Source organism: Danio rerio, chromosome 1 (genome assembly GCF_052040795.2).
Source record: "Danio rerio strain M-AB ecotype USA chromosome 1, GRCz13ab, whole genome shotgun sequence".
In the NCBI taxonomy this organism is placed as follows: Eukaryota; Metazoa; Chordata; class Actinopteri; order Cypriniformes; family Danionidae; genus Danio; species Danio rerio.
Genome location: NC_141021.1, coordinates 60,640,400 through 60,777,500, shown reverse-complemented (window position 1 = coordinate 60,777,500; position 137,101 = coordinate 60,640,400). Strand labels below are relative to the sequence as shown.

Here is a 137,101-nt window from a genome sequence, read left to right as displayed (position 1 = left end):
ATATATATATATATATATATATATATATATATATTTATATATATATATTTATATACATATATATATATATATATATATATATATATATATATATATATATATATATATATATATATATATATATATATATATTTATAAATATATATTTATAAATAAATATACATATATACATATATATATATATATATATATATATATTTATATTTATAAATATATATATATTTATATTTATAAATAATATATATATATATATATATATATATATATATATATATATATATATATATATATATATATATATATATATATATATATATATATATTCACTAAAAGTTTTTATAAACCATTCCAAATTTAAATCTGTTGAATGTTGAATATTAATAGAGCATAGGGATGATAACTGGGAATAGAACACAGCCAGGAATTCTTCTTCTAAGTACAGCTCTAGAGGAGTAGTTGCAAACTTAGAAGTTTGAGATGCAGTTTGCGCATGTTTGTGGAACGATGGATTTGGGAAACACCAAATAAAGGAATTATGTTTGTAATGACGGAACGTGCAACCTTAGTTGGCTAGTGATCATTTTTGGAAATGCACCCCTGCCTAGAAACAGACTGTTATGTCCCGCACTGTGACAGAGAAACAAGAGGATTTCAAAAGTGTTTCTAAAGGTCTTCATTGGTTTCATAGGAAAATGGGGTAAAAGTCGTCTTTGACTTACTGCTAACAGAAAACTAAACAATGCATATACTCAAGAGTACGTGTTTGCTCTTAACATTTAAATAAATAATTAATTTCATTAACTTTCTTTTTGGCTTAGCCCCTTTATTAATCAGAGGTTGCCACAGTGGAATGAACCGCATATGTTTTATGCAGCTGATGCCCTTCCAGCTGTAACCCAGTACTGGGAAACATCCATACACTCTCATTCACACACATACACTATGGGCAATTTAGTTTACCCAATTCCCCTATAGCGCATGTGTTTGGACTGTGGGGAAAACCTGAGCACCCGGAGGAAACCTACACCAACAAGGGGAGAACATGCAAACTCCACACAGAAACACCAACGGACCCAGCCGGGACTCGAACCCGCGGCCTTCTTGCTGTGAGGCGACAGCGCTAACCCCTGTGTTCATTAATATTTTGGGTGATTTTGTTTGCACTTTAGGAGAACCCGGGATTATTGTGGGCAGAATAAATCCTCAAGATCCTCTGCGGCGATTCGATGGCTATGCGAATGAAGAGGCCACCAGTAAGAAGATCAGCCACAACGTCTTCAGGAAGGGAGATTCGGCGTATGTGTCAGGTAAATCACTGTAAAACGCTTTAGAAACAAAAGTTCATCTGCTGCACTGTAAAAAAAATATCCGTAATTTAACATTTTCCTGTATTTTTCATTCATGATTTTGTTTTTCCTGCTTTTGAATTGCATCATGGGGGCTCGATCTGTCTTGTCTTTTGTCTTTGACCTTAATTGTGGTGTTTTGGTGACTGTCGCTTTAAATTTAAATGAGATGCGTCTGTGTGCTTGATGCTTCTGTCAGTCTAAGTCTCTCCTGTCTCTGTTCATCTGAAACTCCGCATCTATAATCCTCTTAGTCATTATCTCCAGCAGCTCAAACACTCTAATGGCTAATGGACAGACGGCTGCTTCTCACTCAGGGCTGCTGGAGATGCTAATGAGATGGAGAGATGGGTGCTAGTGGGCGGAGCTTTCTGCCCTTTAAGCAGTGTGAAGTGTTTTACAGTGTCATGTTAATGTTGTCTGAGCTCGTGCATGTGTTTCTGTGTGTGTGTCTTCTCTCTCAGGTGATCTGATGGTGATGGATGAGTTGGGTTATGTGTATTTCCGGGATCGAGGCGGAGACACATTTCGCTGGCGGGGGGAAAACGTCTCCACCACAGAGGTAGAGGGAGTCCTGAGTGCACTGCTGAAGCAGACGGATGTGGCTGTGTATGGAGTCTCAGTGCCAGGTCAGAGCACACCTGTGGTCTGCAGATGTTTATCCCTCATGGGGTCTATTATTCTGTATACACGATTACATCATTCGAGTCAAAATGACCAGCTTTCACTACATCTCTAACATAAACAATAGAGTGTGAATGAACCAGATCTTGAAGTCTGCCTGAACCAGAAGCTGCAACCGGTTGTTTTTCTCTATTGTGACGCAGTTCCTAGAGAAATGCAATATTAAATGTAAAAGCAGTGGGCGTAGCTAGTTTCTTTCTACTGCGAGCTGATTGGATGTAGTAAATTAGGTGTTTAATTCAGAAAAATGGAGAAAAGGGTTTGGGGAGAGTTATTAAAACAGTGTTTTCTCTGTCAGGTGTTGAGGGGAAGGCAGGAATGGCTGCTATTGCAGATCCAGAGAATGTCTTCGACTGCGAGACGTTTCTGCAGGACGTCCAGAACACTCTTCCTTCATACGCTCGGCCTGTTTTCTTAAGACTTTCACCTGAAGTGGACAAAACAGGTAATGGTTTCAATCTCAGATTCTCTCCATATCCTCCATTATAAGCCCCTTTCACACTGTAACACTATGTAATATAATGCTATTAGGGCTGGGAGAGTCGATTTTAAATAGAACTGATTCCCAAAGAGTTGATTCAGAATAATACTGGATATCAAAAGAGTCAATTGAAAAAAAAAAAAAAAAAAACAATTGATTAAAAAAAAATTCGATTCCACAGGAGTCTATTAAAAAAGAATTGATTCCAAAAGAGTCTATTCCAACAAAAAATTATTCAAAAAAAAGTTAATTCCAAAGGAGTGTACTCAGAAGTAATTGATTCCAAGAGTTGTTTCCAAAAATAATTGATTCCAAGAGTCGATTCCAAAAGTAATTAATTCCAGAAGTGTAAATTCCAGAAAAGAACAGATTCCAAAAAAGTCGATTCCAAAAAGAATTGTTTCCAAAAAGAGTCAATTACAAAATTAGTTGATTCCAAAAGAGTTGATAAAAATGTATTCCAAAAAAGTCGATTGAAAAGAGTTGATTCCAAAAAAAGTATTAAAAAAATTTTTTTTTCAAAAGAGTCAATTGAAAAAATAATTGATTCCAAAGCAGTCGATTCCCCCAATTGTTTTTTTTTAATTTATAAAAAATTAATTGACTAAAAAAGTTGATCCCAATAGAGTTGGTTAAAAAAAGAACTGATATTAAAGAAGTCTATTTAAAAACTGACTGATTCTGAAAGAGTCGATTCCAAAAGAAATTGATTCCAAAATAGTCAATTAAAAAAATGTATTCCTAAAGAGTCTGTTCCAAAAAGAATTGGTTCTGAAAAGTCGACTAAAAAAAGAATTGACTCCAAAAGAGTCAATTAAAAAAAGAATTGATTCCAAAAAGAATTGATCAAAACAGTTGATCCCAATAGAGTTAATTAAAAAAGAAATGATTCCAAAGACGTCTATTCCAAAAAAAATTCATTCCAAAAGAATCGATTGAAAACAAATAATTGATTCCAAAAGAGTCCATTCCAAAAAGAATGAATTCCATAAGAGTCGATTTCAAAAAGAATTGATTCCAAAAACAGAACTGATTCCAAGATTCTATTTCACAAACAGAACTGATTCCAAAAAGAGTTGATAAAAAAAATATTTGATTCCAGGGTCTGTTGTGTTCCTCAAACACATTTTACTGTATATTCCTCATCCACAGGCACATTTAAAATCCAGAAAACCCGCTTACAGAAGGAGGGATTTGACCCTCATCAGACCGCAGACCGCCTCTTCTTCCTCAACAGTCGTCAGGGTCGATATGAGAGTCTGACAGAGGAGCTCCACAGCGCCATCATGCAGGGAAAAGTATCTCTATAAGAACTACAGAGAGTCTTTAATGTGCAAATGTCCTAATGCAAGTGTCTTTGTTTTACAAAATCTGAAATAACTGCTCTAAAACCAAGCTCAAAACTACACTACTGAGTTAGTGCTTGAAACTACTAGCTAAGAAATGAATGTCTTCGTGTTTTTTACTCTGTTTTATTGGAGATAAGTCCATGTCTTTATTTGAGGACATCAGTTGCAGCAAATTAATTACTTTTTTTATTCTGTGTAACATGTTTATTGAATGTTTTGGTTAGAAACAAGAGATGATTTTTAAGTAATGTTGTTTTATTAATACCAACGCATTAATGCAGCTGCACTGCAGATTTCTGTCTTGTTTCTTCTGTTTGTTTTTGTTTTTATGGCTCACCCAGAATATAATAATACATATAAAAGGTGCTTTATGATATGTTGCCATTTGACAAAAACATCCAATACTTGATCTAATTTAGAAATATCAAATTTAGAACTTTCCTTATAATGAATAATTTAGTTGTTTGTGTTGATTTATTGGTGTTGCAGTATTGTAAGCTTTAACACAGAACCTATAAATGACACCTTATACACACTTTCCAACAACTGATATTCCAACAGCTTACATTTATTCCATTCTTTTTGCTGAATATTATTGAAAACAAACCTAGTATTGTATTATCATGTATACAACATACAGTAGGTATAAATATTTCCTCCAGTAAATATTATAACAAATAAATAAGCCTGAAATATCCAGATGCAGCTGAATAATGTTGCTACTAGCTAATGTAGTGGTTAAAGTTTGTTTGCACATCCTTGCTGCTCTGACACATTATTTTAATCACCTTTTTAATTATTGAATATTTTGGTATAATTTTTGTTGATGCAAAAGCACTCTTTTGTTTGATTACTCACTGAATAAGAAATTAATAAGAAAAGACATGACACTGAAAAAGTCAAAGTGGTTCTCATTTTATTTCATAAAGTTAAAAAGCTAATTAATGTTGAATGAAAAATCAAGGTTTTATACAGTCAACTCAAGCTACAACCACGAACTGAGCAAAATGTTCAACATCACAAAACTTTTTTTTTTTTTTTTTTTTTTTACAAATGAATTGATTTGTAGAGTTACAAATAACTTCTTTAGCAAAAAATATGCTGTGCATACTTATATTGACAAAGTTCAATTAATTGGCAATATTACAAAAAGGGTAAAAGAAAACATGCCAGAAAACTAAGAAATCAAAAAGCTAAAATGATCACCAACACACACACACAAAATGTTAATATAAATTTTTCACACTGAATGCCAAATAATTGAGGGGTCTGGATGCAGACCTGGTGCAGTGCAATCTGAGCTGCATCTTTTAATGAGCTCACCTAAGCCCACCCCTAACCCTACCCCACACAGTGATGTCACTCGCTCCATTTGAGTGATGCAATCTCAGCTTACATCATAAAGGCTGCATCCAGATACTGTTGAAAAATTGCAATGACTACTGATGTTATTTATGAATCCATTCACATAATCTGTGCATCAGAGTCCAAAGTTACAAGCATAGCAGAAGTAAAGTAGATTTTGCTTTTATACAATTGCACACAACATTACACTATATTTTTATGCATCTAATCTCTTTATGCATTTGAATTGTTAATTAGAATAAGCAGTAATGGGTACGGCTTTTGTATTTTGTCTGGAGAAATCTATTCAAATAAGGAAACAATTGTAAGATTGATTGCTTAAAGTTTATCATTTCAGGGCTGATATTAGTGCCACAACTCCTCCTCCAAACGCTGTTGCCAGAGCAGCTACTGCAGATATTCTCCCTAATGAAGCCACTTTTCCTGCAGCGGCTGCGGATCTCGCTGCTGCTGCCGCTATTATTGCGGCTGATCCTGTAGCTACACATTTTACAGCTACTTGTGCTCCTGCTACACCCTTATCTCCAACCGTCTCGGCTGCTTTTTCAATAGCGGCTGAGGCAGTTTCTACAGCTGCTACTCCTGCAGTTTCTAATGCCTTTTCGATCATTGCTACCGCTTTCTCTTCAGCTGCTTTTCTAACCGTTTCAACTGATTGTTCTATTGCTGCTGCCGTTTTTTCTTCTGCTGCTTTTCTTACAATTTCCACTGATTTGTCTATCATCACTATCGCTTTTTCTTCAGCTGCTTTTCTTGCAGTTTTAACTGTTTTTTCTAATGCTGCTACTGCTCTTTCTGTGGCTGCTTCTGCTGCAGCAACAATTATTGTTTCTACTCTAGCTAAAGCTTTTTCTGCTGTTTTTTCAGTGGCTACTGCTGTGCTTTCTGCAGCTGCTCTTCCTCCAGTTGCCATTGCTGTAATCATTACTAGTGTTGCTCCTCCTAGAACTCCAATTCCTAACACTGCAACTCCAAAAGCAATCGTTACCCTTTTCCCTGTTTTACTAATTGGAGCTTTTTGAAACATGTCAATAGTGTAATGCCTCATTTCATTCTTCTCCAGCATTGCATCGATCTTCTTCAGCAGCTCTGTGACCTGACTTTGATTGTTTTTCTCCTGGTTGTTGAATGAGTGATATCTGCCATCACATATGTCAATGACTTTCTGTAAATCGCTGCTTTGGCTGATGTAGTCTTTTAAAGGTTTTCCCTTCAACTGGTCAGCGTAAGTGAACAGAATGATCATACGACACAAAGCTTGTTCCCCGAAGTTCTCCTGAATCCATTTCACCGTCTCTCTCTCCTCTTGTGTGAATCTCACACCCAGTTTGAGCACCAGCAGAAACACATGAGGACCAGGAGCACACAGATGCACACACTTCTGTAATTCAGCTTTCAGCTGCTGTTTGGGCACATCTGTGTTAAACAGACCTGGAGTGTCGATTATCGTGATGGTTCTTCCACCAAACTCCCCTTCCTTTTTCTCACACTGTTTACTTTTAGATTTTATAAATTCACCGACTTCAAAAGCCTTTCGGTCCAGGATTGTGTTTCCTGTTGCACTTTTTCCAGATCCAGTTTTGCCCAAAAGAACAATCCTCAGATCACTCACTATAAAAGAAATAATAATACAAAAGCGTCAGTAGGTAAACCAAAAAAAAAAAAAAAAAATATATATATATATATATATATATATATATATATATATATATATATATATATATATATATATATATACGTAAAACATATAAGTACACACATGACACCAGAAATGACACTAAATGATGAAAGATAATAGAATAGCACGATGTACAAGAGGCATCACTGTGGAAAAAATATGTCTCAGCTTTTATTTACATTATAAAAAATGGAATATCTAAAATTATTTAACTAGTCTGTGGGATAATCGGTCCGTGTATCATCCGTTCATTTGATTATTCCTTTTATTACGGAAAACGAAACATCAGAAAAACGATGAATATTTCGTTTTTCTGTTTATTCTGTAGGCAGAAAAAACGGAAACTCATCTGTTATTCAGCTTATTAACTTAAAACGAAATATTAAAACAAACACAAAACCAAAACGAAATAATGAGTCAAAAAATGGTCCGTGTACGGTCCGTGTACGGTCCGTGTATCATCCGTTCATTTGATTATTCCTTTTATTACGGAAAACGAAACATCAGAAAAACGATGAATATTTCGTTGTTCTGTTTATTCTGTAGGCAGAAAAAACGGAAACTCATCTGTTATTCTGCTTATTAACTTAAAACGAAATATTAAAACAAACACAAAACCAAAACGAAATAATGAGTCAAAAAATGGTCCGTGTACGGTCCGTGTACGTTTTGTTCATTTGTTTTCCATTTTCAAACGGAATAAAGGAAATGGAGAAAACGGCCGTTTTTCCGTTTTTATTTTGCTCACGAGAAAACGAAAAAACGAGATTTAGGCTGGATTTTCGTTTTTTGGTTTAGGGTAGGAAAACGGATAAACGACTTTAAAATTCATTTTACACATGTAGGCGGTGCTGAAACGCCCACTTTCCTCTAATTGGTCAACCAAATCTGCGCTCGTGACGTCACCCTCAAAATAAAAGCCTTACACGAAGGCTTTTAATTATTATTATTTAATTATATATATAAACAAAGTTTACATATTCTATCATTTGAACCACACACAGTTAGCAGGCTTACATTCATTGCGTTTGTATAAATTAAATAAAAACGTAAATCAGCAGTATTCTTAGACATTTGTCATTAAAATAAGGTCATAGTTCACTGCCAAACTTCTTGCTGCTGTGCACCTGATGCTGAGCAAAGATAGCCATTTCCGAGGAGCACCTGTTTACATGATTGTTTCAGAGCTATTGTAGGCCTAAATAATAGCCTACTCTGTATAAAATAATAATTTATTATTATTATTATTATTATTATTATTATTATTATTATTATTATTATTATTAGGCCTATTATTATTAGTATTGTTATTATTATTATTTACTTAGTTATTCAATGGTTGTAAGAACACATTGGACCCTGCATGGGGCTATAATAAATGGTACCTTTTGTTTCTATTGGATTTTCTCCTATTTTAATTTAATATATGCCTTTAGCCTATTGTAAATATTTATTTGATAATTAATACTTTTTTATTGCAACGTCAAAGTAGGCCTGTCTTATTATTATTATTTTTTGTTATTATTTTGTCGTTGTTGTTGTTATTATTATTGTGGCAGGGACATAGCCACAGGTGTGGCAGAGTGTGCTGGTGCCACCCAAAGTGGCATCTTGCACCTGAAAATAGATGCCTTCGCGCTCAAGCGCGCGCAAAAAAACTTGCACAGGCAAAAGTAATGATGAATGTGTTGAAGGAAAAAAAACATTCTAATTATTTGTTAATAAAATAGTGCAACATTATTCTTAGTCAGTGTAGGCTGAAAAAATTAAGATCGCCAGCATTTCAAGGGTGGTTTTATTTTTAGTTCATTGCTGTGACGCGCTATATTTCACTAAGGCTGCATGAGACTGCGCATCTTGCTTATTTTCTCTATTTTACATACATATCATACAGTCCAGGTTCTACCGTTCTAGTGAGTGTGGGGCATGGCTGTACGGTGGTAAAGTGGATTATTTCTTGGCAAATTCATAATGATTCACTTTGTTTAGTAATAAATTTCATAGTTATAAAATAACTACATTTCAAGAATATGTTAACACTTTCAACTATTTAGGATTATTTATTGCATCAAAAGTAATTTCAAAGTAACATTAAATGTACGTATAAACTGCTTAATTTGTGTGTAAACACCTAAGATGCAAAAAGCTTATTTAGACCAGAATAGGCCTACTAAATGCAACGGTCAATGTGTGTAAACTTATGACCTAAAATGTCTTAAATGACTAAATTTAAGTCTTTTTAAGTTTTTAAATAATTTAAGTTTAACATAAATGATTTAAACTTTAAACTTCAAATTAACAGAGTATGGCAAATAAATTGTTTATTAAATGGAGGTCAGGTGTCTATCTTAATTATAATTATTAAATATTATGACACTACAGTGGTGTATTGGAGAGTACGCACCTTTTAATTAATTAATTTTAAATAAGTGGTTTATCCTAAATAAAATGCAATGGGATCGGTGTGCAATGGATAGTTTGAAAACCCCTGGTTCAGACTAGACGAGCTAGCTGTCTGTGCGCTGCGCTAATAACTTGGCATTTGCTCTTTTCGGTGCTGCCAGATGCATTTATAGTGCATAAAAAATAAAAAAGGTAATTCGGTAAAGCGCGCGATGCGCGCAGAAATAAGCGCACTATATGCATATGTCGAATTAAGTTCTCTTTTTCTTTAATCAAGACTTTTCCATTCGAGGAATTACAGTTATTAATACCTTAGTCCTTATAAACGATCAGTTTATAAAATACACAATTTATGGATCAAGCCTAATGAAGAATAACAAGAATATGCAACGCATTATGATCCTTGAATGATCAGAGCGCATTTATATAAACTATATATTTTATATAATTCATAAATATTAAAAAACATTATACATTTAAAGTAATGGAACATTATATGTTATAAAATCTAAACTATTATTTAGGCTACAGGCTGTTCAGCGCGTGCGTCAAAGAAAAGACATGACACAATCTCTATAAAAACTAGTTGTTTATTTACAATATCTAAAGGGATATAAAACATCTAACATGCATCTCCATTCTCAACGAGTTTCTGTGTTCTGCATCCTTCACAGACCGAGGTCTCATTCCGAGGTAATCTATAAATATTCTCGTTTGGTTCTGGCACATTCTTGATTAAAAGTGAAACTGACCGGCGCAACGGATGATTTGTCATCTAGAGTGACTACAGTTATAATACAGGTTATGGAACTATTTCACTTTAATTTCATATTATTATTTTATTAAACAAACAAACCAGTTTTTGTTTTGGCTCTGCATGCAGCGTATTGAATCTTTGAAGCATTGCACTTCAAATATTATTCCTTTTTTTTATTATTGTATTTTTAATATTTTTAATTATACAACACAAACTTGGTTCTAAACAGATACAATTTCCTATAGGCTATGATGAAGTGTATATTTTTGTTCACACAGGTCCTATACAAAACTGTGTGGATGGATGATTTGTTTCTCCGTGAAAATCACTCATTTAATAAGCAAAACAGGCCAAAATGTTGTTTAGCTTGCTTGCGTCAAACTGGATGGACAATTTACAAACATATTGAATACAAAGGCTGGTTATTTTATGCAATGAGGGACCTATTACAAATTAAAGAAAATTATTTGCATATTAAAACGAAAATATATAATACAACAACAGATCCTACCTCTTAAGAAATGACTTTAGATAATGTAAATAAGCATCAAGTTTTTTTTGAGATTCTGTGTCTAATTCAGTAGTGTAGTGTGTTCGCGTGGGTTTCCTCCGGGTGCTCCGGTTTTCCCCACAGTAGACATGCGGTACAGGTGAATTGGGTAGGCTAAATTGTCCTTACTGTATAAGTGTTTGTGTATGTGGATGTTTCCCAGAGATGGGTTGTGGCTGGAAGGGCATCCGCTGCATAAAAACTTGCTAAATAAGTTGGCGGTTCATTCCGCTGTGGCGACCCCAGATTAATAAAGGGACTAAGCTGACAAGAAAATGAATGAATAATGTGCAATACTAATTTAAAATACGTATCACTAACCTTATATGTGAAATAGCAGGGCCCGCTGTAGCACTTTCTCAAGAAGAGCAAATGTCAAATTATTAGCGCAACGCACATGTAGCGAGCTCATCTGTTTGTCGGAACTACTAGACACATTTTTTTATCAACTATAATGTGTTTAATTAGTTAATTTGAAATTTATTTCATTATTCCAGCAATAATTGTTGAGTGAAAGAATGCGCTAGAAATATGCATTGCGGCTCCCTTTATTGTGCAGGCTTATTGCACTTAAACTTTTTTAGGTTCGGCTCTCGAATTAGTAAGGTTATGAGTAAATGTTATTTAAAATATTTAAAGCCTGCCATCTAGCCTACAATAACAGCAAATTTAATAATAAAAAAAATAATAAGACAGGCCTACTTTGGCGTTGCAATAAAATAGTATTAATTATCAAATAAATAATTACAATATATAATTAAAATAGGAAGAAATAAATGAAAACAAATGGTACCCTTTGTTTTTATAGCAGGGCCCAAAGTGTTCTTATTCTGGTTCTGCTAACAACTATTAAAAAGAAAAAAATCACACCAAACAATAAAAACACTAGTAACTGATAATAATAATGATAATAATAATAATAATAATAATAATAATAATAATAATTATTATTATTATTATTACTATAAAGCCCTTGCTCTGAAACATTCATGCAAACCAGGTGCTCCTCGGAAATGGCTATCTTTGCTCAGCATCAGGTGCACAGCAGCAAGAAGCTTGGCAGTGAACTATGACCTTATTTTAATGACAAATGTCTAAGAATACTGCTGATTTACGTTTTTATTTAATTTATACATACGCAATGAATGTAAGCCTGCTAACTGTGTGTGGTTCAAATGATAGAATATGTAAACTTTGTTTATATATATAATTAAATAATAATAATTAAAAGCCTTCGTGTAAGGCTTTTATTTTGAGGGTGACGTCACGAGCGCAGATTTGGTTGACCAATTAGAGGAAAGTGGGCGTTTCAGCACCGCCTACATGTGTAAAATGAATTTTAAAGTCGTTTATCCGTTTTCCTACCCTAAACCAAAAAACGAAAATCCAGCCTAAATCTCGTTTTTTCGTTTTCTCGTGAGCAAAATAAAAACGGAAAAACGGCCGTTTTCTCCATTTCCTTTATTCCGTTTGAAAATGGAAAACAAATGAACAAAACGTACACGGACCGTACACGGACCATTTTTTGACTCATTATTTCGTTTTGGTTTTGTGTTTGTTTTAATATTTCGTTTTAAGTTAATAAGCAGAATAACAGATGAGTTTCCGTTTTTTCTGCCTACAGAATAAACAGAAAAACGAAATATTCATCGTTTTTCTGATGTTTCGTTTTCCGTAATAAAAGGAATAATCAAATGAACGGATGATACACGGACCGTGTACGTTTTGTTCATTTGTTTCCCATTTTCAAACGGAATAAAGGAAATGGAGAAAACGGCCGTTTTTCCGTTTTTCTTTTGCTCACGAGAAAACGAAAAAACGAGATTTTGGCTGGATTTTCGTTTTTTTTGGTTTAGGGTAGGAAAACGGATAAACGACTTTAAAATTCATTTTACACATGTAGGCGGTGCTGAAACGCCCACTTTCCTCTAATTGGTTAACCAAATCTGCGCTCGTGACGTCACCCTCAAAATAAAAGCCTTACACGCAGGCTTTTAATTATTATTATTATTTAATTATATATTAACTAAGTTTACATATTCTATCATTTGAACCACACACAGTTAGCAGGCTTACATTCATTGCGTATGTATAAATTAAATAAAAACGTAAATCAGCAGTATTTTTAGACATTTGTCATTAAAATAAGGTCATAGTTCACTGCCAAGCTTCTTGCTGCTGTGCACCTGATGCAGAGCAAAGATAGCCATTTCCGAGGAGCACCTGGTTTGCATGATTGTTTCAGAGCAAGGGCTTTATAATAATAATAATAATTATTATTATTATTATTATTATTATTATTATTATTATTATTATCATTATTATTATCAGTTACTAGTGTTTTTATTGTTTGGTGTGATTTTTTTCTTTTTAATAGTTGTTAGCAGAACCAGAATAAGAACACTTTGGGCCCTGCTATAAAAACAAAGGGTACCATTTGTTTTCATTTATTTCTTCCTATTTTAATTATATATTGTAATTATTTATTTGATAATTAATACTATTTTATTGCAACGCCAAAGTAGGCCTGTCTTATTATTTTTTTTATTATTAAATTTTCTGTTATTGTAGGCTAGATGGCAGGCTTTAAATATTTTAAATAACATTTACTCATAACCTTACTAATTCGAGAGCCGAACCTAAAAATGTTTAAGTGCAATAAGCCTGTACAATAAAGGGAGCCGCAATGCATATTTCTAGCGCATTCTTTCACTCAACAATTATTGCTGGAATAATGAAATAAATTTCAAATTAACTAATTAAACACATTATAGTTGATAAAAAAATTGTGTCTAGTAGTTCCGACAAACAGATGAGCTCGCTACATGTGCGTTGCGCTAATAATTTGACATTTGCTCTTCTTGAGAAAGTGCTACAGCGGGCCCTGCTATTTCACATATAAGGTTAGTGATACGTATTTTAAATTAGTATTGCACATTATTCATTCATTTTCTTGTCGGCTTAGTCCCTTTATTAATCTGGGGTCGCCACAGCGGAATGAACCGCCAACTTATTTAGCAAGTTTTTATGCAGCGGATGCCCTTCCAGCCACAACCCATCTCTGGGAAACATCCACACATACACACACACTTATACAGTACGGACAATTTAGCCTACCCAATTCACCTGTACCGCATGTCTTTTTACTGTGGGGAAAACCGGAGCACCCGGAGGAAACTCACGCGAATGCACTACACTACTGAATTAGACACACAATCTCAAAAAAACTTGATGCTTATTTACATTATCTAAAGTCATTTCTGAGGTAGGATCTGTTGTTGTATTATATATTTTCGTTTTAATATGCAAATAATTTTCTTTAATTTGTAATAGGTCCCTCATTGCATAAAATAACCAGCCTTTGTATTCAATATGTTTGTAAATTGTCCATCCAGTTTGACGCAAGCTAAACAACATTTTGGCCTGTTTTGCTTATTAAATGAGTGATTTTCACGGAGAAACAAATCATCCATCCACACAGTTTTGTATAGGACCTGTGTGAACAAAAATATACACTTCATCATAGCCTATAGGAAAATGTATCTGTTTAGAACCAATTTTGTGTTGTATAATTAAAAATATTAAAAATACAATAAAAATAAAAAGAAGGAATAACATTTGAAGTGCAATGCTTCAAAGATCTAATACGCTGCATGCAGAGCCAAAACAAAAACTGGTTTGTTTGTTTAATAAAATAATAATATGAAATTAAAGTGAAATAGTTCCATAACCTGTATTATAACTGTAGTCACTCTAGATGACAAATCATCCGTTGCGCCGGTCAGTTTCACCTTTAATCAAGAATGTGCCAGAACCAAATGAGAATATTTACAGATTACCTCGGAATGAGACCTCGGTCTGTGAAGGATGCAGAACACAGAAACTCGCTGAGAATGGAGATGCATGTTAGATGTTTTATATCCCTTTAGATATTGTAAATAAACAACTAGTTTTTAGAGATTGTGTCATGTCTTTTCTTTGACGCACGCGGTGAACAGCCTGTAGCCTAAATAATAGTTTAGATTTTATAACATATAATGTTCCATTACTTTAAATGTATAATGTTTTTTAATATTTATAGATTATATAAAATATATAGTTTATATAAATGCGCTCTGATCATTCAAGGATCATAATGTGTTGCATATTCTTCTTATTCTTCATTGATCCGTAAATTGTGTATTTTATAAACTGATCGTTTATAAGGACTAAGCTATTAATAACTGTAATTCCTCGAACGGAAAAGTCTTGATTAAAGAAAAAGAGAACTTAATTCGACATATGCATATAGTGCGCTTATTTCTGCGCGCATCGCGCGCTTTACCGAATTACCTTTTTTATTTTTTATGCACTATAAATGCATCTGGCAGCACCGAAAAGAGCAAATGCCAAGTTATTAGCGCAGCGCACAGACAGCTAGCTCGTCTAGTCTGAACCAGGGGTTTTCAAACTATTCATTGCACACCGATCCCATTGCATTTTATTTAGGATAAACCACTTATTTAAAATTAATTAATTAAAAGGTGCGTACTCTCCAATACACCACTGTAGTGTCATAATATTTAATAATTATAATTAAGATAGACACCTGACCTCCATTTAATAAACAATTTATTTGCCATCCTCTGTTAATTTTAAGTTTAAAGTTTAAATCATTTATGTTAAACTTAAATTATTTAAAAACTTAAAAAGACTTAAATTTAGCCATTTAAGACATTTTAGGTCATAAGTTTACATACATTGACCGTTGCATTTAGTATAGGCCTATTCTGGTCTAAATAAGCTTTTTGCATCTTAGGTGTTTACACACACACATTAAGCAGTTTATACGTACATTTAATGGTACTTTGAAATTACTTTTGATGCAATAAATAATCCTAAATAGTTGAAAGTGTTAACATATTCTTGAAATGTAGTTATTTTATAACTATGAAATTTATTACTAAACAAAGTGAATCATTATGAATTTGCCAAGAAATAATCCACTTTACCACCGTACAGCCATGCCCCACACTCACTAGAACGGTAGGACTGTATGATATGTTCTGTATGTAAAATAGAGAAAATAAGCAAGATGCGCAGTCTCATGCAGCCTTAGTGAAATATAGCGCGTCACAGCAATGAACTAAAAATAAAACCACCCTTGAAATGCTGGCGATCTTAATTTTTTCAGCCTACACTGACTGAGAATAATGTTGCACTATTTTATTAACAAATAATTAGAATGTTTTTTTTTCCTTCAACACATTCATCATTACTTTTGCCTGTGCAAGTTGTTTGCGCGCGCTTGAGCGCGAAGGCATCTATTTTCAGGTGCAAGATGCCACTTTGGGTGGCACCAGCACACTCTGCCACACCTGTGGCTATGTCCCTGCTACAATAATAATAACAACAACAACGACAAAATAATAACAAAAAATAATAATAATAAGACAGGCCTACTTTGACGTTGCAATAAAAAAGTATTAATTATCAAATAAATATTTACAATAGGCTAAAGGCATATATTAAATTAAAATAGGAGAAAATCCAATAGAAACAAATGGTACCATTTATTATAGCCCCATGCAGGGTCCAATGTGTTCTTACAACCATTGAATAACTAAGTAAATAATAATAATAACAATACTAATAATAATAGGCCTAATAATAATAATAATAATAATAATAATAATAATAAATTATTATTTTATACAGAGTAGGCTATTATTTAGGCCTACAATAGCTCTGAAACAATCATGCAAACCAGGTGCTGCTCGGAAATGGCTATCTTTGCTCTGCATCAGGTGCACAGCAGCAAGAAGCTTGGCAGTGAACTATGACCTTATTTTAATGACAAATGTCTAAGAATACTGCTGATTTACGTTTTTATTTAATTTATACATACGTAATGAATGTAAGCCTGCTAACTGTGTGTGGTTCAAATGATAGAATATGTAAACTTTGTTTATATATATAATTAAATAATAATAATTAAAAGCCTGCGTGTAAGGCTTTTATTTTGAGGGTGACGTCACGAGCGCAGATTTGGTTAACCAATTAGAGGAAAGTGGGCGTTTCAGCACCGCCTACATGTGTAAAATGAATTTTAAAGTCGTTTATCCGTTTTCCTACCCTAAACCAAAAAAAACGAAAATCCAGCCAAAATCTCGTTTTTTCGTTTTCTCGTGAGCAAAAGAAAAACGGAAAAACGGCCGTTTTCTCCATTTCCTTTATTCCGTTTGAAAATGGGAAACAAATGAACAAAACGTAGACGGACCGTACACGGACCATTTTTTGACTCATTATTTCGTTTTGGTTTTGTGTTTGTTTTAATATTTCGTTTTAAGTTAATAAGCTGAATAACAGATGAGTTTCCGTTTTTTCTGCCTACAGAATAAACAGAAAAACGAAATATTCATCGTTTTTCTGATGTTTCGTTTTCCGTAATAAAAGGAATAATCAAATGAACGGATGATACACGGACCATAATCCAAAGTTCTAATGGTTAATTTACACTTTGCAGATGAAGCATTACAAACATTCAAGCCACAACACAACCAAAACGATTCCTGATTAAGTTTATTTATTTTAATAAATGCCTATAGGGCTGATTTCTATTTTCTTTTTTGTTCTTTTGTTTTTGGGATGTTTAAAATGTAGTGTTGGGTTCTCTCTATATGTATGCTTCTGTTATGCAAAAATTATTTACAAGGTAGGTCCTTTTATATGTGTATATTTTACACATCACATAAGGCAAAGTTGCGCTATAGTTCGTTCACCGCAAGTAACAGCCGTACCTGCAACAGGCAGACTCCAAAAAAAATAACACGCCCACTTGCGCATGCGCGAATAAATGACTCATCGTTTAATGGTTTGTTCAAAATGAACAAATCAACCTATCACTATTCAGTTTAGTGATTAGCTCGAAGAAAAGAATCCGACCTCCCCATACTCTTATTTAGTCTGTCCGTATCAAGAGTCTGTATTGGCATCTGTTAAACAGCAATAAATGAAAATAAACTCCACTAGACTATCTTTCTTATATAGGCCTACACTCTATTAGAATTTACAAATTAGTGGATGTTTAGAAATTTACCATTTATTCTTTGGATTACTTTAAATACATTATCTGTGCTAGTTTAATCTATTGGGTTATACGCAACTTGATCTTGACACTGGTGTATACATTGCAACAAAACAAGCAACCATTTTCATTTCATAAAATTAGCTTTAAAATACTAAAGTAAAACAGGTTATCAACCCTGAACATTATAACTATTACTAAAAAAATAATTTTTATTCTAATTGTTATTTAAAAAAAACTGAATTAAAAAATATTAATGTTTTTAGAGGCTCATACAGACCTTCATTTGTTGAAGTCATTGTGTTGCCTGCAATTTCCCGATGTTCTCCGCTTCTTCTATCTGAACGCACTGAGTGAAAGTGCCGATGGCGGGCAAATCATTTTTCTGAAAATCTCACTGTGATCACGTGACCTTGCCTACCTGACACCTTTAGTTGTTTTGTCTTAAAACTTGCTCAGTTGTGCTCATATTTACTATTCCTTCATTTCTCAAACACATAAAATTGACCTGCGATTTTTTTAAATACTTCTTATTTAGATGATGTTACTCGAACGTGACATTTCTGAGTTTATTTTCATTTGGAAAGAAATTTATTCTTTACTCACAAGCTTTATATACACCTAAACTGTTACTAGAGGGCGCTATAAACATAGCCTATAAAAACTGGCAGGTCGAGTTCTTGCATGCTCAATTACACATTGTTTTAGTAAGCTACAGTATATGAAATAGTATATTATGATGTGCACTCACTTTTCTTTTTACATTTTCTTTTTTTTACGTTCATTATTGAGAAAGGACACTGATTAAAATGAACTTTTAATGTACCTTACAAACCTTAAGATTTTTACGTTTATTGTTGGGCTTAAAACTATAAAAAATATCCAAAAAAGGCCATACAAAATGTATTACAAACATGTGTATCCCTACATCTCAGATAAAGCCAATGTATCAAACAATCGAGTATCACTAATACTATCCTTATGTACTTTGAGTAACAAACATATATAATATAGCTAACTAAAATAGTGATCTGAATGACACAAATTTGTGTTAAAGAATAACTTTGACCTCATCTGCCCAACAAGTAAATTTCTTATTATTCGAGTGTTGGTCCCATGCACAATTATAAGGTGGAGATGTTAGTTTTGGTGAGAAAATACCATTAGATGTGTACATTCATCAGAAACAGAAATGAGATTTGTTAAATTACTAAAACAATATAAATACTATGAGAAAAGTTTAAGAGTAAAACAAAAACAGATATTACAAGATTTAATTTGAAGATTTAAAAAATGTAAAGATTTTATTACAGAAGGACTAATAGGATGATAAAATAAGTAGACTCAAAGTACAGACAAAATTTGAGCACACACAGATACTTCTTTGTTGCTTCTCCCACTGCTTTAAAAGTAGCCGCTGATTCTACAGCTCCTGCCGCGACTAGACCTCCCGTTGCAACATCTTTAAGCATCTGCCCCTTTCTTAATCTTTTCTTCGGCTGCTTTATACATGTCATTGGTGTAGTGCTTCATTCCATTAAACAGGTCCATCTTTTCTATCATCTTCAGCAGTTCGGTGACTTGATCTCGATTATTTCTGTTCTTATTGTTGAAAGAGTGATACCTGCCATAGCACGTTTTAATTAACTCGTGTAGATCTTTGCTTTGGCTGATGTACACCTCTAGAGATTTACCCTTCAGGACATCAGCGTGAGTAAAAAGAATGATGGTGTAATTCACAGCATCTTCTCCAAAGTTCTTATGAATCCATTTGACTGCATTTTTCTCGTCCTCTGTGAATTTTACTCCTAATCTTAAAACCACTAGGAAGACATGAGGACCGGGAGCTGACAGATAGATGCACTCCTCCATTAAAAGCTTCAATTTTGTAGTATCTATGGAAGTGTCAAGCAGTCCAGGACAGTCAGTGACTGATATGGTTTTTCCATTCACCACAGCTTCTTGTTTGTGACAGGTCATTGAAGGTACTAGAGAGTTTTTCTCAGTAAACGCATCTCTGTTCAGGATTGTGTTTCCTGCAGCGCTCTTTCCTGATCCCGTCTTACCCAGCAGAACAATCCTCACATCTGACACATTGTGAAATAGTTTTTATTATTGTTGCTGTTTTTTTTTTAAATTTTTTTAATATGACATTTAAACACCGTATTTTTGTCACACACTTTACAATACAATTTCATTACTTAATGTATTTGTTACATTAATAAAGATCAATACTTGTAGCATTTATTAATCATAGTTCAACATTAATAATGCATTATTAACGTCTAAATTCATGTTTGTTAACATTAGTTAATGCATCGCGAGATAACGTGAACTAATAATTAACAGCTGAATTTTCATTATCGAACGTTAACATGATTAAATACTGTAATAAATGGATTGTTTATCGTTTGTTTACTACACTGTGAAAATATCTGTTTACGAACAGTTTTCGTATTTAGTTATTTTCAAGTCTCTTCCATGTATTTACGGTTTCACAAACCATAAACCAAAAACCCTTGTGAATTACAAAATACACTTAGAAAAAATATTTAAAAATGATTCATTGGATTTACAAATGTTTTAAGTGATTGTAAACAATTTATTTGGACTAAATTTAAACAAATTAAGTTAAACTAAATGTAGTTTGTTTAAATTTAACACAAATTGTTTGCAACAATTTAGTACATACTTTTTTATTGTATATTTTTTCAGTTTATATATATATATATATATATATATATATATATATATATATATATATATATATATATATATATATATATATATATATATATATATATAACAGAATAGTCTATTATTTTACATGTACTGTAATTACTGTTAGACTCCCTAGAAAACGCCAAAGCCCTGTTTCATTTTATCTTTGCTGTTTTATTTATATGCTCGTAGTTTGATTATATGCAAATTCACCCCCTTCAAAAATCATCACAATCACTTTAAAGTTAAAATTTATCATATCCAAATAAAGCTATTGAAGCTGATAGCGTATTCATATTGAAATGTACACCACAAAAACAAATCCTTACATATCCTATCATGCAGCCCTATAGATTAAATTTAGTTTTACAAACATTCAATCAGTAACCATTTACTTGTTAATTAAGTTATGTACTATTAAATTGTACTATTGTACTGTTTTGTTGCTACTATTATTAAATATTTACTGACAGACTCAAAAATAGCTTTGTTTAGCTGATTATTAAATACAAAACTACTTGGTGGGTAATGCACACAAAATATCATGTTTACACTTTTTGAAACAAATGTTTGCTATCAGGCTTTAATTAATGATGCATTTCAATATGCAAGCAGAACTAATAATGGAGTATAAAACGGTGTAACTCACTTGAACTTTTATCTGCCATTTCGCGGTCTGTCGTTTCTTGTAGTTTCTACTTGCAACACTTGAAAATAATAATAAGACCGTCAATGAATACTGTTCTTGGGTTTCATGTAACAGCATGACATTTTTGTAAAAACTATATATAACCTTACCTGTGTAATAATAGGCTACTGGTGAAAAAGAAGTCAGGGGAGAAACAAACTGATGCAAAGTGAAACTGTCATCTTGTTATTTTTTGGCATCCAGATTACGGGCGTTTAAGTGACTGGAAAAACGCGATTGGATATGTTAACAGGGTGCCACGGTCGCATATCTGAATGGTAAATCAATTAATATTTTCATACGTCAAACATTGTGTATATACAAAATAGGGTAATTATAATACATAGAAAAACACAAATATTAATTTCACATATAGTCTGATGAAACAAATAGCTTACATTTTTAAAAATTATTTATATAACCTAACACTGCAGAATTTGCGTAACAAAATACAATAGACATGTGCTCAATACATTAGTAAATGCGGTGCTAGGTAAAACTTTCATGCACATATAAATTAATAAAAGCACAATTCATTTTCTCATTTTCAGATTTCTCTTAAAAAATCGAATGGCTCAACATCTTATTAACAAATTTTGTGCTAAAACAGCTGAAATTGAAAATATATGGAAAATGACAGCAAAATCATCTATCATTTTAGTTTTTTAAGCCAATATCGCCTTTACTTCTGTTTTTTCCACAATTTAATTTATTGCAAGGTCGCAACACTCATGCTTGTGCTTTTTCGGCATTATTTTGCCGCGCGATATACAAATGAAACTGGTACACTGACATAAATTTACATATTCATTGATTGTCTAATTCATGGACTTGTGGGGCAGCCTAAGGTAGCCTATTTTTGGGAATTTAAGTGGCATGCAGCTATTTTTATGAAAAAATAAAAAATGGCACAGTATGCATCTTACCATAGACAAATGGCTTTACACCAAACGCAGAATAATTAGTATTTCCTCAACTAAATGACATAACAGCAGCCTATCAAATAGCTATAACCCCACGAATGTAGAGGACGGTCTTGTATAGATAAAAATAAAAAATAAAAAGCATTACAACAATATAACAACGATTTATTGTTTTTTCCCTTTAAAATGTATATAACGTTAAAAAAGCCTTACAAATATAGCCTGCTACTAAAGCAAAAAGTTACGAATTGCCATGAGATTGTATTGGCTTTTCACAACACCGATTTGAATGTGCATTTCAGCAAATAAACACTTCATATGTGTTTTATACTTTATAAAAAAAATTCATATGAATCTTAACTTCTCTCACTGTCCAAGCATGCAGGTGTATTTAGTTAACTAAACTGGCCGTAGTTTGTGTCTTTTCCAGCGTCTGGAAGAGCATCTGCTGTGTAAACAAATTACCAGAGTGATTGGCACTTGATTTTACTCATGATGTAGCAAACAAAAAAAAAAAAAACCAAAGGAAGTGCACGCACTCGAGTTTTATTGACTTCACTTAAATTTAAACTTTGGAAAATATTGTTTTATTTTCTGCGTCTATTCATCCATCCATTCGTTCGTTCATTTTCTTTTTGGCTTAGTCCCCTTATTAATCTGGGGTCGCCACAGCGGATGCCCTTCCAGCTGCAACCCAGTATGTCTATTTATCTTGAATGTAATGTAAAAGTTGAAATGATCGAAAAGATAGTCAGTTATGCGTGTTAAAAATGTAAATAATTAAACATAGAAAAATTAACTGATGAATTGTTGATTTATCAGTTTAATTGTCCAGCTCATTTCTAAGATTTGGTGTTATGTTCACAAATTAAAAGGGACCTATATGCAAAAATGTCTGGTATGCAAGGTTTAACCCCAGTGTGTGTGTGTGTGTGTGTGTGTGTGTGTGTGTGTGTGTGTGTGTGTGTCAGCAGTGTGTAAATCTCTCCAGCACCTCTAATGATCAACAGTTATGAATTGTGTTTGTTCTAATCAGACTTGATGCAGAAACACTTTGATTGACATTCTCCCTTTGTACGTGTCAGGGGGAAAGCCCCGCCCACTAGTGCCCATAACCCCGTCTCATTAGCATAAACAGCAGTCCTGAGTGAGAAGCAGCCGTCTGTCCATTAGCCAGAGTGTTTGAGGTTTAAGCAGCTGAAGATAATGTCGGCATAGACTAAGAGGATTATAGATGTGGAGTTCTAGATTAACAGTGACAGGATCCACATAGACTGACAGAAGCATTCTCAGGCCCCATTTACGCTGATTTAGCATCAAAGCCTAAAAGGGTCAGTTTCAGAGAGATAGAAAACATTATTTGTGCTGTATCTTGAGCTGAAACTTCACTACATCTAGACACATCAAATGGCTATTAAAAGTGCTTTTGTTGTGACATATATGGTGCACAATTATAATGTTATGCAGTTATACCAGTTATGGTCACCCCTGATTATAACACTTAGTAGCTAATAAAAACACATGCATCAGTTTAAAACGTTCATGCATTTATTTTCTAAATTAATATCTTCATTTATTTCAACCCAAACTCAATTTGAAAAAACGAAATTAAACAAAAAAGTTACAAAAATGGCTAAGACGATAATAATGACACGCTAAACCTTTCTATCCCCCCCCCCCCCCCCCCCCCCCCCATAGCAGTAAATGTTAATGAGCAAAAACTACCACAACTATCTTAAGCTACATTTTTTTGGCACTTCAGTTAAAGTTTTGGTGCAATGTTCTGGTTTAATGCTGTTTTAATAAATCTTTAATACCCAAAGCCCTGAAATTCTACAGTCTACTTGTGAAAATGTTTGGTTTCCATTTTAGTTACTGCCATTCTTCACTACTGCTACAACAGCTGCTGCCCCTATCCCACATCCTAATATAATTCCAGCAGTTTTCCACAAGTTAAGCTTCGACTGGGCCTCATTAAACATCTCAGTAGTGTAGTGCTTTCCCCCGTTTCTAATCACCAGCTCATCCATCTGATCCAGCAGCTCATCTACTTGATGTTCATTTGTTTTGTCTTCATTGTTGAATGCGTGATATCTGCCACTGAAGGCCATAACAATCTCTCGCATTTCTGAACTCTCTTCTATATGATCTTTCAGGCTTATGGTCAGTGTATCAACATGAGTAAACACAACAATTGTGTAACGGGCACTTTTTTCCCCAAAGTTGTCTTGAATCCATTGGACGGTTTTCTTCACCTCATCTGTCAGCCTTACATCTGCTCTGATGACCAGCAGAAACACATGAGGACCTGGAGTAGACAGTTCCAAACACGTCTTTATTTCATCCTTTACTTCCCTTTCATTTGCGGATGAGTCTTGGAGACCTGGAGTGTCGATGACCGAGACCATCCGGCTTCCTTTTCTTGCCATTTTTTTCACGGATTGACGAGTAACTGACCCAGGACTCAGGTCCTCTTCGAACACATCCATGCCCAGGATGGTGTTTCCAGTTGCACTCTTTCCAGCTCCAGTCATTCCTAACATGACAATCCTCAGATCTCCTACAATACATAGACACAAAGTTTCACATTGATAGCAAACAAGCTTTCTTAATTCATTCATTCATTTTCTTTTCGGCATTTATTAATCCGGGGTTGCCACAGCAGAATAAACCGCCAACTTATCCAGCAAGTTTTTACGCAGCGGATGCCCTTTCAGCCGCAACCCATCGCTGGGAAACATCCACACACACACACACTCACTCACTCACTCACTCACACACACACACACACACACACACACACACACACACACACACACACACACACACACACACACACACACACACACACACTACGCCTACCCAATTCACCTTCATGTCTTTGGACTGTGAGGGAAACCGGAGCACTATTTCTCTTTCTCACGTCTTTTTGTGAATTGTGGCGACATTCCATATTCTTCTAAACATTCTATAGATTTTTAACTGTACAAACTGTATTTTCTATTGCCATACCCCACCCTACCTAGCTATACCCCTTACAGGAAAATGTGTGCTTTTTTCACTTTCTGAAGAATAAAAAACCCTCATTCTTTATGATTAATAAGCCTCTTAAAAAGTATGTGCTCATAATTAATCATATCCTTCTAATATGTAATTATTGAATATTGAGTATAGCCGAATATTAAGTATAGCTTATTATGCGATCTCTTTTATGCTTCCTGCTTTTAAAACATTGAATTATTATTATTTTGTGTTTAGGTAAACACATTGTAGCCTATTAGTGTGTCCATAATGAGATTACTTTTCTTATGGATTAATTACAGTGGATGTAATAGAGTTCACTGACCTGTAATTTTTGGTGCCATTTTAGAAGTCTCTTTTACTTGCAGTGCTCTTTCTTTTTCTCTCTTTTTGTATGCGTTTTTTAGTATTAGCATCCGAAAAAGCTAAACCGATGCAAGTTGATGAATCGTTTGCGAAAAAAATGACAAAAGAATACAAAATATTTTGTGTTCGATTAGTGAAGATGATTTTGTCGTCTTCGCTTTGCTTAAAATAGAAAAAGAAAGAGGAAGTATTGGGTCCATCCCATTAAATAAATACATATGCGCGCACACACACACACACACACACACACACACACACACACACACACACACACACACTGAAAAAATATTCAAAGATGATTCCTTGGATTTACTTATTTTTTTTTTTTACCTCAATTGTTTGTAAACAATTTAATTGTGTTGAATTTAAACAAACAAATTGTTTAAGTTGAACATAATTTAATTTGTTTGTTTAAATTCAACACAAATAAATTGTTTGCAACAGTTCTGCATGCAACACTTTTTTCAGTGAAACTGCGGGACCGAGAAGCTCTTGTGTTCTAATGAACTTGCATGGTTTACAACCTATAACCTAGCTTTTATATTTTATAACCTAGCGTTTATAATCTAGCTTTTATTTCCATCTTCAAATCACTATTGCAAGTATCCCAAAATTATCTATGCACAAAATTGTGCTTGTATGTATGTATATGTGTGTGTGTGTGTGTGTGTATAGTCAGAAATATTAGCCCCCCTATTTTTAGATTTTTTTTTTTATATTTCCCAAATGATGTTTAACAGAGCAAGGAAATGTTTACAGCATGTCTGATAATATTTGTTCTTCTGAAGAAAGTCTGATTTGTTTTATTTCAGTTAGAATAAAAGCAGTTTTAAATTTTCTAAACACCATTTTAAGGTCAATATTATTAGCCCGTTTAAGCTATATATACTTTTTCGATAGTTTTTTCAATACCTATACTTCATTGGCTTCATTTGACTAATTAGTAACTTTGACATAGTTAATCAATATGAGACAAAAATATTTACAGACCAGTCAAAACTGCCAACTCAGGTTTTAAGACAGCAAAAACAGATAGCTATTTTTTATATTATATTTTATGTTGTGTATTGAAGAGGACAGTTGCAAAAAATAAAAATAAAAATTAATTTAAAAATGTAATAATTTAAAAAACAAAACCATGATTTATGGAAATGACTAAAACGAGATTTTAGTAGTTTTCAGAAATCGTGATTTTACATTGAGTATTGAAGATTTTAATTGCTGAAGAAAGTAAGTCAATCAGGTTTGAAACAAGTGTAGGATGAGTAAATGATGACAGAATATTTTATGTCTTTGGGTAAATTGTAACTTTAAGCAGAAAGCCTAATGCTACATGCCAATCAATCCTCTGATGAAAATCAGTTAGCATGTAGTTGCAATGTTGAGTTAACAAAATTGTAAAAACAAAAAAAATCTCTTTCTCTTCCAGCATTTATAAAATAAATGCAGCATTTTTGACAAAAATAGTAATAGTGCATTTTCAACAAATATAGTGTATAATACGTACATACACACATAAAACACTTGCGCTTTTCCATCCTAAACCTTGTGCAGATTGATGAAGCGAGCTTGACATTCACATTAAATTTATTTAAGATTTTTCTCTTTTGATTTTTCTGTAATTGCATCGTATACTAGATAGAAGTAAGTTGTCATTTTCTTGGTTGATATGGCTAGAGAAACTATACTCTCATTCTGGCCTAATAATAAAGGAACTTTGCTGACATACCATGACTGCAGATGCAGTCCGTTTTTTTTCTTTCTTTTTTTTTTTTTTTACATAAACATACCTAAATTATCTTTATTATCTCTTTCATTACCAACTTTGGTGAAATTTATATTAAGTACAGAATCAAATCAAAATCAGAATGAGCTCCACTGTTTATTATCTTTATTTATACTGAAATTGTCTTTTCTCTACATAATATTGTTGTATTCTCTGTACTGTTAGGATATCTAATTGCATCATGTGAGACATTGATGGTTTAAATGATCTCCAGCAGCAACTGTGTTTTTTCACTGTGATGAAGGTGGGACATATGTCAGGTTATGTTCCAGAGATGGGCCTTACAGATTTTGCTATCTGGGTTTTTGTCAGTTATCGTGAGACATGTGTCCTGAAAAACAGCAACACCTATAAAAAAATATGCAGCTGAGCTGGTTCAAATTAAAGATAAAGAATGTTTCTTGCAAGAACTCACAAAAATAAAGCAATCTCTGGTTTACTTCACTGAAGTAAAGTCAGACAGGTTCTGTGTTAAGATCTGTTTTCCTTCACACTTTTACACATCACTGCAATAGAAGTTTCTGTCAAGTTTAACTCTTTCCCTGAAAGCATTTCTTTTAATAGTATCCAGCCATCGCCCGCTATTTTGATGATTTTTACCTAAATTTGACGGCCCTCAAAACATTTTCTGCTAAGAATGTTTTTTTATTATAATAATTTATTTTATTTTAATAATTTATCAAAAAGATAAATCAAATTTTTTACTAATTTTGTTTTATGTTTTATCAACACTTGAATGGGGATAAATAAAATTTTAAAAGTGTATATTTTTATATTTTTAATTTAATTAATGTATATTTAGTTATTTCTAGAATTTTTCAGACATCCAGACTGCAGCTCTGCACAAGACATTAGGCCAGAGGAGAACTGGCAGTGCCTTGTTTTTCTCAAGGTTTTTTCTTTTATCACATTTTTATCAATGTGATATCCGCACAGGCACTTTTAATTTTCAGTAAGCTTCTCATGGCGTTATGAAATCACCACATTTAAGATCTGATTTCTTTAAAAATCACTCATCTTCACTGCCTTACATATGATATAAAAACTGGACAAGAAACACTAAAATCAATTCTATTGTTCTGCATATGGAAATGTATTTTACTCCTGACGGTGCTTGTGTATAAGCGGCTTTTCATTTCGTTTTACGCTTCAACAACTAAATGAATGCTTAAGTCCATTTAACTGATTATATTTTTTTGCAATAAATCAGTGATGCTGTAAAAAGAACCTTATGAATTTAAAAATATTCACATAATCCTTTCACTAGAAGTTATTCGATGGCTGAAAAACACTAGCTGTGCATATAGACCGTGAGTGCAGTTTCTTCCTCGCAACTGGCTCACTTGGATTGTGACTTGTGGAGCTGCACATTGGTGGATTTGCTCTTCAGTGTTGATTTCTTTGCAGTGACATAAGCATTACATTTAACTGAACTAAACTGAATTAATCAGTTTTAATTGAACTAGAATAACACTAGTATTCAACTCTACTCTCCTGCCTTCCCGATGTGCTGGAATGTTCCACAATTTAAAATAATATGACTTTTGCTCTCTTTTCTTCATCTATGTTAAGCTGCTTTGACACAATTTACATTGTAAAACAGTTAATGCTAATAATATGCTAAATAAGATACAAGATACCTTGTTTACCAGCTGAACCATGACCTCCTGGTCAACACATGGGATGATTTGAAAAAATGCATGAATTTATTTGACTTACAAATGCTGAAATATATATATATATATATATATATATATATATATATATATATATATATATATATATATATATATATATATATATATATATATATTTCTATATATTTTCTAAAAAGAAATGAATGCAAACAAGTTAAACAAAAAATTAGAGACTACTTTTTAAATCTAAATGTGTGTCATGAATAAATTTTTTTTTTTTTCTCTTTAAGATTCTCTAGTTCGGATCTTTTAGGGCAGACAAGCGTTACTTTACTATCTTTTTCTTTACCAACTCGTTTTTTTGAGAATTCAAAGATTTTTGTAATTTTTGCTTTGAGATGTCTCATAGCTTTCCTTTTACATTTCTGCTTTTTGTTCAGTTTATAGACTTGCCACCCCCCCCCCCCAAAAAAAAAAAAAACTAATAAAAAAAAAAAACAACAACTAAAGAATATGTAGCTGAACAGGTTCAAACTGAAACGTCTGCTAAGATTAAGATTTTTTTTTTTTTTTTTTTTTAATCTGATTCCACCATGGGCCTTCACAGTTTTATACATCACTGCAATAGAAGTTTCTGTCTAAAAGTTTAACTCTTTCCTTGAAAACAATTTTTTTAAAAAGTCTCAATTTTTCAACATTTTCACCTTAATTCGATGGCCCTCAGAAAACAGTTAAAGTCAGAATTATTCGCTCCCCTGTTTATTTTTTTCCCCATTTTCTGTGTAACAGAGAGCAGATTTCTATAACACATTTCTAATCATATAGTTTTAATAACTCATCTCTAATAACTGATTTATTTTCTCTTTGTCATGATGACAGTAAATAATATTAGACTAGATACTCTTCAAGACACTTCTATACAGCTTAAAGTGACATTTAAAGGCTTCACTAGGGTAATTAGGGTAACTAGGCAGGTTAGGGTAATTAGGCAAGTCATTGTATAATGATGGTTTGTTTTGTTGACTATCAAAAACAAAAATAAAGCTTAAAGGAGCTAATAATTTTGATCCTAAAATATTTTTTAAAAAAAAATTTAAACTGCATATATGCTAGTCAAAATAAAACAAATAAGACTTTCTCCAGAAGAACAAATATTATCAGACATACTGTGAGCATTTCCTGAATCTGTTCAACATCATTTGGGAAATATTTAAAAAATATTAATAATAATTCAATGGGGGGCAATAATTCTGACTACAACTGTATATTAAATGGATAAGAATATATGACCATATAAATTTCAAAACATAGAACTAAGTCTCTTCTTTAACAAAAACATTTTATAAATTTTATTCCATGTATGGGTTTATGCATGCTAAACACTTAAAATGGTTATTACAAAATGACCAAATGTTTATGTTTATGATAGATTTATGACAAGTATTGTTGCAATGGTAACATTAAGTTGTCATGACAAAGACAAAAACAGGTTGTGATGTATTTGTTTATTTCAAGTTGACATTGAAACGATATGATCTTAACATTTAAAATGTCATAACAGAGCAAATTACACTTAATGACTGTTGTCAAAAGCATGCATAAAATCTCATTAACATTCATCACGTGTCATGATTATAAAGGTTTCTTGTCTTATGAACACCCCTTCAAGTAAAGTGTTACCTAATAATATGTTTATTATGCACAACAATATATATTTAAAATGCATTGTGGTGTTTGCATAACGTGAATGTTGTTGAAATGGCTTCGATTGTCTGTCCTTTATTTTAGGTTGCTTGTCTTTCTGCTATTTTAGACATCAATATAGTCACCAGTTGAAGATTTTCAGGGTTTATTTTATTTTTGATGTTCATATTCTTAGCTTTTCTGCAACTTGATGCTGTTTTGAGGGGTTTACTGTTAATTTTTTTTTTTCATTTTGCTTTTAATAATTAGATTTAATCCAGACCTGTTTTTGATTGTTGTGTGTGTGTGGAATTAAAAAATAGTTTTGGCAGTGAATTCTTCCTGATTTTCTTATTCTATAGTCAGTATACTGTGTTTTAAATGCAATATGGTGTTTGTATAAACTGTAAATGTTGTTGAGCTCATTTCCCTCGTCAGTTCTTATTCTTATTTGTTATTATTCTTGTTTTTTTAATCTGTTTTTAAAAGCTGTTTCAGACATCAGAGCTCAGGATAGTCTCTTGTTTTGTGATTTTAAGGCTTTTTTATTTGTATATTATTCATATTATTAGTTTTTAGCTAGTTTACGCTGTTACTGTTGACGAAAAGAGTAAACTTAAATAATCTCTTATTTCCAGACATGGATTTTTAATGCAAGGTGCACATATTCTCTAGTCTCTACAACAACTGACAGTTTTTTTGTAGGTGAAATAAAGCATCAGTCCACTGCAAGGACAGTGCTGATATACGGCTCGGTGAGTCCATCTAGTGGTGAGTGTGTGCCATGACTAGAACTGTTTTTGGTGAGTGCTTTCCCATGAGTGTCGCTTACTCACACACTTTAATGCTGGTTTGTTCATCCACGCACATTTTTATCGTCAAATAATGTCTTATAACAAAATCACATAGTTTCTTTTGAACAACTCCGTTCATTATACTTTGTTTTAGTGATTGTTTTTAGTTTGAGTTTATTCTATGGATTTTAATTCGCATCTGTTTTGAGAATGTAATAACGCTCTGCTCCACTAGAAGGAGTACATCAGACAGCGAAAACTGAAAGCGAAAGTAAAAGAGAATAAAGAAAGCAAGACAGATGTACAGTATATAATAGTGGTAACTTTTCTGAAAATTTCAGACATTGGTCTTAAGGTCTTATCTATGTAGTCAAACACAACTTTAGTCATCTTCAAACTTTAAATCTAAACATCCTCGGCTTTATTTAGAACAACAAATCATGCTTACAGAAGTCATTTTTCTATTAGAGTTTGTGTTTTGTTGTTTTGTAGATGTGTTTTTGCTCTGCTATGTGCATCCGGGGGGTTCAGTAAAACAGAAGTGGGTGTAAATCTGCTTTATTTACTGCCATAAATACTCTGTGTTGATGATTTTATTTAAATTTTTGCAAATAGTGGAGTGAATGCCTCGAATGGAGTCAAGGATATCATCCAGAAATCTGATATAATCTCATTAAATTTGATTCATACTACACTGTAAAACCCAACAGTCGACTTCATCCAATTAAAAGAGTGTAGTTAACTCAAAATGGACTGAAAGTCAATTCTACTCGTTTGAAAAGAGTTTTGAACTTTTGTCTTGAATGTAATGAGTAAATTAAAACGGGGTTCACAGTACTCACATAGATTATTATTATTTTTTTTTAACTCAAATGGTTTGTTGCTAGCGATTTCCTCAAATGATTTGAATCACCTTAACATATTGGGTTTTTACAGCCCACATGGAAAGAACCTATATGAGGATATATGCGCATATGAAACCTATATGCAGTATATATGCACATACATGATCATATATACACTGCATATATGAGTATATATGAAACATATAGGCAAAATTGAGGTGCATATATATGGTCATATACAGGCCATATCAACATATAAGCCCTATATGTACATACTGTACACGATTTGTCTCCTATATAGCGCATATCTCACTTTGGCAACAGCCACAAATGATGCCTAGCTCATATTCTCTATTATCAAGGCAATAACTAGAAACAAAACAATTTGCAAGAAACATATGTGCGAACACTTGAAATTGGTATCACATGTAATTGGCATGTTATGGAATTTAACTATGGCAAATAAGTGAGAGCCTTTGCTGTTTTTTCTATATTATATTTACATATAATATAGGGAATTGGCCATTTTTATGTCACATATATAAAACCTAGGCAAAGCAGTGGTGCAGTAGGCTCTTGTAAGGAGTAGGGGTGTAACCCTGGTGGCCTGGCCAAATTCCCTCTTTGCCATACCCATGATGGCCTTCCAATCATATCCATCCACTGAATTGGCTCCATCACAGTCTCTCCACTCCACCTATTGCTGGCGTGTGGTGAAGCACTGGCGCTGTTGTCCTGTGGCTGCTGGAGCATCATCCAAGTGGATCTGCACACTTGTGGTGGTGTGGAGAGATATCGTCATTTGAACCAGATTGATTTTACAGCACCAGCCAAAACTTTCTGACATCTTTATGACACTCAATTACATTAATAATAAATAGAGGCGACTGAACATGGAGGATGATCTCCAAGTGGTGGTCTTCAAAGTTAAAGCAAGAATAGACTTTTGCTGTGAACATTGTGTTCACAGGCTCATTACGTGAGGTGAGGCCCACTGAAGCTAAGCAGGGCTGCGCCCGGTCAGTACCTGGATGGGAGACCACATGGAAAAGCTAGGTTGCTGCCAGAAATGGAGTTAGTGAGGCCAGCAGGGGGCGCCCAACCTGCGGCCTGTGTGGGTCCTAATGCCCCAGTATAGCGATGGGGACTCTATACTGCTCAGTGAGCGCCGTCTTTCGGATGAGATGTTAAACTGAGGTCCTGACTCTCTGTGCTCATTAAGAATCTGCCCACTGGCCTCTGTCCATCATGTCCTCCTAACCCTCCCCATATCATAATTTGCTTCATCACACTGGTGGTGAATGAGGAGATTCCCGGCCATTGTGTGTAAAACGCTTTGAGTGCCCAAAAAAAGCACTACATAAATGTAAGAAATTATTATAATTATTGTTAATATTAATGACTATAAACATTATAAAGTTACAGTGCTGCACTTTGTTTGTGTTTTCAGTATGCTCATGTTTATATTGGCTTATTGACGTGTGTCAGCAGTTGCAATTAACATTTGTATGTTTATAACCTCGCCTGAAAATGGTGGGGGTCGTGAGTCCCTGGCGTTGTTATTTTGGGGGTCATGGACTGAAAAGTTTGGGAACCCCTGATCTAAACTGCTTATTCTCATTCATAATTAATCTCAGTCTGGTTAAAATTAGTAAGTAAACGAACTGTGCTTAATTATAACGAGTAAGCAAAGACATCTTAACTGTTCCAATGGGTTTATTCACTAGTCTTGTTTTGCAGTGCATAATATAAGACATCTTTTATAGCTGAGACAACTTTTTTCTCTCTCCTTCATATAAGGGATACACTTTATCAATAATAAGTATGCTGATAAAATTGTTACGATCATAATTAACTGATTTATATTTATATATATATATACACACTGTTAACAATGACCTGTAGAAACTACAGTAACTTATTGTAATTTGATTGCAGCAAAAATACTGTTTACATTTACAGCACCGTTTATCTGGCTGTATATGTATTTACAGTATTGTATATCTTTAGTGTAAAATATAGTCATTTTCACAATGCAACTTTAAAATACAGTAACATACCGCATAACTGTATGTTATAAGTTAAATACTCTGTCATTTACTAAATTCGTTAACAGTGTGTGTATATATACACACACATACGTGTTAATTACTGCGCTGCCTGGAGGCTTAGACTGGATCAACACCAGGTCTGGAAACACTTCTCGGCCTCCTCCATCTTCTTCTCCTCCTCTTTGACAGGACCAGATCCTCTGTAATAAACTCTGACCAGCTCTTCATTAAACTTGTTTGGCAGGAAACTGGACAGCTGTCAATACAAGACAAACGCAATGCTTTTTTCCCCACATTTTGCTCCTGAAGTGAATGACCAAAGGATTGACCAAGGCAAAGTAACAAGCCTCTGTTTACCAAAAGACTAAGTAAGAGATAAAGTACATCCAGTCGGTTGTTATCGCAGAATAAAGCCTGACCGATTGATCAGCAACTGTTGTACAACACTGAAAGGTCTTGATCACACCAAACTCGCTTTTTGTGTTGATACAGTTTTTCATTTGGTTTTGCATGTTGCTTATGCGCCTTGAGTCCTTGCCGTTGCATTCTGTGCATCTGCAGTTGAAAAAAAAAACGGAGCGGATAAAGTGCGCTACATCAGTCGCATCTTTTTTTTTCAGTTTTCCAATCTAATTATAAAAGCAAAGGCGGAGTTTCCACTGACGAACAGCAGTGTTGTCAAGATGACTACGCAGACTTTTAAAGATGGAGGAGTGTCTAGTAGCTACTGTTTTAAGTTATCCAGAGCTGTATGACTTCACAAATCCTGAATATCACAATATTATTAAATATAGCAATATCAACAGCAGAGCTCACGCACATGCAGCTCATGCAGCTGATTCAGTGGATGCCTAGCAAAATAAAAATCGCAGTGCACTTCATTTTTTCTTATCAACAAAAGGCAGGTTGGTGTGCCTCGCATTCTCTGTTAATAACCGGCTGGATGTACATTATGCTGATTATTACATGAATACTCTTCACAAAACTAAACTATTAGACACAAAACATTGATCTGAATCAATAATCAATTATTCATGTAAAAGTAGTCACTAATTAATGATGAGTTATTAATTTTTATTCTGCTATAAGAACCAGCTGGATGTACATTATGCTGATTAATACACTGTACAAAATATGTTAATAAACAGTTTTTGTATTTTGTGTTTATTTGCAGTTGTGAATTACATTATGGGATGTTGATAATTCAACTATACAGTTTAACAAAATGACTTTTACTGACATTTTAGTCACTTGAAACAATATAATGTATAAGAAATAATATCTAGAGAAATAAGTTAGAAATAACAGAAGTGAATAGTGAATAACAGAAAGTGTGCTGCAGTTCATTACAAGGTTTCTGTAGTGTAATATACAACACCAACCCAGACAATACAGCACTACACACTATTACAGGTTCATTAACGTCACTGTTTACAACTTTTCAAGGTTAAAAGTTGTGGGAAGAAAGATCAAAATCCCATAATGCATTTCAAAAGCAGAAATAAATTAGAAAAAAAAATACATAAATCACTGCATGCGATGATATCAAATAATTTCATACAGTATACTTTCCATATATATATATATATATATATATATATATATATATATATATATATATATATATATATATATATATATATATATGGTGTATATATATAGTATTCATAATATTCAAGCTATGTGACTAATAAATGTATCTAATGTAACTAATAAATGACCATGTATACATTTTTGTAATTCCCTGGATATAAATCGGCCAAAAAGTGTCGATGTTACCTGATAATCCTCAATGGTTGAAGCTTCATTGGGTTTTCTCTTGCTGTAGAAATAAACATGTTCAATGGGGTTTTTGTCCTTCATGCCGTGATCCAGATCAACCACCTACCATAATAGGAGATTAAATACTTTGTAAAGATTTAAAGGTACGAAGGTAGAGATTAAGTGTTTGGTATAGACATTATTTATAGATATAATATACAAAGATTAGTTGCCCTCCTGTGAAATTGTAATTATTTTTCAATTATTTTTCAAGTGCAGTTTAACAGAGCACTTACAACTATTCACTATTATATTTTTCTCCTGGAAAAGTTTCATTTCTTTTAGTTTGGCTAGAATTATTATTTTTTCAATCTTACAAAATTTTATGTATGTGTGGTGAATATTATTATTATTATTATTATTATTATTATTATATTATTATCCTTAAGCAATATTTGTTTTAGATTGTCTACAGAACAAATCACTGTTATACAATGACTTGCCTAATTACCCTAACTTTACCCTAATTACCCTAGTGAAGCCTTTAAATGTGACTTTAAGCTGTATAGAAGTGTCTTGAAGAATATCTAGTCTAATATTATTTACTGTCATCATGACAAAGAGAAAATAAATCAGTTATTAGAGATGAGTTATTAACACTAGTATGATTAGAAATGTGTTGATAAAACTTCTCTACCAAAAACACTTATAATATATTTTGAAAAAAAATTTACAGGAGGGTGAATAATTTTGTCTTTAAATGTATAACTCACATAAACCGGCAGCTCTTCAGTCGTCAGGTTAACATTAGGGTCTGTTGGTTTGTACTTCTCTATTGCTGCCTTCCAGCTATTTTTAAGCTCTTCCTGAAATAAAAGATTTCACGCAGTTTTAGAAGTTTATTTATACTATATAATCAGGGCATGACATTAACACCTGCCAAATGCGGGTAGATTTCACCTGTGGCAGGTCAGACAGACAACCCCACTAGCCACTTTGACTGGTTTCTTTTGCTTTATGTGGTTTAATTATCATCCTTTACAGTAACATTGGGAGATTAACCCTCCATTTACTAGTAACTGGTGATCGGGGACCTTCAGCCTGAACAGACTGCTGTCTAGTTCTAGATACATGAGAATAATTTTTTTGAATGCCAATTGTTTTTAAGAACATTTCTGTTGAATAAAAAGTTATATTTAGCTTATTTTGACCCATTATTTAACATTTATTGCAAGGAAATAATTAGTTGGTGTGGCCAGAGAAAAAAAAATGTAAATCCTTAGTGTTGAGCCCTAAAAGTCAATTAAAACTAATTGCACTGTGAAACCACAACACATTTGCTCATGCTCATTGAGCAAGGTCACAACCACAAAAAAGTTAAATGATAGAGGAGGCATGTAGAAATAACACAAAATCTTAATCAAGTAATATTAGCTCGGCAAAGTCAAATTTATGCATATAAAATATGTTTTCCCAACAACAAAATTGTGGCTAGTGAAAATGGCGAGTAGCTAGTAATGTTGGAAATCTACTAGCCACAGTGGCTGCTGATCAAAAATGTTAACATCAAGTCCTGTATATAATGTATGTTTTTCAGTTTCTGTCCCACCATTGACTTGATTTTCTTAGTCAGACGAGTTTCTCCGATAAACTTTGGCAGTTTTCTTCTCATGATCTTGTCCAGGATGTCTCTGGATTCCTTCAGATTAGGAGAGGTGGAGGACAAGATCTGCTCAAAGATCTCATCTGGCAAAATAATGAAAAAATGTAATTATTTTTATAACAATAACAGATCAGCATGTGCATTTACTATGGGCAACAGTACTCTGCTGAGTTTGAACCTCTGAATGTTTTGACAATGTTTTTGGTCTTTTTCTTTTGTCTCTGAGCATCGCGGTACCCTTGCTGTCTATGAATGATGAGAGAGCTCCAGGATTTCATCTAAAATATCGGAATTTGTGATTTCAATATGAACAAAAGTTTCTGGGGATTGAACAACACTAGGGTGAGTTATTAATAATAAAATTGTATACTTTTTTGATGAGCTAACCCTTTCAATACATAGGGCAGTGAATAGCAATAAAGAAACAATGTGGGTGTAAATGAAGGTTTCCAGTAAACAATTCACTGATTCAAATTATCTGTTTAGAGTGAGACTGCGTCCGAAACAGCATACTTCTATACTATACAGTATGCTAAAATCAGTATGTGAGCCGAGTAGTATGTCTGAATTCAATTCGAAAATCAGTATTCGAGAAGTACCCGGATGACTTACTGCTACCGGTGAGATTCTGGAGTGTGCATCCCAGGCATGCTGCGCTATCCCATGATGCCCTGCGAGCGAATTCATGAATGGGAGTGAAGAAACGCAACTGACACAGATAGGTCACGTGACCATGACGAAATGACGGATGTAGTACGTCCGAATTCCATTCATACTTTTCACATTTATACTGTATAGAATGCACTTTTCAAACAGCCGAGTGGTACGCTTAAATTCAAATGCAGCACCTACTGAGTAGTAGGCGGTTTCGGACGCAGCCTGAGTCTCCAGTAAATTATTCTCTGATTCAAATGATCTTTTCAAAGTGAGTCTCTAGTAAATGACACACTAATTCAAATGACTTTGCAAAGTGAGTCCCCATTAAATGATTCACTGATTCAATTGATCTGTTCAGAGTAAGTCTTCAGTAAATGACTAAATGATTCAAACGATCCGTTAAGATTGACTCTGCAGTAAAAGATTCACTGATTTTACTGAGCTAAATGGGGTTCACATGCTTTCACTTGGGTTTTCATGAATTATCAGTGTGGTTTCTGACCATGACAATTTTCAGTAATTCAACTTTCTTGCAAATTAAACATTGATCAGTAAGTATATTTACTTCTAATAAGCAAGTAAATTAAAAATCAAGTACTTTGACTCAAATAATATTACTAAGGATTACTTTATACTTCTACTGGGATGATATTGTATTAGGGTATCTACAAGTGACTAATTTGTACCATATCTGCTTCTATAGTGTACACTCTCAGAAATAAAGGTACGAGAGCTGTCACTGGGGTGGTTCCTTTTCAAAAAGTACAAATGTGAACCTAAAAGGTCCATATTAATACCTCAAGAGTATATATTAGTACCTAAAAAGTACAAAAGTGTTCCTCTTAAAATTTGTAGACACTAATAAATGCTTTGAGGTACCAATATGGACCCTTTAAGTACAAATGTGTACCTTTTGAAAAGGAACCACCCCAGTGACAACTCACATACCTTTATTTCTGAAAGTGTAGTTTAAACACAATATATAGCTTTTATATGCTCATCAGTGTTTTGAGCTGACCTGTAAGTTTGCTGTAATCCTCCACTGACTTTATGGCTTCAGAGATTTTCAGCATATCTGCAGGTCTATCTTCGTGAAGGTCACGATCAGCAAGTAGAAGTGCTTCAGCAAACCTGATGCATAAAAAAAGAGCATTATTATCACTGAACTGAAGGATTTTATTTAAATGTCAGTAAACCTCTGATTTTTTGAGAAACACTCTGTAAAAGTGGATCAGTGATGGAGGGTGGAGGTGTGGTGTTAAAGACCTTGAGTACAGACAGAGAAACTCACATGTCTTCAATGATATTCCCGATCTTGTGTTGATAGGCCTGGCGATGGAGTGTGTATCGGGTGCGAAACATGTCATAGACATTATCAGCCTCCTGTTAGACATAAAAACACAAAGCTTCAGATTTTATAAAGCCAAATTCAGGAGTATCTGATGTATTTAGTCATTTAGCAGGTGCTTTTGTCCAATTGAGGAGACATTTAGTGATTCAACAAGAGGAGGCAATATACACAACAAGTGCTGATTATACAAAGGAACTGTTAGTGCTCATAGAGTTAAGTGCTAGGGTTAGGAAAGAGGAGGTGTGGGGGGGGGGGTATAGAGTGTTTCTACAGGTGGATTGTCAAGCCCACTCACCTACGTGAAGCACACGTCATAAATGTGACATAATGTTGTTTTAATAAGGAGTAATTTGTAAGAAAGTCTCTTATGCAAATGGGCAGAACTGGTGTTGGTTAAAGTGTCAGAGAGATGAAAAAGAGTGTTTTCTACAGGTGGTTTGTAAAGTCCACTCACCTGTGTGAGGCACACTCAGAATTGTTAATGTTTTGTGGTTGATATGTGGTGGGGGATTTTCAAAAGGGTTCAGGTGAACACAGAAGATTAAAATAAATGTCCAGTGCTTAATTTTTGAATTGCAAGAACAGATCAGGTCAACGGATTCAACATGTTACCCGAGTATGGAGAGGTATGGCACACGAAAGTGGAGAGCGGGTGGGTGGGTTGGTGGTCGGTGCGGTGGAAAGGGGAGGGGTGTCGCGGACAAAAGTGAGCTGGCCAGGGTTGTCGTGGACGAAAGTGAAGAGGGTTGGAGAATCGCGGAAGAAAGTGAAAGTAAACAGCGGATGGGGGAGGAGGGCGGTCGAGGAGGGGGATCAGTAAAATGAGGTGCTGGATCAGATTTCAGCAACCCAGGCTCATTCTGAAAACGTGGTCCCGTGGACATTTCTGGAGACAGCGAAATACGTCCCACCAGAGGCTGCTGTCGAACGACCGTCTGTCTGACTAACAGAATGATTGACTGTGCGACCGGCCAATCGACTGACCCACCCTCCTCCCTCCCTAAACCCAACCAGTTTTACCGATTGACCCGCCCACGCGCTTACTTCCCTAAACCCAACCAACGATTTTAAAAAGCCGTCCAGAAAAGGCCCGCATCTTATTTTTACCAAGTTTTCAGATTTTACCACATTCTCACCCTGCTATTCATTCATTTATTCATTTTCTTTTAGGCTTAGTCCCTTTTATTAATCCAGGGTCGCAACAGCAGAATGAACCGCCAACTTATCCAGCAAGTTTTTATGCATGCCCTTCCAGTCGCAACCCATCTGTGGGAAACATCCACACACACACACACACTCATACACTACGGACAATTTAGCCTACCCAATTCACCTGTACCGCATGTCTTTGGACTGTGGGGGAAACCGGAGCACCCGGAGGAAACCCACGCAAACGCAGGGAGAACATGCAAACTCCACACAGAAACGCCAACTGAGCTGAGGCTCGAACCAGCGACCTTCTTGCTGTGAGGCGACAGCACTACCTACTGTGCCACTTCTTCGCCCACCCTGCTATTCACTCATTCATTTTATTTTTTGGATTCTGTTTTTGTCTTACCTGATTTCTGGAACCGCTCTTCACTGGACTCGAACCTGGTCATCGTTGTGGTCAACTCCTCTCTGTGTTTCAAGTTTGCCCACATACATGACGAGCTAACTGGACAAACTAATTGCGGCAGGAAAGCCCTCCACACCGAGGTAAGCGGTCAGCTGCTATAAGCGCCCAAAGGAACGGCGTCATACCGCCCCGCAGCATTCGCGTAAAAAATTAAATGCAGCCATACGTATCTCCAGCTATGTAATTCCAACACAATCTCACGGCAATTTGTAACTTTTTCATTTAGTGGCTAATTCGTACAAATTCGTACGATCTAATTCGTACATTTTAGTACGATTTGCGTATCCCCCAATGACGGTTGGGTTTAGGGGTTGGGTCAGGTGCCACACCTCCTTTTTAAAATCGTACATTTTCTTACGACTGAACTCGTACGAATTCGTACGAATTAGCCACTAAACTGCCAAAACGTAAAATACTTACGTTTTCTCGTGAGATCAGGCTGGTAATTCACGGTCTTCAGAAACATCCATGGGACTACGTTTTCAGAATGAGCCTGTGTTGGATTTCAGAGGTGCCGGATCCGGATCTTGCGTGTTCCGGCACAAATTAAGCCCTGATTATGTCTAAATAAAGTGTCTAAAGTTCAGTAAAAATCAATAGTAAAGTGTCTAAATAATGGTAATGGTTTCACTTTTATGCTGTGGGAATTCATCTGTAAAAGGTTATGTGAATGTGAACACAAGTTGCTCATAGATTGTGATTTATTGCTGGTTTTCTGTTTATTTACACTTTTCCAAAGGGAGCTTGACCTTTTCAGGGGTTTTGTGTTTATTTGCGGTTGTGAATTGAATTATGGGATGTTGATATCTGCTCTGTTCACTTCTGATGTTGAAGTTTCAACTCTACAGTCTAACAAAGTGACTTTTATTGACATTTTATTGCTTTGAAATTATATTATGTATAATATACAACAAGTGTAATATACAACACCAACCCAGACAATAAAGCGCTGCAGACTTTAAACAAATGTTCAGAAAAGTCACTTTTCAATGTTAAAAGTTGTTGGTAGAAAGATTAAAATCCCATACAGCATGAAGCTGACACTTTGCTGCCTCCACTTTTTCCATACTTTTAATTCAATTCATCTTTGAAATGAAGTGTAGCTAGATAGCATGTTGATCTACATTAAGAATGAAAGCGATGTATCCTGCACCTTGTCTCTGAAGCAGATGTGCTTTCTTCCATTCACTACACAAACTCGAGCAAATTTCAGCAGTCGGAGATGGTCGAAGCTGTTTCGAATGCCAAGGTGATGACAGTCTCTGGAAAAACAGATATTAAATATAACAAACAAATAATGGATAAATAATATATATGTCTATTTGGCTCCGCCTGCATTTGTTTATAGCTGTCTTTATTAACATAACAAAATGAGGAAAAGCTGTCGTGTTGCGCTGTAAATCTGAGAGTATCGAAAACACTAGAATGAATTTATTATATTATATATGTCCTATAGTATTACAATGACTATTATAATTAAACTATTTACCGTGCAAAATAGTCCCATTTGTCCACATCAATGCCGTTTTGTTTATTTGCCACAATCTCGTAGAGGAAGGATTTCTCAACATTTCTGCCCTTGTACGGCCACTGAAAAGAAAACAAAACCAAATGTCTGTTTCACTTCAGCTTTTTACACTAACGGCTGATTCATTTTTATGGTCACACTTTATCTGAATGTACACTATTAACAAACCATTAACTAAGACTTTTAGCTTGATAAAACACAAATTAGCTGCTTATTAATAGTTAAGGTTGTAGTCAGGTTTATGTATTGGGCAGGATTAGGAATGCAAAATGAGATTATAGTTTTTAAGTGTTAATAAACAGTTAATATCTTAATAATAAGCCAGTAGTAAAATGGCGTGAATATACTTAAGTGTTACCATTTTTAATGATATCATTATATACCTCATTATCTGAGGCTTTTGCCCCTTCGATTAACTCTTTAATGAAGATGACGTCGTTATCAGTGAGTCCATGTTCCCTCAACACCTCCTCATTTAGACTCTTCACAATGCTGTCAAACATCAGCACTGACATCTGCTCATGCTGCAGAGACCGAAAGACAAATCATACATCATAACAACATTATATAGGACAGACATTGGTTATATTGTGAACAATATCTGTTAATGAACAGTTTTTGTATAAAGTGGTTCACAATTGTTTTGTGTTTATTTGCGAAGGTGAATTGCATTATGGGATGTTGATCTCTGCTCTGTCCACTTTTGATGTTGACAATTCTGCTCTACAGTTTAACAAAGTGACTTTTATTGACTTTTTAAGTAGTTTGAAATAATATTATGTCCAAGAAATAATAATATCTAAAGAAATAAGTGTGTAAAATAACAGAAAATGTGCTGACAGTTTATTTCAAGGTTTCTGAATATTTCTGAAGGTTGTAATATACAACGCCAACACAGACAATATAGCACTGCACATTATTACACATGTGCAGAAAACTATTCAAGGTTAAAAGTTGTTGGAAAGAAAGATCAAGGTCCCATAATGCGATTCAAAAGCAGAAATAAATGAGGAAAAATAAAAACATGAATCACAAAATATGGAAAACCAACACAATCTCACGGCAATTCGTAACTTTTTCATTTAGTGGCTAATTCGTATGAATTCGTACGGTCTAATTCGTACAATTTAGTACGATTTGCTTATCCCCCAATGACGGTTGGGGTTAGGGGTGGGGTCAGGTGCCAGACCTCCTTTTTAAAATCGTACCATTTCGTACGACTGAACTCGTACGAATTCGTACGAATTAGCCACTAAACTGGCAAAACGTAAAATACTTATGTTTTCTCGTGAGATCAGGCTACATTTTTAACAGTGCCTGAACTAAGTGTTCATTCTCACCTTCCAGCTTTCAGGGATATCATCAGGCAAACCTGAGAAACAGAAGCTGGTGGTTTGTAAAACATATTATGCACTTAATATATTTTATGTTAGTTAACCAGATATACATTTATAAGTAATGCAGGTTTAAATGCAGGTTTGTCAATAAAAAAAAAAAAAAAAAAAATCTTGCCCTATTTTTTTTTTAGTTGAATCAAATGAACTTGTCTAGTCACCTCAACTTACATCAGTCAAACTGACTCAAAATATTAAGTTAAACTTTGTATAACTTTAAAACATCGATTCACTTATTAAAATAAGTTAAAGCAACAAAAATTTTGGTATCTTGATTTTTTTGCCATTGGAATGACTGAAGTTGCCATTACCTTTTCTTGTCTTTATTTTCTTGGCTTCAGGAATAACCAGGGCATCAAATACATGTGAAAGTGGGCCATGACCTACAAAATACACACACCTTTTTTGTAAAATATTTACACCATTAGAAAGTCATTTCATGTATATATTTTTTATCATGTACACTACCTAGCAAGCACCTTGATGTCAAATGACAAAAAGAAAAACAACTCAAATGCAAATCATTTCAGTCCATTTGACATGCACACATCGATGCTCATTTAACCACTAAGTAATGACACAAAAAAGTATTATATTACTATTATTGCTATAAAATATTCATTTAAAATCTTTGATTACAAATAACAAGTTTAGACTGGATTTTGTTACATACAATGTATATAAACTACCTTGATCATATTGATATCAAACTTTGTGGTCAAAAATCAATTACTGGACTGTGATTTATACTACGGATTAAATACTAAAGTAACTTAATTTTTTCTACTTTATACACATAAATAAATGTTATGGTTTTGGTAAACATGGCTTTTGGCCAATATATATCTGATTCAATCACATTTATGGCTTCACAGGGAACAAAAATATAAAGAAAAAAAAAATATTAACAGCAAAATCTGTAGTATATTTAGTAAAATCTGCACTCTCAGATATAAAGGTATGCGAGCTGTCACTGGGGTGGTACCTTTTGAAATGGTACAAATTTGTACCTAAAAGGTCCATATTTTTTACCTCAAGAGTATATATTAGTATCTAAAAAGTACAAAAGTGTTCCTCTTAAAATTTAGTAGACACTAATAAATGCTTTGAGGTACCAACATGGACCCTTTAAGTACAAATGTGTACCTTTTGTAAAGGTAGCACACCCCAGTGACAACTCGTGTATCGTTATTTCTGTGAGTGTGAGTCCCTCAAGTAAGTTTACTTGAAACTGTTTTACAATTTAAATCTTCCAGTCATCATTTGCATAAATTTCCATGATTTTCACTTTTGAATTCTTACTCCTCACCCAAATCATGGCACAGACCAGCGATCTGAACACACAGAAAATCCTGTTTGGTGATTTTGAGCTCCGGCTGATTGTCATGAAGACTCTTGACCAGGCGTCCGGCTAAATACGCCACACTGAAATACACAAACAAGACGTCAGTTCATGATCAAAATGACCCAATCCTGCAAACTACTCAAACGATTCATAAAGAAACACTGCGCTTTTATTCTTAAATAGCCTCATTTTCATGTTAAAAAGGCGAGTTTTGCCCTTTTTTAACTCATTCAGCCGATCCCCAGGTCTGGCAGGGCACTTTTAGCTCAGCTTAGCTTAGCTTAGCATAGACCATTGAATCAGTTTAGACCATTAGCATGTTGTTAAAAAAAAGAGTTTGGATAATTTTCCTATTTAAAGCTTGACTCTTATGTTTTTACATTGTGTTATAAGCTTAATAAAAATGTTAAAGTTGCTATTTTTCTAGGCTGATATGTCTAAAGGAACTATACTCTCATTTTGGCATAATAGTTAAGGATTTTTGCTGCCGTACCATGGTTGTAGTAGGAACAATGATATTACGCAGCACCTGAAAATAGTCCCCAGCTGGACAACAGTGGTGCTTAATATTATTCTGCTGCTGCAGCCATTGTTACAGCAGCAAAGTGCTCTGATTATTAGGGCAGAATGTGAAGTTTTTTGAGTGAGATGCTAACGGTCTAATCTGATTCAATAATTTATGCTAAGCTAAGCTAAAAGTGCTCCCGCCACACCCAGAGACTGGCTGAATGAATTTAAAAAATGCTAAAACTCATCTGCATGGCTGTAAAATGAGCCTATAGTACTAAATAAAGTGAAGTGTTCCTTCAACATCATTTATTTTGTTAAAATACCTAAAAATGTAGCATTGTATATCTGTCTCACCCAATGGAGTGCTCGAATCGGTTGTGTGAAGCTCCGGGATACACCAGATACGTTCCTCCGAGCTGTTTGAGGTGTCTGAGTCTCTGAAACTGAGGAGTGTCTGTGATTTTCACCAGCAGGGGGTGCAGAGCAATGTGGCCATGAATAGGGTCATTGAAGATCTACGAAAACACAAAACACACCGGCTCATCAAACAAACATACAATAATATTTGTGACTGGACCATCGCCTGACTCCAAAAATGTCTTTGGCAGATGAACCCGCAGAGCATTTCATTTGTGAAATGTAAACGAGTTGAACAGTAGCAGCAACTGAATCATTTACTCAACTGATTCAGTTAGAGCATTGACTTGTTGACTCATTCAGGAGTGTATTTTACATGAGTTTATTTTGCTGCAAAGTTCAACCAGTTTCCCTGTGACGGTTGGTATTTTGTTTATTGGCCAAAATCAAAAGTCATATTTTTGTCACATCACTGTAATGCAGGAAAACAGCACAGAGAATGCATCGTGTTTAAGTTAAAAATAAATGATCCACCATGTGTGCTTTACCTTCATTTGTTCTTTTGAGAAGTCTAAGGTGTATTTCTTCAGGATGTCTTGCAGTTCATTCGTGATCATTTCCCATAACTGCTGTTTATCAGGCTCTGAAAAGCATCACATTTTGTATCCTTCATGAGTTCACACTTAACTGATGATTGATTATAAAGCTTGGCATGCTGTCCCTTTGATCCTCGAGCTCCTCCCGTTTGCAAGGAGAGAGGGGAGTTTGAGCTCAGGTAGATCTGGAGAACTCCCCTGCTGTAGTAGCTAATGAACAGATAGTGATTGCTCTAAGAGATAACTACTGACTAGGAGCATGTCTATAGTGCTGATTTGGATTAGTTTATTAACTTAATTTTTTGGATGGTGAGAGGAAACCAGTGGACATGGGGGAAACCCACGTGAGCACGGGGAGAACGTGTAAACTCCATTCTGAAATGTTGGCTGGCTTGGTAAAGACTAGAACCAGTGACGTTCTTGCTGTGAGTTAACAGTGCTAACCACTGGGCCATCGTGCCACCCATCTAGGAAGGGAGGAGGAGTAGAGGTGGAAGGGGGGATTCTTCAAAATGAAGATGGCTGTGATATGGAACTGAGGGTGTTTATAGTGGCTTAGGAATCGTCTGATTGGTCAATCATAAATTAAATAACGTAGCACCGACTGCAATCAATCATGAGCATGTGATCCTCTTGACATTAGTTTATAAATAAGCTACACTTTGTGTGAAATATTTTGTAATTTTTTCCATTTCCTCGGTTTGTAAATTAAGTAAACACTTGCATTTGCACAAGCAAATAATGAACTTATAATGGTTGTGTATGTATCAAACAAGACAATCAGATTACATCAGTGTGTGTTTTAATGCTAATAAATCAATTTTACAATAATCAAGCCGTAAGGGTTTAATAATTTGATGTTTTTTGGTGGACATAGTTTTAAAGCGGTAGATTTGGAAAATGAAGTTTTGGCTAGGCTCTTTTGTCATAGTTACATCTATCAGGATTTCTGGCTTGACAGCTAATGTAGGCGATGATGTGGTGCAGTAGTGGTGTCGCCTCACAGCAAGAAGGTCGCTGGTTCGAACCTCGGCTCAGTTGGTGTTTCTGTGTGAAGTTGGGCTGCAGTTTCCCCCACAGTCCAAACACATGTGGTACAGGTGAATTGGGTAGGTTTAATTGTCTGCAGTGAATGAGTGTGTGTGTGTGTATGTGGATGCTTCCCAGTGAAGGGTTACTGCTGGAAGGGCATTCGCTGCGTAAAAGCGTGCTGGATGGGTTGGCGGTTCATTCTGCTGTGGCGACCCCGGATTAATAAAGGGACTAGGCCGAAAAGAAAATGAATGAATGAATGAATGACAGCTAATGTAATGACTTGAGTAAGTTGCTGTTTTATTTTCAACGTGTCTAATGCACTGTATCTAAAAAACAAAACAAAAACACTGTCTTATTCCAACTGACATTTTTTGTAGTATTTACATCAAATAGTAGATCAAAGAACCAAAAACTAATTTCTATGCATTATGCTAATGAATTGCCTTAGACTTCAGAAAGATTTAAATAAAAGGACAAAAAGGCATGAAAGTTCATTTATAGCACAAACAGCATGTAAATAGACCTTAAATCACCTTTTGTGATTCATTTAATTACTCTTCTCCCAAAATGTATGCATGTGAAAAGGGAAACTCCTACAAATAATACACATATTTAATCAGTTCAATACGCTCAAGTTATTTCAGCTCTAAAGTTTAAATGAATTCAGTTTTAAGTAAATCCTGACAGCATTTTCTTTTTTTAAACCAAAAGAATGTTTGCATTGATGCTAGAAAATCTAGCCCTTGATCAACAATTCAAACTTATAAAATAAACCTATATTTGTATGGTTTGTAAATCTATATATACTTCCTTACCTTCACTTGCATCATATGACCTTTTCAGTTCCTGCAGGAGACTTTTCCTGTGCTCATAGAGCTTTCTGCTTTGTTCAGCTTGTGACATCTTCTCTTTTGGCTTGTTTCTGTGGGTTGTTAAAAATGGAGAGAATAGAGATGTGTAGAACTGCTTTCAGTTTTGACAGATTCACAGCTCTAGTCACTGAAACACTTGAGGAAAGTTTCGCCTTTCACATATGAGGGTGTGTTTCAGACTCAGAGATGCTGCTGCTGCAAACACTGCATAACGAGCAGCTGATCACACACCCACATTTACTGAGTGGTTCTGGTAAATGGATTTGTCAATCAACTACCTTAGTTAGGCGAGCCTGTTTGGCAAGTATAGGTATATTAAAATGCAATGCATTTAGTACTACTAGATGCAATATAAATGTTAAAAAACATAATAGTTGTAATAACTCATCTCTAATAACTGATTTATTTTCTCTTTGTCATGATGACAGTAAATAATATTAGACTAGATATTCTTCAAGACACTTCTATACAGCTTAAAGTGACGTTTAAAGGCTTCACTAGGGTAATTAGGTTAACTAGGCAGGTTAGGGGAATTAGGCAAGTTATTGTATAATGATGGTTTGTTCTGTAGAATATAAAAAAAAAAAGCTTAAAGGGGCTAATAATATTGACCTTATAATGGTTCATTAAAAAAATTAAAACTGCTTTTATTCTAGCCGAAAAAAAAAAATAAGACTTTCTCCAGAAGAACAAATATTATCAGACAAACTGTGAACATTTTATTGCTCTGTTAAACATCAATTAAAAAAAAAAACTATATATATATATAATTTTGCATATATGTTTTGTTCTATAACCACTAAAATTTCTCAAACCTTTTTTTCATCATTACACTGACTTTAACTGTTTTAACTGTGTGCTATGACAAGAAAAAAAAGTGTGAGACTAAAATAAATAATATTAGCAGACCTTTAATTTGGATTAGCAACAAACACACCATACATGAAACATTTTGAACATCTTTAAACACACAGAGATAAAAAATCATGTATCTAAACAGTGATGATGTGCTTCATGCTGCACTTAACAATGCTGGGTTTGTACACATTTAACCCAGCACGTCATTATTTTGCAATCATGAAAAAGTATGCAATCCTGCATTAACATCTCTGTTAACAACTAAATTAACTATCTATCATTTTGTTTGAAAATATAATCCATACCTATTGCCCTAAACCCAAACATAACTGTAAATTATTCCCAAAATCACAGAGGAATAATAGTTGGATAACGCTCGTGTAGAAGTGCATACACTAACCATAAGCCTTAACATAAACAGCAAATTTACTCCTTAATTCTGACTGGAATGTCGTTCCATGAGCAACATAGGTGTTCCTCCAAGAGCATGTCCTACTTGGTGAAATCAGGTTGGTGATTTGTCCCAACAATGGTCCAATTTGCAAAATCGAAAGGTAATTCAACGTTGATCCAACCATAGACCTGAAGTTGATTCAACGTTGAATCACTGTTGAAATGCCGGCTGGGTGGCTAATTCGTACGAGTTTAGTCGTACGAAATGGTACGATTTTAAAAAGGAGGCGTGGCACCAAACCCCACCCCTAACCCCAACCGTCATTGGGGGATAAGCAAATCGTACTAAATTGTACGAATTAGATCGTACGAATTCATACGAATTAGCCACTAAATGAAAAAGTTACGAACTGCCGTGAGATTGTGTTGACATGTCTTATGTAAATTTTTAAAAGCGTATACTGTCCTTAATATCATCATCTTAAAATTATAGAGCGAGTCGCAAAACGATATGGCTGTATGCCGGTGTTATTTATTTACTTGTTTGGTGAAACATGGTCGTATTTGTTTATTGTATATGAATGTATTTCTCTTACAGAATCGCTGCAAATGAAATTACGATGTTCTGTTGTTTAAGCTGCTGTACTTTGTGCAACTAAAAATAAATCCCTCAAAATATATTTCAGTGTCAAGGAAAGTTATTGATGGGAGAACAAGCGCTTAAGCGAGAAAGTGAACCGAAACAATCTGAAGAGCTTTGTTCATTTAGCCTATTTAGTAAGATCAGTTACAATATTATGAATATTTGTTTAATATTTGTATTTTTTGTTAATATTTTTTTCTGTTTATGGACAGGGATCCTGTAAGTGTGTCATAGCCTACATTATTGTGGCAAGATCAAAGGCTGCCTTTATTTCGCAGTGTATATTAGACTGATTAAAATTATATTCCTTTTTATTATTTAAATTTTTTTTTCCATTTTACTGTTTTCCAAAATTAATTACGACATATACAGTTGAAGGCAGAATTTTTAGCACACCCTCCCCCCATAACTTATTTCTAATAACTGATTTATTTTCTCATTGCCATGATGACAGTAAATAATATTAGACTATATATTCTTCAAGACACTTCTATACAGCTTAAAGTGACATTAAAAGGCTTCACTAGGTTAATTAGGTTAACCAGGCAGGTTAGGGTAATTAGGCAAGTTATTGTATAATGATGGTTTGTTCTGTAGACTATCAGAAAAAATATAGCTTAAGGGGGCTAATAATTTTGACCTTAAAATGTTTTTTAAAAAGCTAAAAACTGCTTTTATTCTAGTCAAAATAAAACAAATAACTTTTTTTAGAAGAAAAAATATTATCAGACATACTGTGAAAATGTCCTTGCTCTGTTCAACATCATTTGAGAAATATTAAAAATAAAATAAAATTAAAGTGCGCCCAATAATTCTGACTTCAACTCTATAACATGGGCTGCTATTGGAAAAAAAAATATATATATGAACAGTTTTACTTTCAGTATCACCTTTGCTTGAACTGACACGATCTAACCATATTTAAATAGAAAAATGATGAACTAAAATATGTTTTTAACCTCTGTTGTCATCTTTGTTTAACAGTTTGAGCTATTAATTTATTAGTTTGACAATGCATCTTCCTATTCATAAAGATGCAAATGTATATAAATAATTACTATTCATACTATTATTATAATAAACAGACCCTTTTTCCCATTATAATGCAAAATATATTGGTGCATTTTTAATTGAAATAATCGCCTTGACATTTCTTATACCATTTTTTTACATGACAGAATTTTCTCACCTGTCGTCGGTGCAGATATAGTTTTTCTTAAGAAGCTATATCGTCTTTTTTTTCTTGCGTCCTTGCAAATGAGAATGGTGTTAGTGAAGAGCTGAAGAAGTGTGCAGAGGTTTTATAGATGCAGAGACTCAACCCACTATATGTTATATGACGTTTTTTTTTCCTTCTAAGCGATGTCACCATCACTTAAAAAAAATAAAGCACTTATACCACTTTATTTTTTTCTCCCGTGTTTGTGTTTGTTTCAATATAAAAAAGCTTAAATTACTGAATCATTTTATCATTATTGATTGTAAATGTAACATACACGAACTGAGGAGGTAAATAATATCAGTTGCTAACTAATACCGGTGCTTAAAATGAACTATTGGCTAAAGAATTGGCTATAATATATAATTTAACAGAAAAAAGCCATGCAAAATCTGCTTTATTATTTCATAATTGTAGGCCTAGACCACAAATAATGCCTTAAGCTATATTTTATCCTTAAATCTTCTGATTGAGGAGCATACAATACGCTTCGCATGTATACTTGTGTAATTATTGGCAAAATAAATTGTATGAGTCTAAATTACTGTATACAAAAAATCTTTTTTCTCAGTATTAATAGCAGACATTGTGCTCCAGGATCACGTACGAATTAAAAGAAAATGATTAATCTAAATTAAGCGTAAGAGTCTTCAGACATTGCTTGATTAAATAATGAATAGCGACTTATTTTTATTTATTTATTATTTTCGCTTTGAGCTCGTCACGTTCAAATACAACGCAAGTTATTATAAAGAGAGTTAAACACTTAAACAGAGATGTTAACAAGGCGGGACGCGATTAGAAATTAGTGTATCATGTCTGATATAATAATGCATGAGCATCAAGCTCTTGTTTAACAAAGGAACAGAAGCTCTGTAGCCTACTTTTATTTACATTTGTGCAAACTTTAATATTCACAGCATACGGATATCTGTTTCGTGTTCTGTCAGTTTACTTGTTATTTGGTTATTTTTATTTTTCCAATTAAGATTTAAATACATTGTGCAAAATATCCCTGCCTCTGTTTATTTTAGTTTCCAAGAATTACATGTGTTTGCATTTTGTCTGTCAAACAAACTAGTCAGTGAATAAATGCAAAAATGTAAATGTAAACAATTGTATTATTATTATTATTATTATTTTTTTTTTATTATTCAAGGTCTATATAAATTATCTTGTCACGCAACATAGATTATTTGAATTATTTGCAAACAAATAGCTACAACAAAGCGAAGGTTCATAATGGAAACCCAAATGTGCTTTTACACTGAACCTGTTTGACATACAGTAATCAACAGAGTCGTTGATCCCCACTTTAGAAACTGAACCTGCTCAGGTGCGTATTTTTGATAGGTGTTGTTTTGTTGTATTTAGGACTTCATCATCTGTCACATCAAACACGCCTGTTATTAACAGTGAAGTTTCATAGTTCTCCTTTTAAGGATCTCTTGCGTGTTCACGACAGCTGACTATTTTTATTGTTGTGGGACATAATGTCCTGAAAAACAGCAACACCTATATAAAACACGCAGCTTAGTAGGTTATAAAAAGATATGGAACGTTTCACAGAAATAAATAATTATGTGGCTTCATTAAGTAAAGACAAGAACACGAACCAACTGCGGATTCCATAATGAGCGTTTACTATTCAGGTCACCTAGCTTTAATGCCACAGCTTTAATCAATATACATTATGCCAAAGCCACTTTACACAAAGAAAAATATTCAGCATCTCAGGCTAATGTAGATCTAGATTAAACCCGATTCAGTTTAATATGTCACCGAAAGACACTATTAATTGTTATAAACCATTTTTATTAATCACTTTTTTAACACTCTAAAAATGCGGGGTTGTCGTAACCCATTGTTGGGTCAAACCGCCAACCTGATTTCACCAAGTAGGACATGTTCTTTGATTGACGCCTATGTTGCTCATGGAACAACATTTTAGTCAGAATTAAGGAGTAAAATTGCTGTTTTATATGTTGAGTTTAGGCTTATGGTTATTGTATGCACTTCTACACGAGCGTTATCCAACTTTTATTCCCCTGTGATTTTGGGAATAATTTATAGTTATGTTTGTGTTTAGGGTAATATGTATGGATTATATTTTTCAATAAAATGATAGATAGTTAATTTAGTTGTTAACAGAGATGTTAATGCAGGATTGCATACTTGGCAAAATGATGACGTGCTGGGTTAAATGTGTACAAACCCAGCATTGTTAAGTGCAGCATGAAGCACGTCATCACTCTTTAGATACATGATTTTTGATCTCTGTGTGTTTAAAGATGTTCAAAATGTTTCATGTATGGTGTGTTTGTTGCTAATCCAAATTAAAGGTCTGCTAATATTATTTATTTTAGTCTCACACTTTTTTTTCTTGCCATAGCACACAGTTAAAACAGTTAAAGTCAGTGTAATGATGAAAAAAAGGTTTGAGAAATTTTAGTGGTTATAGAACAAAACATATATGCAAAATTTTATATATATATATATATATATATATATATATATATATATATATATATATATATATATATATATATATATATATATATAGTTTTTTTGTTTGTTTGTTTTAATATTTCCCAATTGATGTTTAACAGAGCAATAAAATGTTCACAGTTTGTCTGATAATATTTGTTCTTCTGGAGAAAGTCTTTTTTTTTTCCGGCTAGAATAAAATCAGTTTTAGTTTTTTTTATGAACCATTATAAGGTCAATATTATTAGCCCCTTTAAGCTTTTTTTTTTATATTCTACAGAACAAACCATCATTATACAATAACTTGCCTAATTACCCTAACCTGCCTAGTTAACCTAATTACCCTAGTGAAGCCTTTAAATGTCACTTTAAGCTGTATAGAAGTGTCTTAAAGAATATCTAGTCTAATATTATTTACTGTCATCATGACAAAGAGAAAATAAATCAGTTATTAGAGATGAGTTATTAAAACTATTATGTTTTTTTAACATTTATATTGCATCTAGTAGTACTAAATGCATTGCATTTTAATATACCTATACTTGCCAAACAGGCTCGCCTAACTAAGGTAGTTGATTGACAAATCCATTTACCAGAACCATTCAGTACATGTGGGTGTGTGATCAGCTGCTCGTTATGCAGTGTTTGCAGAAGCAGCATCTCTGAGTCTGAAACACACCCTCATATGTGAAGGGTGAAACTTTCCTCAAGTGTTTCAGTGACTAGAGCTGTGAGTCTGTCAAATCTTTAAGCAGTTCAACACATCTCCATTCTCTCCATTTTTAAAAGATAAAAGAGAGAGAGAGACAGAGAGAGAGTAAGAGAGAGAAGATGCCCCAAGCAGAACAAAGCAGAAAACATCTCTTTGAGCACAGGAAAAGTCTTCAGGACCTGAAAAAGTCTTATGATGCAAGTGAAGGTAAGGATATATATATATATATATATATATATATATATAGATGGATAGATTTACAAATCATGCAAAAAATAAGTTTATTTTATAAATTCCTGAATTCCTGTTCAAGGGCAAGATTTTCTAACATCAACTTTCGTTTGGCTGGAAAAGAAAATGCTGTCAGGATGTACTGCAGACTGAATGCACTGAAACCTTAGAGCTGAAACAACTTGAGCGTATTTAACTGATTGAATATGTGTGTTATTTTTTGGAGTTTCCCTTTTCACATGCATACATTTTGGGAGGAGAGTAATTAAATGAATCCCACAAGGTGATTTACTAAGGTTTGCTGTAGTCTATTTACTGCTGTTTGTGGTATAAATTAACTCTCATGCATTTTTTTTTCACTTTGTTTAAATCTTTCTAAAGTCTAAGGCATTCCATTAGCATAATGCATAGAAATTAATTGTTGGTTCATTGATCTGCTAGTTGATGTAAAATGTACAACCAATGTCAAGTTGGAAAAAGACAGTGTTTTTGTTTTGTTTTTTTTTAAACACAATGCATTAGATATGTTAAAAATGAAACAGCTTATTACTCAAGTCATTACATTAGCTGTCAAGCCAGAAATCCTCATAGATTTAACAATGAAAACTATGACAAAAGGGCCTAGCCAAAACTTCATTTTCCAAAACTACTGCTTTAAAACTATGTCCACCAATAAAACATCAAATTATTTAACCCTTACGGCTTAATTATTGTAAAATTGATTTAGCATTAAAACACACACTGATGTAATCTGATTGTCTTGTTTGATACGTACACATCTACTATACGATCATTATTTGCTTGTGCAATTGCATGTGTTTACTTAATTTACAAACTGAGGAAATGGAAAAACACATCCTAAAATACAATATATTTCACATAAAGTGAAGTTTATTTATAAACTAATGTCGAGAGGATCTTGTGCTTATGATTGATTGCAGTCGGTGCTACATTATTCAATTTATAATTGACCAATCAGACGATTCCTAAGCCACTATAAACACCCTCAGTTCCATATCACAGCCATCTTCATTTTGAAGAATCCCCCCTTCCTCCTCTACTCCTCCTTCTTTCCTAGATGGGTGGCACAATGGCCCAGTGGTTAGCACTGTTAACTCACAGCAAGAACGTCACTGCTTCTAGTCTTTACCAAGCCAGCCAACATTTCAGAATGGAGTTTACACGTTCTCCCCATGCTCACGTGGGTTTCCCCTACGTCCACCCGTTTCCGCTCACCATTCAAAAACTTAAGTTAATTGACTAATCCAAATCAGCACCATAGACATGCTCCTATCAGTAGTTATCTCTTAGAGCAGTGGTTCTCAAACTTTTTTCATCAAGTCCCACCTCAGAAAAAAATTGTCTCTCCAAGTCCCACCAAAATTAGCAGTATTGAATTACAGTAGTGTAGTAGGCCCAGTAAAGCAGCTACAACTCTGCACAGTTAAAAAAAACGTGGCAGTTTACCTCAGAAATATAAGCTTTATGTCATATACAGCATATTATATACATAATTTTTGATAAATTTTGAAATATATGTAGCATGTACATGACATATGTCATTCCTCTGCGTACCACTAGAAGGAAGCCCACGTACCACTAGTGGTACACGTACCACAGTTTGAGAACCACTGTCTTAGAGCAATCACTATCTGTTTATTAGCTACTACAGCAGGGCAGTTCTCCAGATCTACCTGAGCTCAAACTCCCCTCTCTCCTTGCAAACGGGAGGAGCTCGAGGATCAAAGGGACAGCATGCCAAGCTTTATAATCAATCATCAGTTAAGTGTGAACTCATGAAGGATACAAAATGTGATGCTTTTCAGAGCCAGATAAACAGCAGTTATGGGAAATGATCACGGATGAACTGCAAGACATCCTGAAGAAATACACCTTAGACTTCTCAAAAGAACAAATGAAGGTAAAGCACACATGGTGGATCATTTATTTTTAACTTAAACACGATGCATTCTCTGTGCTGTTTTCCTGCATTACAGTGATGTGACAAAAATATGACTTTTGATTTTGGCCAATAAACAAAATACCAACCGTCACAGGGAAACTGGTTGAACCTTGCAGCAAAATAAACTCATGTAAAATACACTCCTGAATGAGTCAACAAGTCAATGCTCTAACTGAATCAGTTGAGTAAATGATTCAGTTGCTGCTACTGTTCAACTCGTTTACATTTCACAAATGAAATGCTCTGCGGGTTCATCTGCCAAAGACATTTTTGGAGTCAGGCGATGGTCCAGTCACAAATATTATTGTATGTTTGTTTGATGAGCCAACACAATCTCACGGCAATTCGTAACTTTTTTATTTAGTGGCTAATTTGTATGAATTCGTACGATCTAATTCGTACAATTTAGTACGATTTGCTTATCCCCCAATGACAGTTGGGGTTAGGGGTGGGGTCAGGTGCCACGCCTCCTTTTAAAAATCGTACCATTTCGTACGACTGAACTCGTACGAATTCGTACGAATTAGCCACTAAACTGGCAAAACGTAAAATACTTACGTTTTCGCGTGAGATCAGGCTGGATGAGCCGGTGTGTTTTGTGTTTTCGTAGATCTTCAATGACCCTATTCATGGCCACATTGCTCTGCACCCCCTGCTGGTGAAAATCACAGACACTCCTCAGTTTCAGAGACTCAGACACCTCAAACAGCTCGGAGGAACATATCTGGTGTATCCCGGAGCTTCACACAACCGATTCGAGCACTCCATTGGGTGAGACAGATATACAATGCTACATTTTTAGGTATTTTAACAAAATCAATGATGTTGAAGGAACACTTCACTTTATTTAGTAGTATAGGCTCATTTTACAGCCATGCAGATGAGTTTTAAATGAATATGAAGCACCGATGTTGCCTAGATGTCCAGCTGGGGACTATTTTCAGGTGCTGCGTAATATCATTGTTCCTACTACAGCCATAGTACGGCAGCAAAAATCCTTAACTATTATGCCAAAATGAGAGTATAGTTCCTCTAGACATATCAGCCTAAAAAAATAGCAACTTTAACTTTTCTAAGCTTAGCACACAATGTAAGTACATAAGAGTCAAGCTTTAAATAGGAAAATTATCCAAACTCTTTTTTTGAATTTTTTTAACAACATGCTAATGGTCTAAACTGATTCAATGGTCTATGCTAAGCTAAGCTAAGCTAAAAGTGCTCTGCCAGACCTGGAGATCAGCTGAATGAGTTAAAAAAGGGCAAAACTCACCTGGTTAACTTGAAAATGAGGCAATTTAAGAATAAAAGCGTAGTGTTTCTTTATGAATCGTTTGAGTAGTTTGCAGGATTGGGTCATTTTGATCATGAACTGACGTCTTGTTTGTGTATTTCAGTGTGGCGTATTTAGCCGGACGCCTGGTCAAGAGTCTTCATGACAATCAGCCGGAGCTCAAAATCACCAAACAGGATTTTCTGTGTGTTCAGATCGCTGGTCTGTGCCATGATTTGGGTGAGGAGTAAGAATTCAAAAGTGAAAATCATGGAAATTTATGCAAACGATGCCTGGAAGATTTAAATTGCTGCAACATTTCTGTAAAACAGTTTCAAGTCAATTCGGACTCACACTCTCAGAAATAAAGGTACGCGAGCTGTCACTGGGGTGTGCTACCTTTTCAAAAGGTATGCATTTGTACTTGAAGGGTCCATTGGTATACCTCAAAAGTATATATTAGTACCTACAAATGTTAAGAGGAACACTTTTGTACTTTTTAGATACTAATATATACCCTTGTGGTATTAATATGGACTTTTAGGTACAAATTAGTACCATTTCAAAAGGTACCACCCCAGTGACAGCTCACGTACCTTTATATCTGAGAGTGCAGATTTTACTAAATATACTACAGATGTAAATATTTTGTTATTTATATTTTTGTTCATTGTGAAGCCATAAATGTGATTGAATCAGATATATTGGCCAAAAGCCAGAATAACATTTATTTTTGTATATAAACTAGAAAAAAATGTAGTTACTGTAGTAAAATTTAAATCTATCATCTCTTTAGCCCAGTTGGCACCTTGATGTCAAATAGACATAAAAAACATGACTGAATGCAAATTAAATTGACATCTAACACTTGCATCAAAAACACGTCAAAAACTTATCACAGGACAGTCCAGTAATTGATTTTTGACGGCAAAGTTTGTTTTCAATATGATCAAGGTAGTTTATATATATTGTATGAAACAAAATCCAGTCTAAACTTATTTGTAATCAAAGTTTTTAAATGAATATTTTATAGCAATAATAATATACATTTTTGTGTCATTACTTTGGTGGTCAAAAAATGTGGTCAAAAAATCGATGTGTGGATTTCAAGTGGACTGAAGTGATTTGCATTTTTGACAAGTTTTTTTTTTTTTATGTCGTTTGACATCAAGGTGCATGCTAGATAGTTCTAATGTACAGGATACAAGATATACATGAAATGACTTTCTAATGGTGTAAATATTTTACAAAAAAAGGTGTGTTTATTTTGTAGGTCATGGCCCACTTTCACATGTATTTGATGTCCTGGTTATTCCTGAAGTCAAAAAAATAAAGAAATTAAAAGGTACTTTTAATTGGCAACTTTAGTCATTCCAATGGCAAACATTCAAGATAACAATTTATTTATGTTACCTAAACTTATTTTAATAGGTGAATCAATGTTTTAAAGTTATACAGAGTTTAACTTAATATTTTGAGTCAGTTTGATTGATGTAAGATTTTTTTGTTTGTTGATACATTCAGACCAAAATGAATAAATTTATATTTTATAAACCAACCTAAAATATTTTAAGTGCATAATTTGTTTTACAAACCACCTGCTTCTGTTTCTCAGGTTTGCCTGATGATATCCCTGAAAGCTGGAAGGTGAGAATAAACACAGTTAGCGTAGTCCGTAGACAATAGTTCAGGCACTGTTAAAAATGTGCAGTTTTCCATATTTTGTGATTCATGTTTTTATCTTTCCTCATTTATTTCTGCTTTTGAATTGCATTATGGGATCTTGATCATTCTTTCCAACTTTGAACCTTGTGTGGTTGTAAAAAAGTGACTTTTCTGAACATGTGTAATAGTGTGCAGTGCTATATTGTGTGGGTTGGTGTTGTATATTACGCTACAGATACCTTGTAATAAACTGCAGCACATTACCTGTTATTTTACACACTTATTTCTCTCTATATTATTATTTTTTGGACATTATATTATTTCAAACCACAAAAAATTCAATAAAAGTCACTTTGTTAAAACTGTAGAGATGAACTTTCAACATCAAACCATAGTCAACGTCCCATAATGCAATTCACAACCGCAAAAAACCTCAAAACAATTTAGAACTACTTTATACAAAAACTGCTCATTAACAGATATTGTTCACAATATAACCAATGTCTGTCCTATATAATGTTGTTATGATGTATGATTTGTCTTTCGGTCTCTGCAGCATGAGCAGATGTCAGTGCTGATGTTTGACAGCATTGTGAAGAGTCTAAATGAGGAGGTGTTGAGGGAACATGGACTCACTGATAACGACGTCATCTTCATTAAAGAGTTAATCGAAGGGGCAAAAGCCTCAGATAATGAGGTATATAACGATATCATTAAAAATGGTAACACTTTAGTATATTCACGCCATTTACTAGTTGTTTAATATGAAGATATTAACTGTTTATTAACACTTATAAAATATAATCTCATTTTACATTTCCTAATCCAGCCCAATACATAAACCTGACTACTACCTTAACTATTAATAAGCAGCTAATTAGTGGTTTAATAAGCTAATAGTCATAGTTAATGGTTTGTTAATAGTGTACATTCAGATAAAGTGTGACCATTAAAATGAATCAGCCGTTAGTGTAAAAAGCTGAAGTGAAACAGACATTTGGTTTTGTTTTCTTTTCAGTGGCCGTACCAGGGCAGAAATGTCGAGAAATCCTTCCTCTACGAGATTGTGGCAAATAAACAAAACGGCATTGATGTGGACAAATGGGACTATTTTGCACGGTAAACAGAATAATTATAATAGTAACTCTAACAGCAAGAAAATATATAATATAACAAATTCATTCTAGTGTTTTAGATACTCGACAGCCCGACAGGCTTTTCTCATTTTGTTATGCTAATAAAGACAACCATAAACAAATGTAGCCAGAGCCAAATAGTCATACATAATAATCAAATTTTCCAGAGACTGTCATCACCTTGGCATTCGAAACAGCTTCGACCATCTCCGACTGCTGAAATTTGCTCGAGTTTGTGTAGTGAATGGAAGAAAGCACATCTGCTTCAGAGACAAGGTACAGGAGACATCGCTTTCGTTAATAATGTAGATTAACATGCTTTCTAGCTACTCTTCATTTCAAAGTATTATTTTACCCTATATTATTTCTGCTTTTGAGTTGCATTGTGGAATCTTGATCTTTCTTCCTACAACATTTAACCTTGAAAAGTTCTAAACAGTGACTTTAATGAGCAAGTGTAATACTGTGCAGTGCTGTATTGTCTGTGTTGGTGTTTTATATTGCGCTACAGAAACCTTGTCATAAACTGCAGCACATTTTCTGTTGTGCTACAGACTTATTTCTCTAGATACTATTTATTATACATTATTTTATACATTACCCTCACCACATATTAGCTACAAAACATTTTGCAATTCTGAGTGTGCCTCACACTGGATAGAGGGCTTGACAAACCACCTGTAGAACATACTTTCTCACCTATACGACACTTTAACCAACACGGGTTCTGCACATTTGCACCATTCACTTTCTTTTAAATCACTCCTTATAAAGCATTTTACATTTGTGAAGTTTATTTAGAATCTAATTTCGAGAGGATCACATGCTTATGATTGACCACAGCATGTCCTGCATTATACGGTTTATCAGACAATGCTTAAGTCCCCATAAATACCCTTGGTTCAATACTACAGTCATCTTCATTTTAAAGTATCCCCGCTTCCTCCTCTACTCCTCCTCCTTTCCTAGATGGGTGGCACAGCGGCCCAGTGGTTAGCACTGTTGCCTCACAGCGAGAACGTCACTGCTTCTAGTCGTCCTTACCAAGCCAGCCGACATTTCTTTGTGGAGTTTACACGTACTCCCCATGCTCACGTGGCATCCCCCGAGTTCCTGACACAAATCAGCTCTATAGAAGTGCTCAAGTAGTTATATCCTCATAACAATCGCTATCTGTTCCTTAGCTACTACAGCAGGGAAGTTCTCGAGATCTACCTGAGCTCAGACTCCCCTCTCACCTTGCAATCGGGAGGGAGCCCGGGCTCGAGAATCTAATGAGTTCAGGGCTCTCTCCCGGGACAGCGTGCCAAACAAGCTTTATTATTAATCATCAGCTAAGTGTCAACTCTTGAAGTGTAGTAAGCCTCACACAGGTGAGTGAGCTTGACAAACCACCTGTAGAAACACTCCTCTTTCTCTAAAAACACCCCCCTCCTAACTCTAGGACTATTTTCTCTGAGCACGGACAGTTTCTTTGTATAATAGTCTCTTCTTGTGCGTCTTCTCGTTGAATATCTGAATGCCTCCTCAGTTGGACAAAAGCACCTGCTAAATGACAAAATATAAATCTATTAAATCAGATACTCCTGAATTTGGCTTTATAAAATCTTGAGGCTTTGTGTTTTTATGTCTAACAGGAGGCTGATAATGTCTATGACATGTTTCGCACTCGATACACACTCCATCGCCAGGCCTATCAACACAAGATTGCAAATATCATTGAAGACATGTGAGTTTTTCTGTCTGTACTCAAGGTCTTTGACACCATATTTCCCCCTCAATCACCATTCCTCTTTTACAGAGTGTTTCACAAATTCAGCATTTTACTGGTGTTTGAATTAAATCCTTCAGTATTATTATGATTATAACAATGTTCTTTTTTATGCATCAGGTTTGCTGAAGCACTTCTACTTGCTGATCGTGACCTTCATGAAAAAAAACCTGCAGATATGCTGAAAATCTCTGAAGCCATAAAGTCAGTGGAGGATTACAGCAAACTTACAGGTCAGCTCAAAACACTGAGCATAAAAATAGAGCCAATTATGAAAACAAACCAGTCACTTGTAGATGCCCTGATAAAATTTTACCCCAGTGAAAGTATAAAGTCATTCTTATGAATATTATTTGAGTCAAAGTACTTGATTTTTAATTTACTTACTTATTAGGAGTAAACGTACTGACTGATCAATGTTTAATTTGCAAGAAAGTTGAATTACTGAAACCTCTCATGTTCAAAAACCACACTGATAATTCATGAAAATGCAAGTGATCCTGATACACATTATAAACCCCATTTAGTTTGGCAAAATCTGTGATTCTTTTACTGCAGAGTCAATCTGAACGGATCATTTGAATCAGTGAATCATTTACTAGAGACTCAAGCTGTGTCCCAAATCGCATACTTATGCACTATTCTACGTCATTTTGTAGTATAAATAGTGTAAGTAGTGTGTTCACACTGAAAACTCTAAAAATAACACTTGGACACTTCACGCACTCAAGGACCGCAGGTTTGCTCACGAAGCGGAAGGGGCGGAGCTATTGGGCGCACATGTTGGATAACTTTATTTATTTTGGATGGTGAAAGCAAAATTCTCCTACGAGAGTGATTATACATAGTACATGAATGCATAGTGTATAGTGTGCCATTTGGGACGCAGCTTCACTCTAAACAGATCATTTGAATAAGTGAATCATTAACTGGAGCCTCACTCTGTCTAATCAAATCACTTGAATCAGTGAGTTGTTGACTCGTGAACAGATGTCAGTGCAATTCACTAATTAATTGCTCAGCGTAAATTGTGAACCCATTAAATAAGGCTTGTTCATGAATTAAATATCACTATTTTCAATCAAAAAATGTGGAGTAAAAAATACAATAAAAGTACCATATTTTGTTTTGGGATTTATCGAAGTTAAAGTGTACTAAAATAAAAAATAAAAACTATGATAAAGTACAGATACTCTGAATATTTACTTGGGTATAATGGTGACGTAAAAAACATATTCATTTGAAGTTGTCGACCATTGAGGAACAGTGTTTTACAGAATAATCAAGGCACTTAACAACAACAAAAGAAATCTCAATTTGTTATTTTCAATTATAAATCAGAGGACAGCCAAGACTGTAGCACGACAAAATTGACAATTAAAACTACACAAGGGAGTATAAGTAGGAAATTTACAGGATATTACTCTGAATAACCTGCAACGCTGGTCATCGCTGTCCCCCACTTTTGTTCTTTTTTCCCACCTTTATTTACCCCCACTCTTGTTTCTTTATTGCTATTCACCCCCTGTGTATTTACATGTTGTTAAAATTTTGTTTAAAGTTATGTTATTAATAACTCACCCTAGTCTTGTTAAATCCCCAGAGACATTTGTTCACCTTTAAATCACAAGTTCAGATATTTAAGATGAAATCCTGGAGCTCTCTTATCCTCCATAGACAGCAAGGGTCCCGCGAAGCTCAATGACAAAAGAAAAAGACCAAAAACATTGCCAAAACATGTCAAAACATGCCAAAACAGTTCAAACTTAGCAGAATATTATAGCCCATAGTAAATGCACGCACTGATCTTTTATTGTTATGAAAATATTTACATTTCCATTATTTTGCCAGATGAGATCTTTGAGCAGATCTTGTCCTCCACCTCTCCTAATCTGGAGAAATCCAGAGACATTCTGGACAAGATCATGAGAAGAAAACTGCCAAAGTTTATCAGAGAAGTTCGTCTGACTGAGAAAAACATGTCAAAGGTTGGACAGAAACTGAAAAACATACATCATATAGTTTCATTAAACTTCTAAAACTGAGTGAAATCTTTTTTTCAGGAAGAGCTTAAAAATAGCTGGAAGGCAGCAGTAAAGACATACAAACCAACAGACCCAACTGTTACCCTGACGGCTGAAGAGCTGCCGGTTTATGTGAGTTAAAGTTAAAGACAAAAGTATTCACTCTCCTGTACATTTTTTAATCAAGATTTTGTTCAACACATCTCTAATCATAATAGTTTAAATAACTCATTTCTAATAACTGATTTATTTTCTCTTTGTCATGATGACAGTAAATAATATTAGACTAGATATTCTTTAAGACACTAGTATTCAGCTTAAAGTGACATTTAAAGGATTAACTAGGGTAATTAGGTTAAAGTTAGGGTAATTAGGCAAGTCATTGTATATCAGTTCTGTAGACAATCCAAAAGTAATATTGCTTAAGAGAGCTAATAATTTTGACCACACATACATTACATTTTGGAAGATTAAAAAAATAATAATTCTAGCCAAACTAAAAGAAATGAAACTTTTCCAGGAGAAAAATATAATAGGGAATTGTTCGTCACCTTTGGGATTATAAGGTTCTTTCTGCATTCTGAATAATTTTTAAATCAATGAAAAGCTTTAAAGTGTTTACATTCCATATAGCAAACAACATGTGTGTAACAGTTCTCTTTCATACAATAACATGATAGAGACCCTAAATGTACCATTATTGTAAATTTTCAAAGTTTTCTTACATTTGCAAACTGGAGTAAATAAACCATGGTAAATGCAGAGAGAAGCTTCTAATTCTGAAAAGTCATTTTCCACTTGGAATTATAAGGTTATATCTGGCAGATCATTCATTGAAGCATTTCTTTCCAACAAAAACAATAAAAAAATATATAATTTGGTGTTGTAACAATATGCTGATGCTTGAGAAAGTTACATTTATGCTTTCTATAACATTTATTTCATGTTTTAGGATGACATTTTTTTCTTGTTCAAATTAATCATACAAGGCTGTACAAGGTACTAGTAATTTGTCCAGTGCAGATGTTAATTTTGTCTAACTAATATGTTAATATCTATTAAATTTTATGCCTTATATTAATTATTCAATTATATTTATTGGATTATTTGCCTTAAGCATTTAATTAAGTATTTGTCCTTTAAGGCTTAATATTAATTTTGAAGACTTTAAAAGAAAACAAACAACGAGCAAATGAGTTTATTAAATACTGAAAAATGTTTCACTTACCATATTTACACAAATAAAAATATTTTACATTCAATATATGACTTTTTTTTTTTCTTTTTCAACAATGTAAAATATAACATTTCATCTCAATGTTAAAAATGCTTCTAAATTATCACATTTACACATATCTTTTCAGTTTCAGGTTTATTCGTAATTTTGTGTGGTGCGCCATTATTTAGTCGACTCTGATTTTGTGTGATTTTGTCTTTCTGGTGTTTCCCACTGTCAATGGAGTAGTCCGGCGAAACAACAAAGTAAGCTAATCCTGATTGGTCCTCATGCGTGCATTAAAAATGCTGATTGGCTAACAGAAAAAACCTTATAGAGCCAAGCGAGAGCAAGTGTGTAGATAAACCATTTTTGTTTTTTAAATAAAAAGTCATAAAATGTAAATAACTAATAAAAAATCACATAATGTGAATAAGTTGTCATTTATGTGAATAACTCAATTTTGACAAAAATGTCTTATAATTCCAAGGTGACGAGTTGTAAGTGCTCTGTTTAACTGCACTTGAAAATATTTGAAAAATATTTTTAAAAATTCACAGGAGGGGAAATAATCTCTATATATTATATTGCTCTATATAAATAATGTCTATACCAAACACTTAAATCTTTACAAAGTATTTAATCTCCTATTATGGTAGGTGGTTGATCTGGATCATGGCATGAAGGACAAAAACCCCATTGAACGTGTTTATTTCTACAGCAAGAGAAAACCCAATGAAGCTTCAACCATTAAGGATTATCAGGTAACATCGACACTTTTTAGCCGTTTTATATTACAGAAATGTATATGTGATCATTTATTAGGTACATTTATCAGTCACATAGCTTGAATATTATGAATACTATATATACACTATATATGGAAAGTACACTACACAATTATTTGCAATCATCTTATTAACTTATGTCTGCTTCTGAACTGTATTATGGGATTTTGATCTTTCTTCCAACAATTTTTAACCTTGAAAAGTTCTAAACAGTGACTTTAATAAACATGTTCATTTTCTGTTATTTTACACACTTATTTCTGTAACATTTCCTATACATTATATTATTTTAAAACTATTAAACTGCTAATAAATGTCACTTTGTCAAACTGGAGAGTCGAATTTTCAACATCCCATAATGCAGTTCATGACTGCAATTAAACACAAATACAGAAACTGTTTAATAACATATTTTGTACAGTGTAATAATCAGCATAATTTACACCCAGCTGATTTCTATAGCAGAATAAAAATTAATAACTCATTATTAATTAGCGACTACTTTTATATGAATAATTAATTCTTGATTCAGATCAATGTTTTGTGTCTTATAGTTTAGTTTTGAGAAGAGTATTCATGTAATAATCAGCATAATGTACATCCAGCCGGTTATTAACAGAGAATGCGGGGCACACCAACCTGCCTTTTGTTGATAAGAAAAAATGAAGTGCACTGCGATTTTTATTTTGCTAGGCATCCACTGAATCAGCTGCATGAGCTGCATGTGCGTGAGCTCTGCTGTTGATATTGCTATAATTGCAATATTAAATAATATTGTGAAATTCAAGATTTGTGAAGTCATAAAGCTCTAGATAACTCAAAACAGCAACCACTAGTCTCTCCTCCATCTTTAAAAGTCTGCGTAGTGATCTTGACAACACAAACACTGCTGTTTTTCAGTGGAAACTCCGCCTCTGCTTTCATTTGATTGGAAAGTGCACCCGTCCATTTTTTTCAACTGCAGATGCACAGAATGCAACGGCAAGGACTCAAGGCACATAAGCAGCACACAAAACAAAAAGAAAAACTGTATGAACACAAAAAGCGAGTTTGGTGTGATCAAGACCTTTCAGTGTTGTACAACAGTTGCTGATCAATCGGTCAGGCTTTATTCTGCGATAACAACTGACTGGATGTACTTTATCTCTTACTTAGTCTTTTGTTAAACTGAGGCTTGTTACTTTGCCTTGGCCAATCATTTGGTCATTCACTTCAGGAGCAAAATGTGGGGAAAAAAGCATTGCGTTTGTCTTGTATTGACAGCTGTCCAGTTTCCTGCCAAAGAAGTTTAATGAAGAGCTGGTCAGAGTTTATTACAGAGGATCTGGTCCTGTCAAAGAGGAAGAGAAGAAGAAGATGGAGGAGGCCGAGAAGTGTTTCCAGACCTGGTGTAGATCAAGTCTAAACCTCCAGGCAGCGCAGTAATTAACACGTATGTGTGTGTGTATATATACACACTGTTAACGAATTTAGTAAATGACAGAGTATTTAACTTAGAACATACAGTTATGCGGTATGTTACTGTATTTTAAAGTTGCATTGTGAAAATGACTATATTTTACACTAAAGATATACAATACTGTAAATACATATACAGCCAGATAAACGGTGCTGTAAATGTAAACAGTATTTTTGCTGCAATCAAATTACAATAAGTTACTGTAGTTTCTACAGGTCATTGTTAACAGTGTGTATATATATATATATATATATATATATATATATATATATATATAAATATTAACCAGTTAATTATGATCGTAACAATTTTATCAGCATACTTATTATTGATAAAGTGTATCCCTTATATGAAGGAGAGAGAAAAAAGTTGTCTTTATTTTCTGCCTGTCTCAGCTATAAAAGATGTCTTATATTATGCACTGCAAAACAAGACTAGTGAATAAACCCATTGGAACAGTTAAGATGTCTTTGCTTACTCGTTATAATTAAGCACAGTTCGTTTACTTACTAATTTTAACCAGACTGAGATTAATTATGAATGAGAATAAGCAGTTTAGATCAGGGGTTCCCAAACTTTTCAGTCCATGACCCCCAAAATAACAACACCAGGGACTCACGACCCCCACCATTTTCAGGCGTGGTTATAAACATACAAATGTTAATTGCAACAGCTGACACACGTCAATAAGCCAATATAAACATGAGCATACTGAAAACACAAACAAAGTGCAGCACTGTAACTTTATAATGTTTATAGTCATTAATATTAACAATAATTATAATAATTTCTTACATTTATGTAGTGCTTTTTTTGGGCACTCAAAGCGTTTTACACACAATGGGCGGGAATCTCCTCATCCAGCACCAGTGTGCAGCATCCACCTGGATGACGTGACAGCAGCCATTTTGCGCCAGACTCACACCACACAGCAGCTGATTGGTGGAGAGGAGAGAGAGTTATGAAGCCAATTATGATATGGGGAGGGTTAGGAGGACATTATGGACAGAGGCCAGTGGGCAAATTTGGCCAGGATGCCGGGGTTAAACCCCTACTCTTTTTTGAAGGAGTCCTGGGATTCTTAATGAGCACAGAGAGTCAGGACCTCGGTTTAATGTCTCATCTGAAAGACGGCGCTCACTGAGCAGTATAGAGTTCCCGTCACTATACTGGGGCATTAGGACCCACACAGACCGCAGGTTGAGCACCCCCTGCTGGCCTCACTAACACCACTTCCGGCAGCAACCTAGCTTTCCCATGTGGTCTTCCATCCAGGTACTGACCAGGCGCAGCCCTGCTTAGCTTCAGTGGGCTGTGAACACAATGTTCACAGCAAAAGTCTATTCTTGGTTTAATGTTGGAGACCACCACTTAGAGATCATCCTCCAAGTTCAGTCGCCTGTATTTATTTTTAATGCAATTGAGTGCCATAAAGATGTCAGAAAGTTTTGACTGGTGCTGTAAAATCAATCTGGTGCAAATAACGCTATTGCTCTGGGGATAATCTAAAGCCCGAGTTGCAATCCATTCATTCATTTATTTTCTTGTCGGCTTAGTCCCTTTAATAATCCAGGGTCGCCACAGCGGAATGAACTGCCAACTTTTCCAGCAAGTTTTTTACACAGTGGATGCCCTTCCAGCCGCAACCCATCTCTGGGAAACATCCACACACACATACTCATACACAATTTAGCCTACCCAATTCACCTGTACCGCATGTGTTTGGACTGTGAGGGAAACCGGAGCACCCGGAGGAAACCCACGCGAACGCAGGGAGAACATGCAAACTCCACACAGAAACGCCAACTGAGCCGAGGTTCGAACCAGCGACCTTCTTGCTGTGAGGTGACAACACTACCTACTGCGCCACTGCCTCGCCCGAGTTGCAATCCAATGAAGAAGAAGAAAAAAAAAAAAAAACTGATGGCTTTTTATGAGCATGTTGTATTTTTAAGATAACACATTTTTTTTATCTTCTGGATGTTATGGATAAAAATACAGTAATATTAATAAATTATTAAAATTAATAATGTTTTTGGATATAGGAATAGGGCTTGAACATAAGCTTTTGTGTTTAATGATTTAAGAAAATGGAGCAAGGGTTCAGAAATTTAGTTTTAACAATCGAGAAAAACTGTAACGCGTCATCTGTATTTGCATGCAATGTTTCTCTGCAAGTCTTTGACACATTTCACAGCACATGCTCACAGTACAAATGGGTGAAACCGTTATAGAGAATCAGGAAGTAGAATCGTGAGAAAGGGGAAGTGTAAATGTGAAACTGACCAACGGATGATGTGCATATTTCATGCATTTGACTGATGCTTCCATCTGAAGTCATTTGCATTGTTTTTAAAGAAAACTTTTCATCCATTCTTGGATTTGTTTTATTCTCTGAATATCCACAAGACAAAAGTGAATCTGGAATGAGGTCTGCATTCACCATCTTCATCACTCTCTTTCTGATCTCAGGTCAGTTTTTCAATGGTTAGTCTGATCAACTAATATATATATATATATATATATATATATATATATATATAAAACATAATATATTATTAAATATGAGCCGATTGATTGAATACAATAGCCCTGAGTTATTAGACTTGTGTTTGGCAGGTCAGGGACTTTGCTTTAAAGTGCACGGATGCACTGGAGGGAGTTTACTCTTCAAGTGCATGTACTCGAACCAGAAGTCATCTGATGTGGAGAATGATGGGGCATACTTTAGCAGAGATAATCCCTATAAGATGGTGATCAATACAAAGATTCAGAGTTGCTGGAGTCATAATGGCAGATTCGCTGTGTATGATGATGAAATCAGGAAATTCATCTTGGTGCTCATCAAGAACCTCAGCAGAGAGGATGATGGCACATATACATGTGGACACGATCATAAATGGAATCATAATGTAGAATTAGTGGTGGAGAGCGGTATGTACTGTACTTTTCTTACAATAATTAATCATATCATCATATTTATTATAGCATATTTAGGTATCCCTTTATTTAGATGGGCCCTTTAACAAATTTAGTTTATTATCAGTTACATAGCAGCTAATGGTTGGAGTGGTTAATGACTCTTATTGAGTGTTATAAAACTGTCTGCTTATCTGCTTTTTGGAATATATGTTACTTATTGTTTAAATTATGTAATTTGTAAAGTTTTTAATTTGAATTTTATATATATATATATATATATATATATATATATATATATATATATATATATATATATATATATATATATGTGTGTGTTTTGTCTACATACTAAGTTAAGATGTTACGCTTGAATGAAAAGAAAAAAGAAACAATAATTGTAACATATTTTACATTTTTGGAGCATATTTTTGCAAGCCTGTCAGTTATGTGCTTTTTAAGTTTAAAGTATAAAACAAAAAAACAAATTAATTACCGAGCATAAATGAGCCCCTTGTTAAATTTTAAATAAGTTAAATAAGTACTTCATTAAAAAAACATTCAGAAATATTTGGAAAAACTCTCTGCCTTTATCCAGTTCATAATTATAAGCTAATAAAAATATAACTCAAAGTCATTAGATCAAATTACACATTACAGTGTGAGCTATATGTCATTTTTCTTTGCATGCTTATCACTTTATGTGTGTTTTTGCATCAGCATGTGTTGATGGCAGAACTGCAGCTCTAACTATAACCCTAAAAAAAGCCTGAACAGACAAAAATAAATCCATCATTCTCCAGAGAGAATCTGTAATATTTCAATATTCTGTGCACATTTTAAAGTTTTGTTGAAACTATTTTTAGAGTCTAGTTGTGGGACATCTGTTATTCAAGCTGCATATGCTGGACAAGAGACTACTATCATCTGTAAATATCAAGACAAGTTTAAAAAAAACACCAAAGTCTTCTACACGCTGAATGGAGATCCAGTCCACATGCTGAACAGCAGCTCACAATCATCTGTGAAGAGGTTCAGTCTGTCTGACAGTCATAAAGATCATTTTAATGTCACCATTAGCAGCGTTTCTGCAGAAGATGATGGGGATTATTTATGTGGAGTGGAGAGATCAGATGATCAGCGTTCATCATCAATCACTCACAATACCTTCATTCAAAAGATTCATCTGAATGTTACTAGTGAGTTTACCTTGTTATAATGTGACCCTGGAGCACAAAACCAGTCTTGTATTGCATATATATATAAAACCCCGCCGGTCCTACACCCAACTCGCTCTGAGCTAAGATCGAAACGGCGACCTTTCGCTTGGGAGTCTGTTGCTCTAACTAGGAGGTTAAAGACCATGACGTCTAGCGTCCGTCACTAGAGCACCTTTAGAGGTCAGAGGAGTGAGGTTTACCTGCACAGCACTTACTAGCTGGCCTCCGTTACACACACAAACATATGTATATATATTGACATATATTGACAAAAAATAATTTGAATATTAAGAAAATATCTCAAACTGAATTGCAGTTAGAACAAATCTGTTTATTTAGATAATCTATAAGAGAATGTCAGTGAGAAATTATTTCCTCGAAGACTCCCAGTCAGGTTTAAAAATGTGCCGAGCCAGAATAAACAGGACCACGGACACAAGTGAAAACGAGCAAGTAAAACAAGCAACACAAACATGGCATGAAGTAGAGACACGGAGCAAGTTTCAAAGGAAAGTGCAAATAAGCAACAGGTAGCAAACATTAAGCTTATACGTGAAAACAGATTAAAACTGATGATGGGTAGTGAGCTGTAACTCGAAGGAAGAGGGAAACAGAAGGTGAGTCTAGTGTGGTGACAGTCCCACCTCCCTCAGGAATGCCCCCTGAAGATCCAAGAAGACTCACCATGACCTTGGTGAAAGTGATTAATGAAAGAGAAGTCCAGAATGTCCCAAGCCATAATCCAACATCTCTTCTCTGGACCATAGCCCTTCTAGTCTACCAGGTATTGATTATCTCTACCCCACCTCCTAACATCCAGGAGTTTACACACAGTGCACGTTACAGACCTCTCTATGAGTCTTGTAGTCAAAGGAGCAGAGGTCTAGGGTTGAAGACGAGGGTGAATGACAAGTTTGATTTTTAGAAACAAGGAAAACAGAGTGGATGTTCTTAAACTGGGAACTTAATTTGAGTCGAACCAACATCAAGCTGAGCAATGTGATGGAAAACAATCCAATAAATGTGGGTCCCAATTTGCATGAGGGAAGTCTGAGAGGAATGTCCTGGGTAGACAACCAAACCTAAGGATTACACACACATATAGAGGTGGCACAGAACAGTGATCATCCGCAGATGCCTTGTTCTGATCACCAGTAAAGGAGGGCTTCTCTCGCAATTCTTGAAGTGTGGAATCATCTCTGAACAAGCAAATGTGTGGATAGGTTTGCAGTTGCCCCCAGCTGAGCAAAATATATTAATATAGAATATAAATTGGGCACCCTGCTCTGAAATCATGTCCATTGGGAGGCCATGGATATGGAAGACGTGGTCCAGGACAACAGTCTTCTCTGTAATTTTTGGAGGGTGAATGAAATGTGCCACCTTTAAGAACCTGTCCAGGACAACAGCATTGTCACCAGACGGGGGTAGTCCAGTCTCAAATTCTGTCCCTATATGGGATCAGAGTTGCATAGGGACAGACAGCTGCTAGAGTAGCCCTGCAGGGGTTTGATTGAAGCCTTTAGCCACTGCACGGATCAGACAAGCCAACACAAATTCATCAGTGTCCCACACCATGGATGGCCACCAGAACCATTGCTTATTTAACCTATAGGTACTTAGAGTGACAGGCTAGTTCACATGAGTGACACCACTGAAGTATCTAAGTTTGGACCAATTCGGAATAGCAGACTCCTAGGGCACTTGACATGCATGAGAACAGTATGAAGAGCCTAACAGACTTCAGATTCCACTCCTCAGGTGACCGCTGCCACCACACATTCAGGTGGGAGAATGATGGCTGGAAGAGTGGATCTGGGGTCTACTTCACAGACATGTGAGAGGATGTTGGCCTGACCAATCTTGGACTCTGGGCGATACGAATTGTGAAAATCGAAATGCCAATCGGTCTGTTTGGTGAACAGAATATATTATAAATTCTTATGATCAGTCTAAACTATGAAGGGAATGCTTCAATTTCCAAAAATATACACTTATGGTGGGTTTTGTGGTCCAGGGTTATACATAAAAATTAATCTCTCAAAAAGTAATAAAAAAATCTTTTAATAAAGTAATAAATTAACAAATAATATCTGATTCTGCAGATAAAATAACTTCAGTCCAGGTTCAAGCCTACATCGGTAGATCAGTCTTCATCAAGTGTAAATTTCTCCAAAAATTCAAAGAAAACAAGAAGTTCTTCATGAGAGCTGAATCACAGAAGTTCATGTTGGATGAACAGAATCAGTGGATCCATCATGATAACGTGCACATGTATGACAACACCACTGAAGGACATCTGAAGGTTTTTATCAGTGATTTATCAGCGGCAAATGAAGGGACGTACAGATGTGGAGTAAACATTGATCGGGATGATCTGTACACTGAGGTCAAGCTGAATGTCAATAAAGGTAAAACACAGGTCATCCAAAAACAGACATTTCCTTAGCTCAACTGGTTCCAAACCTCAATTCCAAAACTCAGTTATATAAGTCAATGGCTATCATTTTTTAACATTCCTAAAAATATCTTCTTTTGTGTTCAACAGAAGAAAGTTGTAAATGTTTGAAACCATATGAGGGAGAGTAAATGATGAGTAAACTTTCACTTTTGTGTCAACTGTGCCTTTAAAGAAATTCATCCTCCATTTGCTGTACTTAAGTCATAGGACAGTTGTGAAATTTGGCACACATATAACGGGCAAACTGAACATTACCCACATTAATGTTGGAGTCGGTAATACAGTCTCTTTATTGCGACAAGGTATTCAACTGAATCAAACTGCAATTTTACTTTATAAACAACTCACTCAAACTCATGTAGTATGAGCTTGAATGAGTTGTTAAATTAAAAATGCCAACCCTAACCAACATTGATCATTGTGAGACCATGGAGGCAAATATTTACTGAAACGCTTTTTGAGAACCGCAGACATTCTTATATAGCACATTGGTATCAAGTCCACAATGAGCCAGCCAATATGAATGAATATCAAAGTGAATTCAAGCATTACCTGAAAGTACATGCACAATTTCCGTAGCTTTCACGAAATTATAATATCTAAATTATAGGCTCATGAAATATCACAAGTTCATTAGATTTGACAACTTACAAAGTTTCTCCAATTCTCAAAATGTGTAATACTGTTTTGATTCTGGAGATTTTTTTAGTTGGGTAAAATGTTTGTTATTGCATATTCTTTCATTGTTTTTGTGTACAGCTGGTGATTTTCATTCATCAAGCGAAGCGGCTTTCATTGGCGAAAGTGTGAAACTCACCTGTATTCACCGTGAAAAGAACACCGTCAACCACATCTGCAAAGAGAACCGTGACAAGATATGTCAGAACATTGTTTCATCTAACAAGGGACGCGTTCAGATTTCTGACAGCACAGATGGAGTTTTCACAGTGAGCATCAGTAATGTGAGTGTCAGAGATGCTGGAGTTTACTGGTGTGGAGCAAAAACCAGAGACACACATCTGACCTTCATCTCCCTGACCACTAAACTGGAACTAACCTTAACTAGTGAGTAGAGAATGCATAAGCCATGTAATAGAACAATGCATGTACATAGCATATTAATAGTTTGCATTCATCATTAGTGCAGCCAGTGATCGGACGTGAAGGAGATTCAGCTGAGATCAGATGCCCTTACGAAGATCACAACTTAAGTGAAATAAAATATTTCTACAAAGGAAAGTGCTTTACTCAAGAAGCGCCTATCATTCGATCAGATGAAGGTCATATCAAAAAACCAAATATTTCAATGAAGGACAACACTGAACTCAACGTCTTCACTGTGAACATCAGCAGCCTGAGAGCAGAGGATGCTGGGATTTACTGCTGTGTGGTGAGAGACATGTTTATCATTTCAACTGAGCTGATGATCATCATGAAAGAAGGTGAGCTTGATTTGTGGGGATAATCTCATTGTTTGTGATTGTCCTGTTATCATATTTAAAGCATTCGTTCACTTTCAGGATATGCATTTTCTGATAATTTACTAGCCTCTTTGTCAATCAATGTATTTCTTTCTTTCTTCAGTCATAAAGAAGGAATGAGTTAAAAGTCATATCTAGAGGAACTAGAGAAAATGATATGCTTTTTTCAACCACAAAGCATCCTAAACTTGTGCAATATGAATAGCTGTGGTCATTTTTAAAGAGTTTTTGAAAGGTGCAGTAGGTGATTATCTTCAGAAACATGTTTTATTGTTCTGGTTAAAAGTCTCTTTACATTCCAATAGTAATGATTAAAGTTAATGATCTAAATGTTTTTATATGTATTTTTTTTATTCTGGGTGAGGCATAAAATAAAAAAAATGTTCATCCAATTAAAATTTGTTGGGTCAACAATTCCCATAAATCTGATAAGTAGCTCAAACTTGTAACACTCGTCTTTAAATCAACGGGATACTTTGTCAACAAATGCAGATTTGGACCTCTGCGCACCTCAGTTCATGCAACCAATCTGCAAGCCCACCAACCAATCTTCAACCCCACCAACCAATCTGCAAGCCCACCAACCAATCTTCAACCCCACCAACCAATCTGCAAGCCCACCAACCAATCTGCCCCCTGACCAACCAATCTGCCACCCCACCAGCCAATCTGCCACCCCACCAGCCAATCTGCCACCCCACTAACCAATCAATAAACAAGACATGTCAGTCGTTTGGTTTTGAAAGGGGAAGAACTGTCATTTCAGGAGGTGTGGCTTTGGATGACAGAGGAGGAACTGTTTCAAAGATATTATGCTGAACCTTGAAAAAAATCCTGCATGTTTTCCTACAAAAACATGCATCTATTTATGACTGAAAGAGAAAGTTTATGAACATCTTGGATAACAAGAGTGTAAATAAATTATCAGGAAATGCTCATTCTTGAAATGTTTTAATTTTCTGCTCTTCAGTGCCTGTCATTCATAAAGCATCTGTCAGAGGATCTGCGTCCATCAGCTGTAAATGCATCAGGAAACACACACAACACCAGAGGTTTTTCTGCAAGGGAAACCAGCCGAATATCTGTGTCCATGCTGGAGTTCTTGTTTCATTTAATAAGCCAGCAAATAGCCGATTCTCTCAGACTGATGAATGCTCTGCTGGAGTTTTCACAGTGAACATCAGCCAGCTGACAGAGGAGGATTCTGGGAAATACTGGTGTGGAGAGGAGAGTTCTGGCTCATTCCTGTTCACTGAAGTCCATCTAAATGTCAACACAGGTAAAACACTTTTCAACTTAGCTACTGAGGTGGTCATTTGTTTAATAATAACTTTGTTAACCCTCATGTGCTGTTGTGGAGGTTTTCATCCACTCTAGGGTGAGTTTGAGTTTAATTTGGCCATAACTTTTTCTGTGTTTCATTTAGCAGAATGATTTCTGCTGACAAATCTTATTTTGACACATATTTTAACTATTAACTCGATACGCTCCGCAAATTTACTACCCTTTCGTTATGTACAAACTGAATTAAACTGCTGTTAAAAATGCATCAGACACATTTAAAAAAAATTTTTTTTGCATAAATCTGTTAATCGACCTCATTACTGATCAAAACTGCTAAATGTTTTTAAAAATCACCGAATTTTAACTCTTTAATTGGCAAAATTATAAATGATGTCACTGATATGGTGAAAAAAACACAAAATGATGCATTTTCAACATAAAAAGTAATTATGGACTGGATTTTTAGAATGTTTTTTAATCTTGAACATGTAAAACAACATTGCCTTTGATGCATTGTTAGAGTTTCATTTTTTTCTCCCTAATTCACTGTTGGTGGCTGTTTTTGCCCCCTTGACTTCCCCATGGACCAGTTGGCACTATTAACCCTTTAGATAGGCCTGTGCAAAAAAAACTTAGTTTCTGGATTCTATATAGACTATAACAGCAAATTAAAGCATGTGTGAGAGTGTGAGAGTGACCTTTATGCACTTACCTTGATGTGTATGAGAAAATCTAATTATGCATCTCAGCTCTCAGAACTAAATGGAGTAAACAAATACAAAGACTGTGTATTTATGCACCATCAAATGTGCTTATAATGGAAGTCAATGAGACAAAAACAGCCAACAACAGTAAATTTGGGAGAAAAAAATTAAAATCTAACGTCATTTTGTGTTTTTTTTTTTGACCAAATTAGTGATGTCATTTTTGAATTTGGCAATTAAAGAGTTAAAATCCTGTAACTTTTCTAATCAAGGACTGAGGATGATTTACAGATTTATGCAAAACAAGATTTAAAAAATATTATATAAATTATATTTAAAAAATAATTATGAAAAAAATATTTATCTGATGCATTTTTACAGCAGTTCAATTCATTGGATGTTTTCATCCCGAACATAAGGGTGCACAAGGGTTAAAATAAAACCCATATAATTTTAGTACCCTGTTATCATATCTTGTGACCAAATTGTTTAAACGCTCTTGAAATTCTCACACAGACACGGGCATTAAAACAAATTCATTCATTCATTGATTTTCCTTCAGCTTAGTCCCTTTATTCATCAGAGGTTGCCACAGCAGAATGAACCACCAACTATTTGAGCATGTTTTACACAGCAGATGCATTTCCAGCTGCAACCCAGTACTGGGAAAAACCCACACACTCATTCACTCACACACACTCACACCCACCCACCCACACACACACACACACACACACACACACACACACACACACACACACTACAACCAATTTAGTTGATCAGTTCCCCTATAGCGCATGTGTTTGGACTGTGGGGGAAACCGGAGCACCCGGAGGAAACCCACGCCAACTCAAGGAGAACATGCAAACTCCACATAGAAATGACTACTGACCCAGCCGAGACTCGAACCAGCGACCTTCTTGCTGTGAGGTGAAAGTGTTAACCACTGAGCCACCGTGTCGCCCATTAAAACACATGCAAATGAGAATTTATTCTCCAAACTAAACTCTGCCATTAAACACATGCATTCTGATTCTCAACTATGATCGTTTATTAATTCTGTGTTTTGTGCGACAATTCAAAAAAGCACATTGCAGTGCTGCTCAGATGTGTGCATTATTATAATAGTTGTGCAATATTACTACTAATGTGCAGTACTGTATGGTTATAAACCTGGAAAGCTGTTTTGAAACCACAAAAAAAGTCTAAAAGCACCATATACCATAACAGGGACATGAAAGTACTCTGACGAAGATAATTTTATAATATTGTTGCATCATTTTTAGTGCTTTGACTGCTGCTGTCATTATGTATTATTGTTTATTTTCAGAAACAAACATGCCAGACCCCAACAGTGCAAACTCTGGTAAGATCCATCAACTCAGCGTCATTTTAAATTAATTGACTTGAAGATAAGTGGGGTTTATTGTGTATACATATTCACAATATATAATCGATAACTGTGTGATTTCAGGGCTTTCTGTGATAGTTGTGGTTTCTGTGTGTTTGATCCTGATCGCTGTGTGTTTACTGCTTTTGTTTTTCAAAAAGAAATGCTACAGTAAACAAGGTGAGAAACACACACACACACGCACACACATTTTGTAAATTTGTGTTTGATGCCCTCTGGTGGCCAGAAATATGTATTTTCTGAATCTCGTATGTTTGTCTAGTTCGTACAGGCATCACTTCATCAGCAGACAGAAGACAGACTGCAGATCATGAAACTGTGAGTTGATAATCTATATCATAGAGTATTACAATGTGAAATAAGTTGCACGATAAAAAATGTCAATAGTATAGAAATGTGTAACCTGGTTAACAGCAAGTTGCTTTAATATACGTGAATGAGTTTCCAACATGACACTTTGCTTTTTACTGTACCTTGGTTTTTATTAGCTTTTTTTTTATTTGTTGGCATTACTCTGGTTCTTTTTAGATTTTCCTTCTCATCAGTGATGTGCATAAGAGTTTTAGGTAACACTTTATAATAACTACACACTATGAATCATGTATTAAGCATTAGCATAGTGAATTTGTTAAGCATTAACTCTACATTAATAAACGTTAGTAAGCCGGTTATAAGTGCATCTACAAATGCTGTATTTTTGACCTACAGCCACATTTATAATCTGCTTAATAATTGTACTTTGATATTTTGTGACTGGTTGATTTTTCATTACTTAATTAAGCGTTGCATTATTACCAAATCATTTGTATTTAATAGTAGCTGGTTATTTTTTAAGATTATTCAGAATGCGTAGGTAAATGATTAATAAAGTATTGAAATCAACATTTATATATTATTATTCAGGCATATACTAATAGTTACTTTGTATTTTAATAAATGCTTTATTAACACAATTTCATCTAGTCGTGTGAGCTAATCTAGAACTAGTTATGCTTTATAAATCCTTAAAAATGACAATTAAAGGTTCAGTATCAAACAATAATCTTTGCAATCTTATCTGAAAAGTTTAATTGCTGTAAAGTTTAAACATTGCTGAATACCAATAGTGTCAAAATACAACATAAAACTGGATAAAACAACAATATAATAATTTACAATATAATAGGATGCAATGTTTAAACTGTGCAGTAGTTTTATTTTAGATAAGGTTGCAAAGATTGATTTCATTTGTGTATCTTCAAATGAATATAAATGAATAAAGTTGTTTATTTTCTTTTTTCCTGTTTAGAAAAGAATTGAGCCATGAATCGTCATTTATCAGGGATTTATAAAGCATAAATAGTCCTCACTTTAGATTAGCTCACACAACTGGATGTTAAGTTAACATACGATACAAGTTAAGTTAATAAAGCATTTATTAACATACCAATTTACTATTAATACATGCCTGAATAATACAAATTATACATGTTAATTTAAATAGTTTAATAATCATTTACTAACTCATTCTGAAAGATCTCAAAAAAAAAAAAAACACCAACTATGCCTAAATAACTGCTCTGTAAATAATGCAATACTTAATTTAGTAATGAAAAATAAATAATAAACAAGATATGAAACTACATTTATTAAGCACATTATAACTGTGGTTTTAACTCAAGAGTACAGCATTTGTTTTTTTTTTTTTTTTTTTTTTTTTTTTTTATTAGAATATGCAAAAATCATACAAATACAAGAAAACGTCAACAAATAACAAATACAAAGCAACGAAACAAAAACAAAACAAAAACAATATAGTCATGTACTGGTATGTGCGTGAGTGTGTGTGTGTGTGAGTGTGTGTATGCATGTAAAGGTAACTTGGTGGACAGGTCAGAGTACATACATAAGGAACAATAACAGTCAATAAATGAAGCAAGTGTCACAAATATAGATAAAACATATAGAAAGAAACCAGTCAGAGGTAGGGAGTAACAACAATGCTTATTAATGTATGATAGTAAAAATTAGAGTAAAAAGAAAGAAAGGACAACAGTAATAACTGACAACAATAATAATAAATCACAAGTGCTACACAAACTACTACTACAAAAAGTTACTTATATTACAACTACTACTGCTTCTACTACAGCCACAACCACGACTACTACTACTACAATGTCTACTAATACTGATACTACTACAACGACTACCACTACTGATACTACTATAGCGTTTGCTACAACTAATACAACGTCTACTACTACTACTACTACTACTACTACTACAATCACTTCTACTACATCTACATCAACATCTACTACTGATATTACTACACCAACAACGACTACTACTACTACTGTAACTACCACACCATTACTACTTCTGCTACTACTTACATGAACTACTACTTCAAAAATCTCCGTAACAATTACTCAATAACAATCGATACTATTACACTGTCTACTACTTCAACTACAACTACTACTACTACTACAACAACTGCAACCTTAATAATGATAATGGTATAAATACTTGTAATAATGATAATGGAAAGATAACAGGACAAGTCAGAACAGTAATAATAATAATAATAATGATTTCAAAAAATAAAAGTAATACCATTTATGACAAAGGTGTCGAGGAGAGGGGAGGATGGGAAAATCAGGGAGAGGACAAGTAATAATAATAATAAATAATAATAATAATAATAATAACAAATAATAATAGTAGTAAGTAGTAAGTTTGAAGGGGAGATAGAGGAAAAGAGAAAATAAACTAATGATAATAAACAAAAATTAATAAAACACTTATAATAAAAATAAATAAATAAAATAGAATAAAAAATAAAAACAGAAAAGGAAGGGGAGGAGTAGAAGAAAAAAGAAACAATAAGAGAGAAGAAAAATAAAGTTCAGCAAACAAAGCAACAAGAATAAGCCAAAAAAAAAAAAGAATAATAATAATAAAAACTAAATAAATAAAAAAGAAAACACTATATCAATGCTAATTATGAATTATACAATTCCACATGGAAGGATAATATTAAAGATATTTATGATAGATTATTACTGTAATTTGATAACTATAATATACTCATGCTGGTAATAATACTAATAATAATGATAATAATAAAAAAAACAACAGCTGTAACAATAAATTGAGGAGGTTGTAGTTGTGTGATGGGCATTGAGGTATATAGTGTTTGTCAGTTGCTTTGTGATGCATTAAAAAAAGTGTAACGTGTGGCATGGATCAGTCCAGTGCAGTGCCCAGACTGCCATGCCTACGTTACACTTTACCCTGTGAATTTAGTACATGTAAGTAGATTTTTTTTCTTTCCTTTTTTTTCCCTCTCTCTTTTTTTTCCTCCTCTTCTCTTTCTTTCTTTTTTCTTTTCTTTTTTTTTTTATCTGTTGTTGGTCAGGAGAGCCACTGGTATATAAATAATAATAATAATAATAATAATAATAATAATAATAATAATAATAATAATAATAATAATAATAATTTATGTATAGTAATAATAATAATAATAATAAATAGAAAACAAATATTATATATAATAAAAATGAATAAATAACATTGATAGGGACAGGAAAGGGGAACAAATAGAACAAAAGGGAAAGTAAAAAAGTATATAAAGACCGAATTATGATTCTTTTATTTTATTTGTTTACATTATACTTTTTTTCCAATTGATTTATTTATTTTAAATTAGATTAAATATTAGATTTTTTTATTTTATTTTTTTTTATTTTTTATTTTTATTTTTTCCTCATCTCTACCTGACCCCCTCTCTCCCCTCCCCTCTTGTTTATGTACTGATGAAGGTGTTGTTAGGGAATGGCTTCAGGCAAAGAGGATCTTCAATGGAGATGTATTCTGTTAACAAGTTTTTCCAGTATGAGATGTGAATGGTATTTCTTGATTTCCAGTTCATGAGGATAGTTTTCTTTGCGATAGTTAGAGCCACCAGCAGAAACTGACCATTTGTATTATTTATATTGATTGTGGATATGTCACCTAATATGCAGAGGGAGGGACACAGTGGGATGTGACAACCCATTAAGTTGGAGAGTGAGTCAGTAACCTTTACCCAAAATGATTTAATTGAAGTGCAATGCCATAAGGCATGAAGATATGTGTCTGGAGTGTTTTGTGTGCAATGTGAACATATTTCTGACGTGAAACCCATTTTAAATAATTTCTGCCCAGTTAAATGTGATCTGTGAAGTACTTTGTACTGTATAAGTTGTAAGTTAGCATTTTTAGTCATGGAAAATGTGTTTTTGCAAATTTGAGTCCAGAATGCAGCATTGGGATTAATAGATAAGTCTGTTTGCCATTTAGTGGTTGGTAGAACTAATGCATTGTCTGATTTTGATATCATTTTGTATATTTGGGAGAGCAATTTTTTGGAGGGCGATATATTAATAAACTCTGAGATTTGAGGTGGAAGGTCTAGATTGATTGATTGGTTAGGTAATTTTGACTTCACTGATGATTTGATTTGTAAATATTCCAAAAAGCAATTACTCCCAATGCTGTATGTCTGGGCTATATGGGGAAATGGTGCCAGATTATTATTAATAAAGATATGTTGAAGTTGTGTGATTCCTTTGGCTGCCCATGTGTGAAAGTTAAGTGGCTTCTTGTTGGCTAGGAAATCAAGGTTGTTCCAAATTGGGGTGTATTTAGATGGTGTGAGTGGGGAATTTGTGACCTGATGGAATTTCCACCAGGCTGTCAGAGTTGCTTCTATTGTCGGCATTTTAAAACAGTGATGTCTCTTGATTGATTGACTGTGAAAGGGTAATTCTGAAATGTTAATGTCTTTGCATATTGATTGTTCAATGTCGTGCCATGTGTATTCTGATGAGTTAGGTTTAATCCATTTGTGTATGTTTTGAAGCTGATTTGCCAAAAAATAGTTGTAAAAATGTGGTGCTTCTAATCCTCCTTGTGATTTTGGTCTCTGTAGGGTTGTCAATTTTATTCTTGGGGTTTTATTTTTCCAGTAGAATTTTGTTATAATTGAGTCTAGGGATTTGAACCAGGTATGTGTGGGTTGTGTTGGAATCATTGAAAATAAATAGTTTATTTTTGGGAGAATGGACATTTTGGTGACTGATATTCTGCCCATGATGGATAGTGGTAAGTTCATCCAGCGTTGCAGATCGTCATCTATTTTTTTAAGTATCGGAGTATAGTTAAGTGCAAACAACTCTGACAGCCTGGCGGAAACATTGATACCCAAATATGTGATATAGTTAGTGCACAGAGGGATTTGTGATGTTTGGGATGTCACATCCACACTGGTGGAATTTAATGGGAGTATAGCAGATTTATTCCAATTGATTGAATATTCCGAAATATTTGAAAAGGTATCAATAAGTTTTATTGTTTCCTGTAATGATGTTTGGGGATTTTGTAAGTATAATAATATGTCATCCGCGTAAAGACTTATTTTATGGTGTATGTTTAATGTTTGAATTCCTTTAATATAAATGTTTTGACGGATGGCTGCTGCAAGTGGTTCAATGAATATGGTGAATAAAGAGGGAGAGAGTGGACATCCTTGTCTAGTTCCCCGGTGTAGAGTGAAGCTGCGTGATGTTAGTCCGTTAGTAATGACAGTAGCTGAGGGTGATGTGTAGAGAATTTTGATCCAATTAATAAATGACTCCCCAAAACCAAACCTCTCTAATGTGGAAAACAGGAATTTCCAGTTTACTTTGTCGAAGGCTTTTTCTGCATCGAGGGTGACTATGATAGATTTGTTTTTGTTTATTGATGAGTGGTGTATTAGGTTTATGAGTCTGCGTGTATTGTTTGATGATTGTCTACCTTTAATAAAACCGGTTTGATCTGGATGGATTATGGATGGCATGATTTTTTCTATTCTATGTGAAAGTGCTTTAGCAATTATTTTAGTGTCTACATTAATTAGTGAGATTGGACGATAGCTTGATGGTAATGTTGGGTCTTTATCGGGTTTGAGGAGAAGTGTAATTGTGGCTGTGTTCATGGTATCTGGAAGCTTTGAATTTTGTTTTGATTCGTTAATCAACCGGATGAAAAGTGGTGATAAAATTGACCAAAAGTGTTTGTAGAACTCAGCAGGGAACCCATCAGGTCCTGGTGATTTATTATTAGGCATGAGTTTAAGAGCATTAGAAATTTCTAGGTGTGATAAAGGGGATTCAAGACTATTTATTTGCTGTTCATTTAGTTGAGGTAAGTTGATATTGCTGAGAAATGAGTGAATGTCATCCTGGGATGGGTTTTTTTCAGGGGAATATAAATTACTGTAAAATTTTTGAAAGATCTGATTTATTTCTTCTGGTGAGTTGGTGGGTTTCCCTGCTGAGTCCTTAATGACTGATATTGTTGTTTTTTCTTTATTGTGTTTGATTTGATTAGCCAGATATTTACCAGATTTGTTACTATGATGGAAGTGTTCTTGTCGTAATCTGTGAATAAGGAATTGAGTGTGTGTATTAATTAATTTATTTAATTGTGATTTATATTTTCTTAGCAAATCTTGTGTTTCTTCTGTTGGATTATTTATGTTAATGTCTTCTAGATCTTTAATTTTCTGTTCCAATTCAGCTTGATGTTCTTTCTCTTTCTTTTTTTTGTAAACGGAATATGAAATTATTTTTCCTCTTAATACTGCCTTTCCTGTTTCCCACAGAAGAGATGGGGATGTTTCAGGGGAGTCATTTATCTCTAGAAAGCATGCCCACTCTCTTTTAAAATAACTGTCAAAATCCTGATCTTGAAGAAGAGAGGTGTTGAATCGCCATCTAGGAATGGGCTTATGTCTGGTGATTATATTCAGATTTATTGTTACAGGAGCGTGATCACTAATGATTATTGGGTGGATCTTTGATTCAGAAATATTGGATATAATAGAATTACTAGTGAGAAAATAGTCAATGCGGGAGTATGAATGAAGTCAAGAGTACAGCATTTGTAATTGCAGTTTTAAACTTCTTACTAACTTATTAATGTATTAAGTTAGTTAATGCTTCACAGATAATGAATTCACTATTTGCTAATGCTTAACAAATGGTCATAGTGTGTAGCTATTATAACGTGTTACCGAGTGTTATGTTACACCTACTGTAGATCATGTTTACTCCATTACTTTAATTTTATGTGTGCTACCATGATGGTGTTTAGTAGTTGTGTGAAAACAATGTGCTTCTCTGCTTGTGGGTAAAATTGTTTGAGGTGAGCATTGGTTTATCACATGACATTCTCATCTCCATATGTTAATAGTTGTGTTAACATGCGTGTCTGGGTAACAAAGGATATGATGTGTAGATGTTATACTTCAAAACACTGCTATATTAAACACTAAATTAATGAAATATGGTAGTTTACCGTAAAAATTTGAAATCACTTTTATGGTTTGTATTATTTTTAATGATGAAATACCAGCAACCACAGCTGCCATTTCTTTATCGTGAAGGTTTTTTTTTAATCTGCTTAACTTTTAATCAACTCTAATTGCATCAGTCAAACGGATTTAAAATTTTAAGTTAAACTTTGTACAACAACAACAAAAATAGATGAAACTGGTGAACTTGAATAAAAGCTAGAGTTCATGTTGGGTGATTTATTTCCTACAGGCTCAAGAAGAGATTCAAGATTCCTCTCCACTCTATTCAGTCCAGTTACCCACAATCCCCTCTGATGGGCTTCTGTACGCATCCGTCAGTTTTCAGAAGCATGGAGAGTCTCTCGGTGAAGCTGCAGTTGCCTTCAATAAAGACGAGACTCACTGTGACTATGCATCTGTCAACCACAGACTCACACATAACTAACTTTCCCAAGCCAACATACTGTTATTCTATTTAAACATATCATCATTATTATTATTATTGTTATTATAATTTCATCTTCTCCTCCTAGGCTTTAATGCTACACGCCCCAAATTGGGCCAAAAGCTATGTTCTGCATTACAGTTTGTTGCTATGTGTCTTTTCAGAGTTGCTGTTTTACTATAAATATTTTTTAAGTATTCATTCATTCATTCATTTATTCATTCATTCATCATCCCTTTATTAATCCAGGGTCGCCACAGCAGAATGAACCACCAACTTATCCAGCACGTTTTTACGCAGCGGATGCCCTTCCAGCCGCAACCCAACTCCGGGAAACATCCACACACACTCATTCACACTAGTACACTACAGACAATTTGGCCTACCTAATTCACCTGTACCACATGTTTTTGGAAAGTGGGGGAAAGCGGAGCACCCGGAGGAAACTGTTTGTATTGTGAAGTCCTAGTTGGGAAACTGCATTTTAAGCTCAGCCTAGAGACTTCCTTATTGTCCAGATAACTGAATGTTTGGAAAATGTATTGGTATGCTGTCTGAATAAGATTTGACTTTTTGGATATCATCATTATGAAGTCCTTAAATCAACGCAAAGTAGATCAACATATTTCAACGCACTCAATGTTTTTTGTGACTAGCTTATTTTTTCTATGCATATATATTTATATATATATATATATATATATATATATATATATATATATATATATATATATATATATATATTATTTTTTAGATAGAAAATATATTGAATTAAAGAATAATGTACCGAAATTAAAGTTAATGGGTGAGTGTAGCGGAGACCAGCTAGTGAAGTGATGTGCAGGTAAACTTCACTCTTAGCTAGAAGCCATGGTTTTTAGCCTCCTTGGTAGAGCAACCAATTCCCATGTGGAAAATCATCGATTCGATAGCAGCTCCAAGTGGGTTGGGTGGTGTAGGACCAGTGGGGTTACATAAGCATCAGAAAATGTTGTAATGCGAGATTTCGTTAAAGATCATTAAAGATTACTGTTACAAGCTCAAAGCTTTTGTAAAATATAATCAACAATTTATATATTAATAATAATTTTATAAAATATAATAATCAAGTATAAACTAAATAGAGAAATAATAAAATTAATTAGCACATTAAAAAGTAATAAAGCAGAAACATTTATAATTTTGTGGAAAATAAAAAAATAAATAAGGCCCTTGGGTGTGATTTTGCCTAGAAGCCCAATGTATTCTCAGCCCCGTATATGATGATTGATGATCTTCAACATTAAATTTAATTCTCGCTAAATCAATTATCTACATCTAAAAAGGTTTCACGGTCCATGACATCTTTTTGATTTCAGAAAATCCTTTATTTTACATAGTGAAAAATGATCATCGTAAGTTTCCGTGCTCTGATTATTATTTCCGTGCCCCCCCACACACACACATTCCATGGCCAATTTATTTTATTCAATTATCAAACAGCGACCTTCTTGCTGTGAGGCCACAGTGCAACACCACTGAGCCACCGTGTTGCCCTGCTCTGATTTTTCTGGAAATACACTCAATCTTATCCATCAGTCTCTTTCTCATTTTGATTAGTAATGAAGTGATGTGTGATGTATGGACTGATCTGGGAGCAGTTTGATACATGCTCATCAGCGGATTTAAGGGTTTGTTTGACGAGGTCGCATTTTCAGATCCAGAACATTGACTGAAGCCTCGTTCTTACATGTCCTACAGTATATATAAAGCATATTGCTGATTGTCACAATGCAAATACAATATTACACGGTACATTGTTGTCACTATTCACAATCATGTGCTAAAATGTGCTTTAGTTGCAGTTTTGAGAAAGTTAATTACAAAAGACTGAGTCTCAATGACTTTTTCATTAGTTAAATTGAGTTAATTAACAATTAATAAGGAAATTGTCTGACATTTGTTCCACTGTGAGGGGTTTCCCCAAAAAGGTTGTTAAATATCCAAAAGAGACACTGAAGATGCAGGATAAACCACAAATCCAGCATAGAGGGGTTCAGAGAATGTGGTGTTGAATGTGTGTATGAGTGTGAGTGTGTGTGTGTCAGAGACACTGTAGAAGGACAGAGAACCGGCCGGCACATCCACATACACTCCTACTCTATTAGTCTTAGATGAAGGAGCAGTAATATCATCACTCTTGTTATTGTGCCAGGAACAGTAAACCTCATCACAGCAGTACAGACTCCAAGAGTGTTCATTGCGTCCAAATCGACAATTACTCCCACTTTTTCTCTCGATCGCTTTATAAGCAACACCTACATGACCAGAGCCACTCCATTCCACCTCCCAGTAACAGCGTCCAGTCAGAGTCTCTCTACACAGAACCTGCTCCTGTTGATCAAATCTGTCTGGATGATCAGGATACGGCTGAGGATCTTTCACATGTGTTGCTGTTTTGTTTCCATCAGACAGGATGAGTTGATTGTGTGCTGTGTTTGGATCCAGTGTGATATTAACTGCATCTGAACACATAAAGGCATAACATTAAATATGCACAGTTGTGTGTGTGTGTGTGTGTGTGTGTGTGTGTGTGTGTGGACCTACATTTCCTCAGTCCAGATATGATCCTGAAATGTCCTTCATAATCCAAACTAAACAAAACCAAAACACAAGCCATGCAGGCTGTTTATTGAACTGAAGTATAGTGAGAAACAGTTTTACAATACTATAAGATATTTTTTACAAAATATTATTCAAATGAGAAATCAGCAAGAATTTTACTCTTGTGCTTATCTACATGTAACTTTAAACTGTAATGATAAATTAACATATTCAACATGTGCAGTGTTTAACTAACATTAAAACTAAGAGTACTAGTATTAGTACACTAGTGTAAAACCTTAAATGCAAGTAATGACCCACATACTTGAGTTTCTGCAGTGTGTAGTGTGGATCCTCCAGTGTGTGTTGGAGCAGCTGGACTCCTGATTGTCCTGGGTGATTGTAGCTCAGATCCAGCTCTCTCAGGTGTGAGGGGTTTGAACTCAGAGCTGAAGATAGAAAACCACAGCCTTCCTCTGTCACCATACAGCCAGACAACCTGCAGAGACACAGACAAACAGATCATCTACAGACAGATATCAGCATAATCAGCTGACTTTACATTACATTTTCATTTAGTTTATTCCTTGCTTTTATCAGGGGTCACCACAGTGGAATGAACCACACATTACTCTGCCATATGTTTTACGCCTGATGTAAACATACATACCTTAGTATCTCCAGCTGACAGTTTGGACTCTTCAGTCCATCAGAGAGCAGCTTCACTCCTGAATCCTGCAGGTCATTGTTACTCAGGTCCAGCTCTCTCAGGACACAGTTTGAGGATTGAAGAACTGACGACACAATTTCACAATCCTGAGCAGAGAGATTACAGCCAGCAAGACTGAAAGAAGAGGAGAACAAACGAGAATTCAGTTTTACCTAAAAAATACTCAACATTTATTAATTCAATACCAGAAATGCAAATTTCATTCAGCAATGTCTCTTCACCAGATTAATCACTCACAGAGCTCTTGTGCAGTTGCTGACGGCTGGTATCAGTCTTCTCCTGCCCTCATCTGATGTGTTGTATTTCTGGAGCTCCAGCTCATCCAGCACCTCCTCTGACATCTGAAGCATGTAGGCGATTGTTGAGCAGTGAGCAGGAGAGAGTTTCTTCTCTGACTGTTTGTCTGATTTCACAAACTCCTGAATCTCTCTGGACAGAGTCTGATCTTTCACTTCCAGCAGACAGAGGAACAGATTGATGGATCTTTCAGTGGAGAGTCCATGTCCATCTCTGATCTTCTCTTTAATGTACTGTGTGCTTCTCCTGATGCTCTCTGAGCTCTTCTCTGTGTGTGTCAGTAGATCCTGGAAGAGTCTCTGATTGGACTCCAGTGAGACGCCCAGCAGGAACCGCAGGAACAGATCCAGACGCCCATTCTCACTCTCAATGGCTTTATCTACAGCACCTTTAAGCAGGTTTTCTACCGAGGCAAAATTCCTCAGTCCATCCATAGTTGTGTTCACATGGTAGTAAAACACATAGAAAGCAGCGAGGAACTCCTGAACACTCAGATGGATGAAGCTGTAGACTTTCCTCTGCTGAATCACAGATTCCTCCTTAAAGATCTCAGTGCAAATCCCAGAATACACTGAGGCGTCAGAGACGTCTACGCCGCTCTCAATCAGGTCCTCCTCATAGAACATCACATTGCCCTTCATCAGCTGTCTGAAAGCCACTTCAGCAAGTTTGACAATCACTTCTCTGTTGGACTGCAGGAGTTTCTCTGGATCTCTCTCTTCATACTTCTGATTCCTCATGTTGATCTGAATCAGCAGGAAGTGGATGTACATTTCAGTCAGAGTTTGAGGGATTTCTGCACTCTGATCTTCTTCCAGGAGCTTCTGAAGCACAGTGGATGAGATCCAGCAGAAGACGGGTATGTGGCACATGATGTGGAGGCTTCTTGCTCTTCTGATGTGTGAGATGATTCTGCTGGCTTGATGCTGCTCACTGATTCTCTTCCTGAAATATTCCTCCTTCTGAGGCTCAGTGAATCCCTGAATTTCTGTCAGACGCTTGATGTATTTGGAGGGGATCTGATTGGCTGCTGCTGGTCTGGAGGTGATCCAGATGAGAGCAGAGGGAAGCAGCTCTCCTTTCATCAGCTTTGACATCAACACAGCCACTGATGAAGTCTCAGTCACATCACAAACTTTCTGAGCGTCTGAAAACATCAGTGTGATTCTGCTTTCATCCAGACCATCAAAGATGAACACAACTTTACACTCCTCATAAATCTTGGGCTCCAGATCTTCAAGTTCAGGATGAAAGTCCAGCAGAAGTGTGTGAAGACTGTACTGATGATCTCTGATCAAGTTCAGCTCTCGAAATGGAAGCACAAACATGAAATCTACATCCTGATTGGCTTTTCCCTCGGCCCAGTCCAGAATGAACTTCTGCACAGAGACGGTTTTTCCGATTCCAGCGATGCCTTTAGTAAGAACAGTCTTGATTTGCTCTTTCTCCTCTTTAAAGATGTCATTGCAGTAGATTGGAGTGTGTTGGGAGTGTTTTGTTCTGGCTGTTTTCTCCATCTGTAAAACCTCATGTTCTTCGTTCACTCCTTCACTCTCTCCTTCTATGATGTACAGCTGGGTGTAGATCCGGTTCAGGAGGGTTTGGTTCTCTTGGAGTTTGTTTCCCTCAAATAATCTCTCATATTTTTTCTTCAAACTGGTTTTGAGTTTGTCTTTGACTCTCTGCAGTTCTCCAGTTTCCTGTGCTTGTGTCTTAAGAACTGTTTCTTGATTCTCCTGTTTTTTGTGAGTTTGTAAGTTGAATTTAATTGATGACACCAATTTGGTCTGTTCATGGATTTCTCTCTTGCTGAAGTTAAAATGAAGAAATAAGTGTGATTTAATTCTCATGGAAGACTGTCAGAAAGTCCAATTTTGGGAATGGATTAATTGTATTTAAATGCATTCAAGTGAGATGTTCTATAGTTGATTTACTACATGGATGTGCAGTACTAACGGTCGTTTTGAGGTTGTTGGTCCATCACTGAATGTATGACGTTGCTCCATGGACCTGCTGCTCTTCACAGACACACCACTGGGTTCTGTGGACTCTGAAATTTGCTTTCTACTGATGCTGAAATGATAAACAATGCATCATTTGCTGCTCTACAAATACTGTTAAGGGTCATTAGATTTACATTCATTCAGTTTGGATAATTTTTAAATAAAATAATTTACAAATAAGGAGTAAAACAAAGTACCAGTGAGACAAGAATTGATGCGCGTGCAAGTAGGACATTTATAAAAAAATAAAATAAAAAAAGACAGAAAGTACCAGCAGGATTAGAACAACCAGAGGCTGAATACATAATATATTTTCTTATCTGGGTGAACCATATGTTTAATTGTTTAAAAATAATCTTTAATTACAAAGAGCATGTCAGTTTCACTGCTTAGGACAAACATGAAACTCATGAACAATGGCGACGATTTTTAATTATCAACATTTAGCAGAACCTGCAAGGTGTATTTATGACCACATATGTCCATCTCTTATTAAGACGTTTCAAATTTTTGCAAGGATCAGTCTACCAGTGAAGAACAGTGATAGTGAAGGTTCTGGAAAGTGATTTTGTGTCTCTCTAAATTTTCTCAATATTTACTCACACTGTCAACCCAAGCTCATTCTGAAAACGTAGCCTCGCGGATGTTTCTGGAGACCGGGATTTACGTGGCTGGAGGTACGTATGGCCGCATTTGTTTTTTTCGAGCGAACGCTACAGGGCGGTGTGAAGCCGCTCCTCTTCTTCGCACTCGCCGGCTGGGCTGACGGCTCACTCACCAGCTCGTGGTGTTAAATCGGCGGAGCGGAGGCCCGGAGGAGGAGGGGCTACCCGTGGCGACGACCGGCTTCGAGTCCGGAGAAGAGCGGTTCCAGAAATCAGGTAAGATGAAAAACAGAAACCAAAAAAATTTAAAGCGAACGAGTTTGTGATGGGGCGAGAATGCAGCAAAATCCGAAAACGCGGACAAGGGATTTTGCTTTTCTTTTCTGGACGGCTTTTGTAAATTGTCACTTGAGTTTAGGGAAGGAGGAGGAGGGCGGCTGGGTCAGCCGATTGGTCAGACCGACGGTCGCTCGACAGCGACCTCCGGCGGCTTTTCGCGCGAGAACAGTGCGGATGTAAATGGCAGCGCTCCTGAGAGGCGTTCAAGACGCGAAAAAGCGCAGCACAGCGGCCTCTCGCGGATTCGCAAAAACAAAAACTGCACAAATACGTACCTCCCAGGACGTATTTTGCGGTCTCCAGAAACGTCCGCGGGGCCACGTTTCCAGAATGAGCCTGGGTTGCACACTGTAGTGGTTCCAATTTTTTTTTTCTTCAATTAACACCGTACAAATATTTTGAAGAATGCTAGAAACTGGTAGCCATTGACATCCATAGTGGGAGAATAATTTACAGCGTATGACGATGGCTACCAGTTTCCAACATTCTTTCAAATATTTTTGTGTCCAACAGAAAGTGTAATTATTTTTAGGTGAACTATCTCTTTAAGCTAACTAAAAATATACTTGTCTTACCTGAGGTCAGAGGTCACTGTTCCATCATTGATTTGTGGAGAAACAAAATTCTTGGATTGATCACTCTTCATAGACACGCAGGTTGATCCAGGAGATGCAGAACTCATTTTAGAGCCCTTGCTCTTGCTGAGACTCATTTTAAGGTCACAGACGTCTCTCACTGATACTTCCTAAATAAACTCTGAGTGGTTAAATTTACACTTATTTATTTGAAAGCCCATTATAAAGTCTCATTTTGAGTTTAGAGGTAATGATGATGATTCTGTAAAGAAAACAATTCATTTACTGACACTCCACTTTAAAAATAATAATAATATTTTTTTTCATTGTCCTGTTGAGCTTAATGCATTTATTATAGATACTTTAAGTTGTTTATCTTCTTTAAAAACTAATTATTTGTTGTATATCATTGTATTTAGTTTGCTCAGTTTATGCCAGACTAAAATGAAACCATAATAAAATAAGGATTCAATTAAATTAGATTAAATTAAGCACTTTTTGTAAATGTTTATAAAAACAATCACATTTGTTAACAGTGATATTGCTGTTTTTATGACCAATATATAATATAACTAAAATATAGATAATATTTAAATATATATTATAACAAAAATCTGTTATTATGCATAAATAACACACTACACGCAGGTTTGAATCTTCATGCAAAAAGAGGCAATTTTTAAAAAGACGACACATTACATTAAGAATAAGTTCTTACCAGAAAACATGTGACCATTGCAAATCCAGTTCTGACAGGTTTATAGCTTGGTGTCTTGTATTTCTACCTCTTTTTTTGTTTCTGTCATGTGAACATCAGTTAAACTTCCTCTAATTTTACCAGAGCTCTCACATTTTTTTTTTTGGTTTCTGTATTTATTTGCAGATATGTATGTAAATACATGCAAATATCTTGCATTCACATACTTTTAGGGACTAGGTGATACAAAATCCAATATATAATTAAGCTGATTGTAAAGATAAATGATGCCAAAAGAAAAAATGGTGAAGCTGGCTTACTTGGTTTGGGACTTGTTGAGCTGCGCATCAATGGATTTGCTCTTCAGGGTTTGGACTTTCAGCAGGGAAATTAAACCACACTCAACTGGACTGGGGGCGACACAGTAGAGCAGTAGGTAGTGCTGTCACCTCACAGCAAGAAGGTTGCTGGTTTGAGCCTCGGCTGTGTCAGTTGGTGTTTCTGTGTGGAGTTTGCATGTTCTCCCTGCGTTCGCGTGGGTTTCCTCCGGGTGCTCCGGTTTCCCCCACAGTCCAAACACATGCGGCACAGCTGAATCGGGTAGGCTAAATTGTCCGTAGTGTATGAGTGTGTATGGTTGTTTCCCAGAGATGGGTTGCAACTGGAGGGGCATCTGCTGCGTAAAAACATGCTGGATAAGTTGGCGGTTCATTCCGCAGTGATGACCCTGGATTATTAAAGGGACTAAGCCAAAAAGAAAATGAGTGAATGAACTGAACTGACACGGTTTAGATTTACTAGAACTTCTGTGTTCAGCTGCTTTAACACAATCTACATTGTAAAAGCACTAGAAAAACAAAGATGACCTGAATTGAATTGAAAACTATTTCTTTTAATAGGGGCAGATCATCAAGACCTCAAGGAACTATTTCATTGAGTCAAAATTTTGTGTTTTAAGTGTGAATAAAATGTAAATATTAATTCACACCAATTTCCACTGTTAAACTTTTGTTTCAAACTAATTTATTACAAAGTGTAATATAAAGCACTTTGCACTGAACATTTATCAATGGCTAATGACAATACTTACCAGGCCAATCAATGTTTCTGTGCAGAGTTTGCATGTTCTCCCCATTTTCCTCCCACAGTGCAAAGACATGCGACATAAAAGATTTGATCAAACCAAATTGGCACCATTGAGAAGCTCTTAGTTAGCATTATCTCTCCATAAGCAGTCCTTTATTTGTCATTAGCCATTATTAGGGGGTTCTCACCTTTACAAGACTTTTTTTTTTTTAAACATGTTTGCGTGTTTATTTTTTATCCATGAACACTGCAACCATTCATTGTCATTATAAGAATCACCAGGGACCACAGATCTGCAAAACATCTGTTACAACCCCTTGTTTTGTCTAGGGGAATGGGTTTGCACATTTAACGGTGGAATTGGTAATTGCAAAAACTCAAAAACAAATTGCGTCAAAGGATGGACAGCAAGAATACGTAGAGAAAAAAAAAAGTGATTTATTTACAAAAAGGTGAGAGTGAATCAGTGAGTGAGGTATTTCCAATATATACAAGGTTAAAGACAATAAGCAATTAAATGTTAGAAAGACTGGCTATGGGTGGTGCTAAAAGAACCAAACAGTCTTACTAATATTCACAACAAATCCCATCTAATTTATTCTAATAAACAAAAGATTCAAAAAAGTCATTGACGTCCTATCTAATCTACACTGACTAACAATTAAGCCAAAAATACACAGGTTGGCACACACCCTTTTACATGGTGTATCTAGACAAATGTTAATCTACGTGTTGATATGTATGTCACGTGACATACTTACCTACCAGTCTTTCTAAACTCACAGGGAAACATTAGGTTAGGGAAGATATGGCGATACAAAGGTAAGAATTCGCAGTAACAAAGTTGAACAAAGTGTAAATCAATTAAGACGAGCAATACTATTAAACGGGGATAACAAACTATCAAACACTAAGAAAGCAAGCAAGCAAGCAAGCAAGCAAGCAAGCAAGCAAGCAAGCAAGCAAGCAAGCAAGGTGCCAAACAAAGAGTCAGAGAGTCTGTACCTCAACTAACAAACTGAAGACCTTTTAAAGGCCAGGTGGCATGTAGGGATTGTCTGGAACTTGGGCAGAGTGTTAACCAATCAGGTAGCAGGAGAGATGGGGTTGGTTACAGCAAGAACAAGTGAAACAGCCAATCAGAGATGGGAGTAGGTGGAGCAAGCACAGAAGTGGACTGGGTGACAAACACATGATGAGACACAAAAATAAACAAAATAACTAAATAAGTGCTGGCATGTAACACATCTTTTTTTAATGTTTTACTGAAGAAAGACACCTTCATCTTTTATCTTTGAATATCTGTGGGTGAGTAAATTAACAGGAAATCTTCTTTTAAGGGTCAAGTATTCCTTTAAGTTAATATACACCATTGTTAGGTAACTTCAGACTGTTGACTAAATAGTTAATATAGCCTATTGAATAATTACAAAAAATATTACAATTTTGCTGCTGTCTATCTCCAATTGATAGTACAAAGTATGATTTGGCGTTCACAGTTGATAATTTTAGCAGTAATGTACAGTTATGGTTGGTTTTAGGGGTAGGGAATAGGTATGGATTACATAGATGTTAATCCAGGATCACATTGTACTTGGCAAAATCACGACATGTAGGTATTGAAGATAGAGAAAGTGTGTTTTATTGCACATCTTCTGCATTTCTGCAGGAATTGCACCAGCAAGCTTTTGTTTACAAGTTCAACTCACTTGGCCATTAGCTCACAACTGCACCACTAGGAGCAAATCCAAGCCAAGAGTCGAGCTGTGTTAAAGTCCCCAGCCATGTTTGAGCTATGTTTAGGATATGTATTGATTGAGCCAAAAAAGTGTGCATGCAACGTTTCTGGTCACGGAAGTGCGCATCGACACAGCCAGACTCTTGGCTTGGTTCCGGTGTGGGTCTTGGTAAGTAGTTGAGGGTCTGGACCCACAGTGGACATTACGCCCCTGCCCACATAAATCTGATATACACAATCACATTCTGCAATTAAATTAACTCTGAAAATGGAAATAGTGACAAACAAGTGTTGGTAAGTGCATAAATGTTTCTGCTGGACTTCTGAAAGATCAATAGCAACTTTCATGTGTTTATTGAAGAAGGGGATGAAATCACTCAGCACATTCCGTTTGTCTTGTCCCTATTCCCTACCATTCAAAAGGATCACCCTCTGAGGAAAGCCTTGGAGGAATTAGGGCATAGGGAAGAGCCCTTAAAATTGGAACATGCTGTACAACACCAGATAGCTTCCATGTGAAAAGAATTAATGAGGTCTGATGTGTCAATCAGTTGTACCCTTTGACATGCTTCTGAAGAGCACTTCTAGGGACAGAAAGTGGTCTTCTAAGTGGTCAGTTTTAAGCACTTTGGTTTGGAAAAACACTTCAATGTGGTGGTCATGACTGTTTTGTCACTTCGAAGTTCCCTTCACAGTGTGATACAGTATATTTCATTTGGAACGTACTGTCTGACTGCACTCTAGCATGAAGGAACATAATCGCATTGAAAGCCTGTTACTTACTGTCATTATGACACATTCAGAAGTGTAAGTTTCAAAGCCAGACAAACTTATTTTTAACAATTTAATTAAGGTAATGAATACTGTGAATAAAAGCATGTAATGTTGTCCGGTTGTCAATATTCAATCAATATTTTACAGCAGGGGTCACCAATCTCGTTTCTAGAGGTCCGGTGCCCTGCAGGGTTTAGCTCCAACTTGCCTCAACACACCTGCCCGGATGTTTTAAGTATACCTAGTAACACCTTGATCAGCTTGTTCAGGTGTGTTTGATTAAGGTTGGAGCTAAAATCTGCAGGACACCGGCCCTCTAGGAACAAGTTTAGTTTCCTTGTTCTAGATAGATTACTAAGAAAAGACAACAGCAGAAGATGAATCTTTCACAGACATACGTTTATTTTAAGAACAATTTGAAGGCGTCTATGAATTTTTTCCAGAACAGAAAAGTCCTACAAAAGATCTGTAGAAAAAATGATCAGAGACTAAATAAAAATTTGTCTCTGTGTGGTGTAATCTGGCACAAAGACAGTTCAGACTCATAAACTCTGAACCCAGCATAGAGGTCTTCAGTGAATGTGGTGTTGTATGTGTGTAACTGTGTGAGTCTGTGTGTGTCAGAGATGCTGTAGAAGGACAGAGAGCCGGACGGCACGTCCACATACACTCCTACTCTATTGGACTGGGGTGACAGGGCTGGTATGTCGATTCTCTTTTTATTGTGCCAGACAGTGAATCTGTCATCAGAGTAATCCAGACTCCAGGATTTGTCATTGTACCCAAACCTGCAGTAGCTGCCTCCCTTCCTCCTGATTCCTCTATATGTCACCGCTGCATGACCCCATCCACTCCATTTCACCTCCCAATAACAGCGCCCAGTTAGTTTCTCTTGGCACAGAACCCGTTCACCACCAACAAATCTCTCTGGGTGATCAGGATACGGCTGTGGCTCTTCTGTGTATGTTGCCTTTCTGTTGTCCTCAGACAGGATGATGTTAGTGTTTGCAGTGTTTGGATCCAGAGTGAGATCTACTGCATCTGAACACAAGAGGAGAGATCAAAAACATATTAAAAACATTTCACAGCGCTGTTCAGAACTGTAAGAGCCATGCAAAGTATGAGAGGACCCACATTTATTCAGTCCTGGTGTGATTCTTAAAGCACCTCCATTGTCCACACTGGAAAATACACATTATTCAGAAGAAGAAATTATTCTTCCAAAGCATGATAATGGATATTTGAAAACTCACGTAAACACTCACAAATGAATCAATGAATGATTTTGTCACACTTACTTGAGTTTCTCTAGTGTGTGTTGGAGCAGCTGGACTCCTGATTGTCCTGGGTGATTGTAGCTCAGATCCAGCTCTCTCAGGTGTGAGGGGTTTGAACTCAGAGCTGAAGATAGAAAACCACAGCCTTCCTCTGTCACCATACAGCCAGACAACCTGCACACACCAATGCACAAACACATGGATCATCTTCAGATATTGACATAATTCTCTCTTTTATATGTTCTTAATACCTCAGTATCTCCAGCTGACAGTTTGGACTCTTCAGTCCATCAGAGAGCAGCTTCACTCCTGAATCCTGCAGGTCATTGTTACTCAGGTCCAGCTCTCTCAGGACACAGTTTGAGGATTGAAGAACTGACGACACAATTTCACAATCCTGAGCAGAGAGATTACAGCCAGCAAGACTGGAAGAAGAGGAGAACAAGGTAATTTAATACAAGGTAAATATATGCAAGAAACAACAGAGTAGCACAAATAAACCCTCACAGAGCTCTTGTGCAGTTGCTGACGGCTGGTATCAGTCTTCTTCTGCCCTCATCTGATGTGTTGTATTTCTGGAGCTCCAGCTCATCCAGCACCTCCTCTGACATCTGAAGCATGTAGGCGATTGTTGAGCAGTGAGCAGGAGAGAGTTTCTTCTCTGACTGTTTGTCTGATTTCACAAACTCCTGAATCTCTCTGGACAGAGTCTGATCTTTCACTTCCAGCAGACAGAGGAACAGATTGATGGATCTTTCAGTGGAGAGTCCATGTCCATCTCTGATCTTCTCTTTAATGTACTGTGTGCTTCTCCTGATGCTCTCTGAGCTCTTCTCTGTGTGTGTCAGTAGATCCTGGAAGAGTCTCTGATTGGACTCCAGTGAGACGCCCAGCAGGAACCGCAGGAACAGATCCAGATGCCCATTCTCACTCTCAATGGCTTTATCTACTGCTCTCTTATGTAAATTATGCAATGAATCTAAAAATGGCTCTGTGGTGTGGCTTATGAAGTAATAAAACACATATAAAGCAGCCAGAAACTCCTGAACGCTCAGATGGATGAAGCTGTAGACTTTCCTCTGGTGAATCACAGATTCCTCCTTAAAGATCTCAGTGCAAATCCCAGAATACACTGAGGCGTCAGAGACGTCTACGCCGCTCTCAATCAGGTCCTCCTCATAGAACATCACATTGCCCTTCATCAGCTGTCTGAAAGCCACTTCAGCAAGTTTGACAATCACTTCTCTGTTGGACTGCAGGAGTTTCTCTGGATCTCTCTCTTCATACTTCTGATTCCTCATGTTGATCTGAATCAGCAGGAAGTGGATGTACATTTCAGTCAGAGTTTGAGGGATTTCTGCACTCAGATCTTCTTCCAGGAGCTTTTGAAGCACAGTGGATGAGATCCAGCAGAAGACGGGTATGTGGCACATGATGTGGAGGCTTCTTGCTCTTCTGATGTGTGAGATGATTCTGCTGGCTTGATGCTGCTCACTGATTCTCTTCCTGAAATATTCCTCCTTCTGAGGCTCAGTGAATCCCTGAATTTCTGTCAGACGCTTGATGTATTTGGAGGGGATCTGATTGGCTGCTGCTGGTCTGGAGGTGATCCAGATGAGAGCAGAGGGAAGCAGCTCTCCTTTCATCAGCTTTGACATCAACACAGCCACTGATGAAGTCTCAGTCACATCACAAACTTTCTGAGCGTCTGAAAACATCAGTGTGATTCTGCTTTCATCCAGACCATCAAAGATGAACACAACTTTACACTCCTCATAAATCTTGGGCTCCAGATCTTCAAGTTCAGGATGAAAGTCCAGCAGAAGTGTGTGAAGACTGTACTGATGATCTCTGATCAAGTTCAGCTCTCGAAATGGAAGCACAAACATGAAATCTACATCCTGATTGGCTTTTCCCTCGGCCCAGTCCAGAATGAACTTCTGCACAGAGACGGTTTTTCCGATTCCAGCGATGCCTTTAGTAAGAACAGTCTTGATTTGCTCTTTCTCCTCTTTAAAGATGTCATTGCAGTAGATTGGAGTGTGTTGGGAGTGTTTTGTTCTGGCTGTTTTCTCCATCTGTAAAACCTCATGTTCTTCATTCACTCCTTCACTCTCTCCCTCTATGATGTACAGCTGGGTGTAGATCCGGTTCAGGAGGGTTCGGTTCTTCAGGAGTTTGATCCCCTCGAATAAACTCTCATATTTGCTCTTCATGATGGTTTTGTGTTGGTCTTTAATTCTCTGTAGTTTATTATCCTCTGGTTTGTCTCTAGTTTGTCTCTTTGTGTCACTCAGCCTAAAGTCAGAGATCAAGGGTTTATCACTGAAGCTGACTCCTGCAATCATGGATGTGTTACTCTTCACAGACATACCACTGGGTATTGGAGGCTCTGATCTGTTTCTACTGCTGATGCGTACAGAAGGCAAATGAAGAAGCAGTTTGAATATGAAACCGTAAAGTTAAAAAAGACAAGTCGAGATTGTCTAATTGTTAAAGCTAGACAAGAGCATGGTTAACAGAATTTAGCCAAGTCATTGACTCCAGCCTTACTTTAGATGAATCCTATTGTTTACATGTTAATGAAAAGTGTCTTACCTGAGTTCAGAGGTCACTGTTGCATCACTTAATCCTGGAGACAGATGTGACACTGAATGATCACTCTTCACACACACACAGCTTGATCCAGGAGATGCAGGACTCATTTTAATGGCAGAGTCCTCTTCTGTCTTGACACTAAGACTCATGGTAAAGTCTCTGTCCTCCTTTTACTGTGTTAGGTATGTTGAGAAACTTCAGACTTTACACATATATGAGTACTTCAGACATTTTTTTTTAAAGACTGGAGTTAAAGGTGTTCTCAATAACAGAAGTGCTCTATAAAGTAGTCTGTAGTATTATTTATGACCTATAGTACAACCAAATAAAAATCCTTAGTTAAACAACACTGCAATATTCTACCCATAATATGAGTAATTTTATAGCTTTGGTTGTTGTTTCTCTATTATAAACAAAGATGTTTATTCAAAATCTCAGTGTAGTATAATATCCTCTTTATTTGCAGAAATGATTCTGTTTGTCAAATATGTGTGGTTTTGACATGCGATTTATTTGTTTACTTTAAAGAAAGAGACTGTGGCATTAAATTATATTCCCAGACAGAAAGAATCACATGTCAAAACCACATCATCTGCTGAGAGGAACTGATACTCGCATGCTTTACGACTGGGCTGAGAGCTCAAAAGATCCTCCATTTTATAAAACTGAACAATATATCTTTCTTTCTGTAATTAATGAGTGTACATATACATTTGACAACATGAATATTACTCCAAAAGTTGCTAAATAGCATTTAAAGTGGTTCTTTGGCTATAATCACAGTGGAAACACTTTCACCTGAACAACCTGTCCACTCCAAAGAACTGCTGAAGAACCATTACGGAATATTTGTAGGTTTTTTAAAGCCCTTAGATTGATTCTCCTAGGATTACTAGCCACTGATAAATCTTTTTTAGAGTGATATTCTTAACCTGCTTGTTTTTTATTATCACAAAAGCCTAATTACGTTGGAAAAAAAAGTAAATACAATTTTTTAAAAATAATTTTACAAATGTTTTTAATCATTTTCTGGTCAGTTATTTTTCTTTTCTCAGCACATTCATACACTCTTTAGCTCTGCATTTGTTGCAAATGGATTGACAATTTACTACAGATAAAATCATTTAATTATAAGCATTAAATCAACGTTAAACAATAGATTTCAGTCTACATTTTTAAGAGTCTGATACATAATGAAATTACAGTGAAATTAGAGTAAATACAACAAATTCTGAATTTTCAGAGTATTTAACGTAATATTACATTTATTGATATAAAAATGACATAGTAAAACTGCTATTATTTAAATACAACGTCATATGAACATAAAATCAGTATTCAGTTCTGAATGATCATGAATGATTTTTTAATAAGTTATAAGGTAACTTACCAGAGAATATGCCGCCACTGAAAATCTAATGTTGATAGCATAAAAGCTCTGCGTTGTGTACTTTCATCTTTGACTTTTGCTTACAGTTATATGAAACATGATTACACTTCCTTTTGTGGTGAAAAGCATCATCATTTTCTAAGAGTAGTCTTGATGTAAGAGCATTTTGATCACCATTGTGTGGAGCCATATTATGTATACTAACTCTATTATTACTGAAATTATGTCATTTACTTATGTTTTTGTAAATGTATTGTTAATGAGGTGAGTGCTAATATTACTGTAAGGTTTTACTATAAACACATGAACTCCCAACATGGCATATACTATTACAAGACTATTTCTTTGGCTCTTGGCGAGGATGGTCACAGTTTTTTTCTCTCCTTCCCATATCTTTTTTGGCTGGCTCCTCTTTTCTTATTCTATCTCTGGGGCTCTCATTGCCCTGCTCTCAAAAAAATAAATAAAAAGGAATTATGGATTTGATCAACTGGTCTCTAAACGCAATTGACACCAAATTCTTGATGAGAAGTCTGGGTTCAGGGGAACCCAACTGTCCTGCGGGGACGATTGCAGCATGATACCTTTTGGACGAGTGGGAAAAGTGGTGCGTTGAGTGCCTGGCCGCTCTGTCCCTGTAGGATATTGAAGATATCCAACTATTTGGAAATTTAATAAGAGGATGTCTGCTGATGATCTTAGGCAGAGCCCTAGGGTATCGACAGTTGATGAAAGTGATCAGTGCAGCTCAAAACCCAACCATGCAGGCCGGGTGGCTTGACACAGTGTTAAGCAGACTTGTTAGCACTCAGACTGTGGTTATGAATCACAAATTGGAAACATTGTGGAGAAACTAGCGGCTTTGCCACAAGATTTTGGACACCTGGAGACAAGTGATGGATATTAATTATCTGGGAAATTGGCAGATATTGACCCAAATCTGGAAACTTTTTTCTCTTTTCTCTTTTGGCTTCTCTGTGACTCTCCTGCCAGAAAGCCTCAGCTGGAGACAAACAACTTCCCCCGGAGAACAAGATAAGGAGATCCTCTGAATTCCTCCTCCTTATTCCAAGGACAACTCCCACATAGCAAAATTTATCTGGCCCAGCTCTGGCCCACACAATCAGGTTTTGCTTGGCCCACATGCCGCAGTGAATTACGGTACATGACTGGACCAAATCTGGCTTCCAGACAAGGGCCAAACACAGACCATATCTGGGCCAAGTCTCAGCCAAGTAAATAACTCATAACTGGGCCTGAACTGGGCCAGATAGGTTGGTGTGTCACGATTGCAATGAAATTGATAAACCCATGGGTGGTGCGCTTTAGGCACACTATGGGCACGCTTTTTCTCAAAGTGACCTGATTGGTAGAATTTTTTTTCTTTACTCAAAAATTATTTTGGTGTATTTTAAATGTGGGTCAAGACTGGCCAAACTCACATGGCCCACTTATCAAATTTTTAAATCTGGGCCAAATACTACGTTTTTCATCTGGCCCAAATCTTGTGTGCCGCCTTAAAAACGGTGCCACCTCTGCCAAACCCGGGCCATGTTTGGCCCACATGCTGTATGCCAGTGCCGGATGAATGCCTGCTGTGCCAGCTTTTTGCCAAATCTGGGCCAGAACTCTTTGCTACTAGGGCTGTTGAGACCTCACAGGCTTACACACGTACACAGCTACTGACAGACAATCACTGCCTGCCCCGGATCCCATGTGGGGTATGCTCATCACCCCCAGTGTGGGTGTGGCTTTCTAGTGGCAGAACTAGATAGCTGTTGCCTATATTGGACTATCTCCACATTCCCTGTTCCCATTACCTGTTGCAATGTCATGTGTATGTGTTTATATGCTTGTTGCTGGCGCTTCCCCCCTTCACATCTCACACTGCCTTTCTTCAAGGATAGTCTGAGAGGGGCTTATATTTTTTCACCTTCCTTTGCCTTAATGTATCTTATTTCCTCTTTCTAAGAGCTACCTCTCGTCTGACCTGTCTTCCCCTGGAATGTCAGATATTTGTGTGTGGTCGGAGGGGTCCAATTTCACTACATGTAAGAGTTTATGTGACAAATAAAGACTTTCATCATCAACATCATCATCATAAAAAGGAAAAAAAAAACTTGATTGCCTAAAAAGAGACTATTTGTCATGTCTCAAATTATGATTGCTGAATGTTGTACTGAGACACGGAGGATTCATAAACTCTGAATCCAGCATAGAGGTCTTCAGTGAATGTGGTGTTGTTTGTGTGTAAGTGTGTGAGTGTGTGTGTGTCAGAGACACTGTAGAAGGACAGAGAGCCGGACGGCACGTCCACATACACTCCTACTCTATTAGACTGGGGCACAGAGATCAATATGTTAGAGCTCACATTATTGTGCCAAACAGTGAATCCACTTGAAGTGCAGTACAGACTCCAGGATTTGTCACTATATCCAAACCAACAGTCATTCCCTCCTTTCCTGCTGATTCCTTTATATGACACTGCAATTCCAGCCCCCTTGCCCCTCCATTCAGCCTCCCAGTAACAGCGTCTAGTCAGAGTCTCTCTACACAGAACCTGCTCATAGTTCTCAAATCTGTCTGGATGATCAGGATACGGCTGATGATCCTCCACGTGAGCCACTGTCCGGTTCTCCTCAGACAGAATCAGACGTGTGTGAGCGGTGTTTGGATCCAGTGTGAGGAAACAGGCATCTGAACACAGGAAGAGAGATTTTATTTATTGGACAGATTTAGCATTTACATTTATTTATTTAGCAAATGTTTTTGTTTAGGGGTAGTGTTTGGCAAAAGTACCGTATACACCAGGGGTCACCAATCTTGTTCCTGGAGGTCCGGTGCCCTGCAGGGTTTAGCTCCAACTTGCCTCAACACACCTGCCTGGGTGTTTCAAGTATACCTAGTAAGACCTTGATTAGCTTGTTTAGGTGTGTTTGATTAGGATTGGAGCTAAAATCTGCAGGACACCGGCGCTCCAGGAACAAGTTTGGTGATCCCTGGTATACACAGTCTGTACAGTAGAAACATCATTACAGCTATGAGAAGAGCCCACAAGACATGAAAACTCAACATTTGTTTTGTGTGTAACCAAGAAAACAACCTACATTTTCTCATTCCTGGTGTCATTCTAAATAGGCCCCCATGATCCAAACTAGAAATTAAGGTAAACATTACTTAAATAATGGTATGATTAACTGTAAATAAGCCTTTTAAAACTTAATGACTGTTATGATAGGGGAAACTACATACTTGAGTTTCTGCAGTGTGTAGTGTGGATCCTCCAGTATGTGTTGGAGCAGCTGGACTCCTGATTGTCCTGGGTGATTGTAGCTCAGATCCAGCTCTCTCAGGTGTGAGGGGTTTGAATTCAGAGCTGAAGATATAAAACCACAGCCTTCCTCTGTCACCATACAGCCAGACAACCTGCAGACAAAGACAGATCATCTAGAGACACATCAACATATGACCATCTGCACATTATCTTTTATATACTCTTAATACCTCAGTATCTCCAGCTGACAGTTTGGACTCTTCAGTCCATCAGAGAGCAGCTTAACTCCTGAATCCTGCAGGTCATTGTTACTCAGGTCCAGCTCTCTCAGGACACAGTTTGAGGATTGAAGAACTGACGACACAATTTCACAATCCTGAGCAGAGAGATTACAGCCAGCAAGACTGGAAGAAGAGAAGAAAACCCAAACGAATCAATTCCACCCAAAAACTATTTTAACACTTGATTAATCACTCACAGAGCTCTTGTGCAGTTGCTGACGGCTGGTATCAGTCTTCTTCTGCCCTCATCTGATGTGTTGTATTTGTGGAGCTCCAGCTCATCCAGCACCTCCTCTGACATCTGAAGCATGTAGGCGATTGTTGAGCAGTGAGCAGGAGAGAGTTTCTTCTCTGACTGTTTGTCTGATTTCACAAACTCCTGAATCTCTCTGGACAGAGTCTGATCTTTCACTTCCAGCAGACAGAGGAACAGATTGATGGATCTTTCAGTGGAGAGTCCATGTCCATCTCTGATCTTCTCTTTAATGTACTGTGTGCTTCTCCTGATGCTCTCTGAGCTCTTCTCTGTGTGTGTCAGTAGATCCTGGAAGAGTCTCTGATTGGACTCCAGTGAGACGCCCAGCAGGAACCGCAGGAACAGATCCAGATGACCACTCTCACTTTCAGTGGCTTTATCAACTGCACCTTCAAGCAAACTTTGTACTGAAAGTAAGTTTTTCAGTCCTTCTCTAATTGTACTTAAATAATAGTAAAAGGCAAAAAATGCAGCCAGAAACTCCTGAACACTCAGATGGATGAAGCTGTAGACTTTCCTTTGCTGAATCACAGATTCCTCCTTAAAGATCTCAGTGCAAATCCCAGAATATATTGAGGTGTGAGCTGCATTTACACCGCTCTCAATCAGGTCCTCCTCATAGAACATCACATTGCCCTTCATCAGCTGTCTGAAAGCCACTTCAGCAAGTTTGACAATCACTTCTCTGTTGGACTGCAGGAGTTTCTCTGGATCTCTCTCTTCATACTTCTGATTCCTCATGTTGATCTGAATCAGCAGGAAGTGGATGTACATTTCAGTCAGAGTTTGAGGGATTTCTGCACTCTGATCTTCTTCCAGGAGCTTCTGAAGCACAGTGGATGAGATCCAGCAGAAGACGGGTATGTGGCACATGATGTGGAGGCTTCTTGCTCTTCTGATGTGTGAGATGATTCTGCTGGCTTGATGCTGCTCACTGATTCTCTTCCTGAAATATTCCTCCTTCTGAGGCTCAGTGAATCCCTGAATTTCTGTCAGACGCTTGATGTATTTGGAGGGGATCTGATTGGCTGCTGCTGGTCTGGAGGTGATCCAGATGAGAGCAGAGGGAAGCAGCTCTCCTTCCATCAGCTTTGACATCAACACAGCCACTGATGAAGTCTCAGTCACATCACAAACTTTCTGAGCGTCTGAAAACATCAGTGTGATTCTGCTTTCATCCAGACCATCAAAGATGAACACAACTTTACACTCCTCATAAATCTTGGGCTCCAGATCTTCAAGTTCAGGATGAAAGTCCAGCAGAAGTGTGTGAAGACTGTACTGATGATCTCTGATCAAGTTCAGCTCTCGAAATGGAAGCACAAACATGAAATCTACATCCTGATTGGCTTTTCCCTCGGCCCAGTCCAGAATGAACTTCTGCACAGAGACGGTTTTTCCGATTCCAGCGATGCCTTTAGTAAGAACAGTCTTGATTTGCTCTTTCTCCTCTTTAAAGATGTCATTGCAGTAGATTGGAGTGTGTTGGGAGTGTTTTGTTCTGGCTGTTTTCTCCATCTGTAAAACCTCATGTTCTTCATTCACTCCTTCACTCTCTCCCTCTATGATGTACAGCTGGGTGTAGACCCCACTTAGGAGGGTTTCTGTCTCTTTTACTTTGATTCCTTCAAATAATCTCTCATATTTGTTCTTCATGCTGGTTTTGTGCTGGTCTTTGACTCTCTGCAGGTCTCCAGTCTCCAGTGTCTGTGTCTGCAGGATTGGTTCTGTGTCCTCCTGTATGTTTTGGGTCTCATAGTGGGATGAAGAGGACACCCCAGGTCTGGTCATTTGATGTATATCCTTCCTGATACATTAATAATATGTAAAATAAATCTATTACATGAACAGATATTTTGAAGGGATATGTCAGTCTAAGTTATGATGGTACTGATTACAATTATTTATTTTTATGCATTATGATAAAATAAGCCATTATAGCTTCATACTAACAAAGAACAGGAGGTCACTATTCCACTTCTGAAGTCTCTTTTAGGGCTCATGGATCTGCTGCTCTTTATAGACACACCACTGGGTTCTGGCCACTGTGTTTCTCTCTTGTTGAATCTGACAATACCACTTTGCACATTGAAGTTTTAATTAACCTCAAATGTACATTTATGTATTCACCATTCATTTATCTAAAATGATGCATGTGCACATTTATTAAAACAAAGGAATTGCATAACACACAGGTGTCAAACTCAGTTCCTGGAGACCTGCAGCTCTGCAGTTTAGTTCCAACCCTGCTTCAACACATTGACCTGTAGGTTTCAAACAAGCCTGAAGGACTCAATTAGTTTGATTAGGTGTGTATTTTAATAATGTTAAAGCTAAACGGTGCAGAGCTTTGGCCCTCCAGAAACTGGGTTTGACACCTTTGGCCTAACATGACTTATAATAAGAGATTTAAATTGGTGTCTTACCCAGGTTCAGAGGTCACCAGTGCATCACTAAATACAGGAGGTGGACTTATGGACTGGCCACTCTTCACAGACACGCCGCTGGGTTCTGGAGATGCTGATCTCCGTCTCTTCCGCCTGCTGATACTGATAAAACATTATTCTAGACCTACTGATAGTCATTCTTTCATCACTAGCACTGGCACAAATTGTTATAGCATTAATTTAGGATAGATACATTCTAAACAGGTGAATGAGTAATTCACAGGATTCAGTCAGATCCTTCCCAAAAAGATGGTCTGTAATAAACAGTTGGTTACTCATTCAGTCAATCAGCATCAGTGACAGTGGATATTCTGGAAAGTGACTCTGTGCCCATTATAATGGTATTATGGTTTGCTAATTTGCCTGCAGGCATCATGAATATTATTTATCTGCCTTCAGTAGCTTACCTAATTTCAGAGCTCATTGTCTGATCACTGCGCAGATTCCCTGTGGGTTCTTTGGGGTTTGATTCAGAGTCAGTGTCCTCTTCCTTCTCCTCCACCCCTTGCTTTTGAAGACTCATGTTAGATCAACAAACCTATACAAAAAGGAAAAACAGATTTAACAAAAATGTTAAATAGACAGACATCATAATATGGATAATATTTTGGGCAGTTTAATGTACGATTGTGTTTTACTACTAACCACTAAATATTTTTCCTTTTGCTGACTGCGAGAACTTTCACACATTGCAGAGCACACTCTCTTATGAATAAAGCCAATTGATCTATGCTTTCCCTTAGTAAGAAGAACATCTCAATAACAAATCTTTTCCACTGTAAAGGACTTTTAATGCAAAGTTGCATGAACCTTTGTTTGTGGACTTATTAATGCAAGAACCTATAGGGACATTACCAATATATGTTACACATGACATTACACGAGTTCAACCGCGCATACAATGCAAAAAAGACAATAGGTTGCAATAGCAAACATGTCGTGTTGTGCGGTAGGATGCCTAATTCAAAAAAATAATATTCAAATTTAGAAAACTTATACCGTAAATCACACTGCTTTTAACGCCAACCACAGACGTCTCTGGCTAACAGCCATCAGAAAAGCTGAATGGAGTGAGGACCAAATTAAAAATGCTGGACTCTGCAGTTGTCATGTTATATCACTGGCTCGCATGGTTCAGGATTGGTAGAGCTACACATCGATGAATTTGCTCTTCAGTGTTTGAACTCTCAGTAATGAGTAAATCACACTGAACTGAGCTAAACTGAACTGAACTGAACTTAAACACTAGACACTGAACTACACTGTTCCAGTTACTATGACCATTTATGTGAAGCTGCTTTGACACAATCTACATTGTAAAAACGCTATACAAATAAAGCTGAATTGAATTGAATATCAGGTAAGTTGACGCTGTGCTGAATCAGACACATCACTGGTTTTTGATTGCAGCAATTATTTCAGCAGAAACAGTTCAATATGGTGAATTAAACTGCGAACATTATATGCTCAGAATGAAATGTAGACATGTGTGTTCACATATCCTGCTTTACAGCTTCAGTTGGTTGTCAGAATGCAGTAGTTCTGCTTGTTGAAGATGACCCAGGCCTTGTACAGCTCCGTCTTCTCTCCTTGTCCTTGACTAGGCAGAATCTCGGTTTTTAGCTCTACATATTGTTGAATCTGGTCATCATGGACATTACTTTCTACACATGACCACACAGAACAACATTGTAGACATCCAAAGACTTGTAGGCCTTTCCCTTCTCTCTTGTAAAAGCACTTGGAGTGTCAGTGAGACATTTGGGGCTGGATGTTTGGCCATTTCACCTTATCCAGCATCCATTGGGAGGGTGCTTTCAAATGGACCTGTCAGATGAACGCCGCTTACTTTGACAATAATTTAGCCCAATTACTCTGCTTATCATTGGGTGACGAGATGTAATAATAAACTGAAAGCATTATGTAAATAATATATATAATATGTAATCAATATAACTCATCTCTAATACAACAACAAACTCAGATGTCATTCCCTCGCTGTAGAGGCTAGAGCTCCCGTTTTTTCTGCAACCTCAATGTGCGCACATCCTAAATGTTTATAAACTGGTTTTCACCTATATCTTTTATGAGTGAACGTCAAATCATCATTGAGAGATGTGAGCATGTCACTCCACAATATAAATAAACAAAATGCGTGCATTAATGATGATCAACGACTAAGAGAACGGCATGATTTTTCATTGCAGACGTTCTGTTTAAAAACTATTACCAGAGAGTGGACCAACTCTTAAAGATGTCCAAGAAGTTATTCTGATTCTGCACTGTGAGAGATTTTCTTTTGGATCCCTGAAAACATACATCTAAGTAATGAACGTATATAAGACGTAACGTGTCCTCAAGTAAAGCCTTATGAAGATGCAGGATGGCACAACACAGCTGAAACAACAGCATGCACACTAGCTCAAGATCACATGCTGATCTCACTGGTGTGATTTTATTGTACATGCACACAATATGACGGTGCAGCACATCCACAAGACAATAGAATGTTTAAAACAGTTTCAAAAAAGGCTATTTATTTACGTTATTTCTTCTGTCTTGCCAAATCTTTAGAAAAGCAAATAACAAGCAAACACATTTCTTTTTACATAAAAACATAATCCCTTGCGTGTTGTTCAAATTGACTCCCCTTTGGTTATGTTGGTGCTGTTTTTGCACTATTGACTTCCATTATAATCTCATTTTTTTAATGTAAAGCCATGAAAGCATTTAATCATGGATTCTTGATTGTTGCTGGTTTTCGCTGTCGGGAGGAGGAACAATTTGTCGTTTTTACCATTAGCATTAGCACTATTTAATTGACTGAACAACGTTATACTTTGATAGTTATTAGCTGTTAACATAATTTCCCCATTTAGATTTTGGAATTAGACTCCTCTGAAATTATATTATTAAAGAGAGAATTTGAATGTGCGTATATAAAACCAACTTTCCCTCAATCTACACAATATATACTGCACAACATCAGAAAATGCTGCAATTAGACCAGGGGTGTCAAACTCAATTCCTGGAGGGCCGAAGCCCTGCACAGTTTAGTTCCAACCCTGCTCCAACACACTTACCTGTAGATTTCAAACAAGCCTAAAGGACTCAATTAGTTTGATCAGGTGTGTTTAATTAGGGTTGGAACTAAACTGTGCAGAGCTGCGGCCCTCCAGGAATTGAGTTTGACAACCCTGGTCTAATTGCAGCATTTTCTGATGTTGTGCAGTATATATTGTGTAGATTGAGAGAAAGTTTGACACCTGTAAATTAGACGGTTAGTGTGGGGTCAGGTTAACAGTAGACTTGGGGCCAAAGTTCAGAACACATGAGGTTTGTGGTGTAACTGCAAAGTTAATAACAGATAAATAAAAATGTACGAGCTGCATGTGTTTCTAATGAATGTTTTCAAAAGGGTTTAAAGCATTCAGGCATAAGAAATTGTACTGTTTGTGACTTTAATAAAGACTGATTTTGATTTATTTAAACAAACACTTTACAGTGTTCTTTCACATTTGAATATTCAATTCCTGCACTTGATGCCTGCTAGATGTATTGAAGGCCTAATATAAGAGGCCACTAGATGGCAGTACGAGCCCATGGTAGGCCTAGTTGAGTTAAGTGAGAAAAATAAAGCATTCTGACTAAGGCGTGTGAGCCTCGTCAATACATAGTACCAGGAGAAATAACATATATATATATATATACGAATACATAAAAATGTACGAGGTGCACGTGTTTCTAAAGTCTGTAGAAAGGTAAAACGTCTTCAAGACTTAAAAAAAACATTCGACACGAAAGATTGTACTGTTTGTAACGTTAATAAAGACTAATTTTGTTAAATTATTTATACTACAAACACTATACAGGGTTGTCACAATTGAACATTTAATTCCTGTACATGATGACACAGAACACTCCTTAGAAAAAAAAAAAACACAGTTTATTTTATGTGTATCATTAGTCTATTGTATTTACCTACACCTAGTAACATGTTTATATGCACTTCATTGCAAAAATTACAAATTATTTGCTAATTGGGTTATTAGTCATATGGTGAAATTGTATTCAAATTGCAAAATATTAAGCATTTGTCATTAACTAGAGAACAGACAGATGAGCTGCAAGTGCAATTAATAGTTCAGTTGTATAAAAACATCAGTAAAACAATACATGTGGGCAAATACTGATCCTCAATGTAAAATATATGTATTTCTGGCCTGCCGTGGGCCAAGCCAAGCTAAATGCTACATTAGACATGATGTACAGCACTACATTTAGCTGAAGATGAGGGACAAACAGCAGAATTACAGCAGAAAAACGAGTCCACTTACTGTGCTGTACTGTTCAGAGGCTTTCGGTATTAAACTGAACTGCAAATGCCATCAGGTTTATTCTACGTTTAATGTTCTGCTATAGCGGCGCTAAAATGGGAGTAAATGACGAATGCACCTTAAGATGTGACGTTTCCGCCATTGTACGCTGTCGAAAAACCCGTGTAACGTTAGAGAATCTTGATTTGAAGATTAAACTTAGGATCTAACGTTACCACAAAATAGATGTATGGACCGACGCTGATTCAAGGAAATAAACACCCTCTAGTTGCCGCAGACCATAGATATATACACTTGATATCGCATAGGGACCCTGAGCATGCGTCAATAGCGCCGCCACATTGGTACAGTGCTCCCAGGACAAATGTCATTCAACCGCAGTGAAAGAGTCGTTCGGGGGATTCATTCACAAAGGAATCGCTCCCTCCGTCAGTATGAGAAGTGAAAGCAGGAGAGGAGCTGTGTTTTAGGACATGATAAGATCAAATTTAACAGGGAGGGTGAATAGTACATTAATGTACACACAAACATAAGCTTTTTGTCAGGAATGCCCGTGCGGTCACTGATCCATCAATGTAGAAAAGTGATGTAAAATTAAAATTTTCGTAATTAGGAAAAAAATTACATACTAACATCCAGGAAAACTCCCGATCACAGATATATGTGTATATGTGTATATCTCTGGCTTTGGATGGCCACAGTCCTCCACTGTACCTTGGTCCCGCATTCATTTCAAAGGAGCGCTACTCTGTAGCAAGATGGCGGCGCTTTTGACGCATTCCGTCCAATAGACAACATGAGGCCAGGCGACATCTAATGTATATATCTATGGCCGCAGACGGTAAAGCCTAGAGGGGATACAGCTGCGGATAAACACATAATTCATTTATTCAATTATTTTCTTTTCGGGTTAGTCCCTTTATTAATCTAGGGTCGCCACAGCGGAATGAACCGCCAACTCATCCAGCATATGTTTTAAGCAGCGGATGCCCATTCCAGCTCCAACTTATCAATGAAAAACACCCATACACTCGCGTTCACACTCATACACTAAGGACAATTTAGCCTACCCAGTTCCCTTGTGCATGTCTTTAGACCGACTTATGAGGGAAAACACCCGGGAGAACATGCAAACTCCACACAGAAACACCAACACCTTGCTGTGAGGCGACAGCACAACCTACTGCGCCACCGCGTCGCCCTATAATCACATCAATGTAGCATAATTTTGTGACACTGTACAACAACATTAATTAATATTTTTTATATTACGTGAATGTTATATTATGTGAGGCTTGGGTTTAGGGGTTGACGCAATAAAACACAATTTGATATGTAATTAAACAAATAATATGAATAACATTTAGTATAATTAGTGTTTTTACATTACTGTGAAGGTTGGCATCAGGGTTTGGGTAGTGATGGATGCTAATCAAATACAATTAATGGGTAATTTTATAAATAACATAATAATTCTCGTTAACTTCCGGCCGCAGCTGTATCCCTGCTGCAGAGCCAGATTTACGCCCGCTGTTCCTTCTGCGTCCAGTAGGGAGAGGTCTAACAACATAATAGATGCTGGACTTTTAATATTTACCACAGCTGGCCAACAAATAAGTCTAAAAATAAGTTTTGCTTCTTAAAAAAAATAGTATAAATATTATTATTTATAGTATTATTTCTAGAGTTTTATTTTTATATTTATATAAAACAAAGCACTGACATCTGTCCATGGTTGAAACAGAATTTAGGGGTTAAATAAGATATCTGACCAATGGCAGGATGAACTGAAGTTATGCAAAAATACTAAGAGCAACTTTATTTTTTATTTGCATCTAATCTCTTCATATATATATATATATATATATATATATATATATATATATATATATATATATATATATATATATATATATATGAAGAGATGTAACCCATCTCTGGGAAACAGCTGTAACCCATCTCTGGGAAACAATTATGACATTTACATCGTAAAAAATAGAAAATGAATAATAATCATAATAATTAAAAAATCAAACAGTGTAGGCTACATTATTATTTGCAAAAGAAAAGAGTTGTTTGAGTATATTGATAGTTCTGGTTGCTTTTCATCTTGAACATCCTTTAAGGGTTCTATCTGTCTGTTTATATTTGTGTATAATTACCCAATTAAATTAAAAGATTTAACATAAAATAGTTCTTATATATTTTATATAGGGGAGAGCAAGGCACTTGTAAACTAACACAAAGTAAAACTTTTTGGTTTTGGTCAAATAATGAACAAAGTAATGGGGTTGGACTAACCATATTTTTTACCAACAACACACAAGCTACAAATGAGCACTGGAGTTATGATCACGGACCTGTGGTTTCTGTGCAGTATTGGCAAAAGTGCCAGAAGTAAAAATGTTACTATTTACCCCACCTGCGGGGCAAGTTCTAACAGGCAGAGGCATGGGCGTAAATCCCGGGGGGACATGTCCCCTCCCACCCCCACCCCGATCGAGTTTATATGTATGTGCATGTGTATGTGGGTGTATGCATGTATCAAGTTTATATGTATATGCGCAGGTTTCATGCATGTTTTGAACATTCAATAGTATAGGTTTATATGCGAGTAATTTACAGGTACATATGCACGTGTTGATAAGCAAACTTTGATTTAAATCCTACACGGCACCTCATAGCCATCTGTGTTTGCTTCAATCCCCTCTCTTCTGACGTTGTTGGTGGCAGGGAGGTGGATGGTGGTGATGGTGTGGCAACAGGTTGGCTTAGACTTTTATGCCTCATCTTCTGTATGTTCTATCGGGTGGAAGAGATTTGATGTGTTCCCGCTGCTAGTCGGCACCACCACTCTTTTTTTGCAGAGCACCGAAACTACCGAAAGTTTATCGGAACTTAAAAAGCCGAACCACTTCCACACCACTGCATTCGTCTTTCCTCTCTCATCAACTAATTAGTCTGCATTCTCACTTGTGGAAGCTTGTTTATTCACATCTGTATTCAGGGCTCTTATTTTGTAGCTAAAACATTCAATTCCTTACATTTATATTGAGCTTTTCTGGACACTCAAAGCGCTTTACACATAATCTCCCCTATGTGTAAAGTGCTTTGAGTGCCCAGAAAAGCTCAATATAAATGTAAGGAATTATTATTATATAAAATTATTATCCAGCCCTACCATCAGTCTGGATTTATATCTCATAAAAAGAGTTTATATTATATTCATAGTTTATATTATATTACAGCCACATTTGCAACTGTGAGATATAAATATGCAATAACTAGTTGGCATTACTTATACTTCCAACTGCACACTTCAAACTTAATTACAGTTCACTATATTCAGACACAAGTGAGTTTATGTTCTGTCTGTCTTTACATTGATGTGTGTGTGGTTCCTCACAGGAGGTTGTTAAATCTGACACAGAGACACAGAGGAGTCAGGATAAACGCTGAATCCAGCACAGAGGTCTTCAGTGAATGTGGTGTTGAATGTGTGTGAGTGTCAGAGATGCTGTAGAAGGACAGAGAGCCGGATCGTACATCCACATACACTCCTACTCTATTAGAGGGTAACGAGCAAGGATAGTTAGTGCTCTTATCATCATGCCAGACAGAGTAATTTGAATCACAGCAGTAAATATTCCAGGATTTATCAAAGAGTCCACACCTAGAGTTACTCCCACCTTTTCTCTCAATGCTCTTATAAGCCACTGCTACATGAACCAAGCCGCTCCATTCAGACTCCCAGTAACAGCGTCCAGTCAGAGTCTCTTTACACAGAACCTGCTCATGTTGATTAAACCTGTCTGGATGATCAGGATACGGCTGAGGATCTTTCACTTGTGTTGCTTTCCTGTTCTCCTCAGACAGCTGGAGCTGACTGTGAGCCATGTTTGGATCCAGTGTGAGAAAACATGCATCTGATGACAAAGAGAGAAATGAGAATCAGAATAATGCTGACATCTTTAAACATCCACTGATTGATCTGTTGTGTGTGTGTGTTTGTATTTGTTTCAAACTTTACTATAACAAAAATGTCCCCACAGGCCTAGTAATACCAGTACTTTTTAAACTATATATAATGATCGATCCCCATGAGGAATACGGCTCACACAGTAAATAACAGAATGAAGTATTTTGTTAATATTTAGGATTGTTTTCTGTGAAGGCTACTTTTAGTGGTAGGATAGGGGGAAGGGGTGAGAATATACTGTCTGTACAGTAGAAACTTTTACCTATGTTGACAAGTGTGTGTATCAAATACTCACATTTCCTCAGTCCTGTTGTAATCCTGAGATGTCCCCCATGATCTAAACTGAACAAATATAGTAAAACTGAACTTTATGGATTCTGCTCAATTCAGTCAGATTGAGTTTCTGCAGTGTGTAGTGTGGATCCTCCAGTGAGTGTTGGAGCAGCTGGACTCCTGATTGTCCTGGGTGATTGTAGCTCAGATCCAGCTCTCTCAGGTGTGAGGGGTTTGAACTCAGAGCTGAAGATAGAAAACCACAGCCTTCCTCTGTCACCATACAACCAGACAACCTGCAGATATGCACAAAAATTAAAAAAATAATTTACAGACACGCATGCTGTAGACATGGCTCTACATTAATCCTTCTCACTCACCTTAGTATCTTATGATACTCCTCAAGATATTAGATACAGATAAATATTACTACACACCTCAGTATCTCCAGCTGACAGTTTGGACTCTTCAGTCCACCAGAGAGCAGCTTCATTGTTATTCAGGTACATCTCTCTCAGGACACAGTTTGAGGACTGTTGACTCTTTATTTACACTAGATTGACAAAGGTTTTGCCACAATCCTCTGCATAATTGAATTCAGGTGTTTAAAACATTCAATGATGAGAGATGTATAAAATCAAGCACTAGGCATTGTAGATGTTTAGGGTTAGGGTTAGGGTTACATTTTTATACTGTGTGTTTCCCCTAATTATTGCGTCTCTGCGTGTGTGATGATACTGTGCGCCACTAGAGGGAGGACTTTTATAAACGTCGATAGAGTTAAAAACGAAAGCGAAAGGAAGCTTAGACAACAATTGTATTTGCATAATAATTACAGCACATCGTTTTCAGGGAAACTTAACTGTACTGCAGTTGTGTTGTATTGAGTTTCATTTGTGTTGAATGCCATGAAGATGTTCAACAACCATCTATTGTCAACTAATGAGACTGTACAGCTTTACATTTACAAGAGTATTTATAGTATAATTGAATGTGTCGTAAAAATGCAGTGGTTGTAACCAAACATTAGGATAAATATGCACAAACGTAATATTCCACTAGTGGCACAGAAAATTAAACTCTATGCAAGCCAAGGAATCAGAAACTTGTGTTTTAGAAAGATGAATGACACCCAGGTATAATGGTGACATTGATTCAATCTATTTAAAGGTGCAGTATGTTAGACACCCAGTGGCTGAACTACGTATTGCACTCCTGCATCCAAACATATTTTCACTCGGCTCCTCCTCTGATGACTCTAAGCAAGCGCAGGTTGCCAGATTGATGAGACCAACAGAAGTGTGCCTGACTAAGCCAACACCAAGTTCTAACTAAAAGCAACAAACTGTGATAGAAGAAATATTTATCATGTAAAAAGGAGTTTTTGTCCAAACCAATAATTTGTTGGCATACTACTGAAAGCAGCAGCAGATAGTTCACCGCAAATCTTGAAAATAAAATAAACCATTTGAAATTGAACTTTAGAACCGTGACTCAAAACTAACACATATCAATGATTCAGCATCTACATTTAATCATGTTACAGAAGTTTTATTTGCATTAATTAGATTTGTTAGGACACAGTATTACAAACCTGCTCACCTAATGTTTATATTTGTGATATTTATATTGTTTTGCTAATTATTAACCACCTCATGTCAAATCCTAAATCTGCATCTCATTTTGGAGACTGCTGCTGTATACAGGAGGTATAGTATTGCACAATTTAAAAAATCCTTACTTATCAGTACAGTAAATCAGAATGTAAATGGTGAGGGTCAAGTGTCACAGGCTCATCAGTGAACATAAATTGAAAGAACTTCATGGTATAGTTTAATTAATTTAGTTGGTAAATAGAAACAACAACAAAAATATAAAACTGATTTTGTGTTTCTCTGTGACAGTCATCGATTATAAATGTAAAAAGTAAAAGTGTCTTGTGTGGAGTGGCTGTGGATTAAAAATGTAAATGTAAACAGTGTCTGATTACCTGGAGCCGGAACTCATGTATAATCATCAAATGAAAGAAAGTCACAGCCATCCACTTTAACTGTAGAACTTTGTAATATAATTGCCTTTAGCACGGTTATAAAACAATGGATTGTTGCAGATTTAGAGTATTACAACTGCAGTACCGTTTAGTAAACTTCATATATATGACTGTGCAAATACAGTGGTCAAAAACTGACGCTTTTCAATTGAACTGAACTGCCGTTTTTGGTAATGATCTTCTGTAGTATGTAGGGGTGTTCGGCAGGCCCGGATTAAGAACTCAGGGGCCCCTTGTCTTGTAAGGCCCCCTACCTGGCCGCACCCCTATAGTTGAACTAAAAAAAAAAAAGAGTAATATAATAATTTTTAAATAAAATGAATTTATAATTTGTTGCCCACATATTTAAATAAACAATATATAGTACAAATGTATTTTTAATTATAATATATAATTTTTTAGTGTTTGATACTTGAATACATTTTACCGTGACAACAAAATAATCTGCGGCCTGTTCATTTCTTTAATGCTCCAGCCGATCAATAAACAAAATAGCTAGCTTTTTCCTTTGATTTAATGACCAAATAAATATTAAACCTCATACACAACATATTTAACTTAAATAATTCATACATTAACAAGCCTAAAATAATAAATAAAAGCAACGAGACAGACTGTGCCTCAAAGCATATCATATTGCTCTCTGGTAAATGTAATTTTCTTTAAAGTGTACTTTTAAATATTCTTTACTTTTAATTATCACTGTTTGTTTTTGCACAATTTGTTCATTATTAAACAAATATTTATAATTTCATCATTCATTCATAATTTAATAAGGGTGTGTTAGTGACGACATAGTATATGTCAGAAGAAAAGAAGTGAGTCAGACCTAGTTTTTGAACATTTAACCCCAGCTATATTTTTATTTAAAAATCCTCTTTTGAAAACGAATTTCGTTTGGTAAAATTCTGATGTATTTTTGTAGTTATTAAAATAAACAGCAGAAAGAATTAGAGGTAAAATTAAGTGTGTGCAGGGCCAAAACAAAACCATGACCACATGCATTGTCAGATATTGGGGCAATAAATTAATCTTGGCTACTTTTGTCATTATGATTAGTGTTTTATTTATTTATTCGTAAAAAATTCATAGGTTAAATAAATATTTTAATTGAGCATATAGCAGCAGCCAATAGCCCATCATGTCATAATTTTACCTGCAGTGCTAATTAAGACATCGATCCGCCAATAGTATCTGATCTGCTTCGGTTTCACACCGACACATATACAACTATATTTCATTTATAACACAGCAACCTTGACATTGCAGGAAGATCCAAACCAAAATGCAAAAGGTGCACGTGCTTTATAGGAATTTGAAAATGAAAGCAAACTTCATCCCGCAGCACTAATAGCCTCGAATGCTCATGGACGCCAAATTCAAAAGCAAAAGCGTAAATAGTGTGATCAAGCATTCAAAGCGGGCGCCTTCGGTGTTTATCGTATTTAAGAATGAGCATCATAACTGTTGCATGATGTAACTTCTTCATTCAGGAGGATTAAAAAAAAAAAAACAGACTCGACTCTGGGAGTCGATTCCTGTCCTGGACTCTTTTGGAGTCGTCTCCCCATCCAGTGTTGCCATATTGAACGGTTTCCCACCCAATTGGTCAGTTTTGAATTTGATTGTGCGGGTGTAACGGAGGCCAGCTAGTAAGTGCTGTGCAGGTAAACCTCACTCCTCTGACCTCTAAAGGTGCTCTAGTGACAGACGCTAGAGGCCAGTCTTTAGTCTCCTTATTAGAGCAACTGACTCCCATGCGAAAAGCCGGTTCGATACCAGCTCAGAGCAGGTTGGGTGCCGCAGAACCAGCAGCGTTACACTCGTAAAAATGACATATGTCTTTACTTATAAACCTGTTATGATCTCCCAAAGAGATGTCATACCCCCTGTTCTTCAAGTACAAACGCTTACAACGCGAGTCCTCATTTCAATGAGCTAATTAGTGTTCGTACTTAAATATTATTGGTTTCTGCCTGTACGATAAAACCGCGTCAGTAAAACTGCATTTGTAGAGAAGCATTTTTAATCTAACAAAATATTAACTCGAATATAACGCTTAACACGACCATGTAGTTTACTTGAATTCTTCAGCATCTAAGCTGCAACTGTCGAGAGATAACAAGACCAAACCCACGTTTCAGCTGACTGTTTCAACAACTAACTTCATGACTAGATGGTTACATTAATGATATGATATGAACTTCATAATTATGCAGCTGTTTAATTAAAACATTAATTATATAAAGCACAGTGTTCACCTGTTAAATGCTTCCGGATTCTTTATTTTGACTGCAGCATATAGGCTAACATACTGTACATGTGTGTGTGTCTCATATGTTCAATCGTGGGCAGTAGGTTTTCATTTATCAGTTTTATTCTCACTTTTGATATAAAAATAAACAAGTTCACAACAGCGACACCATGTACTATAACATATAATACATATACAAATATTGTTATATTTTTTCATATTATTTTAAAACTATTTAAAAGGTTATAAAAAATAGCATTGTAAACAAGAGTTAAATGGATATAGCTCCTTAAAGTGGTTTCAAACTTTTATGAGTTTAACACAAAATTTACGATAAAAAGGTCAACAGCAGAAATAACGCAAGTGCAAGTGAGCAAGGGTGAGTAAATGAGAGAATTGTCATTTTTGGGTGAACTGTCCCTTTAAATGACACTCAGTGAAATGCACATGCAAGCAAGCAGATTATAGTTAGCTGACTTCTTCCACAAGTGACCGTCTTAAAATCTTAAAATCACAGCTACTTCTCTACAACAGCTTTACATCTTACTCTGCTCATTTAGGCCCCGTTTACACGGTCAGGTTTACACGTTGTTTTAATTGTGACCCATATCCAATTCATGCTTTTACACTTGCCATACAAATTTTGATGTCGCACATGCATAAAGGCGGATTCCAGCATCTGTGCCATGATTATATGTATAATTCATTTATAAATAATATTGTTTTGTTTGTGTCTAAACATTGCGACCATCCACATAAAATGTTATTATTATTTTGTTGCTGTCGTGGATATTTTCTCACATTGTCAAACGTGGAGCTAACAAATTACTAGATAAAATAAGAATTTAACCGGTTGTCATCAGTTAAACAAGCCGAGTCCTTGCCAGAAGTGGACTCCACACACAGACTCAGGCCAGATATGGTTAACAGGAATCAGGCCAGTGCTTTACAGCTGCATCACAAACGCATGTGCTTTTGCGAGCCATTCTCGGCTCACATTACACTCGCCGATGCCGAGTCGGAGCCAGAGGTGCCGAAGGGCAGCCGAGCTCGGGAATATTACTACCTGCTATCTGGGACTAGCCACGATGGATGAAATGTTATTTAGCTCTGCAAAATATGCAAAGTGTAGTATAAGCAGTGAATGGTTCAGTCCAGATTTACCCCCACGCAGTTTATGTAATGGTATGTCATTGAGGAATCTGTGGGTACGAGAGAGATCTCAGGACTGGTGGGAGTAAACTGTGGTGACTGACCGCTTTCCTCCTCTGTGTTTCCTCTGATGTTGTTTACCGCGTCGGCATCTCCACACACACTCTTCCTTCTGTCATTAAACCGTGGAGAAGCACCATATTGTTGCAAGTTTAATGATGTACAGAAGGAAATGCCTCAATAAATCCGATCTGCCTGTTTACATGACAGTCGCATTGTCACATATCCCATCTATATCTGATTTATTTCCACATATGAAGGAGTCCTGAAACCCATCTCTGAATATCCGAATGCATGCGTTTTTTGCGTGTTTACACGGTCATAGAACAGAACCGATCTGTGTTACATAGGAGCAAAAATTGGAATTGGGTCACATTAGACTGGGAGTGAAAATGGGGCCTTATATTACAATCTGACGTCATGATACATTATAATGTAACTCTAGAGAACATTCTGTTTCTTTCCCTTTTAACCTTCAAAATAGCGTAAAAATAGCATATTTATTAAAATATAAATACTTTTATATGATGACCTTTTCAATCTTATTCTTCTGGAATAGAGGAAATGTGCATTGGTCCCTGAGTTTCCTCTGAAGTGTTTGTTAAATCGGACACAGAGACACTGAAGATTTAGGATATATCCTGAATCCTGCATAGATGTCTTCAATGAATGTGGTGTTGAATGTGTGTAAGTGTGTGAGTGTGTGTGTGTCAGAGACACTGTAGAAGGACATAGAACCAGACGGCACGTCCACATACACTCCTACTCTATTATTGCGAGAGGAAGGAGCAATAATATCAGTGCCTTCGTTATTGTGCCAGGCGGTGTAATTTATATTGGAGCAGTAAATACTCCAGGACCTTTCATTAAGTCCAAACCAAGATTCAAGCCCTCCTTTCCTGTCGATCGCTTTATACGCCACTGCTACATAACCTGATCCACTCCATTTAGACTCCCAGTAACAGCGTCCAGTCAGAGACTCTCTACACAGAACCTGCTCCTGTAGCTCAAATCTGTCTGGATGATCAGGATACGGCTGAGGATCTTTCATATGCACTGCCTTTCTGTTTCCATCAGACACTTGCAGTTGATTGTGTGCTGTGTTTGGATCCAGTGTGAGAAAGCAGGCATCTGAAGACAGAAAGGCAAATCACCAATGCCAACTTTAAATATATATAGGAGAGAGAGAGAGAGAGAGTGAGAGTGTGTGTGTATATGTATATATATAAATGAATGACTCACATTTCTGAAATCCTTGCTTGATCCTCAAATGTCCTCCATCATCCAAACTAAAAACACAAAATAAGCAAAAAGAACTAAAATTATTTGACATGAGCAGTTGTGGATTTATTTATGGGCAATATACGAGCAAACATCCTGAGCCCCATGGGCAGGTCTGCTTAGGGTGCCATCTTCAAGCTACAGTATTTGAGTTATATAAATATGGGGTATAGTCATTTTTTTTCATGAAACTAGCATAGTTATTAATGAACAATTCTTCTATTTTTATTTTATATTTTATTTCAATATTCTGCTTTCATTCTCAATTCAGATAAAGCCTGATAAAAAGTAACGAGACCATACATAAATTTCACAATAAATGTTTTATGAAAACATCTTTTTTCTGTGGCCTCCATCATTTAAAGGGCCATGACACCCCCCACTTTCGGTTAAAGTCTACTTGAGAATTTTTTCAAAAGATGCATGATTAATGGGCGTGGAGCTCCGTGAGCATCAGGCAGGAGTGGGCGTGGCCAGCAGGGGAGAAGGGGAGCGAATAACTGTTGTTGTCAGTTAGCTCACAAAATGAGACGAACCGTGAGGAGACGCATGCGTTTATAGTTCACAAAGTTAAAATGCAAAGAAATGAACAGTGATTTAATGCCCTGCTACATTTGTTATTCGTAATTTCATAAACACATAACCACAATTTATATCATTATAAAGATATGTGTTCATGTAAACACTATAAATGAGGACTTCTCCCTCAATGCCCGTATCCAACAGACTCAGTGCAGCAGGTCTCCTGACCTGTCTATTTTAACCATTAGCCCTGCTGGTAATCTGGAGGATTTAGGCAAACACAGCAGCACAGTGATGTGTCTGAATGTGAACGAACTCCTGATAAAACACAGCGTCCGCCATTCTCTAATTCTCGTGCTGCTCTCCCGACAAAAATGCTTGCAGCACACACACAGCTTTGCTGTTTGATCGGCCCTGACAACATCGCAGGGGAAAACATGCAACAAACCCCGTGGATGATGGAAACAAACACATATGAGCCTTCATGAACGGCTAAAAACTGTGCCGTGGTTTCCCTGTCTCTCAGCTCGGGCTTGACTCTGGCAGGTCTCATGAATAATTAAGCAGCCGGCTCTTCTCATAGGATAAGAAAACTCCGTTATGAATATAATAAGAAACTGACGCGTCATCATTGCACTTGCAGTTCTGCGATACGTCGCCGATTTTGATCCGCCCCAAAAATCATTTTAAACCCGGAAGCTGAAATGAGCTGACAAAAGCTCAAAATTATCCAGTTTTCCCCACAATTAAAGCTGACAGATGCTAACATTGTCTTAACTGATGCTCAACACACACAAATCTGTTAATATATAAAAAAAAAAGTTCTCCAGGGTGTCCTGAACCTTCAAGGAAATTCATAACTGCTGCACATACTTGAGTTTCTGCAGTGTGTAGTGTGGATCCTCCAGTGTGTGTTGGAGCAGCTGGACTCCTGATTGTCCTGGGTGATTGTAGCTCAGATCCAGCTCTCTCAGGTGTGAGGGGTTTGAACTCAGAGCTGAAGATAGAAAACCACAGCCTTCCTCTGTCACCATACAGCCAGACAACCTGCAGATATGCACAAAAATTAAAAAAATAATTTACAGACACGCATGCTGTAGACATGGCTCTACATTAATCCTATGTTCTCACTCACCTTAGTATCTTATGATACTCCTCAAGATATTAGATACAGATAAATATTACTACACACCTCAGTATCTCCAGCTGACAGTTTGGACTCTTCAGTCCGTCAGAGAGCAGCTTCACTCCTGAATCCTGCAGGTCATTGTTACTCAGGTCCAGCTCTCTCAGGACACAGTTTGAGGATTGAAGAACTGACGACACAATTTCACAATCCTGAGCAGAGAGATTACAGCCAGCAAGACTGGAAGAGAGTTTGAGTAATAATAAATTGTGTTAACCTTAAATCTTCAACCATATTGTCATAATATCAGCATCTGATATCATGCACTTTTTGTAAAGGGCATTCAAATAAAATGAATACACCACTAAACACTCACAGAGCTCTTGTGCAGTTGCTGACGGCTGGTATCAGTCTTCTTCTGCCCTCATCTGATGTGTTGTATTTCTGGAGCTCCAGCTCATCCAGCACCTCCTCTGACATCTGAAGCATGTAGGCGATTGTTGAGCAGTGAGCAGGAGAGAGTTTCTTCTCTGACTGTTTGTCGGATTTCACAAACTCCTGAATCTCTCTGGACAGAGTCTGATCTTTCACTTCCAGCAGACAGAGGAACAGATTGATGGATCTTTCAGTGGAGAGTCCATGTCCATCTCTGATCTTCTCTTTAATGTACTGTGTGCTTCTCCTGATGCTCTCTGAGCTCTTCTCTGTGTGTGTCAGTAGATCCTGGAAGAGTCTCTGATTGGACTCCAGTGAGACGCCCAGCAGGAACCGCAGGAACAGATCCAGACGCCCATTCTCACTCTCAATGGATTTATCAATGATTCTTTTATGGAGATTTTCTAATGAATCAAAAGATGCTTCTGTAGTGCTGCTTACATGAACATAAAACACATGGAAAGCAGCGAGGAACTCCTGAACACTCAGATGGATGAAGCTGTAGACTTTCCTCTGCTGAATCACAGATTCCTCCTTAAAGATCTCAGTGCAAATCCCAGAATACACTGAGGCGTCAGAGACGTCTACGCCGCTCTCAATCAGGTCCTCCTCATAGAACATCACATTGCCCTTCATCAGCTGTCTGAAAGCCACTTCAGCAAGTTTGACAATCACTTCTCTGTTGGACTGCAGGAGTTTCTCTGGATCTCTCTCTTCATACTTCTGATTCCTCATGTTGATCTGAATCAGCAGGAAGTGGATGTACATTTCAGTCAGAGTTTGAGGGATTTCTGCACTCAGATCTTCTTCCAGGAGCTTCTGAAGCACAGTGGATGAGATCCAGCAGAAGACGGGTATGTGGCACATGATGTGGAGGCTTCTTGCTCTTCTGATGTGTGAGATGATTCTGCTGGCTTGATGCTGCTCACTGATTCTCTTCCTGAAATATTCCTCCTTCTGAGGCTCAGTGAATCCCTGAATTTCTGTCAGACGCTTGATGTATTTGGAGGGGATCTGATTGGCTGCTGCTGGTCTGGAGGTGATCCAGATGAGAGCAGAGGGAAGCAGCTCTCCTTTCATCAGCTTTGACATCAACACAGCCACTGATGAAGTCTCAGTCACATCACAAACTTTCTGAGCGTCTGAAAACATCAGTGTGATTCTGCTTTCATCCAGACCATCAAAGATGAACACAACTTTACACTCCTCATAAATCTTGGGCTCCAGATCTTCAAGTTCAGGATGAAAGTCCAGCAGAAGTGTGTGAAGACTGTACTGATGATCTCTGATCAAGTTCAGCTCTCGAAATGGAAGCACAAACATGAAATCTACATCCTGATTGGCTTTTCCCTCGGCCCAGTCCAGAATGAACTTCTGCACAGAGACGGTTTTTCCGATTCCAGCGATGCCTTTAGTAAGAACAGTCTTGATTTGCTCTTTCTCCTCTTTAAAGATGTCATTGCAGTAGATTGGAGTGTGTTGGGAGTGTTTTGTTCTGGCTGTTTTCTCCATCTGTAAAACCTCATGTTCTTCATTCACTCCTTCACTCTCTCCCTCTATGATGTACAGCTGGGTGTAGATGCGGTTCAGGAGGGTTTGGTTCTCTTGGAGTTTGTTTCCCTCAAATAATCTCTCATATTTGTTCTTCATGCTGGTTTTGTGCTGATCTTTAGCTCTCTGCAGGTGTCCAGTCTTCATTGTTTGTGTCTGCAGGACTGTTTCTGTGTTCTCCTGCCTAAAGTTAGTCTGATAGTGGGATGTAGAGGACAGGGCAGGGTTGATATACTCATGTTCCTTCTCGCTGGGAAAAAAGAGATGCAAAAATGACAATGTTGTCAGTGCTTGTAATAATTACAAATATCAGAAATTTATAACTGGTAGTTTTAGATTACATTTAGTGCCAATTTGTTGACTTAGTTAAATGATTTTTAATGGTCTGAGATAATCTATATTTAGTTTGGTAGTTAATTTATATACTAACTGAGGGTCAGTGGGCATCGGTCCATCACTGAATTTTTGAGGTGGTTCCATAGATTTGCTGCTCTTCAGAGAAACACCACTGGGCTCTGGAGACTCTAATCTCGGTCTCTTCTTCCTTCTGACACTGAAGATTAATTAAAAAAAAAAAAAAAAATATATATATATATATATATATATATATATATATATATATATATATATATATCAACAAACAATTTTATAGCAGGAGGTTACATTACATATTTACATTTTTCCATTTAACAGATGCTTTTCATCTAAAACATTTACTTGTATGGAGTGCAATTTACAATTGAAGTGACGAGTTTGGGGAGGAGCTCTAAATAAATAATTTTGTTTTGCATTGCGTTTACTTTATGACTAAAGTTGTTTCATGTCCACTTGTTCATGTCCCTGTTTGAGCTACTTGTACAGTAATTAACATTACATGTATTTCCGGTGTAAACAAAACATCCATGAAGAAACTCAACACAGAGGAACATAGAAGACCCACTGCCTGCTAGAGTTTCGAAAGTGTCACAAACAGAATGCAAAAGTATAAATGCAGGACTACAAGCAAGGCATGCGCCATGATATCAGCGATCACTTGTAATGTAATGTAATGTGTATTTATATAGTGCATTTATTGTGTATGGCCATACACCCAAAGGGAGAACCCACACAGACCGCAGGTTGAGCGCCCCCTGTTGGCTCCACTAACACCACTTCCAACGGCAACCTAGTTTTTTCCATGTGGGCTCCCATCCATATACTGACCAGGATCAGCTCAGCTTAGCTTCAGTGAGTAACTGCATTTATGCGTGTGGCTTGATGCAAATGTATAATAGGCTACATGGACATGGAGTTTTAATTTTCAGTAAGTTAGCTCAAGCACTTCCGGTGAACTGTCATGCTATAACAAAATCGTTGCGTTTATGGTCTGACTGATATATGACATAAATTAGGACTCAGATCAGACAAGTAGTATGGCATTAAATCAAACAGTATTTTTAGAGTTTTAGCACTCGCCTGCTGCTCCTGATGGTGCTTGCATTTGTTACGTAAAGTATAGCTTTATAAATCCACATACATTTTTTTAAATCCAAATATTAAAAACTTGTTTATAGAAAAATCTTTTTTGGTTTATATCACAATAAGTGTTTATTGTATACAAATTTGAGTTAAAATTATATTTTTTCTTTATTAGATATGATCGATAGCCATTGTGACATTTTAAGTTACAACAACTTCTGTACGGTTTTGCTTGTCACCCTAAAGAGTTTTCAATTATTAAGGCTAACTGTTAAATACGTTATCACCTTCTTGTCAAAATAGATAAATAGGAAACTATAGAAATTATAAATAAATTATACATGCAGTGCTTAACATAGGAAGCTTCACAATGATATATTTGTCAATATACATTAGATTAGTCAGTACTGAAGCCAAATCTGGAGGTAATCTGACAAAATAACTTATTATAATGGTCTAAAATTAGTACAGCCAAATTTATATGTTAGAGAAAAAGTCATTCATTCATTCATTTTCTTTTCGGCGGGGTGGCCACAGCAGAATGAACCGTTGACTTATTCAAAATATGTTTTACCCAGCAGATGCCCTTCCAGCTGTGACCCAACACTGGGAAACACCCATACACTTTCGCATTCTCACACATACACTACGGCCAATTTAGTTAATCAATTCCCCTATAGCACATGTGTTTGGATGGTGTTTGGATATATTTATATTTATATATATATATATATATATATATATATATATATATATATATATATATATATATATATATATAAATACTGACTAAAACATTATTTGAAAAAAATATATCTGTTTAATGAATTTGTTTTGTTTAAATGCACCAAAACACATGACTTATTTTCACTGGGGACTGGAGACAAATATTCATTTTCAAAATGAGGTGTACTCAATTTTGTTAAGCACCGTATGCATGTATGTATTTATGTGTATGTGTGCGTGTGTGTATGTACATGTGAATATGTGTGTGTGTGTGTGTGTGTATATATATATATATATATATATATATATATATATATATACACAATACATACATACAAACATACATACATACAGAGAGAGAGAGAGAGAGAGAGAGAGAGAGAGAGAGAGAGATTACATCAAGTGCTTAAAACTGCATTGGATTTGCTTAATCGAGGTGGGGAGATCATTCCAACAGTGAGAAACAATGAAAAAGAAAGTTCAAAAAATTGCTTTGTGCTTCTCTTTCAATATTCACTCACTCGATGCAAACATCTGAACTGCATTGTAAATCACTCTGAATAAACACAATTGTCAGTGTTGTCTTACTCGAGGTCAGAGGTCAGTGTGTCATCACTATTAGGACAATACACCACAGGCTGATGCTGATCCCTCTTCATAGACACAGAGCTTACTCCAGATGTAGAGCTCATTTCAGAAGCAGACTCATCATCTTCACTCTTTTTATGACTCATAGTGTTCACCTTCTCTCATTTGCTGAAATTCTGAAATAGTAATGAGATGCTGATTTAAGACTTTTTTAACAACAGTTCTAAAGGTGCAATGATATAGTATAGGTACATTAAAGTCATTCAGTACAATTTCGTTAGTTGTATTTAGACCACATTAAAGCTGAAATTGTTATTTTGTGATGTTTATATTTGTATTTTTCTTTTCTTTAACTATCAACATGACACCTCATTGTCTTGATTTGAATTAGTAGGCCTACAAGGCTCATGTTTATGTATACAGTAATATTACATACTCTTAATATGTCTGGTAATGTTTCTTGTGTTTTCTACCTTTAATTTTCACTTAAATATTTTTTTTTACCAAAAAAAAAATAATAATAATACTGAGACAAAGATCTACATTAGAATAATAATCTATGAATAAACAACTTCAGAAGTGTGCAGTGTCTAAATGCTAGAAACGGAAATCTCAACGCAATACAACAATAATAATTTGCATCAAGAATATTGGTATTTGTAACAAGTTTGGTTGTTAGATGATGCCCAAAATGACGTCCGTAAAGCATTTATTTTAAATCCTTTAGCGCCCAAAACTTTTTTCTTGTTTGCACTAATGAAATTTACACTTTATAACATGCATTTATTCGCTTTAAATTTCATATAATGAAAAAAAATCTTTTTAACGTTACAGCTATCTGAAATTACAACAACAAATATATTTTTAAACGCTGTAAAACACTCAAATTTGTATATATGGCGTCTCTTTCTCCCTTTCACCGAAGAGCAGAATGACCAAGAGGCGACACTGTAGTGTAATTTGGGAAAAAGCCGGGTGGCCATTTTGGATAAGTCTGTAAAATAAACTATTAAAGGTGCTGATGATTGTGATAGTAAGTGTTGTATTGTCGTCTTACAGCTTTTTTAAACAAATAAGTAAAAAACAAAGCAGCTACAGTAATGAGATCAGATCACTTTCACTCCAAAATGGCGGAATCCAGGGCTGTTGCTGGGCGCTGCTGTTGCAATGGAACGTTCTAGAGCAGTGGTTCTCAAACTTTTTTCACCAAGTACCACCTTAGAAAAAAATTGTCTCTCCAAGTACCACCTTACGACGCTATTTTTTAACCAGTATTAAAAATAGCGTCATAGGCCTAATTAAGCAGCTACAGGTGTGCACAGTTTAAAAACGATGCAGATTAATTCCTATTATTAAGAATATGTATTATTATCAGTCACTTTAAACATTTGAAATAGTCTGAATATTAACTGTTAAAAGCACATTTTAACAAAAACTTTTTTTTTTAATCTGCAAGCAAAGTTCATTAAAAAATGGCACTGTTCTTAAAAAGTAAAAAGAAAACTGCTATACTTAAATCTAAAGTATTCATTGTAGCCTATTCATCAAAACTGGAGATGTTGCTTGGACCTTATAAATATAGGCTATATGTCATATTCCTACACTTTCAGACACATCTTGAAATATATGTTAAATGTACATATGACAGGTTTCATACAGGCACAGCCTAATGAAAATCAATTCCAGCACCTATTTTTTTTTTTTCAAGACTGACATGTATTGAAGACCTGAAAAGTATTCTCAGCAACCCATAAAACATTGCATAGGAACAGATACAAATAAAAAACATAAAAATAATATTTATTAATCATATATTAATAATATAATAAACCTGCACTAAATGCTTGTGAAATCTTTTTTTGTACTCAAGTAAAAATACTATTACACTGCTAAAATAACACAAATTTTAGTAAATAATATTAATATTAGGTAAAAGTACAAAGTACTCTTTTAAAAAGTACTAGTTGGTTACTTTTGAAAAAAAAAAATCTGATTTTCATTATGAAATAACTTTTTTTTTACGTGGAAACCTGATTGAATGGTTTAATTGCTTAAATCCCAAAGCTACATGTACAGAAAATTGCACTAACAAAGAAAGTATGGTCGATTTTTCCTTTCATGACAATTAATATTTTTCAATAGCACTGGTAAAACTACCAAATAATCTTTAAGGCCATAGAAACACTTTTTGCCCATTTTTTTAAACGATATTTACAAGCTTTGAAAGGTTTAATTGAAGTATATGGTGAAAAGATTTAATTTAGCCCTTTATTTACATATTTTACACTATTTTTCTTTACAATATGGCAAATTTGTTTCTTAAAAAGATGTACATCACATGTAGATTTTATTTTACATTTAACCTAATCTAAAATAGAAACTTTAAAAAAAAATACAAGTACACTGTCAGTAAAAAAAAAATTTATAAAACAAATGACTTCATTTTACTTGAGGTATTTCAAATGACAACACTACATTAATCAAAGCAGTGCTTTAAGAGCCTTATTGTTAATTTTGATAAATAAACAATAAGTAACAACGGATTGCTTTGACCTGTAATGCTTTAAGACAGATCAGAATACAGCTTAATGTATAAATCACACAAATACCTAATCCAGAAACATTTCCAGCATAATTATTTTGTCGTAAAGAAAAAAAATAAAAAATACACCTTTGCTAAAAGTAAGTTTCACTTCACAACACAGCCAAATAAGAAGACCATTAGCATTGTCATCGATCATGTATCAATCTATTTTTAAATACTTAACGTGAATACTTTTGACTAAATTTAGTCAAGGAACAAAGATAAATAATGTCTACTTTAATAGTGGAAAGATCGCGATTGTATTCAATCTGAGCACACAGGCGATCATGAGAGGACTTGCAGTTCATTTGAAAAAAAAAGCCTATTTAAGAGCTCACATATCTGTTTTTGCGATTTGCGTACATGAATGCGCTCTCGTGTTAAAATAAAGCACTCGCCACATTTGCAGAAATGAGTTATTGCGCAATACCTCCATTCCCGCGCCGCCATTCAGAATGTATTTAGAGGAGTGACAGGTCAGAGGCGAGAGACTGGCTGTCGGAGAGCGAAACGTGTTTGTAGATCATCAAAAAGGCAGGAAATATGTCCGCGGTTTAATTACTCTGCTAGACATCTCTATAGTGAAAACATCCGAGAAGCATTAATCCAACAAAACATTTGTTTTTAAGGTTTTTTTTTCTGTCTCTGCAACACAGAAAGTATTTGTCCCGCCCTTACGTTTCACGCAACTAGACAAGGTCGACTGTGATTGGCCACTTTTCATGTCAGTCAAATCACGCTTCAGAATCAGTTCTCGGAAACTGATTTTCAGCAGCTTATGACACATTGCACTAAAATAAACATTCTAAGCACAGCGTTGTGATCGTACGCTTCACAAAACAGCCAATGCTGATCACATCAATGTTATATTACGCATTAAAGGATTAAAAGTGTTAATTGTTTCTTTCATAATTCAGCGGTTCCTCCGCGTACCACTAGGAGGAAGCCCACGTACCACTAGTGGTACGCGTACCACAGTTTGAGAACCACTGTTCTAGAGTGTCGCCTCTTGGTCATTCTAAGCTCTTTGCTTTCACTTTCAGTTCAAACTTACCATTTAAACGTGAACATTAAAATGTCCTTTATAGCACCAATAATACATTTGTACGGTGCAAGTTTAACTGCCTCAAATTAAATCATAAATACAACAACAACAACAACAATAAAATCATACAAAAATGCATCATGTGCACCTAAAGTTAGCACAGCCTGCTATCAGAGATCTTCAAAAACGTTTGTCTTGATACATCGCTTCACATAAATACAATATTCCTATAATGCAACTTATGTTTCATGATACATAAAACAAAGATCTGGGGACATCAAAATACTTTTTGATCATGACAATCGTCAAGGTTTCCTCCATTTTAATTCGTTTTTACGTATCACTATTCGTGTTTTTACCACACGAATTTAGTACAAGAATTTATCACAGTAATTACAAGAATATCAGAACTTACCAAAAATGTCAGATAGATTAAACACTCAGCGCGTTGAAAGGTTTTTGAAGACTCGAAATGGCGTCTATTCGATCACATTCGCTTTCTACCTGGTGAAGGTGTGCCGTCTTTTCGTGTAACTAGCAGGGAAAGCAAGCCCAGTCTGTGGCGCAGAGCGTCATTCAAGTTATGTTTTACCTGTACTCCAACAACATTCATTCAGCACACCAGTAGAAAGAAATCAAAGCTGAAGATTAAAAACACACTGAGAGAAGACCCATTCGGAAAAAGGCACATAGATTTAAATATACGAGTTATACATC

The 137,101-nt window shown here is 35.9% G+C and overlaps 9 protein-coding genes across 33 annotated transcripts in view; 3 read left to right on the top strand and 6 right to left on the bottom strand.

Annotated features, from left to right (window-relative positions):
* The window catches only part of slc27a1b (solute carrier family 27 member 1b), a 16,564-nt gene extending 11,806 nt beyond the window's left edge, over positions 1 to 4,758 (top strand). For 2 of the 3 annotated variants that reach the window (XM_087235657.1, XM_087235658.1), the window contains 4 exons: positions 1,170 to 1,307; positions 1,811 to 1,975; positions 2,329 to 2,475; positions 3,664 to 4,758. In XM_087235657.1, coding sequence (XP_087091783.1) covers positions 1,170 to 1,307; positions 1,811 to 1,975; positions 2,329 to 2,475; positions 3,664 to 3,821 — 608 coding nt within the window. In that variant the 3' untranslated portion in view covers positions 3,822 to 4,758. 3 annotated transcript variants of the gene reach the window in all.
* zgc:172091 lies at positions 4,221 to 25,566 on the bottom strand. The gene is made up of 5 exons (XM_087238385.1): positions 25,358 to 25,566; positions 23,883 to 24,571; positions 19,147 to 19,782; positions 17,960 to 18,056; positions 4,221 to 6,836 (listed from the first exon to the last, which is right to left on the bottom strand). The coding sequence occupies exons 1-5, from the start codon at positions 25,446 to 25,448 to the stop codon at positions 5,554 to 5,556; spliced, it is 2,796 nt and encodes a 931-aa protein (XP_087094511.1). The 5' UTR covers positions 25,449 to 25,566; the 3' UTR covers positions 4,221 to 5,553.
* Positions 25,567 to 33,841: 8,275 nt separating this feature from the next.
* Positions 33,842 to 52,097, bottom strand: LOC793232 (deoxynucleoside triphosphate triphosphohydrolase SAMHD1). Of its 2 annotated transcripts, XM_087238067.1 has the most exons (16): positions 51,965 to 52,097; positions 48,825 to 48,931; positions 46,927 to 47,021; positions 46,376 to 46,536; positions 45,476 to 45,591; positions 44,478 to 44,549; positions 44,113 to 44,144; positions 43,156 to 43,296; positions 42,734 to 42,834; positions 42,398 to 42,506; positions 39,567 to 39,658; positions 39,294 to 39,406; positions 37,565 to 37,701; positions 36,729 to 36,821; positions 35,974 to 36,078; positions 33,842 to 34,450 (listed from the first exon to the last, which is right to left on the bottom strand). In XM_087238067.1, the coding sequence occupies exons 2-16, from the start codon at positions 48,910 to 48,912 to the stop codon at positions 34,322 to 34,324; spliced, it is 1,584 nt and encodes a 527-aa protein (XP_087094193.1). In that variant the 5' UTR covers positions 48,913 to 48,931; positions 51,965 to 52,097; the 3' UTR covers positions 33,842 to 34,321. The 2 variants fall into 2 exon arrangements, 1 of the variants encoding a protein (XP_087094193.1); XR_015477120.1 differs by lacking the exons at positions 33,842 to 34,450; positions 35,974 to 36,078; positions 36,729 to 36,821; ... (1 more) ...; positions 39,294 to 39,406; positions 39,567 to 39,658 and adding exons at positions 41,120 to 41,420; positions 41,685 to 41,993 and having other exon boundaries at positions 42,289 to 42,506; positions 51,965 to 52,064.
* Positions 52,098 to 55,198: 3,101 nt separating this feature from the next.
* Positions 55,199 to 69,179, top strand: si:ch211-233g6.2. 2 transcript variants are annotated; one of them, XR_015477118.1, is made up of 15 exons: positions 55,199 to 55,400; positions 57,251 to 57,345; positions 57,998 to 58,158; positions 58,782 to 58,897; positions 59,931 to 60,002; positions 60,273 to 60,304; positions 60,879 to 61,019; positions 61,341 to 61,441; positions 61,626 to 61,734; positions 63,096 to 63,187; positions 63,350 to 63,462; positions 65,081 to 65,217; positions 65,293 to 66,064; positions 66,166 to 67,233; positions 68,521 to 69,179. XR_015477118.1 is itself a non-coding variant. In XM_087238065.1 (15 exons), the coding sequence occupies exons 1-15, from the start codon at positions 55,313 to 55,315 to the stop codon at positions 68,680 to 68,682; spliced, it is 1,617 nt and encodes a 538-aa protein (XP_087094191.1). In that variant the 5' UTR covers positions 55,199 to 55,312; the 3' UTR covers positions 68,683 to 69,179. The 2 variants fall into 2 exon arrangements, 1 of the variants encoding a protein (XP_087094191.1); XM_087238065.1 differs by having other exon boundaries at positions 65,293 to 65,385; positions 67,129 to 67,233.
* Positions 69,180 to 70,922: 1,743 nt separating this feature from the next.
* LOC137495366 (polymeric immunoglobulin receptor) lies at positions 70,923 to 88,212 on the top strand. 6 transcript variants are annotated; one of them, XR_015477100.1, is made up of 11 exons: positions 70,923 to 71,188; positions 71,336 to 71,650; positions 72,502 to 72,834; positions 74,961 to 75,266; positions 76,076 to 76,381; positions 76,459 to 76,758; positions 77,768 to 78,076; positions 80,116 to 80,151; positions 80,337 to 80,355; positions 80,459 to 80,514; positions 87,819 to 87,889. XR_015477100.1 is itself a non-coding variant. In XM_087237955.1 (11 exons), the coding sequence occupies exons 1-11, from the start codon at positions 71,038 to 71,040 to the stop codon at positions 88,011 to 88,013; spliced, it is 2,394 nt and encodes a 797-aa protein (XP_087094081.1). In that variant the 5' UTR covers positions 70,923 to 71,037; the 3' UTR covers positions 88,014 to 88,212. The 6 variants fall into 6 exon arrangements, 5 of the variants coding, with proteins under 5 accessions (XP_087094081.1, XP_087094080.1, XP_087094082.1 ...); XM_087237955.1 differs by having other exon boundaries at positions 80,260 to 80,355; positions 80,468 to 80,514; positions 87,819 to 88,212; XM_087237954.1 differs by having other exon boundaries at positions 80,260 to 80,355; positions 87,819 to 88,212.
* A 1,146-nt stretch (positions 88,213 to 89,358) lies between these two features.
* On the bottom strand, positions 89,359 to 95,899 carry si:ch73-236c18.7. 2 transcript variants are annotated; one of them, XM_087237848.1, is made up of 8 exons: positions 95,864 to 95,899; positions 95,146 to 95,407; positions 93,580 to 93,696; positions 91,564 to 93,432; positions 91,267 to 91,440; positions 90,922 to 91,095; positions 90,600 to 90,646; positions 89,359 to 90,517 (listed from the first exon to the last, which is right to left on the bottom strand). In XM_087237848.1, exons 2-8 carry the CDS (start codon positions 95,280 to 95,282, stop codon positions 89,988 to 89,990), a joined length of 3,048 nt encoding a protein of 1,015 aa, XP_087093974.1. In that variant the 5' UTR covers positions 95,283 to 95,407; positions 95,864 to 95,899; the 3' UTR covers positions 89,359 to 89,987. The 2 variants fall into 2 exon arrangements, with proteins under 2 accessions (XP_087093974.1, XP_087093973.1); XM_087237847.1 differs by having other exon boundaries at positions 95,146 to 95,315.
* Positions 95,900 to 99,820: 3,921 nt separating this feature from the next.
* On the bottom strand, positions 99,821 to 104,797 carry LOC100334101 (protein NLRC3). Of its 6 annotated transcripts, none has more exons than XM_087234968.1 (8): positions 104,114 to 104,235; positions 103,932 to 104,001; positions 103,316 to 103,625; positions 101,225 to 103,126; positions 100,969 to 101,142; positions 100,739 to 100,891; positions 100,575 to 100,621; positions 99,821 to 100,481 (listed from the first exon to the last, which is right to left on the bottom strand). In XM_087234968.1, exons 3-8 carry the CDS (start codon positions 103,462 to 103,464, stop codon positions 99,922 to 99,924), a joined length of 2,985 nt encoding a protein of 994 aa, XP_087091094.1. In that variant the 5' UTR covers positions 103,465 to 103,625; positions 103,932 to 104,001; positions 104,114 to 104,235; the 3' UTR covers positions 99,821 to 99,921.
* Positions 104,563 to 115,559, bottom strand: LOC141375289 (protein NLRC3-like). 8 transcript variants are annotated; one of them, XR_015477083.1, is made up of 10 exons: positions 115,301 to 115,559; positions 111,371 to 111,501; positions 110,943 to 111,065; positions 110,470 to 110,595; positions 108,458 to 110,323; positions 108,210 to 108,383; positions 107,958 to 108,131; positions 107,813 to 107,859; positions 106,135 to 107,402; positions 104,563 to 105,804 (listed from the first exon to the last, which is right to left on the bottom strand). XR_015477083.1 is itself a non-coding variant. In XM_087237841.1 (9 exons), the coding sequence occupies exons 2-9, from the start codon at positions 111,484 to 111,486 to the stop codon at positions 106,864 to 106,866; spliced, it is 3,165 nt and encodes a 1,054-aa protein (XP_087093967.1). In that variant the 5' UTR covers positions 111,487 to 111,501; positions 115,301 to 115,559; the 3' UTR covers positions 104,563 to 106,863. The 8 variants fall into 8 exon arrangements, 6 of the variants coding, with proteins under 6 accessions (XP_087093967.1, XP_087093969.1, XP_087093968.1 ...); XR_015477084.1 differs by lacking the exon at positions 107,813 to 107,859; XM_087237841.1 differs by having other exon boundaries at positions 104,563 to 107,402.
* A 2,924-nt stretch (positions 115,560 to 118,483) lies between these two features.
* LOC147847103 (protein NLRC3-like) lies at positions 118,484 to 136,900 on the bottom strand. 3 transcript variants are annotated; one of them, XM_087237854.2, is made up of 8 exons: positions 136,800 to 136,900; positions 132,756 to 132,931; positions 130,414 to 130,536; positions 128,374 to 130,233; positions 128,064 to 128,237; positions 127,745 to 127,918; positions 126,311 to 126,357; positions 125,520 to 126,199 (listed from the first exon to the last, which is right to left on the bottom strand). In XM_087237854.2, exons 2-8 carry the CDS (start codon positions 132,899 to 132,901, stop codon positions 125,670 to 125,672), a joined length of 3,054 nt encoding a protein of 1,017 aa, XP_087093980.1. In that variant the 5' UTR covers positions 132,902 to 132,931; positions 136,800 to 136,900; the 3' UTR covers positions 125,520 to 125,669. The 3 variants fall into 3 exon arrangements, 2 of the variants coding, with proteins under 2 accessions (XP_087093981.1, XP_087093980.1); XM_087237855.1 differs by lacking the exons at positions 125,520 to 126,199; positions 126,311 to 126,357; positions 130,414 to 130,536; positions 136,800 to 136,900 and adding exons at positions 118,484 to 119,226; positions 119,575 to 119,621 and having other exon boundaries at positions 128,374 to 130,226; positions 132,756 to 132,910; XR_015477086.1 differs by lacking the exons at positions 126,311 to 126,357; positions 132,756 to 132,931; positions 136,800 to 136,900 and adding an exon at positions 118,714 to 118,797 and having other exon boundaries at positions 125,752 to 126,199; positions 127,714 to 127,918; positions 128,374 to 130,167; positions 130,410 to 130,543.
* Positions 136,901 to 137,101: the final 201 nt, after the last annotated feature.

Excerpts from the sequence above, each read along its gene's own strand:
- LOC100334101 (XM_087234967.1), bottom strand. The coding sequence starts at position 103,464 with ATGAGTCTTAGTGTCAAGACAGAAGAGGACTCTGCCATTAAAATGAGT. Across the intron at positions 103,127-103,315 it reads ACAGTGACCTCTGAACTCAG|CAGTAGAAACAGATCAGAGC; the intron begins GTAAGACACTTT and ends TGTACGCATCAG. Across the intron at positions 101,143-101,224 it reads AGCAACTGCACAAGAGCTCT|TCTTGCTGGCTGTAATCTCT; the intron begins GTGAGGGTTTAT and ends CTCTTCTTCCAG.
- si:ch211-233g6.2 (XM_087238065.1), top strand. The coding sequence starts at position 55,313 with ATGCCCCAAGCAGAACAAAGCAGAAAACATCTCTTTGAGCACAGGAAA. Across the intron at positions 61,442-61,625 it reads AAATGGGACTATTTTGCACG|AGACTGTCATCACCTTGGCA; the intron begins GTAAACAGAATA and ends CAAATTTTCCAG. Across the intron at positions 63,463-65,080 it reads GGATTACAGCAAACTTACAG|ATGAGATCTTTGAGCAGATC; the intron begins GTCAGCTCAAAA and ends TTATTTTGCCAG.
- LOC147847103 (XM_087237854.2), bottom strand. The coding sequence starts at position 132,901 with ATGAGTCATAAAAAGAGTGAAGATGATGAGTCTGCTTCTGAAATGAGC. Across the intron at positions 130,234-130,413 it reads CCGATGCCCACTGACCCTCA|CGAGAAGGAACATGAGTATA; the intron begins GTTAGTATATAA and ends CTTTTTTCCCAG. Across the intron at positions 126,358-127,744 it reads TACACACTGCAGAAACTCAA|TTTGGATGATGGAGGACATT; the intron begins GTATGTGCAGCA and ends TTGTGTTTTTAG.
- LOC793232 (XM_087238067.1), bottom strand. The coding sequence starts at position 48,912 with ATGTCACAAGCTGAACAAAGCAGAAAGCTCTATGAGCACAGGAAAAGT. Across the intron at positions 39,659-42,397 it reads ACATCTGCTTCAGAGACAAG|GAGGCTGATAATGTCTATGA; the intron begins GTGCAGGATACA and ends TATGTCTAACAG. Across the intron at positions 36,079-36,728 it reads CTGAAGAGCTGCCGGTTTAT|GTGGTTGATCTGGATCACGG; the intron begins GTGAGTTATACA and ends CTATTATGGTAG.
- zgc:172091 (XM_087238385.1), bottom strand. The coding sequence starts at position 25,448 with ATGCTAATACTAAAAAACGCATACAAAAAGAGAGAAAAAGAAAGAGCA. Across the intron at positions 24,572-25,357 it reads AATGGCACCAAAAATTACAG|GAGATCTGAGGATTGTCATG; the intron begins GTCAGTGAACTC and ends TATGTATTGTAG. Across the intron at positions 18,057-19,146 it reads TTAAGAAAGGGGCAGATGCT|TTTGCCCGCCATCGGCACTT; the intron begins TAAAGATGTTGC and ends TCAGAAAAATGA.
- si:ch73-236c18.7 (XM_087237847.1), bottom strand. Across the intron at positions 93,697-95,145 it reads ACAGTGACCTCTGACCTCAG|CATCAGTAGAAAGCAAATTT; the intron begins GTAAGACAAGTA and ends TTATCATTTCAG. Across the intron at positions 91,096-91,266 it reads TGTCAGCTGGAGATACTAAG|GTTGTCTGGCTGTATGGTGA; the intron begins GTATGTATGTTT and ends GTGTCTCTGCAG.
- LOC141375289 (XM_087237841.1), bottom strand. The coding sequence starts at position 111,486 with ATGAGTCTTCAAAAGCAAGGGGTGGAGGAGAAGGAAGAGGACACTGAC. Across the intron at positions 111,066-111,370 it reads ACAATGAGCTCTGAAATTAG|TATCAGCAGGCGGAAGAGAC; the intron begins GTAAGCTACTGA and ends ATGTTTTATCAG. Across the intron at positions 110,596-110,942 it reads CTGGTGACCTCTGAACCTGG|TGGTATTGTCAGATTCAACA; the intron begins GTAAGACACCAA and ends CAATGTGCAAAG.
- LOC137495366 (XM_087237954.1), top strand. The coding sequence starts at position 71,038 with ATGCTTCCATCTGAAGTCATTTGCATTGTTTTTAAAGAAAACTTTTCA. Across the intron at positions 76,382-76,458 it reads ACTGGAACTAACCTTAACTA|TGCAGCCAGTGATCGGACGT; the intron begins GTGAGTAGAGAA and ends ATTCATCATTAG. Across the intron at positions 76,759-77,767 it reads GATGATCATCATGAAAGAAG|TGCCTGTCATTCATAAAGCA; the intron begins GTGAGCTTGATT and ends TCTGCTCTTCAG.